The 144179-nt window shown below is 36.8% G+C and overlaps 3 protein-coding genes and 2 pseudogenes across 6 annotated transcripts; 2 read left to right on the forward strand and 3 right to left on the reverse strand.

Annotated features, from left to right (window-relative positions):
* Positions 1–12816: 12816 nt before the first annotated feature.
* Positions 12817–78451, reverse strand: Spag6 (sperm associated antigen 6). Of its 2 annotated transcripts, XM_046422988.2 has the most exons (11): positions 78289–78450; positions 78091–78186; positions 58431–58597; positions 53665–53848; positions 34299–34504; positions 33276–33449; positions 31959–32111; positions 29341–29532; positions 22433–22549; positions 19976–20121; positions 12817–14582 (listed from the first exon to the last, which is right to left on the reverse strand). In XM_046422988.2, exons 1-11 carry the CDS (start codon positions 78311–78313, stop codon positions 14513–14515), a joined length of 1530 nt encoding a protein of 509 aa, XP_046278944.1. In that variant the 5' UTR covers positions 78314–78450; the 3' UTR covers positions 12817–14512. The 2 variants fall into 2 exon arrangements, with proteins under 2 accessions (XP_046278944.1, XP_046278946.1); XM_046422990.2 differs by lacking the exon at positions 19976–20121 and having other exon boundaries at positions 78289–78451.
* On the forward strand, positions 69469–70285 carry LOC124078266 (ADP-ribosylation factor 2-like; annotated as a pseudogene).
* Positions 78452–92267: 13816 nt separating the features above from the next.
* Bmi1 (BMI1 proto-oncogene, polycomb ring finger) lies at positions 92268–102321 on the reverse strand. 2 transcript variants are annotated; one of them, XM_046422991.2, is made up of 10 exons: positions 102181–102321; positions 97299–97429; positions 96700–96796; positions 96126–96181; positions 95984–96034; positions 95699–95807; positions 95574–95619; positions 95055–95153; positions 94639–94719; positions 92268–94552 (listed from the first exon to the last, which is right to left on the reverse strand). In XM_046422991.2, exons 2-10 carry the CDS (start codon positions 97408–97410, stop codon positions 94223–94225), a joined length of 981 nt encoding a protein of 326 aa, XP_046278947.1. In that variant the 5' UTR covers positions 97411–97429; positions 102181–102321; the 3' UTR covers positions 92268–94222. The 2 variants fall into 2 exon arrangements, with proteins under 2 accessions (XP_046278947.1, XP_046278948.1); XM_046422992.2 differs by lacking the exon at positions 102181–102321 and adding an exon at positions 101714–101864.
* Positions 102322–103610: 1289 nt separating this feature from the next.
* Positions 103611–107475, reverse strand: Commd3 (COMM domain containing 3). Of its 2 annotated transcripts, XM_046422993.2 has the most exons (8): positions 107287–107474; positions 105874–105985; positions 105704–105767; positions 105567–105601; positions 105159–105219; positions 105017–105073; positions 104865–104924; positions 103611–103969 (listed from the first exon to the last, which is right to left on the reverse strand). In XM_046422993.2, exons 1-8 carry the CDS (start codon positions 107423–107425, stop codon positions 103910–103912), a joined length of 588 nt encoding a protein of 195 aa, XP_046278949.1. In that variant the 5' UTR covers positions 107426–107474; the 3' UTR covers positions 103611–103909. The 2 variants fall into 2 exon arrangements, with proteins under 2 accessions (XP_046278949.1, XP_046278950.1); XM_046422994.2 differs by lacking the exons at positions 105567–105601; positions 105704–105767 and having other exon boundaries at positions 107287–107475.
* A 13304-nt stretch (positions 107476–120779) lies between these two features.
* On the forward strand, positions 120780–120903 carry LOC124078322 (small nucleolar RNA SNORA51; annotated as a pseudogene).
* Positions 120904–144179: the final 23276 nt, after the last annotated feature.

The raw sequence follows: 144179 nt of genomic DNA on the forward strand, positions 1-144179 counted from the left end.
GACTAAAACAACTAAAAATTTTAACAAAATATTTAGTAAATATTAAACCCTTAATTACCACCATATCTTTTAATGTTTTATGAAAATAATAGTGATAAATCACCCAAAATATAAGGAAGTAGGGAAAGATGCAAAGCTTATTCCTCAACTTATCATGGCTTCCCAGTCTTCCTCCCCAGAAGTACTATTAGCAGTCTTTTACATATTCTTCCAGAAATTTTTCATGCACGTGAAAGTTTTTTCCCTTTGGGGAAAAAAATGGAATCATAATAAATATGTTGTCTTACACTTGCTTTTCTTTTTCATACAAAAAACCCCCCAAAAACAAAAAACTTGGAGATATTCCCACATCAACACATAAGTCTACCAAAATTTTTCACAGTAGTTGAATACAGTTATATGAATAAACCATAATTTTTCACTCTCCTATTCAGAACCAGTTAGACTGTGTTCTGTATTTGTATGCACTATTGCAATGAGCATCATTGAGTGTCTTTACCTATTAGAATTAATGTGTACTAATGGAATTACAGGTTTGATATTTGCATAGATACTTTCAAATTAATATCCGAAAGGGCTGGATTAATTGATTATCCCACTGAAAGTGTATACAAGAATGTTGGTAATTGTTGAACTTCAGTGATGGGTACATGAGTTCATTTTATTATTCAACCTACTTCTGAGAATGTTTTTAAATTTCTGTACTTAGTGATATATGACTGTAGAAACATTTTCATTAAACTAAGTATAAAGATATCTGTTATCACCACTATTATTTAAAATATGGTATGTTCCAAATAAAATTATCTATTCTTTTATTTGCAATTTTAACTAAAATTTCAGTGGAATGTTGTTGTTGTTGTTGTTTAATATTTATTTTATTTTTACCTAGTGCAGAGGATCGAACCCAGTGCTTTATACATGGTAGGTGAGCTCTCTACATAATGCAGAGGATTGAACCCAGTGCTTTATACATGGTAGGTGAGCTCTCTATCTCTGAGCCACATCCCTAGCCCTCATTGGAATGTTTTTGAAGTTGAAAAAATTCATGGGGATTGAAAAAGCAAGAGAGTAATCACTTTACTTTTGAAAAGGAAGAGTAGTAACAGATGATTAACTCTACCAGATGTTAATACATATTATAAAGCCATAATAATTACAATGATATTGAACTACTGAGAAAAGATGGAAACATAGATTAATATTTTAGGACAGATATCCCTGAAAGAAAATTCAATATACCAGTAAATGAAGCGTTACTAATGAGGAGGATATGGATTATCAATAGCCAGCACTAATAACACTGGCCAATCATTTGGGGAGAAAATATGGGGGAGATTAAATATTTAAAATTGCATGCTGAAATACATCCCAGGTGGAAAAGGTAAATGTGAAAATGAAACTGTAAAGGAAAATGTAATACTTAAATGATTTTTTTATGAGAAAGAGCCACAAAACACTGAAAGAAATCATATACATTTATGTATATTCATAATCATTCAGAACATCTGTGTGTCAAAATTATGAACAGTTATAAAGTAGAAATTTGTCATGGATACCATAAATCGGATAGATGGTATTTTACCTCAACAAAGGTTCTTAACAACCCTTTTGAAATAATAAATTGGAAAACTTTTTGGGCAACAACAGCATCATTGTATTATGGGTGTCAACTAGAAGGGAATCATTTTGAAGAAGATAATTCATTTGGAAGAATCACTTTATTACCCCATTCTTAGAATGCCAGGTTTTATTTGTGCATTTTGTTTTGCTTGTTTCCACTTCATTTTCTTTGTATGAGGTAACATTTAGATTGCAAATGTTTTTTTCTCCCAGTTTATTTTTCGAAAGTACCCCCAAAACTCTTGCTTCCTTGTATATTTGGAAGAGGTTCATTTGGTCTCATTATAACCCCAGGGGTATATACCCTTAACTGTCCTCATTTTTCAGACTAAAGAGGATATAATTTTTTGTGACAAATAGTTGACAAACTGGAAAATCAACACAAATCATTTAAAATAAAAGCATTAGAGAAGTCAAGCCAAGTGATCATCATATAGAGAAAGGCAAATCTTAGAAGTATCTGCTAATCCTCAAAAGAGATGTGCTGAACCAGGATCCTCACATCCTGTCCCTATTCTTAGCTGTCACAGATGACATTCAAGAGATATAGCTTAGCTTTCAGCAGGGCCCCAATAGGAATAGGCCCTAGGGGCCTCAGGCTGGGAGATGGAAGTCCCTAAGGAAGTACCCAGACCTCCAGGGGAAACACCATCTGGTGCCTGCCCTTATGTTAGCACTTAACAGGGGACTGGGACTGTTCTATGCATGTTCTGACCTCATAATCTGCATGAATTGTCTCATGTAAGCATCACCCAGGATTTGTGTATTCTTATATTTTTCGTTCTCCTGAAGGATAGAGGAGTTAAGTAGCTTGCTGAAGTTCACACAACTAGAAAATGGTAGAAGTTGTATTTGAGGCAGACAGGCAAGTCAGTTGGACCTGGGCTGGAGCTCCTTGCCCTCATGAGGCCAGTAATTATGTACAAAGTTCTTTCATGCACAGGAGTTCACATGACCCTCACAACTTTGTAAGGAGGTCAGAATATTTCCCCAGTTTATACTAAGGCAGTGAGAAGCCAGAGTGGGTTGTTGGAATTATAATCTTTTTTAAAAAAAAATGATCAGAAAGAAACTGACAGCAGAACATGGGTAGATATGCAATAAGATATGACTGGAGGGAAAATAAGGCTTGAAAAACTTGGATCAGAGAAAGAAAGCCCCTGAACATTAAATAAATTAAACACAAACCCCAACAGGAATAAGAGTGTTGGAGAACAGGCAAGAAGTGGGTATCTTGAACACAGCAAAGAATGGAAATCATACCAGTTCTTGAATCTTCAAAGTCCAGAATGATGTTAAATAATAAATAGTGAAAGAAATTGCATTCACAGTATTCCCATTATTTTGGAATCTCTCTTCCTTCCTGAAAAACTAGCTCCTATTTGATGTCAATGTTTTTCTAACAATCTTGTTAATTTATGTCTCTATTTGTTTACTTGGCCTAGTTAGTTTAGATAAGAAGACTAGAAGTTGTGCTTAAACCACCTAAATGAGGTTTCCATTGAGCAAAAGGATTTTCACCTGGTTTTTAAATACAATCATGGTAATAATTTTAGAATTTGCTTACCTAGTACTAAAACAGTACCACCAAACTCTGAACTTGTTCTTGATTTTTAAAAATCACATTTAAAAATTTTATTCCAAATACTACGAATATCAAAACATTTCAAGAATAATATGCAAATTGAGAAACTTACTTTTGTAAAATGATTCATATTAAATATATACTATATCCCTTTAAAAGTAGGAAAGTAATCATTTTGCTATAATATTGTCACCTACTCATTTTCTGATTTTGTTTGTCTAATTTGTTAAGTATCAGAACAGAGGTATACTATACGTATTTCAAAATGTTTTTTGAATTTAAAATGGATACACATAATCAGCTGCAAGGGAAATTCATTTATCTACTATAAATTATAACATTATTCTCAAGTTTCATGCAATGTTACATAGAGTATCATAAGATTTATCATAAAAAAAATTGTCTCTTTAGTGTAAGCACTTTCATAGATTTCCATCTAAATCCTCTCAAAGGTGACCAGATTCCATGTAATAAGTCCTTCCAAAATTCCCTGGCCTGTTCCAAACACACATTCTTTCCCTTTCTAATTCTTTGCCATAAAAATCCTTTGTTGACCTATAGCAACCAAACAGGTTTTTAGTATTCGATCTCAAAGAGTTAAAAAAAAAATGGAGGATTGTTCAGACGGAAATATTTTGGCTATGCCTCAGGGGGGAAAAATAAAAGGCACTCTTAATCCATGCTTATAACAACATTGTTCTGATTTTTTAAAATTTTTTATTGCTTGTGCTGGCATGAATGATATTTAGGATGATTCATCCAATGAGAATTTGAATGCTGGTAGAAAATCCAGGTGAGTTGAAGAAGAAAGAGATCAGGAACTTGTGACAAAAATCCTGTCCGAAAATGAGGAAAGGTTCAATGAATGCAGGAAAACAAACATAGCAGGTTTGAACTCTAATATTTAACGCCTGCTAAAGGCCAATGACATATGACACCAGGATGGGGAAGAAGCCAGGGTGAAAAGTTTCTAAGCTGACTATTAAATAGATGTAACTCACTGATGAGTGTACCCATGTGGGATTTTAATTACTCAGACATCTGTTTAGCGAAGTGTACTACTAAATAGGGATCAAATACAGAGATCAAATTACGTGGGGAGGGGAGTGGAGATGACATTCATGAGTCAGAAAGGAGAGCAATCGGCCAGGGGAAAATCAATCCTGGCTTTACATCTCACCAACAGAGAAGCAATTATTTTAGATGTGGGACTGGTTAGCATCCTAGGTCATGAATTTAATTAAATAACCCTCCTCGAGTGGCAGAAAACAGAACAAACCACTGTATTTAACTGTCGGTAAGACATGTCACAAATAAGGAATCCAAACTTCCCCCTTTTTTTTTCTCTCATAGATTTGCTGTAGTTTTTCTTAAATTCACAACTTTCTTCCTTTTCCTAATTTAGCCTTTCTTTTTCACTGGCATCGAGTAAACTTATTTAAATAGATGACTTGAACCTGTCAGGATTTATCTCTTATATTTTCACAATGGGATACTTGGCAAAATGGTGGAGGGGGGGAGAAGAGTTAAGGATCATGTCTCCATTTGAATCCCTTCCTAGGCTCAATGAAAAGGCTAAGAATACACAGAACTAGCTTGGAATCAGAGAAGACTCTGTGTCCCTCTCACTGGTCATTAGTTGGCACCTTGGATAGGTAAGGCAGGAAACAGAACACAAGAGTTCAGTTGGTTCGAATAAGAACTGCAGGAAACTTCCCTAAGCAAGGAGAGAAAGAGCATTTTTCTGTTGCTTTTGAAATGGATTTTTAAACTCAGCCTCACTCAGTATGGTCCTTTGCAGTCCTGGCTGAGCTCCAGTCAATTGTCTGCTTGGGCAGTTTCTTGCCCACAGTTGACAGGGCAGAAAGGCAAAATTTGTTTTTAGAGCTTTCACCCCAACTCAGTACTCAGCTTTCCTTCCCCTTCCCCACTACTTTGCTCAGCAACCCAGTTCTTCCAGAGCCCAACTCAGGTCTACCTGGTTTCCTCTAAAATGCCTTTCTTCTGTTTGCAAATAACAGAGACCAGCTGGGGAAAACCTAAGTAAAAGTATAAATTTACTGCAAGGATATTCTACTCTAGCATCTCGTGGAATTCAAGGGAAAGTTGAATAAACCAGTCTTCCCCAAGGTGGACAGGACAGGCAGTGGAAGTCCTCAGTATCTCAGAGGCTGAAATTCATTAATCCCTCCAAAGGGCTGCCATTTGTGACTCAGCTACCAATTCCAAAGACTCAGCCATTGCTTCCTAGCTGTGTAAATCTAAAATTCCCAGGAGAATCTGATTGGCAATTATGCACCAGAGTATGTATTCAAGCTCAAGCTTGGGTAAACTCTGAAAATCATCCTACAGTATAGGTTCATTCTTTCCAAACTGGTCCTTTTACTACCACTTTAAAGTTCCTAAGAAGAGTGGCTTCAGGCCCTGCTAACCTTAGCTGAGTAAATGTGGCCGACAGGACAACCAGATTCCAATGCCCAGTGTAAACAAAGTGGCAGCAGCCCTGACAGAGCAGAACTTAGAAAGAGCCCATTCTTTTTGGATAAGCTACACTTTAAAAGTGCCTTTGCCCAAGGTTGGAGTTGTGGCTCAACTCCCAGGGTGAAAAGTTTCTAAGCTGACTATTAAATAGATGTAACTCACTGATGAGTGTACCCAGAGTGCTTGCTTAGCAAGCACAAGACTCTGGGTTCCATCCCTAGCACCACAAATAAAATAAAAGTGTCTTGGCTAAAAGTTCCCTCAAGAGTTGCCAGCAACTGGGAAGGCTCATGGAACTCTGTAACCTCAAAAACCAATAATTAGTTCTTGATCACCTACCAAGCACCAGCCAAATATGCTAAGTGTTATGCTGAACAGAAAGATGAATCAATTGGTTGCATGTCCTAAATGTGCGTAAACCTAGACATGTATCTCTTGTACCAACAACAATCAAAGGGCTTCTGAAAATAACTTTTCATATGAATACTGGGTTTTTAAAACTCCCCACCCTTAGATGAGAAACCTAAAGATTCTGACTGAACTGTGAGGCAACACCACTGTTAAGGAGGTTAAGAATCCACTCTAAAGCCTTCATTAGATAGGCTATGTCAGATTAGAATTGAGAGAGCTTCTAGGTTAACCGAAGCCAGGTGACTTGGAGGGTGTGAAATTACTTTTTGAAAAATAACTAATGTTTTTCCGCCCTCTGAACCAATTTGATAACTGAATGTAAGTTCATTTTTTAAAATTCTAGCCATTTTCCTAACGTTAGGTAAAAGCATACTTTGAAAGATACTTATTAGCTAAACTCATGCAAGAAAGACAGGATCTTTTAATTGGCAAGGACTGCTAAGGCCATGGAGTCTACCCTAGGCCAGATGTGCAAAGTTTAGAACTTTGGTTTGGTCTTAGATCTGAGAATATTTAATGTTCTGGTTTGGTTGTATTCCAATTTGAACTAGTTGAACTAAGTGTGTTCTTGATTTTTTTTAATTCATATTTTTAAGATTTAGCAAATTATTAAGATTCCTTCTGATTGAGAGTTGAGGATTTAATTCAGTTCATATTTGTGATAAGGATATAAAAGTGTGACTCAAAAATTGCAACAGCTGGAGTCTGAGTTGCTCTTGGCCCTGAAGAGAGGATATGAGAGGAGCTCTAAAGTATTTATTTACTTGTGTGCGTGTAATACTGGGGATTGAACCCAGGAGTGTTCTACCACTGAGCCACATACGCAGTCCTTTTTTATTTTTTATTTTAAGACAGGGTCTCATTAAGTTGCTGATGCTGGCCTCGAACTTATAATCCTCCTGCCTTGGTCTTCCAAGCCACTGGAATTCCAGTCATGAGACAGTGCACTAGCTGGAGTATTTATTATAGCTCACCCCTTGCACTGCTTAGCTCTACTTGCTTCTTATATTAAGTTCACTCAGTGCCCAGCATATTCCAGGATTCTTGTTGGCCTTTATTACTAAGGACACTTAGAAGGTTAGTGGGAAAACTATAGTCACTGCAACTGTAACAGATCTCAAGCCAGAAGTAACTGATTCATCATCTCTCTTCTCCAGGCTCCCCCCCCCCCCACACACACACACACACATCCTTCAAGTGCTTCATCCTGAGCTAGCAGCCATGCTGGTCTAGCCAGATTTCCTGGTGAGGTGACCAGACTTTCATATACCCGGCTGCCATGCCTATCCCAGACATGGGCTTCTGTTCTTATATGTTTTTAGTTAAAACTAGGCATGGAACAGCAAGAGATAAAACAGCAGACCCTCCATGTACCTAACATTCTTCCCTTCCTACATTCTGTAATGGAGACCTCCCTCCTCCTACTGATCAATATCAATGATTTCTGTTAGTATAGCAACTCCTTTCTGGCTGGTCTCTTGGCATAAGGAGACAAAGTAACTGAGTGGCAACTGTACTGCACTGAAACTGTGTCCACTCATGAAGTATTACCCCTCTGGGAACCAACACCTTTTAACTCATAGACTCTAAAGTTTGAGGGATAAGAAGTACAAGTCCTCCATTGTACCACCAGGAATGATAGAAGAACCATGCCTATTCTCTAACCCCACTCCCAATGGTTCTAAGACTCGTGTATTCTGTCTAATGGGGACATTGCATCATATAACTAACTGGCACTGATTTAGGGTGGCATCTCAACCGGTGGGGTATTATTTCCAAACTGGAGTCTCAAAAGAATGGTACAGAATGGTCCAAGGCAGTGAATATGTGATCTTATGTCTAGTGGTGCTGGCTGAGATCCTTTGGATAGGAAAGGCAAAGAATATGTAACAATCCCAGTCAAGATGAATTCCTGCCTCTCCCAGGGTAGAAGTCCACTGAAGTTGACTCACCTCCAGATGGTTGGCTGGACAACTGGAGGGACAATGCTATACTGGGGAATCAGCATTAGTTTTTTGTTATGATGAGTCAGACATTTGGTAGCAGCAGTAGCTGGATCAGCCTCAGTGAATGGAAGTCTGTGTTCTTGGGCATATACATAGCCATCATCCCTGCCACTGTGGCTACTCCATTCATATTCCCATTGTGCCAGCACTACAGTGACCAATGATGGTTGATGACTGGTGTACATGGCTGAGTCATGAATGTTACTTTTCCCCTTTTTAGTAATGAGTGATTTGTGGGAGATTAATATGGGACAGAAAGTTCTTCACACTTATGTTTATATTAACATTTCTCCTTCTAAGCCCCTAACCAAACTTCTGCCCCATTTACTACTGTCCTTGAGCCTGAATATTTGAGCTGCTCTTCGTTCAATATGAAGTATATGACCAATGCATCACCAGGAACTTTGCCCAGTTGGAGGATATTTCCCCTCATCTCTCTTTTTCAAGGTCACCCTAAACAAGGTTGCTATGTAGCAGCATCCATTTTTGTATTACAGTCTTAGGAGTCTATGCTTACATTCATTCTTCTATTTGGATTCCCAATAACTCTCCCTGGCTTCCTTTCCCCCACCAAATCCCTCTAATACCAATACCACAGGGTCTGCTGTGGGATATGACAGGGATTATTGTGCTAGTATCAATATCTGCTGCAGAGCTCTGTTACCTAGTAACATAGTTGGAACAATATTCTTAAGTGCTAGTAAGTAACTACTGAATATATTTGTTGAGGTGTTTCAGCTCTGTTCTGCCATGCCAACCTCTTCTTCAGACAATGGCTTCCAAGCCTGAAAATGGACTTAGGTCTGGAAACTTGGCTATTGACTGTGACTTTTTAATACTACAGCTCTCCTGAAGACTCCAAACTATGCATTCTTGATTTATTTTTACTTCACAAATAGATAACCTTTGTTGATTACCCATTTATCTTGCTTCTAGAACATTGAGTTCTATTAACTGTCTTCAGAGATCCCTGTGGATTAGGTCACTGGCTGCAACACTAACCTTGCCCCTAATTTCAATAACTGCACAACTTCCTCCTGACAGTTAAATACTGCTACCAGCCTCTATTATTTCAGGACCCTACCATCCTTATTTCTGAGAAGGAACCCAGTCCTGTGACAATGTCTCCTCTAGTCAACCCCTGCACATAGGAGAAAGCCTCCACTGAGGTCCTCAGTGACTGTTGCCCTCTTTAACAAAGCATTCCTTATCACTTTGGTAAGCAGTGTGTGCCCTCTCGGGAGCTTCCTAAGATCACAGCCAGCTGGTGGGTTTTCCATCCCCACACAGGGACACTTCAGGTTGCCCCCTCCTCTCTGAGCCACTTGATACCTTTCCCCAGACTGCTGTGGCAGTTGTGCATTTCCACCTCATTTTACCATGGGCTGTTGATTCCTCCCAAATTCCAAGAGCCATCCTGGCACCTGCAGTCCTTGTCACTATAGTGTATTCTATACTCTGGGAGATTGCTCCCATTCTCAGTATACTGTCCTTTACCCACTATTAGTCTTCTCCATGATTGTACTGCTAGGTCTGAAAATGAGCCATTTTTTTTCTTTAGGACACAAAAGAGTGCACATGCCACACTACATCCCTTTAATAAGGACTAATATGGCTAGAAGATATACCCCAGCCCAGGTGTGTGGAGCCAGGCAGAAGTGCTTTCCAGAAATCTGCAGTCTTGCAATAATATATATATATATATATATTGCACACATATATATATTATATATATTTTTTCATCCAATTTTAAAATCAAAATGAAAAGGCTATATGGGTTTTCCAAAAATGTGCTTTGCTTTTGATGCATAAAATATGTCCCCTTATTTGTTTTATAAACACAAGAGTAATGGTTTAATTAGTATCTTTACTAACTTAAATCACAGGTTTTATCATAGAACATACTTTTCATTGGGGGAAATGGGAAGTGAAGGAAGCTGAGAGCACAAATATTTCCATGTTTTGTAGCAAAATGCTAATTTTAAAAATTGAGATTGACTTTGGCTTTTTAATTTTTCTAAATGAATCTTTATATAATAGCTATCTAGAATTCTGTCCAAATCCCATTTACAAAAATAAAAAGGAGAGTAGCAAATACAATTTATTGAGCACTTATGTGCACAGCTGTTCAGGTTGTGTACTATCCAAGGGCACCAGCACTTCTTGGGTGGCGTGGTTTACATATTAGACATCATGGATTTGTGTATTTATAAAGAGAATTTTCCAGCAGATGGCAGTAAAGTGTCTTACTTTAACAAAATAAGGCTATTACAATAATTTCTGCCAGATAGAAATAAAGTGTCCTGAGGACTGAACATCTTTTTCTATTTACACAAAGATATCATATAACCTAATACCAGCACTGCTTACTGCACACCAAGCCCTGTGCTCAGTCGCCCTCTAATTGCAGGATCCTATAAAGTGGGTGTTGTTACTAACTTGCCCATGGCTACTAACTCTGGGTATAGTCATTTTGAGATTCTAAAGCAGGTCTGGTCTCTTTTGAGTCTAGTCTGTTCTCTTCCACCCTACACTATGATATTTCAGAAAACTAATGCCTGGGAACATGAAGAGACTTGACCACAGACAGAGGGCTGCCTGGCCTAACACATGCAGGTACCCAGAAGCCTTACCTCTCAGTCCAACCTGCCACTACTTCATGCTTGCCACAGTGCTGGGTGACACTGGGGACTGACAAGAAAGGAGCAAATTCACTCATCTAAGAAAATGATAATGCTTGAGTTATCAAAGTTAAAAATGGGAAAATGATGATACTCTTTTTGGCCTTTTAATGACATTTGTATGATTTGAACACTGTACATGCCACAGAAATAAGGAAAACAGAAAACTCAATATAGCTTACAATAGTTCTCAAAGAGTTGGACTCTATATCCAAAAATACATTTTAGTATAAATTTGAGAGGGCATTATAAAAAATTCTATATTCCGGAAAAATTGAGGTTCTATTTACTGTATAAATATACCAACCACTTTGCAATAGATGCATTAATAATCTTAATTCAGCAGTTTTTTAAATCTACTGTAGATAACATATCAATCATGAACAAAAGAAATCCAGTTATAAATATTTTATATTGATTCCTAAATTAGTCACTGGGAAATACTTTTCCCTAAACCCACTGACATAAACAAAAGAAAAACTGAAAACTCCATCCTCTGCAAAACAAGCAAATGTTGTAACTCTTGTTTTTTATCTTAAACCTCATGTATACACTGAATACATTTTGCCAATTTTCTTTTTTAACCTTGAAAGGCTTAGAGAGCTATTTGAAATTGTGTTGATAATGACAATTCTTTTCCAGGTTATAAGATCTGGGGTGATATTTTTGCTTTTCTCTTCAATTATATTATCTAAACTTTTCAAAAGATTACTTATTGATATATACAAAAACAATAAAACCCACCATTGTTCTTTAAAGCAGGATCACTGAATATTGGTCTAATTTTTTGGCTTAGCCTATGAGGCATCTTCAAAACAAAATAATGTAAGTATTTTGATTTCCACAAAAGTAAGTGTATGGACAAATCTAATTTTAGAAGTCAAAAGTCTTTTAACCAACTGGTATATGCAACAGTTACAAAGACTGTCACTTGATCCTTTCAAACCAGTATTTCCTAAACAGTGGTTTTATGGCAAAATCAGTCCCAACATTTGCTAGCACCTATCTTAATCAAAGGGCTGGCTATTTGAAAACACATTAGAAAAATCTTGGAGATGGCCTCACCCAAGAATTTAAGGTCAGGATTTATGTTAAGCAGGACCTCAAATCAAGTTTAGAAATAGGCAAACCTTTCATTTTTTTCTTTAAGGGAAAGGGTTTTCTTTGAGAGGAAAGGGTTAGAAAAACAGGTCAATGTCCTGTAAATATGAGGTTGTCATTTGTTTTTATATGTAAATTAAATATGCCTGTTTTGTGTTCAGTGTCTTGTGGCTGTTCTACTTCCATGTCTGGGGAAATGTGTTTATATTAGAAAACTCCATGAGGGCAGGAAATGTAGTTTTTCTTTATCATAAATCATCTGGCTGAAACTCTACTTATCCAAGAGTATGGTGCATGAAGGGATAATGCACAATTGCCCATCAAAATGTGTAGACTGTCATTGACTATCAGATTTCCTATAAATCACACATCATGTTTATATAAATTGAACAGTTGCAAAATGGTTACATGAACCATTGCAAGTTATTTTCATAAGCATCCTTAAAGTAAACTGAACAAGTATTTATCAGGCTTACCACTTAACTAGTTTCTAGATTAGTTTCTTAAAGAGATGTTTCAACATCTCTTTCAGGTACCAACTCATTTAATCTATGCCCCCAAGAGGTAAATTGCTTGCATCTATAATAATAAGGTTCAACCAAGTCTATTCCTGAACTGAAGTCCTAAAAACAGTTTGTATCAGTGAAATAATTGAATTTTAAATAAACTACAAGGGGTTGAGAACAGTGGGACAGCAGTTAGTTTCCATAGAGAATTGGAATTGGTACAACTCAAACCAGGAACGAAAATATCAGAGGATATCATCAATGAGAGACACTATTTTTGCTCTAATACAAATGAAAAAGTTTTTTTTATTAAAAAACAAAGTAAAGAAAGCTTCATGTTGTTTAAAGTGTTTTATGTCAAGAAACACTTCAAAGCATAAAACTTCCAAATTGTGTATGATCAAATTACAAACACACCTGAATAGTATTAAATATTTATTACTTTCTAGTTTAGTTCTATATTTTATATGTATGAAATGATGCATAATGTTTTTTCATATCAAGTACAAAGCACAATTTCAAGAAAACATAGGACAGTCACCATTCCAATCATATCTGAGGATGTTTTAACCTATATGAACTAGTTTCCATCATTACCAACATAGTCATCATAAGAAAAACAGTCTTAAAGAAAAAAGATAAAAACTAATTTTACTTTCTCAAGTTATTAAAGGCTTATAAGACAAATGAGATGGGAGGAAAGAAAGTAAGTTATAAAATTGGTAATAAAAGTTACACTTTCTGACACAAGGAGTGAAAGATATTGCTACAAGAAAACAAAACAGGCCCCAGAAAGTATTTAACAATGAATCCAGGGACTGGAGGTGTAGCTTAATGGGAGAGCACCTATTTAACATGTGCAAGGCCATGGGTTCAACCCCTAGACTAAAACAAAAAAATGAAATCACTTAGCAATCCTAGCCTGTCATAAGGGGGGAAAATGGTACAATCCTTGTGTTTGATGAATTTTAAAAGACACAACAAACTATGCACTATTTGGAAATAATGATGACAAAGATGAGTCCAGAAAAATGCCAAAATTAAATGATTAGGTTCCTTTTGTGGGAGGTGGGGGGTGAAGAATCCAAAAAGAAAACCTGAAAAGAAAACCAGATTGGACCCATGGTGTCCTGGGGGCTCTCCAGGTTGTCACTTTCTCTGAAAGTCTCCCAGAAAGATCACCATAAACAACATTCCTTTTAGATTTAAAGGCACATACAAAACAAGACTCCCAAATCCAAAGATTCCCCAAAGTCAGAAAAATACTAGATAAGGAAAAAAAAACCAATTCTAATATTCTTTTATTTAAAATTTTATTAAAATACTCTTTAATCCCTTTACAGCTTCCTAAGTGAAAATGTATATAAATTTGAGCCTATAGGTATTCTTTACAAATTATTCCCTTAAATCCCTAAAAAATCATGTAGCTTTGAAATTTGGGAAAGTGAACAACCTAGAACAAGGGAATACTGACAGCCCATTTTTTATGCCTGCTTCCTTGTTTATTCATGAACAAAGCCAGCCCTGTGTAGGATAAGGAACACTTTAGGTAAAAAGAACTTCCAAATGTTGTGATAAAGAGAAGGGCCTTCTTAAATTCTTAACCTGACAAGTTATCCCTAGATTCTGTGAGTTTAATGCATTTATGCAACCAGCATTGGAGTCCTGTATTCCCGTCATCAGTTTCTCTTTTAACTATTTTTCTTCTAGATCCTAATGTGTAATCTGCAAGATCAGTTTTTCCTTGCCAAAGGAAGTTGGCCAAAAAAACATTGAATGTTATCTCTTACCTCTGTGTAGTTGGAGGGGGTATGTATGTATGAGTGCTGTTTAGCAGAAAAATAACAGATACCTTAAAAACCCTTTTATGTCTTTTTAAATCTACCTTTAGAGCAAATACAAATCCTATGCATGCAAATGAATATGAATATTTCCTCATGTATTCAAGCTACTAATTTTTAAAGTATTGCATAAATTTAGAAAATATTATCTAAAGGTATGTCACATTGAATAAATCTAGAATGTATTTAAGTTTGAATATTTATAAAGAACTTTAACAATTATAACAGTAATCACAAATTCTCTGCTGTGAATTTGAGTATTAATATATAACTTTGTTTAGTTGATAAGTGGTTGATAGCTGTCCACTCTCTGCAGAAGTGTCTCTGAATATCCAGGGGAATAGTACCTGGAAAAGAAAATTTGCTATTAGATATTTATTAAAGTCAGCACAGTGGACATAAAAAATTTATTTAAGGAGTTTATCTGAAATAATTCTGTGAATAAAGCCTCACATAAACCCTGAATAATTGTGTTTTAGTAATGCTTTATGAATAAGTTTAGAGAGATTCAAAGAAGAGAGTATCAGTTCACAAATAGCAAAACACTTAGGGAATATAAATATAATGGCAAAAGGGATGTCTTCCAAGTATGAACCTTTGATCCAGTGACAGTATCTTATTACAGAGACTTTATTATACCAAGTGAGTAATGTTGCTTTAAGGGTCATAGCTGATAGATTTTTTCATAAATTAGACTATATAACTTATTATCAATAATCAAATTCCACATTGCCTTAGAATTCATTTCTGTGTGTGTGTGTGTGTGTGTGTGTTACTGGAGACTGAACCCAGGGCCTTGCACGTCTGAAGCAAAGTGTTCTGCCTCTGAGCCACCTCCCTAACGCTGCCAGCCCTCTTAGTGAATGCCCATAAAAACAAAAATTGGGGGGAGTAGAATTCATATTGAAGAAGTATTTAATAAATGGTTTACAAATATTTATATCATATATATTTAGAATTAACCATTTTCATTAGTTCTTGGGCATATTTAGTACTATGAATTTATATCTATACACTGAACATTTTATAAAAATTTTAATGTAAAAGTATTAAATATATCGATTAATGCATTGTTGGATGTTTGATATGCCTGGAAAAAATTTGCATGTATGTAAAAACATGTCAAATAAAATTTGTCAGGCATTCTGGAATATGATAGATTTAAAAATCTAAAGTATAATTTAAAAATTTCCAATTCACTCAAAATAATTAAGCTTCTGAAGTATTTTCTCTAGATAAAACCTATTGTTAGGGATTTGCTTTGCCCTTTGTTACTTATCTTTATGCCTAGATGCTTGACTTAAAAACTCATAATTTGTATACACTTATTTGTTCCATGATTTGTCAAGTTAAGCTGAACAAAACAGGGATGTGTTTTCTCAGTAGTATGCTTACACACAGTCATAATTAAACAGAACATACATGTATACATACATACATAAAAAGCTACCTTAAAAATGTTTCTCCTCAAAAGGCCTGCTAAGCTTGAAAAAAATATTTCACCATTGGATTTCTTTGAAGTGTTCTTGTGCTGAGGAATTCACAAATATTTCTCTCCTGGTCTGAGTTAGTCACAAATTTTAAAGCAGGCCTCACTTTCCTAAGCCTTATAAATGTGTCAGACACAAGAAAAGTACATTCTGTATAAATGCAAGAAGTTTGCTGGGCGTGGAGGCATATATTAATAATCCCAGCTTTTTGGGAGTGGATGAAGGAGGATTACCAAGGTTGAGGCCAGCTGGACAACTTAGGCAGACCTTGTATCAAAATAAAATAAAAAGAGCTGGGGATGTAGCTCAATAGCAGAGCATTTGCCTAGCATGTGTGACCCTGGGTTCAATCATCAGTACTGCAAAAAAATGAAGGCTAGAAACAAAACTTTTTTTTTAATCTTTAAAATTGTACTGTTTAATATGATAGCAACCACCCACATGCGGCTGTTGAGTACTAGAAATATGGCTACTGTGTTTGAGGAACTGAATTTTTAAATTTAATCTCAAATTCAAAATTGGCAATTAAATTATTGAAAAACAATTAGGTATATTTAGAATATCTGTGAGTCTACTTTTTTAAGTGCAAATTTTACATAATCTAAATATAGGTCAAGTATTTCCAGTGAAATTTAGCATCTGAATTAAGATGTGCTGGAAGCAATAAAATATTTCTAAAATATAAAGTAACTTATTTATAATCTTTTATATTTGATTACAAGTTGAAATAAAAACATTTGGATATATTTTTGACTAACAAAAATATATCATTAGAATTTATTTACCTTGTTTTGTTTTGCATTTTTTAATATAGCTGCAAGACATTTTGAAATTACATATTTGGCTCACATTATATTTCTATTGAACATTGTTGTTTTATAATAAAGACCCTCAATAAATCAATTAGGATCTGCCAATAATTCTTGAAGTTTTCCTTGGCTCCAAACTAACTGCCATTGCTGTACCTCTTTCCCAGAGATCTCAGAAACCTTATGATCCCCACAGAAAAGAAAATGTGCTGGTCACTTTCTCCCCTCACCCTTAGCAGAGTAGACACTGAGCACTGCCTACCTTCCCATAAGTGCATACAGATGTGTCCCAGAATATAGGTCCATAAATAAATATATATATTCTAAGTTGTTCATTAGCTGTCAGAAAGTCCCATTTCAACTATAGTCTATCTGATGTTAAGGAATTCAAACAGATTTTCATCAGGAAAAGTGGAACTCTACCTTAGCAACCAAATGTAATCTAAATCAAACCAGAATAATCTTATGTCTTTTATTAATGCCAAAAGAAACAAAAATTTGCTAGATATGTTTTTTCATCAAAACAGTGACAAATAATAAATGGCCAAGAACTGCTATATAGTTTCTCTAATATTATTATAACATTATATTTGATTTAGCTGATAATAATGTTTATCTTCAAGAGAATGAAAAATAGAATAGAGTTGCAAAAAGAGGATGATAAGAAATACTTACTGGATTGAATTTTTATGTGTAAACCCTTTAAGCATTCTTATTTAATTCTATTAAACAGGTAATTATCTACATTTTATAGATGCAGAAACTAAGGCTAAAAGGTTTAAATATTATATCCAAGGTCACACAGTAAGCAGATGAAACCAAGACAGACACCTAGGTTTGTTTGACACTTAAATCTGAGCATGCAGCCCTAGTTCTCATCAAAGAAGCAAAATGAACGCACCCAAAAGAGCAAGAAATTCCTTCCTCTCACTTGTCAACCACTGCTATTCTGACTTACCTCTATAAACACTCTTTAAGAATGGAAGTGAATTAACTTTATATAAGACCTATATAAAATTGTATCATAGCAACATTATTATATTGTTTTGAAACAGAAATATACAGAATGGCAGACTGTGCTGAGGCATCCTTCCCCAGATGAGATGGTTGCCAAAAATCCACTTCCCCTCCCCAGTGTGGGCAGAGATACAGAACACAAAGGAGTTTTTAAAAACACTTGGCTGTGGAGTGGGCCCAGCCTAGACCTTAGGTCTTCTAAGGCCTACCTTAAAGATTACTAAAATTGGCAATATGAAATAAATGTTTAGGCTAATAATAGATGACAATGTATCTACTGATCATCTTTTCTTACATTAGTTCTAAAAATTAGCTATAAAAGTTCTAAAAGTTGTCATCAAGTGATTCTTGGGAAATATATAATTACAAAAATAGAAACATTTTAAAATATATTTGTCTATTTTCACAGAAAGACAACGTTTCAAAGATTCTATAAAACACTATAGAAGCTAATGCTTAAAAAACACTAGAAAAATTTTAAAAGTCAGCCAACCAACATTCCTCAAGATAATTACAAATGTTTAAAAGGACACCCCAGATGACAGAATGCAAGTTAACTTTTACAATGGTATTTTTACAATGCACCAGATTAAATTTTTTTTTTCTTGTACCAGGGATTGAACTCGGGACCACTGAGTCACATCCCCAGCCCTTTTTTATAGGGTCTCACTAAGTTGCTGAGGCTGGTTTTGAACTTGTGATCCTCCTGTCTCAGCCTCCCAAGCCACTAGAATTATAGGCCACCATGCCCAGCCAGATTAAATTCTAATTGGACAGTTTTTAATTTCCCTCAGTGCTCAATTTAAAAATATGGCTTAAAAGGAGTAAAAAGAAAGTACCTTAACATTGATAAATTCTAACACATAATTCCATTTTGGAATCTTTTAATTTGCCTTTTTCCTCCAATTTTTCTTTAATTTTTTTTTTAGAAAATTGAATTGGGAGTTATCTTAAACATATAAAACAGCATTCTTCCTGCATGGACATATATCCCAAGTATAAAAATTAATGTAACAATATTAATAAAAGATTTTTTGAGGTGGATACTGGAGATTGAACCCAGCAGCATTTTATCACTGAGCTATACTCCCAGCCTTTTCATTTTTTATTCTGAGGCAGGGTCTCATTAAGTTTCTGAGGCTGGCCTTGAACTCAGGTTTATCCTGCCTCTGTCTTCCAAGTCACTGGATACAGGTTGTACCACCACACCCAGCTGAAAAAAGATTTTTATAATCCCAAATTTAGTGGTTTCATACATATTTTATGCTACACAAAACATTTGTATATTCTCTGTATAGTAATTATACATGTTATGATATATTGCTCTTCTGATTAATATTTTCGAAGCTGGTTTATTAGAACTCTTTTGGGAAAGGAGTTTGCATAAGCCTCCCAAAGGTACATAAACTTTCAACTCATGAAAGAATTTTCTATCTGAATATACATGAACAGAAAACACATTTTATCTTAACTTTTTTGTGTGCTTTAAAAATTATTGTTACCATATTATTAAAAATTATTGATATTAAATAGAATAAACTATAAATTATATATATGCTATAACATAAAAAACTGCAATTTATATTTTTCAGTATTAGTGAAGAAAGAATTTAGCATAAGATTACAAAACTATAAATAAATATACCTTTTAGTCTTCAGTCTTTGTGAGCATTTTTCAAAATGCATTTGTTTAATTCATTCTATTATTTTCTTGGTAAAATTTGCTTGTATTTATTTTGGGTTTAATGGTATAGTTTTCCATTAGGCCTACAAGAACTGAGACTTGGGTTTAATGCTTGCAAATCAACTTTATTTAAAAAATGTTTTATCTGGGCTGGGAGTAGAGCACTTGCTTAGAATATATGAGGCCTTGGGTTCTATCACCAGCACCACAAAAAAAAAAATAATAATAATCTTGAACATAGCTTCCTATAAGATTACTCTGAGATACCGGCATGTCAGCATATCATACATATTATTTATGTATTTTTTCTCATGTACATAGTAACTTTCTTTTTATTACTCAACATTATTATCTTCAATAATATTTCCATTAATGTAATGTGAGCTTAAGAATACACAGGGAACTATGAAAATCACAATCTACAGGCTTCTTCAAAAACAGGTATTCACAATTTAAAAACAGTTTAATTTAGACTCTGTATTTGGTTATTCCTTAGTAGCATATATTAAATTAGTATATCAATGCCTTAAATAATATTCTAGGTTGATTTGGAAATGTATAAATCAGAACATAATTAAATTTGAAGAGGGTTAAAAAGAGATCAAGAGAAAAGTCAAGGTATCCACTGGCCTCATGTAGTATTTCAAAGTACACATTTTGAAAAGTGGGTATAAAAATCTAGATTTGAAACCAAAAACACTACAACATAATATTGAACTTTTTGAAGTCCATATTCTCACCTCACAATTTCCTCTGGGTAACAATTGTTAATACTGTTGATATATTCTTGAAGGAGAGAACCAGGTTCTGCTTTTATCTCTTGAACCTTTTTTAGTCCACCACTTGTTACAAAAAGTCTTCGAGCTTTGCTATCATGTGGTAGCACCTTGAAAGTAAACAAATAAAAATGTCAGCTCTTCTTTTCCAAGTTAGATCATTGCTACCAAAAAAGCAATAAAGTATCCAAAAAATGTAGAAGAAAATGTACACCCGATATATTTATAGCATTGTAAGCCAAAATTTGCTGATGATTGGAAGTGAAATGCACTCCTTCTAGAAGTGCATTAACTTTTTATGTTGTGGAGATGGAAGAAAGTCAATGAATATGAGCAAAAACATTGGTGTTCTACTCGTAAACATAAAACATAAAGTTTACACTCATTTGGGGTGTCTCCACTACCTATGAAATTGAAGGCAAGCTCCTTAACAAAGCAGGAAAGGTCTTCTGGGGCCCAACTCCTATACTCCTCTCTAGCTTCCTTACCCACCAATCTCCACCCTAAATTTTGCTTCAGTAACATCAAAGTGTGCATGCTGTGTTATTTCTTGCCTTTCCCCATGCTGCATCCTCCCCCTAGAATACCTTTCACACTCCACAAGCCTCCGGTTTTGCCTGATTAACTCTGACTCATAGTTTTAAGATTTTGCTTGAGTATTATTCCTTTAAGAAGCCTCTAAGAAAATTAAAAATTCTGCCTGAAGCAAATGTACACATCTGCAAAGTATATGATACTTGCCCTTAATTAATTGTTTAACTTCCATGAATCTCACTGATTTTATATACTGATTTTGAACTCTTAGCATAGTGTTCATTTTCATAGCAAGTTCAAAGTGTTCATTTTCATAGCAAGTTCAATAAAACTACAATATATTCTTGCTCATTAGACTAAAAAATTAAACTACAAAATGACTTTCAGAAACAATGTCAACTATTCATTTTCAAGAGTTGATGACTCTTGTCTATAGATGATCCACTCAGCACCTTACCCTTAGATAAGGTAGATGACCAAATCGGCTAGTGAATTTCTTACTTAGCACCCAACAGTACACAAAAATGAAGAAATGAATTTTTCCCCATGCAGTACTTTATAGTCTTTTCTCTACATTAGTTGCTTAGTGGGTTTTTCAAAGGGAATATGCCATTTTATCTCCCACATCCCATATAACTAAGAGGGAAAAAAATGTTTCATTATTTTCTTGAAAGGAAAAACAGAGCATAGGGGTCTGATGCACAGAACTGTATCCTGAGGTAGCTTCAGAGATAACCTCTGCTTTCCAGTAGCTGTGGCACTTGAGGGGATCTTGGAGAGACTCGAGAACTAAGGGCTGTTAGTAAAGTCTACCTTTTATATGAGTATCTAAAATGTAGAATGTACTTAAAAGTTAGAATATACACTTTTTGTTCATTATTTGTAGAAATATGCTATACAACAGTAGTACTGCATTTATGTAGCATTAAAACTATTAAAATGAACTTGCCCTCTTCCCTAATTTAAAAAGTGATTTAATTAGCCATAATCAATCTCATTTAATCTTTACATTGATCATATGAAATAAAAACCACTATTCTTCTCACTTTACAGGTAGTCAAATTAAGATTTAGAGAGGTCAAGACTTTAGTAAAGAATTAGTGCTATTAAGTAGCACACATACATACTTCAGTGCCTGAGCCTGTATGCATAAGCACTGTGGTATATACCTTGCTGACCTCATTTTCTTAAGTCAAACATATGAAGATAATTGAACTTATTTTTGATGGCTTAGGTCGCCATCCTGACCGCCGATGACTGTGTTATACTGCTCTTCTCTTCTATACCTGGCTATCAGTAGTCAACTCTGCCAGCCGTGCCCACTTCTAGCAGCTTGACCTTTCTCCCTTACTACCACTTACTATCGCTTAATCTGCAATGATCTTAGAAATGTGACAGCTACATTTGTTAAAACTGTTCATAAAAAAAAAAGTCAGTAGGTTCCAAATGACTGTCTGAGAGCATCTGTAGTAAAGTGCATGGACTTCGTGAAAAATATTTCAGTGGCTCAGAGACATCTTTCTTTTTCTTTATAAGATCTTTGCCATGTTCCCAGGTGAATGAAACTAAAAGACATTGGGAAAAACTACTAAAAGTTACTTATCAATATATATTATCTGTATTACAAAGTGTTTATGTGTTGACATACCACTTACTTCCTGAGAATACTTAAAATGACAGTATAGAAACTGAGAAAAGAGTGGGAAAGAAGGAAGTGTTTTATTTATATGTGGACGTTACTAGCCTGTATTATCCGTGTAAATAAGAGAGTTAAGTAGTAAACCCCAGACCTGATCTTAAAGAAGAAAACAACAACAACAACAAAAAAAGTCAACAAATCATTTTTATTTTCTTACTCTTCTTAAAGGCTAAAAGAGCAATTCTTACCTTACTGAACTGTCCAACCACATGCTTCAGAATATTGGGAGGAGCATCGTACAGAAATGGTTCAAGGGCTGGTAGGTAGGTGCATTTTTGTAGGATACTTTTAATGGCTTTTTTGCTCTATTGAAATACAAAGGAAAATGCATATGAAATTGAGTAATCAATGAAAGTTTCACAAAAATTCATGTCATAAATTCCTGGAATTTGAAAATGAAATCAATTTCCTGGTCTGACCTGCAGTTGCTTCATTATTAAAAATAACTGGCTGACAAACTCCTATTTTTGATTGGTTTTACTATAGAATACCCTGACAGCTGTCTTTCTGTTAAACCTTAAAATATATACTGTTTATAGAGTTTTTAAAATATCTATCAGGAAATTAAAATTATGAAGCATAAAATTATAGACTATAAATTAATATGTGTTTATTATTAGTGTAACATTTGTATATATGAAACTATGATAACTAATACATCCTATTTCTCCCAATCAATAAATATGAGAAAACAATGTGGTTTATTGTAGAATGACATTATCAGACATTGTGTATTCTCCAAAAGATTCCTTGGTTTATACATATGTATTTAGAAATATCTACTATGTTTATTACTCAATGCATATCTGCAGAAATGTGGCTATAGGTTATGGGAAGAAATTTCTTCATCCTTTATAGAAGCAAAACAGATAGGATCTATTCAGCTGTCAAGAAAAACTCATCTCAACAATAGGAAGTGGATCACCTACAAATAAAAGATCAGGTACCACATGGTACTCCCCACACACACCCAGAATTCTTCCATATTTCTTCTTTTCTCTTTTTTTTTTTTTTTTTTTTTTTTTGGCACCTGGGATTAAACTCAGGGACATTTGGTCACTGAGCCACATCCCCAGCCCTATTTTGTATTTTATTTAGAGACATGGTCTCACCAAGTTGCTTAGCACCTCACCACTGCTAACTAGTGGCTTTGAACTAGTGATCCTCCTGCCTCATCCTCCCAAGTTGCTGGGGTTACAGGTGTGTGCCACCACACCTGGCTCTTCCATAAATCAAAGTGACACCACATGGTGCTGCTCCCTGCCATAGCATTGCTGAAGGAAAGTCCTAATGTGACTATATCACATCACTGCAGCCAGCTCTGAAGCCATGGCTGGTTGTGAGTTTGTTTCCTTGTATTGCAGCCTGTCCCTTTCATTTTGGAAAGTTTCACAATTGTGTGTATCTATAGGTATTTTCCACTGGAATTCCACATCTGCTTGTATATGGTTTTGTGCTTCAGTGCATCCATACAGATTTGCTCTGTTTAAACATTCTCTCTCTGAGGGCTTAGTCAACCTGGTCTTCTGGGATTGTGATCTTGTTACTGAATGTTTAGCAATGCTCTTCAAATGCAGGAAAATTTTAATCTTCACATTACTTTATAACTGTTAATGGATTCAGCAAAAACATTCAATCTATTTGTGCTACCAGTAAAGGATCTCTTGAATTTAAGATTTCTCAGAAACCCAAATAAAGTAGTCTTGTATAACCTCTTATCTTTTAACACATTTGTCTTCAAACATTGTTTTATAAATTAGATTAAATAAAGGAAGGAATGTAAGAAATGCAGCCCCCTCTTTACCTCTAGTATAAGTTAGAATTGAACTCTCAGTTCCCAATATACCTGGTTATACTGTTTCTTTGTGACCGTCTTAAAATGAGGCAAGCACTCTACCAACTGAGCTATATCCCCAGCCCGCCCTCCTCTAATTCTAATAGTTCCAAATTGACGATGTACTGTGGAATTATTAATCAAGAACTCTTGAAAAGAGTCTAATGACACTAGAAATTCACTGAACATTACTATCCTTCATCTGGAAGAAATAAACTCAACTTATAGCTATATTGTTACAGGTTGGAATGTATGTCATGATTTATAATCAGCTATTTATTCAACATGAAAGAAATATCAGTTAATTAAGATTTTGTTTACATGTCTATTTCTGAGTTTAAGATCTTTAACTTTACCAAGATACAATTTATATATAATAAATTCACTGGTTTTTAAATACACAATTCAATGAACTTTATAAATCTACAGAATCATGTGACCATCTCCACAATCTAATTTTAGAACATTTCATCATCCCAAAAAGAGTCTTAGGCCCATTTGTAGTCATTCCTCATTCCCACCTCCACTTAGCCCCACCATCTTCAGGCAGCTACTAATCTACTTTCTGTCTATATAAACTTGGCTGTCTGGACAATTCATAATAATTAAATCATGCAATGTGTAAACTTTTGTGCTTGGAATATTTCACCATGTAGAATGTTTGTGAATTTCTATCTATGTTGTAGCATGTATCAGTACTTTGTTCTTTTTCATCATCAAATAGGATTCTATTATATGGATTTATGACATTTTGGTCATCTGTTCACTAGTTGATGGACATGTGGGCTATATCAACTTTTGGCTATCATGATAATGATGCTATAAAAATTTATATGCAAGTCTTTATGTATACAAGTGTTTTCAGTTCTCTTGGGTAGATATCTGATAGAACTTGTTGGGTAATGGTGATATGTTTATGTTTAATATTTTGGAAACTACTAAACTGTTTTTCAGTATAACCACAACATTTTATATTCCTACTAGCAATGTAAGAGGGTTCAAGTTTCTCCACATGGCAGTCAATACTTATTGTTGTCTGGGAAAAAGTGTAAATAGATATTTCTGCAAAGAAAACATACAAATGGCCAAAAAGTATATGAAAAGATTTTCAGCATCATTAAACATTAAGTAAACACAAATCAAACTGCAATGCAATACCAAACCACACCCACTTAGGAAGGCTATAATCAAAAATAAGGATAATAAGAGCTACCAGGAATATGGAAAAATTGGAATCCTCTTATATTTGTGGTGGGAATATAAAATGGTATGGTTACATTGGAAGAGTTTGGCAGTTCCTCAAAATATTGAAGTTACCCAAGACCCAAGAGGTATATACCCAAGAGAAATGAAAACACATCCACACAAAAACTTGTACAATAATATTCATAGCAGCCTAATTCATAATAGTCAAAGAGTAGAAATAATCCAATGCCCATCAATGGGTGAATGGATAAACAAAATATGGTACATTAATACAATGGAATATTACTTGAAAATAAAAAGGAAAATACTAATATATGCTATAATGGAAGAATCTTAAAACTCACACTACATGGTAAAAAACTTAGACACAAAAGGCCACATATGCTGTATGATTCCATAATGTCCAGATTACAAAAATCCACAGATACCAAAAGTAAATTTTAATGGTTGCCTGGGCCTATGCAGAGGGAATGTGGAGTGAGTGGTAAGGGCACAACATTTCTTTGGTGTGGAATAAAAATGTTCTAAAATTAGTTTATGGTGATGGTTTCACAATCTTGTAAGTAAACTATAAATCACTGTAGTATATATAAATCTAATTGGGTAAATTGTATGGTATGCAAATTATATCTCAACAAAGCTGCTAAAAAATGTAAAGTGGGCCTGGGGTACAGAGTTCAGTGGTGGAGTAGCTTGCCTTGCTTGCAGGAGCCCTGGATTAAATCCCCAATACCATGCAAAAAATTAAAAAGTGAGGATGGAATAACCACGAACACAAAAACACAATAGCTACATTAAATATATTAGAAATAATTTTATAACTAAATACAATAAACTGATTCAAATGCCGCAAGCTAAAAATGGAACATTTCAATGATGCCGCTAAATTAAAACAAATGAAAATGAAAATGCCTAAATGTTTTCACAATAAATACAGATCAGTTTATTAGATCAAAGATTTTTGTTTTGTTTTGTATTGCTTTGATTAAGGTATTTGGAATAACATAAGAGCAGGCAAATAATAAGGCTAAGTGACAACATGAGAGAAATTCTATGAGGCTGCTCATTGGTTCTGCTGGACTGGAACCAATTAGAGAATGCTTACAGAAGCTGACATGCCTTTGGGACAAAATGAACTTCAACATGGCCTCGTAATTTGAAAGCTGCCACAGATTAACAAATGAGAAATGCCACTAGCGAGTTCCTGGTGTTCTTGGATACACTTTTCCCTAGTGGGAGAGGGTCAAATCAAACAGGCTTGAAAGGACTTCATTCTTAAGCCACTAAAACAACAACTGGTACAATTCAAGAGAACTTGGGAAAGAAAAAGGAATGATTAAGTCCCTACAATAAGAAAATATTCAGATGGACTTCAAGTCTTGGGAAGATTGCTAACAGGATAATGCCTTATAAAGATCCACTTTTTAATTTAGTACCCAGTGTATTTCCTGAAAGTAAATTCTGTGTCACATAAAAGCAGAAAGAACTGTAGTATTAAGTTAACCTATTAAAGCCACCTACAATAAACTAAAACATGATAAAGGTTATCTTGCTTTAAAAAGTGAAGTTTTCCAATTTATTTTATTCCAGTGATATTTACATAATAATCTTTAAAAACCAAGCTATATAAACTTAGGTAGCACTATGTAATTTTTATATACTACTAAGTGACTATTTACAAGGGTTTCTCAAGCTATAATTACTATTAACTCCACCATTAATCATTCATGTTCTATTACATGTATTCTTTCATTTTATTTCCAAAACTTAAAACAAAAGTTGTTAAATGCAGGAATCTGAAAGAATAGAGATTATTTTTAAATATTAATAAATTATCTATTAATAATCTCTAAATTGAACACAATTACTATTACAGCCTAGGCCCAGTTTATGCCTGCAGAGGAGGCCAAGAGTCTTTGGATCACTGGAAATAAGGGAAGGGGAATGAGAAGTGAGGAGAACTGAGGAAAGAAAAGAAGTACAAGAAGTTGGGGAGGAGAGGAGAAAAAAGGAAAAATAATGATAATGGGTTAAGAAATATGAGGTTAAAAGAGGATGACATACATAGATTGAAATTATATATGTATACACATACCTGGACAAAGGTGTGTGGGTGTGTGCATAGACAAATCAAAACTGGAAATGGAGTTGTGGCTTCTTATCAGAAATTCAAAGAATCAGAGACCTGCTGAACTAGAATAGACCTTAGAGAACACAATCTTTTTCTCTCTGTCAAGCACTGCCAATATTGTCTCAATGTTGGGGTCATGTGAAGGAAGCCTTAAATCTATTAAATCACTGCTTTGATCTAAAAAGTCTTTTACAAATTGAAAAAAAAAAAATGTTAATCTTGGAAGTCAACTTCCTTCAGTGTATTTGTAGAGAAAAAATATTCAAACATCACCAAGTGAACATAAATTCACTTTTGTAAAACTTATAAGTCAAATAACTGACTCATTATATATAACTCTGAGTCCCTAACCTAGGTAGTTTAAGTTATTTTCCTGCCTCATTATACCAACTAAAGTTATGTTTTAGTAAATGTGTTTTCCTATTTGTTAATTTATTTTGGGTTTTTTGTTTGTTTGTTTGTTTTTTGTTTGGTACCAGGGATTGATCTCAGGGGTACTCAACCACTGAGCCACATCCCCAGCTCTATTTTTTGTATTTTATTTAGAGATGGGGTCTCACTGAATTGTTTAGCACCTTAAAGTTGATGAGGCTGGCTTTGAACTCGTGATCCTCCTGTCTCAGCCTCCTGAGCTACTGGGATTACAGTTGTACACCACCGTGCCTGGCATTTAATCTACTGTTTTAACTAAAATTTAAATGTTTGCCAAGCTTCATCCCTAGCCCCTTAATTTTATTTTAAATTGTCTTTTCTATGAGCTTTCCTCAATCCAAGTCAATTCCACAAGCTGCTTTCAAAAAGTTACCTATTTTAACTGGGCAAGTAGCTCAGTGATAGAGTATTTACCTTGGATGTATAAGGTTCTGGGTTTAATCCCTAGTAACATACACACACAGGTTACATGTTTTCCTAAGAGGAAGTACACTGGAAAATATTTTTTCTTTGACAGTATAAAATTATTAAACAATCCATCCTACTTTATATTCAAGTTTTGTATATCACTTTAGTAGCTAGTAATATTTTTTTATTAAACTTGCCTATTTAAAAATGATTAAATGAGAAGTGGTACACCCCTTATAATCCCAGTGACTTGGGAGGCAAAGGCAGGAGGAGTGCAAGTTCAAGGCCAGTCTTAGCAACTTAGTGAGGCCCTAAACAATTTAGGGAGAACCTGTCTCAAAATAAAAAAAATAAAAAGGGCTGGAAATGTAGCTTAGTGGTAAAGCACACCTGAGTTCAATCCCTAGTGCCAAAATAAACAAAGCAAAAATAAAAATGATTTGGTGAATTTTGTGGATTTTTTTAAAGAAACAAATAGACAAGACATGTAATTTAAAAATCAGGTAGACTTGAAGTTAAGAGAGGTAAAATATATAACTTCAGGGACACTTTCCAATTAGTTGCCTTACACCCTTGAAAAGCACCTTAAAGTATTTTGGACTAAATTTTTTTAATGTAAAATGGACCAAAGAACTTTCCAGCAAATTCCAACTCAAAAATCCTACTATTCTTTAATTCCTATTTTATAGGAAAAGTGAACAGGAATGTAGAAGGCAATAACCAGCCACTCATTTTATAACTTTAGACCCAGATTTCTTTAAATATATCACTGATTTACAGAGACAAGGGTAACCTATTTCTAAAAAAAGAGAAACCTCAATTCTTCTGATAATTTGTGTATCTTTCTTTTCTTTCTTTCTTTCTTTTAATGAGACAGGGTCTTACTAAGTTACATAGGCTATCCTTGAATTTGCTATCCTTCTGCTTCAGCCTCCAGAGTCATGTGAGCCACCATGCTCAGCTAAATTTGTATTTCTTGGCTCATAAAAGCAATATTTTCCATAAGGAAAATTAAAATTATGGATTTTTTAATGAGTTAAAAATCTAACAAATAGTCATATAACCCTTCAGAATAAAGCACTTACTTTCACTTGTAGATCCTCAGAACTCTCGGGTGACATGTACAAAGAAAGAAGAACTGGCAAAGTATTTGTGACGGCGACAGCCCGTGCATGTTCGGGAGTGTGTCTCCCAATCTGTCCTAAGGCCCAAGCAGCAGCAGCCTTAATATGATCTTCTGGTTCTTCTGACAGGCAGACTGACAACTGGGGTACACCCTGCAGCGGTGATCAAAAGAGCAAGTGTTATAAATCTAGAGCAGGATTAAAGAGTCTTCTGTGTCTTTCAAACATTAGAAGAAATCATTTCAGCCTTGATCCTTTTTTTCCTAAATGGTTCAATAAATGAGCACATCACAGGGGCTGTCATTTCTTAAGTCAATAAAATCACTAGAACTAAATTACCTTAATTATCTGTAACAATCCAACTTAACTACGAATATCTCTACTAGCTTTTACCCCCCAAATAGAGGGACATTTAACCAAACAACAGATGTCACAGACTAGGCAAAACCAGATTCCACTGTGACAAATTAAAAATGTTTAGGATCTTAAAATGTTTTATTTTCCTTTGTTTAAAAAAATAGTTAATTTAGAATCTTTAAAAAAAGTATATTCTTGCCAAGTAACATACATCTGAGAACAGAATAAATACTACAGACTTAAAATGAAATGTCTAAGAAACCTAACTAAATACCTTTAAATGAAATATATCCACTAATATATTTCCTGAAATAGTATATAAACAATTTTCCATTAATTTTGGTCAACTTTTAAGTTATAGTTTTGCTGATTTTAACATGACTGAATGTCAAAGTAGAAATGATTATTTTTGTCACAGAGATAGCATATGCTCACAGTTTACTCTTAGGCTTCAATTTCATCTAAATAATAAAGATACAATTAACTAAAGAGCCACATCACAGTCCATATAACCAAGAAAAAAATCAAATAACCCCAATCAAATTCTAATTCACAGATTCTGCACAGGGATAATTTTCTAACTAATTTGAGACTATAGTAATCACCTCAAATTTAGTACCACAAAAAAACAGTATTCACATGGTCATCACCATAGAGAAGGCCCAAATCATCATACGTACTTTTTTCTCTTCCATCTTTTAACTCGGTTATTAAGACCAGTTTCCCAAAGAGAACTGCCATATTTCTTCATTTGCTCTTTCCTACAACTAAAAATGCATGTCTGCCAATACAAAAGGTCAGACCTGTCTTCAGAGTGAAATGACTGCAGAAAGCCTGTCCTTCTGTGATAGAAGGAGACTGAAGATTCAGGAGAAAAGCAGCCGGGCCTCCACCTGACCCCCAAGCTCTGCCTTATTGGCCTCGACTGTTATGAATAACAAGTGAGATAAGGAGCATGAATGTGCTTCAAAAAATTATAAAGCGTTATTTAAATGTAGGGCGTTATTAATAGTCCCTGAAGAGCTACACGGGAAAAGACGAGAAAGCTGCACTACTGGGTGGTGCGCCTCTGCTGCCGCCACCTTGATCTTAACTAACTGAAAAACAAAACCAGGTGGGAAAGGCCAGCAGCAGCCCTAGACCAAAGGGGAGAGCCTCCCGGGCAGCTAGCAGGAGCGGGGAGGCAGCACAGGCAGCTGCTGCGGCCTTCATCCTTCCTCCTACGCGGGAGCTTTCTGACTTTCCACAAAAGAACGGAGGATCAAAAAAAAAACCCCAGTAACATTCTTACTGTGACTCTTCCGAAAGCACCACTACTACTCTAGTCTCTGTCACAGCCTGTGGTAATAGAAGAACAAAAGAAAAAGAACAGGATGAAAGGGAGTGATGCAAAGAATCATCGTGGAATAGGTAGAAAATAAAGATTTGAGACTTCTTTTTATTCTGAGGATTAGCAAGGGATAAAAAAAAATCCGCATTTCTGTTTAACATACAGCAGCAGGTTTTCTACGCTGATAAGAAACCCACACCCTAAAGGGTCGCCACACACACTTTAAGCACACAGAGCCTTTGAAGCGTTCTTCAGATCAATATTTATTCATCAACATATTTCGTGAGCACCTACTATGTACCAGGGCTGCACCTATGATGGGTTCATAGAAAGTTGTAAACCGAGATAAGGCAAAATCCCTAGGAAACAAAGAGCACTGATGTCTGACCTGTGCTGTGATGGCCTAGTTTGAGAAATGAGTTTATGAAAGTTGAGTGAAAATGAATTTAAAAAGGTGTCCTAGCCATTGCCATCTCCTTCCAAATGACAGGAAAGGGAGGAAGAGATGTGTAGACCTCAGAACAGTGAAAATGACTACTTGTCATATAATTTATATTAGTTTTTAACCAAGTTATGCTTTACATGTTTGTAAATATGCACGATTCTGTAAGATACTATTTTCTGTATTTAAATATTACAATAATAATACTCAGACAGTGGATATGAAACTCTGAGTAAAAGTTTAAATTTCTTGTGACCCAAATCTTTCATCAAGGATTGCTTTAGGAAATGTAAGCACTGAAAAACACATTGAAACAACTGAAAATTTTTTTAGGTAATTCTTTTGCTGTGATCAGTTATATTTTATATTCTGTGGAAGAGTCTCAATCTGTATAGTTCTGTCTTAGAATATCTTACTGTAATAACTAGGAGAAATGAAGAACGAACCAACCTTGGAAATGATCACTGCCATTGCTAGATTTTCAGAATGAGCTGCCACGTAACCGAGCATCATGATGCCAGGCAGCCTTATATTTCCCTTGCAGGACCCAACACAATCAATCACAGCAGCTACACCTCCTGCGTTAACTATCAGCTGTGCAAGCTGGAAAAAAAGAATAAGAGCTAGACAATCGGGGCTGGAAAGCATACAATCATCTTTAAATATTAGTGTAGCCACACTTTATTTAGAACCTAAAACAACTAGTAAAACTGAAATATCATTTAGAGAAACTAAGGTATTTAGTAAAGAAATACACAAATATAATAGCCCTGCTAATTCAAACACACAAATATACTCACTGTGAGAGTCTTTACTCCTCGGTTTAATTTTTCATGCATCGATGGCACAACTTTTATCCCTATTATAATGGTTGTCAAAATTCCTCACCTAGACACTAAGCCTAGGGCTAGTTCATAACTAGCTAACTACTGAACCCCCAATCACAATGTGTGAGTATGAAGTAGATTAATCACTGAATGCTGAAAGACAATGTCAGTCTTGAAATATGCTAACCTAATTATCCCCCCCCTTTGCTAACAATTATTAGGAGCTGCATGCTCTTCCATTTTTAAAAAATATCAACCAAATAAAGATGAAATAAGAAATGAGACTTTAATGTGTAATGAAATGAAATTTGATTAGTCAAAATATATACAGAAAAAAGATACAGCTTCAGAATCAACACAGCTTGCTTTGTCTCTAATTCTTTCACATCTAAGAACTCAGATCAGGAAATGATCATGTGAGAACAGCTGATAGAGTGGTCATGTTATATCAGTGGACCTTTGTGGTCTATCCCAACCTAGAGGTATACTATTCTGACTACTCCCAGCTGACATAAGATGATAAGGTGACAGTAGTCCACAGTCCCCACAATCAAGAAATGGGAAGCTGGAAATGATTAAAAACTGAAATTTTAACTCAAACTCCATTATTATGACCCAGTGGTTCTCAAATGGGGGCAATTCTGTCCCCTGGGGGACATTTTGTAACCTATAGAGACATTTTTGATTGTCACCGCTTGTGGGGAGGGGTGCTGCTGGCATCCAGTGGGCAGAGCCCATTCTACAATGTATAGCATAGCTCACCACAACAAAGAATCACCTAGTCCAAAGTGTCAATAGTGCTGAGCTGAAAAACCCTGACCTAACCAGATCCTGTGGCACAACCCTCGGGCCCATAAATAAACTGTTTCATTTGAAAACTAAAATTACATATTATTGTATCTTGAAGGTTTTTTTAAAAAACAAACAAACTTTTTTTCACCTCTGGTGTATGTTTTGCAATCTCTCTAATTAAAGTAGAAGCATTTTTCTTCACATAGTCATCTTTGTCCTTCAGACAGGTAAGTACAACTGGAAAAATCTCTGCTTCAACAACCATTTCTGCCAGATCCACAGAATGTTTTGCAATCTGGCTGAGAGCTGAAAGGATTTGACGCTGTTAAACAAAAACAAATAACAAAAACATTACATAGAATTCCCCTAGTCCACTACAGAGTTCAGATGTAATTTAAATAGCTAAATATTCAAATTCCATTATAAAAAAGGAAAAAATTAAATAATATGACCTAAGGTTTCTGAATTTTGAGACTTTTACATCCTAGCCTTATATTCATTTTTTTTAATTCCCTAATTTCTAAATTTGTTCTCTAATTTAAAAATTCTACCTATTATAGATTATAAAAGAATATGACTTTTTGATGAAGATAATTTCTTAAGTATAAATGGTAAATTTATGACACATCATAATTTAGTACAAAAACGGTTAAGCAGAACTAACATTTTTGTTATGATTTGATACCTTTCAAAGAACTTTCTGTTATTAACATTAATAATTTAAAAATTTTATAGAGTATAAATATGAGAATACAAAAGTTAAAAATGGTGACTATTAATTCAAAATATGATTTTGGAAAGCTGCAAAGAATACTAACATAAATACGACCATTTTCAAAAGAAACTTGAATATTATGGTGGTGGGCTAGAAAACCTTTAGGTCCCATTCAACCCTGAGATTTGACTCTTTCTTTTAATGGTTAATGTTAACCTCAATGCTACTTCTAATTTTAAATATTGCGGCTAGTTTTCCCAATCACTTCTTTATTTTCTAATAATTCTTTTCATATATTAACAAACCATAGAATAATAAGTATATTCATGTCTGTTTTCAATGATAATTTACTAATTATTTTTAGCTGTAGAATATTAATCTGTGCACATTTCCTTTTTTCTTTTTTTAGATTGTTAGAACTCTGGTTTGTTTGTCTCTTGGCTTCTTTATAAATACCTTCAGTTTAGCATCAGGGCTGAGGATCATCTGGGCTAAGTGAGCAATCGCTCCTGCATCCACTACTGTCTGTGCTAACTCCGGAGAATGCTTTGAAATATCACTGAGGGTTGAAGCAGCAATCCTTTTCAAAGCAATTTCTGGCTCCTGGATACAGAGTACTAAAAGAGGAACAGCTCCTGCATCTACCACAGCTTGTGACAGTTCTGTGGGTCCAAGAAAAGTAATTAAGTGAGTATGGGTGACTGACCCTTGTGCAAGCCATTTTTCACCCTGACAGATACAGCAAAGAAAAAAGGGGAGGGTGGACTTCACTCTCTCGACATCTGCATTTCAAATCAGCCTTCCTGGTTTCATAAACCATGTGGACCAATCCTGAGCTGAAAAGAACACAGGTCAATAGATGGACCTCCATTTACATGAACACATTTGAGGTAGATTAGGCTGAAATGGCTTGTTATTCTTTTTTTTTTTTTTTTTTAAAGAGAGTAAGCAGATGTCAGCTGTTTAAGCTCTGACAATTCTGCACTTCTCAATAGGCAAGCATTTTATGCATGGTTTACAATAACAGAGAAAATTAAAGTACCAAAAATTTACCAACCACACTAATTAGGCAGTATTTTGTGCTATTTACGTGAGTAAACATTAACATGAATCTTGTGCCAATAATGTCGATTTTTAAATTCCTTTCATCTTGTAATACTTTTAAAAGATTTTTTAAACACTTTATACAAAATAAAAAGCTGTGTTTTCATTGTGCATTAAAAGCACTTTCAAAAACGAGATTTACAACTGATCCACATACTTTTTAAAATATAAATGTTAAGATGAAATTATTCCTTTTATCCAAACATTAACTATGTTACATACCAGAAATCAAGTAAATATCTTTTGAATACACATGTTGATTTACTTGTGTGTCCAAGGATAACAGCTATAAAAATAATACATATTTAATTATAAAGAATGGGAGACAGGCAGGCAGACCCATATAATATGTATATAAAGAATGTCTTTTGAGAAGCATAAAGCACCATACACAGTTACAGATTCTACTCTCATTGCATTCATGGTCTCTTACTGAATCACCTATACTCATTTCTATAAACTCTTCCTTTCAAATTATGCTTTTATTTCTCAGATTTGTAGCTCCCTAACTATAAATAAATGTCTTGTCAAGCTAAAATAGCTACTTGGCATATAAAGTCTTTCATTTGAAGAGAATGTAGTGCTTAATTTTTTAAAAGATTGGTACTATCATATTTTCAAAAAAAAAAAAGTTAGCAAATACAGGTTAGTGTCCAAAACTTGTTTTCTTTAAATTATCATAATGATTTCAATACTGAATAAGCAGTTCATTCATTATTTCATTAAACAGGTATTAATGAAAGGTTATTAGGTGCCAAGCTCATTCAACTCTGGGTGCCAACAATACACTTCTGCAAATTAACACTACATTCATTAGCAAATATGTTTCCATTTTTAAAATCCAGTGTGAAATATGGTATGCAGTGGGAAGTTCATATGTAATTTCAAGAACCAGAAAGAAGAGGAAAATGTTTTTTGTTTTGTTAAGAAGATAAGAGCAGAAAGACTGTTACAATCTTGTGTAACAGCTACGTAACAGGTTCCTCAGAAGTAATCTCTGGGATACCACTGCAATCAAGACAGCAGGCTAAACAGATAATCAATGTTTCCCTCCTGTACCTCACACACATACCCCCCACACAAGTGAAGGAATAAAATATAAAGTATATGTAATATCTAAATACAATACTCATATTTGCTGTTAATTTTTAACATGGTCCTTAAGAATTCAATTCAATCCAAATTATACAGATGCTGTATGGTAATATCAATTTTATATGTACCTATACTAGAATATAATGGGCTGAATATTTGTATCAAGAAAGTACAAAAATAATTCATCTACTCATATATTTTCATTTTTATACATAGTTTCTAGTAGTTGATACAAGAATATGCAATAAACCACAACTATTTAAAAGTGCTATTAATCAAATCTCAAAGTTCTTTTTAAACACATCTATTATCTTTATAATTTCCATGCCTTTGATCTTTTCCTTGAAGTGACTGCTAAATTGCCATATACCCCTTCTCCTGAATACTGTAATGCTAATAGTGAAGCAAACTGTTCTCCTAAATTGTTACCCAATTCCATCCTAAGAAATTTTCTGTTCTTTCCTGAGTAGTGATATTCAATGTGGGGAAGGCTAGGGATGGCCCTAGATGAAGATTTGCCATGAAGGTAATGAAGTTTCCAGGGTCCTAGATTGGTTTCAGCAATGTGTGTGTGTGTGTGTGTGTGTGTGTGTGTGTATGGTGCTGGGATTTGAACCCAAGGCTTTGTGCATGAAAGGCAAGCACTCTACCAACTGAGCTATATCCCCAGCCTGGTTTCAGCAATTTTGTATATACAATTTCCTATTCTTTACTTCTCCAAAGTTGGGATCTGCTGTTGAATGGTATACTTGTTCCTTTAAAATAATGTTATTCTGAGATAGTATATATGTGTGTGTGTGTGTGTGTGTATAGATAGATAGATAGATAGATAGATAGATAGATAGATAGATAGATATAGAGAAGCATGAAATTGGCCTAAGTCATATCACACTATGTGTTAGGTATACTACAGGCGATTTCATCTTGCCTCTATCACCACCTTTTACCCTGTGGCACATCTTTTCCCTATTATTGCTTCCTCTGGCATTTCAGTACTAGTCACTATCGGTGTCTATCAAATAGCCTAGGGCATGGGCTTGTGAAGTCATCCTGGCCAATGGGACCTGAGTGGAAGTCAGCTGGAAGCATCTGCAAAAAGTTTTTTTTTCCTTGTAATAAACTTGAGATTCACAGGAGAAAATACCGCCTCTTCTTTGTTGGACATGCTCATGTCTGCAAATGACATCTGGAACTCCTACATCCATCTTACAACTATAGCAGAAGAAATCACCAATATGCTGAGAATGGCTGAGTACAAAAATGAAAAACATCTGGGTCCTCCACAACACCGTTCAGCTGCTCACCAACCTCACAACTGCCCTGAATCTGAACTTTGTGTCATGTGAAATAAAAAATGTCCTTTTTGTTTAAGCCACTTGCAGTTGCTGTTCTGTAACTTACAGCTGAAAACATCCTGATATAATTCTTTCCTCTCTGATAGGTACATATTTTCTTATTTCCCTTCACTCATCAAATGTTAAGTACTTACTATGTGCTGCAAACTTGGTTAGATTTGGGGAAAACAGAATAGAGTAAAACACTGTTCTGTTCTAGAAGACCCTGCTCAGGGCAACTAAACTCACCAATGAGGAGCAGAGACAGAAGTCAAATCTGTGGAGTGTTCAGGAGAAATGTACATAGGGATATCATTTCAGGAAGTGTTTCCCAACTTATCCCCCTGCTCTCATTTTCCTTTTTCCTACACTTTTCTACTTTAAAAGAAAAAAGTAGAGAGCAAAGCAAAAAAATTCTGAATATCTAAAAGTTATTTCCCATAGGAGAAATCTTAGGGAGATCATTTTTAAACTCCAGTTTGGAAATAATTTTTTGGAAGTTCATTTAATACCATACTTATGAAATCAAAGGTTGATATGTACAGACTTAGAGGCTCAAAACAGATTGACCAAAAACCATCTGCAAGCCAAGAAGTTTTATCTTCAGTATCTGAAAATATCTTAGTCTCATTGTGAATTTTAAATGAATCTTCAAAATTAATTTTTAAAAATATATCTCCTAATATGCAATAATGTGACAATCTTATACTGTTAGATGGCAAGCAAGATGAAAAGGTGGTCATAACTTTAAACTTGCAAAGAAAAAAAACTACATAACAAATCATACCAACATACCAACAATATTTATAATGAATCGGTAGTATTGTTAGTAATATATTTTTCTTTCCTATTTGCCAAATTTTCAATACGGTTATTTGTTAAAAAATAAAAAGTGCTGGGTACATTGCTCAGTAGTAGAGCACTTGCCTAGCATGTGCAAGACCCTGGGTTTGATTCCCAGAACTAAAAGTAATGATGAAATATAAACATATCTTCTATCCATACTTACAGCTACCATTGGGACTAACTCTATTAACATAATTATTATAAAGGATAAACAGGCACAAAATTTTTTAGCTTATTTCTCAATAAAGCAGAAAGTTTTTTATTTTAAAAATGGTGAGATATGTGTCTCCTTTAAATACTAGGAAAGCAGATGTAATTATTCTTTGAAGAGTTACTATTGTGCACAAGAAACATTCATTTATCTCTTCACATTTCAGCTGCTGCCTTTATTCATGCCCTTATTACATTTAAGTTAAAATGTTACATTTTTCAAACGTTAGGGGTTATTTATTTTTGACCATTTTTTAGACTGCAAATTGTCAGAGAGAATAATCCAATAGTACTTTCCTTATTCACAAATACCTAAGCCATTTATTATACACATGTAGACAATTGAATGTATGTAGGTCCCAGAATTTGATGATCAGCTGTTTTTGTAAAGGAGTAACTTGTTTTATTTGACCTCATGAATAGCTCATTTTGAGTGAAGGAATAGAGATAGCAGGGGAGATGTCGTCATACTTCTCTGCCCCTCTCAGGTTTTCCCATAATTCTTTCTAGCAACACTATCAGGCTTATGTGCATGCAACTTTTTGAGTAACAGTAACATGTGGAACTTTGGGGTGAAAAGTACTTGCTCTTACACAATTGCATTCCCCCCCATTGAGTGTTTTGTGTGTATGTGTTGTTGTTGTTGTTCTTTTTAGTTATACAGAACAGTAGCATATATATATATATATATATATATATATATATATATATATATATATATATATATATGCAAATACACACACACACACAAAAGCATGGAATATATCTTATTCTAATTAGGATCCCAATCTTGTGGATGTACATAATGTTGAGATTCACTGTGGTATATTCATATATGTACATAGAAAAGTTATGTCAGATTCATTCCACTGTCTTTCCTATTCCTACCCTCTCCCTTCCCTTCATTCCTCTTTGTTATATTTTCTTAATAATTTGATTCTGTGCTGTTCTTAGGACCTGGCTTTTCTGGTTTGTTTGTTTGTTTGTCTCCTAACTACATAACATCTGGATTTGCAATGATCTGTCACTAACAGATGTGAAGTGTTACAAATTAAGTGGATCAAAATATTCACCTTAGAATCATTTTTTTAAAAACACTTAATACAACTGTAAAACAAAAGAACATAGATAAAAGGGAGAACTTTTAAAATGAATAGCTTTCATAAAATCAGAAGTGTCTAGTGCTGGATGAATAGTACATTAGAACTGACTTCTATGCTGACTAAAAAGGAAAAGTGTGGGGAGCCACCTGCCACCCCTGGGCTGAGCTTGCTCCCCCAGTCTGGAACCGCAGGGATACCCATCTGGCACGCATGCAAAAGCTGTGCAGGACAAGTGGCCTTTACCCTCTCCAGGCAACAGAGCCTGCTTCAAGCCTACCTGGGTATTACTTAATGAATTTTATTATTACGTAAAAAAATATGCACCAATAAAAAAATTAAGGAAAAAAAAAACCTAGGCAAATCAAGAAAAAGATATTTTGTTTAAACAGTGCTTACAAGGGTCTCAGTTCCCTACCCCCTCTCTTTTTCTCCAGTACTGAGAATCAAACCCAGAGCCCCTCCTATGGTAGGTAAGTGCTCTACCACTGAGCCTACCTCTCTTCTTAATTATGTCATTTCTAGTTACCTGTTTAGATCAGAAGCAGTAAATTCAGGTGCCCACAGGGCCCAGGCAAATAACTAAAATAAAGTGAAACCAGAGGAACAATAGGGGATCTGGGGGAGCAGTAGTAAAGTGGAAAAGTCAGGGCACTATCTACAAGGGGCAGCAGTTCCTTTGCTTTGACCCCACAGGAACATACACCAGGTAGGAATAGAGGCCTACTGTTGTCTGACCTTTTTATAATGTGAAATTGCCTAGCTTTTATGTGTTGACAATTTTATTTTTTAAAGAATACCATGTGAGCAACATAATGCAGACCAAATGAAACACATCCATCTGTGGACTCGCTACAGCCTCGACCACCATTTCACAACCTTGGGCTTAAATTTTATACCTTCCTAACTGACCCATGGGAAACTTTCTGGATATAGAAAGCTGGGTTTTGTTTTTTTTTCTACTTTTAATTCTTGAAGTTGTGCTCTGGGGTATAAAGGAAGAATCACCATAGTAGTTAAATAAGAAAATCCAGGAAAGAATTCCAAGAAATTGATGAAAACCTAAAAATTAGCCTGCAAAGTGGGAGGAAAAAAGGATTTCCCTAAACATCTATGGATATTAATTTTTCCACTCATCATACAGATTTGAGCAAAATTAAGTGATTCTGAGAATTCATAAAAAGGACTCAAAACACAAGACTTTGGGGGAAAAAGAAATGAGAAAAGAAATAAAAGTATATATCTAGCACATCTAATTAAAAATTAGAATTCAAAGGCTCTGGAAACCTAACATTTATTAAACTTTATGGCTTTTTAGTTTATTTATTTATTTTTTCAAAAACTCTCTTTGATTCTGTTTATAAGCCCTGCAAAAGTTGTATTTGAATATTCTTATTTAAAAAGTATAAGAGAGTCACAGTCAGTCATTTCAATAAGAAGACCCTATTTTCATTTAAAGATGGACTGGGGTTTTTATTTGATCATAAAAATATACAGCAAAATCTTTTGGGGGGGGGTACCACAGATTGAACTGAGGCATGCTTTTACCACTGAGCCACATCCCCTGCCTGTTTTTTTTTTTTTTTTTTTTTTTTTAATTTTGATACAGGGTCTCACTAGTTGTTTAGGGCATTATTAATTTGCTGAGGCTGGCTTTGAACTTTCAATCCTCCTGCCTCAGCCTCCTAAACCACTGGATTACATGTATGCACCACCATGCCCCACACAATATCATTTTTAAAACTTTTTAAAAGAAAGCAGCTAAAACAATACATTTAAAAGTTGGCTACCATGTGGGTTTCAATCTTATATTAACAATAATCAGTCATCCTGTTATTGTTTAGATATTAGATGTCATCCAAAAGCTTACGGATGAGACAATACAAGAAGGTTGAGAGGTGAAATGAACAGGTTATGAGAGCCTTAACCCAGTCAGTGAATTAAGTCCCTGACAGGGATTAACTGAGTGGTAACTGCTGGCTGGTAGGGTGGGACTGGAGGAAGTGGATCACTGGGAGCATGCCTTTGGGGTATATATTTTGTTGTGAGAAGAATTCTCTTTCTCTCTGCTTCCTCGTGCAATATCCTGAGATGCTTCCACCATGATGCTCTGCCTCCACCTCAGCCCCAAAGGGATGAAGCTGGCCTTCTATGGACTAAGACCTCTGAAACCACGAGCCCCCAAATAAACTTTTCCTCCTGTAATTGTTCTTGTCAAGTCTTTAGGTCGAAGTAACAAATGAGCTGACTTTAAAAATGACGATAAAAACAAATATAGTGCTGCAAATTTTTAAAAAATATTTTTTAATTGTTGATGGACAAAATACCTTTATTTATTTATTTATTTATTTTTATGTGGTGCTGAGTATCGAACCCAGTGCCTTGTATATGCAAGGCAAGTGCTCTGCCAGTGAGCCACAATCCCAGCCTCTAGTGCTGCAATTTGTCAAAGCTGGTTATTTCCTGGTCACACACCAGTATGATTTTAATAACAGCATTTCCAGGGCTGGGGCTGGGGCTCAGTGGTAGAGCACTTGCCTAACGTGTGTGAGGTACTGGGTTCAATTCTCAGCACCACTTATAAAGAAAAGAATAAAATAAAGGTCCATCAACATCTAAAAAAATAATAATAATGATAGCATTTCCAGCCAGGCGCGGCAGCTCATGCCTGTAATCCCAGTGCTTGGGAGGCTGAGGCAGGAGTATCGTGAGTTCAAAGCCAGCCTCTGTTGTACCAGAAATATTAGGATTATTGACTATTGACTACATTAATTAGTGAACCTGTATCAATTGAATATTGAATGACTCTAAGCAATGTGCCAATGATGTAATGTGATCTGCAGAACTTAGACTTAAGTTAGTGATGTAAGAGTCTACCCAGGGCATACCCAAGTACACCCCAGACCTCACCCAGTTATCAGCTGCAAGCACAATTGAACTAGGACTTGAAAACCCAGACTTCTGTGGGAGGATTAGGAGGAGTTCACACTGAGGGGAGGGTTAGGAGGAGTTCACTTTGCCATGAGGGGTTTTACCTCAATGTGAGTGATCCAAAAGAGAGAATGGAAGATGAAAGCCATGCTCTTTTAATCTAACCTTGGAAGTGGCATCTCTCAGTTCTACTGTATTTCTTTGATGTGGTGGAGGAGGGGACCATACAGAGATGTAAATACTAGAAGGGAGGCATCTTTGGGGGCCATCAGAAGTTGGCTACCACAAAAATCTTTATTCTTCACCAACACATCTGAGGCAGCATCCATAAGTAACAATGACTCACTTTAGCTGAAATTTTAAGCTGAATGAGTAACATCTCCAATTGCAGGTGGAAGTAAGAAAAGCATGGATAGAGAATTTGTATGTTATGAAAAAATGTCATTTGCTTTTTTATCCCCCTCACACATCATTTTTTCCTAAACTCATATTTCTATCTTACTTTCCTCTACCAAATGTCAGCCATTGGTCACACATAGGTTGAGTGTTGGAGAGTTTAAGGATTGTTTTGTTCAGCTTTTTCTACCAGACAGACCAAAAGTCCTGACAAGGACCATTTTAGAGAATTAAAGCTTTATTTGGTGCTCACAGTTTCGGAGGATTCAGTTCACAGACGGCTAACTCCATTGCTCTGCTCCCTAGGTGAGACGAACATCAAGGCAGAAGGGCATGATGGAAGGAAGCATCTCAGAACATCACACCAGGAAGAGAGGAACAGAGAGAGGGGGAGAGTACCCACCTCCCTCAGCCACACCCTACCTGCCTACAATCACCAGTAGGTAGTTAGTCCATTCAAGGGATTAATGCAATGATTAGGTTATGGCTCTCAAAACCCAACTATTTCACCTCTGAACTTTCTTGCATTGTCTCACACATGAAATTTTGGGGGATACCTCATACTTAAACCATAACATGTATATATACATTTGCTTTAAAGACAAAATTATTTGGGCTCCTTTACAAAGTCAAGTGAGGTAAACAGGCCAATGATCTGGAGTTAATGGGACTAGTTAGAAATTACAATTAACTGGATGAGCTGACAGCATTTACAGGGTTAAAGAATAAAAAGTAGCTTCAAAACATAGTAAGGAAAGGTCAAGAAAAAGAGACTAGAGAAAGTGGGAAAAGGTAAAGACTTGGGTATGACCTTGAAAGATAACAGGTAGGAGAAAATTTGAAGTCCATTTAGCCCACCAACACCACCGCCAATTTAGCATTTTATTTTTTAACAGCTGAGACTTAAGCTGAATAAGGACAAACTAGAGAGGATCTGGAATGCCCTTGTAAAGAAGAAATCAACAGAATAAACTTATTGAAATCAGAGCTTTACAAAATATACTTTTTGCATCTGAAAGGTGTTTTCTACTTTTTAAATATAGAATTACAATCATAGTTGTGGTTTCATTCTACCTATAATTTTGTATTCCACTTTTTAAAAATTTAACATGGGAAATGCATATTTTATTATCCAAACTTTATTGGTATTCATTCTTTGCTCCAACCCAGTGCCTGCCTTTAAGAAGTAGCCCAATAGAGAAGGCTGGACAGTAAAAGACTACAGGTACTCTGATGGAATTCTCTACAAGAACAGGCAAAGACGAGAAGAAATAGAAAAGGAAAACAAACAAACAACAACAAAAAAAAAACATTGGGAGGTTAAAAGGTTAGCATCAAGGCTGGGAGTGGGAGCACACACCTTAATCTTAGTGGCTCAGGAGGCTGAGGCAGGAGGATCTCAAGTTCAAAGTCAGCCTCAGCAACAGGGAGGCACTAAGCAACTCAGGGAGACCTTGTCTCAAAATAAAATATAAAAAGGACTAGGAATGTGGCTCAGTGTTAAGCACCTCTGGATCAATTCTTGGTATCAAAATATAAAGGTTAGCATAGGATTTTTATAAAAGCAGTCCCTGGTCTGCAGTTCTCATTGTGCCTCCCTCTGAGTGGTTCTTTGAATCCCCTCATTGGCTTTCACTGTCTTTTTTATTATTGAGGATGGAGTTAACCCAACTTTTTAAAAATTTTTTTTTAGTTGTAATAGAACAAAAATCTTTATTTTGTTTATTTTTATGTGGTACTGAGGATCGAACCCAGGGCCTCGCATGTTCTAGGTGAGCACTGTACCGCTGAGCCACAACCCCAGCCCTTAACCCAACATTTTTAACAACTATCTAATATCCCACTGAACAAATATTCCACAGTTTACCTACTCAATGTCCCATCTTCAGACATTTGATTAGTTTTAGGTTAGGTTTGGTTGTTTGTTGTTTTAATGTATAGTATAATGAACCTTTTGTGTTCAGATGACATATTTACCTATTGTTATGTATCAAATGACCCCCAAATTTAGCAGCTAAAACATCATCACTTATTGTCTCCTCATGTCTGTGGGTCAGAAATCCAAGAGCAGCTTGGCTGGGTAATTTTGGCTGGGTCTGTCATGAAGATGCTATCAAATTGTCATCTGGTGTTAGTCACCTGCAGGTCTGATTCAGGGAGGGTCTGCTTCCAGACTCCTTTAGGGGTTGCTGGGACGCCTCAGTTTCTAGTTGGCTGTTGGAAATCTCAGAGCTGCCTAAATAAACATCCTCATAACATGGCAGCTGGCTTCCCCTAGAGCAAATGATTGGACCGGGGGCAGGGGGAGGGGGACACATCCCCCAATATAGAAGTGCTAATCTTTTATAACCTGTTCTCAGAAGTGACACACATGACTTCTGCTGGTTCATGACCAACCCTGTGGCAGGGGACTACCCAAGAAGGCGAATACCAAGGCACAGGGTCTTGAAGCCTGGATACCACAGGCCATACCTATATACATGTGTGTCTTCCTAGTTTTTACACACATACAAATTGTGTGTGTATGTGTGTGTGTGTGTGTGTGTGAGAGAGAGAGAGAGAGAGAGAGAGAGAGAGAGAGAGAGAGAGAGAGAGAGAGATTTCAAGTTACAGACCCCAAAGTGAAATTGCTAAGGGGAAAGTAGGGGCAGTTTTTGAGGTTCTTGGTAATTTTTAATAAAACCACATAAAACTGCTATTTTTGTTGGTTAAAAGCAATCAAACATAGGTAATTTCATACACATCAACTTAACACACAACATTGTTTTCCAAAGGATATATCAGTATGCATCCACATCAACAATATAGGAGATAAGACTGGCTGTTGGGCTACATATTTTACACTGAAGTTTCTACATAAAATATGTTATTGCTAGAAGATGAATCATTTATTCTCCCCAATGGTAATTATAGTTCCATATTTCTTAAATTATTGCATACTGGAGTTCAATTACATGGATTAATAAACACGAATAAGACTTTTTGAGATCACATTACTACCATATTATTTTATTTTTGTTTTTGTTTGCAATGCTGGGGATGGAACCCAGGGCCTCACACATGCTAGGCAAGTGCTCTACCATTGAGCAACACCCTCAGCCCCTTACACTGCTTTTTAACAAATACCCACAAAGCACAGACAGTAATTCTAGGTCAGTGTTGACCAATAGAAATGTGAAGCACACAATGTAATTTAAATTTTATATTTTTAAAAATTAATCCTATTTTAAAAATATAAAGAAATAGGTGAAATTAATCTTAATATACTTTAAGGCACTATATCTGGAAGGTAGTTTCAACATTCTTTTCTTTATACTAAATCTTGAAATCCATTGTGGTTTATTTGTGTCTGAAGTTTCTCTCAACGCTACTAAATTTTCATCAGAAATGCTCAATCCATATTTACATTTCAAAAAGTTTACAATTGAAAAAGTAGGTTCACATACTCATGTCAATCCAACCATACATAATTATTTTCCAACAAATAGAGTATCAGTTTTTAAATAAAAAATTTATCTCCTCAGATGCTCTAGCTCTATAGTTTTAAGTATGCAGTAGTCACATGACACTAGTGGCCACCATATTGATAAAGTAAGTGTGAAATCACAGGCAACAGAGTAATGTTCTACGGCTGATTATAGCCTATTGGCACAAATGGTTATATAACTGCAGTTACCCTTTCATTTTGAGGTCCTATCTTTTGTTTGTATGTTTTTGAGGTATTGGGGACTGAACCCAGGGGAGCTTTACCACTGAACTACTACTGAATGACATATATCTCCAGTGCCCCCCACCCTTCTTTCCACTAAATTTTCCGACTGGACTCAAATTTGTTATATCTATTGCAGCCTCTCAAGTAGTTGGGATTACAGGCACATACCATTGCACTTGCCAGAGGTCCTATCTTAAGTAAAATACTTTGATTCAATTAACTTATTCAATTAAAACTTTGGAAGCAAGATGATTGCCAGGCATGGTGGCATACATCTGTAATCCTAGTGATTTGGGAGGCTGAGGCAAGAGGATTGCTAGTTTAAGGCCAGCCTCAGTAATTTAGGTCCTAAGCAATTTAGAGAGGCCTTTTCTCAAAAAATAAAAAGGGCTGGGCATGTGACTCAGTGGTTAAGCACTGGGTTCAATCCCCAGTACAAAAAATAAATAAATAAAAAATTTTAAAAAATAGCAAGTTGATTCATTCATTTAAAACCACAGATAAGAACAAAATAGGCTCCCCCTCCAACACCCCAATTTAACTTTAAATTTGGTCAGTTGACATAGTACTGGTAATACAGCTCCTATTTTCCTGTAGTCTGTAGATTTAAAAATCTATGGTAAGGCAAGATAATAAGCATGTCTTATTTCAAAGTCCAATTCTTATACTCCCAAATTCCTAAGCTTTTAATAGCTAAATTCTCTGATAGTGGTAAACTGCTCTATCAGAGTACTTTCAAATTTCAGTCAAGTATATTATGCTTAATGGACTTTTAGAAATTCAACTGTAAATAAAAATGTGTTCTATCCTTCAATATATAAAAGTCATTAGGTTAATGTATACACTAGTGACTGAAAAATAAACCAAGTTCAAGCAATAATTTTGTTAAGACTCAAAGAAATGTGTCATGATGCCTATTTCAACTGGTATATTTCCAAACCGCCACTGTTGCCTTTCTCTTGATCTTCTCAGCACACACCCATTTAGAACAGTTCTCCCACAGGTATCTATATAAGACCAAAAACGAAGCCTTTGACTAAAAGGATTTCAGGTGCTAACAGCTAGAGGAGGTATTTTGTGAGTCAGCTTGCCTCCTTCTTACAAATTAATGTGTTTTCCCTATTGTATTTCTATGCCCAAAGTCTATTCAGTGGTTATCTGAATGTAGCAAAGTTCTTAAGGAAAAAAAAAGAAAAAGAATCCCTTCCCTTTTTCTGCTATAGACAAATGAACCCCATGATTCATCTTTTACTTATTCCAATGTATAATTGGCCAATGTATTGTACATATTTTATAATATAGCACCATAAACTCCTGTCTACTATTGGCACAGCTGCCTGGATACCTTTATGTTCATCTATAACAATTTTCCTATCTCAGATGTAAAATCCTAGAGGTAAGATCGTAGCAAACTTATTTACTTTATACAGTAAGAAAGTACCTCACACACTTTTTGATGATTACCAGGATGATGATGTTGTTAAAGAAATTGACTACTAGCCTCATATAGAAAGGCTAAATGATTATACTTTGTTATTGTATATTCTACATTTTTTAAAAATGCTAATTTTTTTCCAGAAAACTTTATTTATCAAGAGTTCCTTGGGGCTGGGGATGTGGCTCAAGCGGTAGCGCGCTCGCCTGGCATGCGTGCGGCCCGGGTTCGATCCTCAGCACCACATACAGACAAAGATGTTGTGTCCGCCAAATACTAAAAAATAAATATTAAAAAAAAATTCTCTCTCTCTCCCTCTTTCTCACTCTCTCTCACTCTTTCTTTAAAAAAAAAAAAAAAAAGAGTTCCTAACTTAAAAAAAAAAAAAAAGTCCCAAAATTAAAACTGCAGAAGAAGCCAGGTGCAGTGGCACACGCTTGTAATCCCAGAGATTGGGGAGGCTGAGACAGGAGGATCTTGGGTTCAAAGACAGCCTCAGCAACAGTAAGGCATTTAGCAACTCAGTGGGACCCTGTCTCTAAATAAAATACAAAATAGAGCAGGGGATATGGCTCAGTGGTCGAATGCCCCTGAGTTCAATCCATGGTACCAAAAAAAAAAAAAAATTGAAGAAGAATCACATGTTTTTACTAGCATAGAAACTGAACCCTGAAAATAACCAACAAATCAGATAACCACTGAGTAAACAAGGTTATAATTAAACTGTTATTTGGTTTAACACATTTGGCCTCTAGGCCAAAAAACATACGAGAGACATTTATTTTCACTTTATCCTTTTTTTCATTAACACCTAAATAGAAAATATATTTGTGAAAATAAGTGTTGTATCAAATAAATGTGATATGTTTCATATTATATACCTCATTTGACCCTATATTTATGTGTTCTACAACCCCTCCAAGATGAGATTATTTTTTAAACTAAAAAAAAATAAAGATGTTTCAGAAATCAATGTTAATATTTACTGGCACAATAAAGACAGTTGTCTGGGTGGTCTCCAAATAGACTTTAATTATTTTTGGTTTTTAAGTCAGGGCCTTGCTCTGTTGCTCACACTGCTCTCAAACTCGTGGGTTCAAGCAACCCTGTGGCCTCAACCTCCCAAGGAGAGTCTCCTGCATCATCATGAAATTTTAATTACTAGGTGCTAGTCTCCTTCTCCCCATCCTTTCTCACACAAAGACATAAAGAACAAAGTCCCTAGCTCTTACTTCATATATTTATCATGAATATTTTGGGTTTTTAAACTTTAATTGCTTTGAAAATTGCTAAGAGAATATCTTTCAGGTGTTCTCACCACAAATAAATGTGAAGTTTTTTTAAAAAATTATTGCTTCCTCAGCTGTTCTACACTATTTAGGCTATGACATTTGCATGTAAGTAGCACAAGAAGAATATTTGCAAGAATTCTAATTTTAAAATTCTCTTCTCCTTTTCTTATTTTATTATTCAATGTAAGACAGAAAACAATCAGGCTGGCCAGCTGTTTTGATTCCTTCCTTACATTATCTATTTTAGTAAACAGGATATAATCTACCCGGTGTTTCTGTACAGTCCACATCAGCGGGTTTTTGTGAGCACTGCTTTTCGCTGGTTGTGGAAAAGCTTGTCTCCTAACTGCTACTGAGCGGGACATAAATCAGGTCTACAGAGAAAGAACAGTCACACATGTGGAAATCAGCCATCAGGTACTAAAAACAGAAGTATCTGGCATGATTTTCAGATATGACTAGGAGTTTTAAAAGAATGATGAGCTCTTGTTCATTTTCCCTTTATAGAAAGGAAGAATCTTGGAAGTTTTGAGAAGTTGTAAAATAGTTCCACCGTAAACTGCTCTGTGATCAGAATAAATCTTCCAGCCTCTCCAGTCCAACTTCCTATCTGTGACACTTATATCAATAATTTGAAAGTTGTAGAATATATAACCAAATGTACCCCTCTTTGCCAGGTGTGAGAACAGCCAGAGTTAGCTCCAAAAATAAACACTTAAACTTCTTTTTGAGCCCAAATATGGAAGAGCATTCACCCAAAACACCTGGATGGTTTCTCCTTCACACTTTCAGCAAGGCTGTGCTCTCACCTCAGTCCCTCCTACTCTTAATTGCCACCATCCTATGCAATGAAGGTCATTGGAAGTGCTCCTCCCCAGAGCTGCTGGCTTAACAGACCCCACGTCTGAGAGAGACTGCCCTGTCCCCAGGGTAGGGGAGCAGGAAAGAACAGCCCACATACCCCCCTTCTCCTTGAGCCTCCCTGGACCTGCCTCTCAGCAGCTGCAGGAGCTAGGGAGGCTGCACAATCCCACTGTCAACACAGACTCTTTGGACACCCTTTATCACCAAAAGCAAGACTATTCCTTAGGAAGAGTGAGAGACTTGACACTGGTTAGAACAATCATGCAGAATGGGAAAGAGTAGCGAGAAGGAAAAAGAGAAATAATTAATCTAAGAACAGGGAAAATACAAGGGAATAGCTTATTTATCTTCAAATTGAGAGGTAAATATAATCACATGTATTCAATAACTGATGATTTGATCATAAAAATTTAATATTTTTTATATGGAGACAAAAACAAACAAACCCCAAAACATCATTTCTTTTGGTGGTCAGTAAAGTGTTTTATAACTCTATACCCGAAAATAACTTTTTAAAAAATTGTTTTTTAGTTGTAGATGGCCACAATACCTTTATTTATTTCATTTTTATGTGGTGCTGAGGATCAAACCCAGTGCCTCACACATGATAGAAAAGCACTCTACCAATGAGCTACAATCCCAGCCCTAGAAATAAGTTTTAAAAATTATAATTTTCAAATAAGCCAAAGCCAAATAATGCAAATAATGTCCAGTGTTTCTCTCTTCTTCTACTGTAAATATATTTTTGTTTCCTATATATATATATATACTTTTTCCTTCTTTTGCCCTTAAATAAGATATAGTTTGATTTATTTTGCATCTCCATTTAAAATCTAAATATTTAAGATCTTAAATTGTCTGATCAAACATTTTACTACTAATATTAAGAAGAAAACACTGAGTGAATGTTCTCCCATTAATCTCAATCTTTTCCAGTTTCAGGAAATCATTGAGAAATAAATCATGTTAGTGGAGGAAAATCCTCTATTTTCACTGATTTGGATGTGAATGATGACTTCTTCTATAGCTTACTAGATAGTAATTCCCTTTTTTTCTGAGAAATCTATGCAGTAATCTCTTTGGGGAGTTTCTGGGTCCCAGGCCCCTAACTACTGTGAAATATTGAAATTACAGTGGGAATTCCATGTGGGAGTCAGATTATAGCAAGAAATTGGAATGGGATCCCTAAGACAGATCCTATTTATGAACTATAATCATTTCACCCAGATTCAACAAAAGAGAGGGATGAAAAGGTTATCTCTGGGCACCTGCCTGACAGTGTATCTGCACAGCTGTCCCTCAAAGCTCTTTTGAACCATTCTGAAATACTTATGTCACAATGTATAATATATCCCTCTGACATACCAAAAAACTTACTAAATCCACTTATGTAGTTTCCTGTGATAACCAGCTTCTGATTTAAAACACTGCCTTAGTTTTCTCATTAAACATGTACTAAACAATAGTCTAAGGTAAAACTACTTGGAAAACCAAACTTTAGATATTAAAAGGAAGAATTTTAATATGTTACTTCTGAATCATTCTAGTATAAAAATAGTTTTATTTCTCAACTTAGTTTTCTACTTTTTATTTTTATTTTGTCTCTAGTAGTACCACCATTATAAGAATCAAATTAAATATAATTGTGGAGAACCTCTTCCTGTTTCTGAAAGTTTTTTCTTTAATGTTCTTTCAGGAAGTATTTAGTGCAGCTGTAGGGTATAGTAGTTAACATGGCTTGGAAGTCACACAGATGTAGACCCAAATTCTGGTTCCACCATTCACGTAAGTTCAGGCATCCTCTCTACATTATGTGAGAGTGATGCCTACCCAAGGGTAGTGATCAAAATGAGATAATGTTTCTGAATTTTATAGCCAGGCACATGGTAATTACTCAATAGATAATAGTTATTATTTTATTACCTACACAGACATTCAAAAATCTGAAAGACCATCCTTAATGTCACCATGTTAGTAATATAATCTTTTATTTCTTTGTAATTTTTATCCACACAAAATTTTATTTTTATATTATAATTGTAATATATAATTTCATTCTTTTTAACATTATAATCACTCTCTGTGTTACCATATAGGGAACATAATTACCTTTGTACTTTGTTGCATGAGATTCCATTAAGTAGATTACTATAATTTAAACACTAAATTTCTGTCAAATGTTTGAGGTATTTTGATATTACAAATAATGTACAATAATGTTTTCATGACTACACTTTTTCATTCTGTGGAATTTCATCCTGAGGATGAATTTCCAAAGCAGACTTTTCAGGGTAAGCATGAGCTCTTTCATGACTTAGATTCTGTTTTGTCAAACTGCTTTCCATGAGATTATACAATTTGTAGTTTCTTTTCCGATGTCATAAACATTATTGTATTATTTTACTTTGAGACAAGTTCTCATTAAAATGCCCAGGCTGGCCTAGTACTTGCAACCTCTCCCAAGTAGCTGGGGTTATGGCACCCAGCTAAATGTCATAAATGCTATAATGTCCTCTCCAATTTTCAGTGTTAATATGAATATCTTACATTTACTGAGTATTTGCCACTTGCCAAGTGCTGGTCTAAGCACTTTACAGGTATTATTTCATCATCCTCACAACAAATCTATGAAGTAACTATTATTGGTTACCCTTTTGCAGATGAGGAAGTTAAGGTTCAGAAAGTTTAAAAGCTATGTCCAAGGTCACACCTAAGTGGTAATAGTGGGACTCAAACTCAAAGTCCTCTTAACTACTTAGCTGCATTGCTACTTTACTCCCCTGACCCTCACAATAATAGTAGATGGAAAAGATAGCTCATTGATGCATTTTTTTATTATTAGCAAAATTGATGGTTTTAATTTATATTTGTTGAAAATGTATTTTCTTCTTATGTTATTTGTTCATAAGCAACTTCTATAAAGTAGTGGGGTGATTATGTTCCCTATGTGTTTCTTATCAATCAGTTGAGGCAGCACAATCTTCTCCCAAGAGGCCCCATTCCTCCTTGACTTCACTGAGATACCAGTTTATAAGAGAAGATGCCCCTCCTTCTCTACCTCCTCCTTCCTGCCCAACATGAGCAGAATACAAACATAGTGTAGAAAGTTATGTCCGTATCTTTTCACATCACTCACTCAAGTGAGATAGCTCCTGGCTGATTTGGAATGCTCTGTCATGAATGAAGGTGAAAACCAATGACTCCTTGAAGGGTGACAAACCACCATAATCTTTGTAACTGAACCTATTTACCAAGGCCTTTGAGAATCAGCTCCACTCCTCACACCCTGCCGCCCTTCGCATCTTTCTCCTCCCCACTTCAAATTCCCCTTCTGCTAAAGATAGAAATATATAGTACTTTGTGAGAATGTGATCCAAACAACTTGGCTATCCTTCAAAATTGATGATATAAATATGTCCTTAAAGCCCCTATCTATGGTTTACTAAGAAAAACCAGATTTACCTAATGAACCTAAATTCATCATCCTATTTAAGTTATAATACCTGCATTATGTCTTGCAATATATCCAAGTGCCCAGGCTGCAGCCTCTTTGACTCCAGGGTCGAAATCTTCCAGGCATATCACCAGTGTATCCAGTGCTCCGCAGTCCACAATGGCCTGAGCCAGCTGAGGGGAATGTTTACCAACTGCCCGCAACACAAAGGCTGCTGCTTTCTTGTAGAATCGCTACCAGGGCAAAAGAGACCAAACCCAAAAGGAATTGAGCACTTACATATCCAAAATCTACGGTAGTCATAAATATAAATATGGTAGTCATATGATATAAAAATATTATTAATATAAGTAAAATCAATAGCTTTTGAGAACAAAAGATGAAAAAACCGCAAAATCATTTTGATTATTTGTTGTTTCATCATTGTTTCTGTTCAGTAACTAAACTAAAAACAAGGTAAGTCTTACATTATATTTCATATCTTTTCTCTAAAATATATAATTTGAAATTGTACAAAATAAAATATAAAATTGTGCTCTCTGTAAGTTCATAAAACAATGAGATTTTATGTGTCTGCATTACACTGAAAGGCACTGTGTGACCCAAGGGAGCTTTTAGATTGTTAGCATGAGTTACTAAACCAACTAACTCATTTCCTTTACTTCTCCTCAGTCTCTAAGCAAGGCGGGCCTTTCATAACCTCCACTAACTCTTCTGGTGTCCCAAGTTACCCTGAAATAACAACCATATTCCAAGATGCACTTACCAATCAACAAACAGAAAAATAATTCATTATCTATTTTCAAACTTCTCCTCACAAATAACGAGTTAAAGAATGGAATATTAGTTATTTGTCCCCTTTATAAATGTTTTCTTAAATATAAAAGCAAATTGTCATTATATGACTTTTAAATATTGCTTCATGTTTATATTTCCTGTATAAATTTATCTAATTAAGGAATAAGAAACTGAAACTAAAATATAAAACTAACATGTTTCTCTTCATATTACTAAAACAATTCAATATATAAAAACATTTGGCTATAATTCTCTTGTTTTATGGTTAAAAAAATGATACAATGATGTTGTCATAATTCCTTTATTAATAAAACCCAATTAAGTGGTTGGGGATGTAGCTCAGTGGTAAAGTGCTTGCCTAGCATGTGCAAGACCCTGGGTTCAATCCCAGTGCTGCAAAACAAAACAAAACACAATTAATCTCCTACTTTATATTCTATGTTTCTGTTTCTTTAAGTGACTGCTAAAAAGGGACTAGGTGATTACAGCACCTGCTCTGAAAGCCTTCTCTTAGGCTAAAATACTGATATAATGCAAATTATAGGCAGGAAAGAAAACACATTAAGTATTATTTTAACAGATTACATCTATGCAATTAACATATACTATGAATATAAGAAATACATTGTTAGTACTGATATTTCAATTATAAGTTATATTTAGTTTCTTATGGCAGTAACCCAATTCCTACTTTATTATAAATATTAGAGTAGAATTTTAAAGTAGGTTTCTATAGATCATTTTCTTATAATCATGGGGAAATAATGATGATATATTTCTTGTCATTAAGCTAATTTGACTTTTGATTCTGCTGAATCATCAAATTCACAGGTAAATTATAGGTATCCATAATTATTACTAATGCTGTGCCTATAATTCATATGTTCTGATCTAATTCTCTCTTCTTTTTACTTCATGTAAATTCCTAATGTTCCTCTTTCCTATTCCTTACCAAAAGAATTGGCTTTAAAAGAGAAAGAGAGAGAAAATACACAGGACTTTGTGCTTCATAAAAAGGAGATTAAATATCCTTTGAGAAATGACTTCAAGACTGGTAAGAGACAGAAGCATATGAATGAATAATGCTTTGATTCTCACTGCTTTCTCACTTTTATGCCTAATATTTTCTGTCTCTTTACACCTAATAGACATTCATTCATTTTTAGAAAATTTCTACTGAGAAACTTCTATGTGGGATATAGAAACACAGACCCCTGACCTCAAAGGAAAGAACAGAATCAAGGAGGAAGAAACTCTATTTGATGAAAAACAAAAAGAAACATCCACAAGAAAAATTAAGTTTCTTCTTCTTTTTTTTTTTTTTTTTTTTTTTTTGATACTGGGAATTGAACTCAGGGGCACTCAACCACTGAGCCACATATCCAGCCCTATTTTGTATTTTATTTAGAGACAGAGTCTCATTGAGTTGCTTAGTACCTCACTAAGTTGCTAAGGCTCGCTTTGAACTCAAGATCCTCCTGTCCCAGCCTCCCAAGCCACTGGGATTACAAGCATGTGCCACTGCGCCAGTAGAAAATTAAGTTTCTGTGATTCCTTGTGGGGGCATTAGTAAATGACTCTCAAATCTATTAAAAACAAAAACTAACAACCATAACAAAAAACAAGGATTAAGCATGTAGCTCAGTAATGGAGCACTCGCCTAGCATGTGTGAGGTCCTGGATTCAATCCCCAGTACCAGAAAAAAAAAAAAGTCAAAATTTTTGTACAATTAGGGTTTTCAAATTCTGATAAAAATATATGTATTGTAAAATTTGCCATTTTAACAATTTTGAAATGTAAAATTTGGTGACATTTAATGCATTCATAATGTTGTACAACCATCACTACTATCTAGTTCCAGAATATTTTCAGTACCCCTACAAGAAACCCCTTATAAATTAAGCAGCCACTCCCTATACCCATTCTTCCCCCAGTCTCTAGCAGCCACTGAGAAACTAATGTGGCTCCATTTTTGAGAAATCAGCCTCTACCTCAGAGCAAAGCCTGTCCAAGGAAGGGGACGTGACCCTTGTCCTTGGAAAAACCCACAGAGCATTCCTAGGTATATACCCACCCTGCTGAGTTGTTTGTCTGTAAATAACAGGAGAGGTCTGCGGTGCCAGGTATCCCTGACTCAGTTAGGCCAGGTGAGGACCCATAGCAACCCCCCTAGCAACCTCCAATCAGCATGAGACAGGGAAAATACCTGGGATGCCAGATGACCCCCAAGTAGTTTATGGTGGTTGATAACATGTTGGGAAACCATGTAGTCTAGCACATACACCCCTTGTGGCCTAAACCAATCAATTCAAACAAACCCCCCTCTTGTACTAACCAGTCACCCCTACCCAACTTGTTCCCGCCATTGAATGTGCTAATAAATGTTAAGAGTTGTTGTTTGATTTTCCCACGGTATGGAATGATTTGCTGTGTGATGTTGTGACACATAGAGTACCCCCAAAACCTATAAAATCTCACTGAACAAAGGACCAGGACTCACTCCCCGCTGTGTCGGGAACGGTTGTGAGTCCAGGCTCCAGCTTGCAATAAAGACTCTTGTGTGATTGCATCGGATTCGACTCCTGGAGGTCTATTGGGGTCCCACAAATCTGGCATAACACCACCAATATGTGTCTGTCTCTATGGATTTGAATATTCTGGATATTTCATATAAATGGGATCATACTATATGTGGCCTTTCACTTGACAGAATATGTTTAAGGTTCATCCATGTTGTAGCATTTATCAGCACTTTATTCCTTTTTATGACTGAATAAAAGTCCATTGTATGGATATGTAACATTTTGTTTATCCATTTATTTGTTGACGACTTTGGGTTGCTTCTTCCTTTTGGCTGTTGTAAATAATGCTACTCTGAACATTTATATGTAAGTTCTGTTTGAGAACCTGTTTTCATTTCCTTTGGATATATAACAGGAGGAAAACTGCTCAGGCGTAGAGTAACAATGTTTTACTATTGCAGACCTGACAAACTTTTTCACAGCAGCTGCACCATTTTACATTTCCACCAGCAACATACTAGGTTCCAATTTCTCTGTACCTTCACCAACACTTGTAATTTTCCATTTTTAATGTTTTATTATGGCCATCCTAGTAGGTGGAAAATTATGTCTTATTGTGATTTTTATTTGTATTTCCTAATAACTAATGCTTTTGAGTATCTTTTAATATATTTGTTAGCCATTTTGTAGATATTCTTTGGAGAAATATCTAGTCATATCCTTTTGCCCATTTTCCAGGATTGTTTGTATTTTTATGACACAAATAAGGATTTAATCTTAAAGATTCCAACAAAGATATATACCTAGGCTATAATAAACTAGTAGAGTGGAATGCAAGAGCCTACCTATCTTAACAATTGTGGAAACCAAATAGATGAAACTGTATAGAAACAGAGTAGTGCCAGATAGAAGTGGGGGAAATTAGGGCACTTTTAGATAGTGCTTAAAAGAGTTAACATGCTACCTTACATAAGTGTAAAAAAAAAAAAAGGCTTCGTCAAATCTTCCATCGAACAACCAACAATAAAAAATTAAAAAAAAAAAAATCTTCCATTGAACACATTCTTCCTCCTTCTGCTTGCTTTCTCTAGCCTTTGCTCCAAAACTGTCTTTCACTCTTTCAACACTAACCAGATTCCACTTGCATGTAAGAATCACTGACAGGTGACAGGAGCTATATATACTCTTCCCTAATACAAATCCTATAGCTTTGTTTAAAGTCTTATATACAGAAATATTGCTTTATGTATGATTCCCTAAAATAAAAGAACTAAATCATTGTCTCCTTATATTAACTTAATGGAGAAAAGCTGTTTATCAGCCCCAAAGCTAAGTACACTAAAGATATTATTATGTGCAATTCAGAGAATTTTAGGTTGCATTAATACCCAGATAATTCAAACACCTACTATAAGCTCACAACTCTGCCCACTCGACCAACATTTTTAAAATCTAAAACAAAATGCATATGAGTTTTTTTTTTTTTAATCTTACATTCTGTTCTGCCAGTGAATAAACAAGCTGTGGAAGAATGTCGCCCTTCACAACTGCTTCTGCTAAGTCATCATTATAATTGGCCAGTCTCCCAAGAGCCAAAGCAGCAGTCTGTTGAATTGTTGGGACCACATCCAGAAGAAGAGGCCTCAGCAAAGACATTACACCTGAGTTAAATTATGAAACACAGAATCAGCAAAATTTAAATTAAAAAACAAACACAATTTAGTGTGTGTGTGTGTATATACACATATGAATGTTACAGTGTGGCTCTGGAATGGCCCCCAGAGGCTCCTGGGTTAAAGTTGGGTCTGCAGCTAGCACAGCACTGCTGGGAGGTGGTGGAGACTAGGATTTGGGCAGATCCCTGAGGGCATGTCCTTGAAGTGTCTTTTGTCTTCCCTTTCATCAGTTCCTATCTCCCTCCCTCCCTCTTTCCCTTTCTCCTTCCTGGCTGCCATGAATCCAGCAATTTTGCTCCACCAAGTGCTCCCTGCCATGATGTTCTGCCCTACCACAGCCCAGAAACTGTAGCCAAGTGATCGTGCACTGAAACCTTTAAACTGTGAGCCAAAATAAATCTTTCTTCCTTTGTGTTGAGTTTTGTTAAGCATTTTTCATACTGACAGAAAGCTGACATAACACATATTCAGACAGGAAAATCAAGGGTAAAAATCAGTGGAAACAAAAAAAATTATCCACTGAAAGCTAATGGGATATTTAGAATTATCTGACCTGCCAAGACACAAAATCATACAAACTATAATTATTAAGCAGCAGCACAGCATGGAAATAAGAAAGGCTTTGGAGTTAGAGTTTGAATCTCAAAACAAAAGATGAACAGTAGAGGAAGGGGATTGAGGGGAAGGGGGGGTGGGTAAGAGGAATAACTGTGTAATGAAATTGAGCAAATTATGCTATATGCATGTACGAATACATCACAATGAATTCCACTTTTACCAGTTAAGAAAAGAATAAATAAATAGAAGACCACTAGTGTAAAAGAAGGGGATAAGGGGGAGGAAGGAGAGAAGGGAAAGGGGAAGTACTGGGGACTAAGAATGAGCAAAGTGTCCTGTGCATTTATGATTATGTAAAAATGAACCTCACTATTATGTATAACTATAATGCACCAATGAAAACATTTTTAAAAAAATTGAAAATCTGATTCAACTCATAAATAGCTATGTGACCTGATAGGGTTGTCATGAGGAATGCAGAAAAAGTTGTATATGGTGTAATGTCTAGTACCTCATAGGCAGGAAACAGGAGGGGGAAGTCCCCACGTCCTTTATTCTCAATGAAGCCTTCCATTTAGTCTTTTCTCTTATTCCAACTTAATTTATACTTTATTACAGAAATTTTATCATGATCTATCTCAGAGCATGGGCAGCTTGGAGGGCCATTTTGCTTGGATCTTGTACTCATGAAGAGTACTACTACCTCCAAGTAAATTCCTTTAGATAAGTATAACGTATTACCAGCTTTCATAGCATTCACCCTATGATTGAATACATGATAGGTATATCAGCATCACTGCTGTTATACAACCATAATGAAAGTAGCTTATAGTTATCCAGCACTTATTATATGCATACATTGTTCTAAGGACTTTTTTCCATATTAATTCACTTAATCCTCATAACAAACCTATGAAATAGGCCCTATTACTATGTCTGTTTTACTGATAGGATAGGAAATTAAAGCTGAGAGCAGTAAATTGTCACACAATTAGTAAATGGTAGTGCAAGGCTAGAATTTAAACATTCTTTATAGATCATTATTAAATAAATAATATGTATTGAAAATTAAGGAGAGAGGGAGATCAATAATAATTGCATTTTGGTTATTTTGCTGGCTATTCCAGCTCTTTATATCAACCTTGCCTTGTTATAAAGCCTGAAAAATAGTCAATTACAATTTTCTGCTTTAATGATGCTGTTTGAGCCTAAGGTTACAAGAAAGGTAATGACAGAATTCTAAATGGAACAAAGTGCCCTTGATTTTCTAAACTTTACTTAATTTACACCAGTTTATTAAACTTGATGTTATTACATCTTTTCTTTAAAAATATATCCCACTGATATATAAAAGTAAATATCACCAATATACTCTTTTGTGTTCTATTCAGAAACATTGAATAGAATAAAAAGAAACATTTATAATAACTATAATAACATCTAAGATCAGACCACAATTAAAGAAACAGTACTACCAAATAACATAAGCAGAAAACAACCGCATTTATCACCAATAAATTTAAGATGTGATCTGTGGCTTTTTCTAGTTTCCAGTTTCATTGGTCTCCATTTTTATATCCAAGTTGGCCAGATTAGATCATCTTCTATAAAGCCACCATTGAAGTGTGGATCCCACGCAGGTTGGTTAACTCTGGGTAGGAGGGCTCCTGTTCACTCTTGGGTCATAGCTCACAGAAAACTAACCTAATGCTCATGAATATTGTTTATAGTATTATCCATCTCTTTTAAATGGAGTTTCTAAAATCTCAATCTCAAAACAAATGTTTAAAACTGTTAGAGTCTATAAACAAGTCAAAATAACACCTGGCATTTTGCCAGGGGAATGTTAGAGTTAGTAAACAAGTCTGGATAGTGCCTGGCAAAATGCCAGAGGGAGTGGTTTGAGAAGTAACAAAAGCGAGCCATTAAGTGTGGAGATTCCTGATTGGTTGACTGCTATATCTAGTTTATGCTAATTAGATAAGCTGTGTGGAATGTATAAATACTGCTCCTGTCCTGCAATAAACGGCTCCCACTCCTGCTGTATCAACGTACACAAGTTGTTCGTCACCCCCCCCCCGGTTATTTTGCTGCAGCCGGACTGCGGCATAAAACTGAATAATGTATTAGAATAACTAGCAAATGTTGACAAAAGTTATTTCTGGAAAGTTGGGTGTAAAACAATTTGTAGTTTGCTTTATTACTTTTTTTTTTGCAGTCTTACATGGTAAAACATAAATAACATAAAATCACCATTTTGACCCTTTTTAAATGTATGATTCAGTGGTCATTTGCAATCCATGTAACCATCACCACCTAACAACCACCAAACTCTTTTCTACGTGGCTGCGCCATTTACTTTTCCACCAGCAAAATACCAGGGGTTCAATTATTCTACATCCTCACCAACAACTGTTATTTTCCATTAAAAAAAAAAAATACTCATCCTAATGTGTGTGAAGTGGTATTTCATGTGGTTTTGATTTGCATTTCCCCAGCAATGCTGCTAAGTATCCTTTTGTGTGATTCTTGGCCATTTGTATGTCTTTGTTGGAGAAATACAATTCAACACCTTTGCTCATTTTGGAATTGAGTTGTATTTGTTGTCACTGATATCCTTTATTTTTTTATAATGGACATACACCCTTTCAATTAAGAAAGATCAATACTCTAAAGAGAAAAGCTAAATTCATAAACATATTTAAAGTTTCATAATGAATGCACTAATGAGGCAAAAAAAATATGAAAAGAATCACAATTGGGCTGGGGTGGTAGCTCAGTAATAGGGCGCTTGCCTCACATGTGTAAGGCACTGGGTTCGATCCTCAGCACCATATAAAAATAAATAAATAAATAAATAAAGGTTTAAAAAAATCACAATTATGTTTCATGTTATTTTCCTTAGATGATTCTGGTGTTTCTGTATTTTGTTTTGTTTTCCCACTTGATACATTTATGTGAAAGCAGTGGTTTATTGTATTTTGAAATATAATTTTGAAATCAATTTATACTGGGTATTTATATTGTATTCTGTCCTGAAATCTCAAAAACTTTAAACTGTTAAGAATATAAAGAATGAACTAATTTATCTGAAATTATAATAGTCAATTCTCAGTGTTTATTATAGTATTTAGCTAATTTATTATAAGTCTCCCAATTTTGGAAATTTTCAGTTTACAATTTAGAAGAAAATATTTTGTCCCCTAAAATGGTATTTCACCAGTCCATATAACCAAAAGAATCTTTCTTCACATATTTTCTCCATTCTCTACTACATCTGGCTCATAAAATAAAACAAATCATAATTCTTTACCTTCTAATCCTATATCCAGTATCAAAGTTAGGCTTCTTGTCAATACTTCTGCTCTATATTCCTTAGTTTAAATGGAAGCAAAATGTAAATTCTAAAAAAATTTTTAAATCTCCAAACTTATAAAAAAAAATAAAAGCTAATGTGTTGGTTTGCAATATTTTTGTTTGAATAACCTTATTCAATAAATGACCTTGGGGCTGAGAGTACAGTTGAGTGGTAGAACACTTGTCTAGTATGAATGAGTGTCCTGGATTCAGTCCCCAGCACAGATAAATAAATAAATAAATAAATAAATAAATAAATAAATAGTCTTGAATCAGGTCATTTTTATTGGAAAAAAAATAAATTCTCAAAAATACTACTCCAAATGTCTAGTTTCAATTGCCTCTTAGTGCTTCATACTTGTCAGTCCCCAGGTGCTTTTTTTTCTCTAAAAAGGGACATGTTCTTATCTCTTACACAAATTGAGGATGGAAACTGTTATTCTAATTATAGATTTGTCCTAAAAATACAGATAAAAATGCAAAAGGAACTGCATAAAAATGATGACTAAATGAAAAAAGAAAAAGAGAATGAAAAAGAGAGAATAAAGCAGCAACACATAGAAAGAAATTTTTCCTTACCTGTCTGTTCATTAGGAATCCAGTCCACAGTAAGTGCATGCATAAAAATTTAAAGTTCATAAATAACAGAAACCTGAATAGTTGCTATAATATCAGATAAGCCCTTTAATGAGGAGCTAATGACATCTTTAGAATCTCCACTGAAGATCCCAACATATACTAACAATATATCCAATATTAAAAATAAGAATTCAGAGATTTGGGGGCTGGGGTTGTAGCTCAGTGGTAGAGCGCTTGCCTAGCATATGTGAAGCACTGGGTTTGATTCTCAGCACCACATATAAATAAATGAATAAAATAAAGGTCCATCAACAACTAGCATCTATGAGTTAGGTTCAATCCCAGCACTGAAAAAAATAAAAATAAGACAAAAATTCATATACTGTACTCTAGTATCTGTAAGATTATTCTGCCTACTCTATGAAAACAAATAAACTGATGTGAAAACATTTTTGGAATTTAACCTAAAGATAATCTTTAAATCCCCCCATACATACACACACACACACACACACATTGTCACTTTGAGTTCCTATTCTATTTTTTTTTGTTGTCGTCGTTCTTTTAAAGCAATATTAGGAACATTGCTTCTAATACTTACATTGAAATTTAGTTATACAAAAAAAAATCAAATAACCTTGCTGTTTACATAGTTATTCACTCAAAAAATATGTCAGGTTTAACCAAGTGGCAAGAAACAGAAATATATAGGCAACACTTAATGTCAAGAAACTAATAATCTAGTGGAGATTACAAAATAACCTCAAAAAACAACTCTTTAATTTCTTTTAATATAATGTAGTTTAAATAACCTTGATTTTGCTGCCAATGGCATATAGAAATCAAAAGGAAGAAAATGTTAACCATTTTCAATGACAAAAAATAACCCATTCATTCTTATATTACATGCATATAATTTATACATATTTTATCTCAATCTGCTGTTTTATAAAAACATTTAACATCTCAACTTTGATCCTTTAAAGACAAGTATCTACAATTATAGTTCTTTGAATTTTCCCAATTGTACCATATTAACCTTGAAAAGTACCTTTGTAATAAACATTTTTAATATTTTTAAAAATATGTGCAAACTGGGCTTTTGGTCTACTTAAATCATAGCAAAGATTTCTTACTGGGCAAGATAGTGTGCACCTTCAGTCCCAGCTGCTCATGAGGCTGAAACAGGAGAATTGCTTGAGCCCGAGGGCATAAGGCCAGCCTGGGCAATATTCAAAGAGCCCATCTTAAAAATAAAAGGAGCCTGGTGCTGTGGCTCATGCCTGTAATCCAGGAGGCAGAGGCAAGACGATTGCAATTCAAAGCCAGCCTCAGCAACTTGGCAAGGCCTTAGGTAAGTTGGTGGGACTCTGTCTCAAAATAAAATATAAAAAAGACTGTGGATATGGTTTGGTGGTTAAGTACCCTCGGAGGTTCAATCCCTGGTACCAAAAAAATAAATAAATAAAAGGAAAAACAGAAAAGATTTATTGTTGCCTCTTACCTGCTTTATTTTGTTTAAACTTTTCCATTTTATTTCTTTATTGTTGTAAAACATACAAATAACAAAGGTTATTAGCTTAACCATTTTTAAGTGTAAACTTAGTGGCATTAAATACTTTTCATAATATGGTACAACCATCACCAATATCTATTTCCAGAACATTTTTTCATTCCTAACAGAAACTCTACACCCCATTAAACAATAACTCTCCATTTCCCTTCCCCTCAGCCTCTGATACCCTCTATTCTTTTTTATGTCTCTGTTATTTTCCTGTTCTAAGTACTTCATTTAAGTGGAATCATACAGTATTTGTCCCTTTTTGTCTCGCTTATTTCATGGGATCATAGGATAATTCTAGGTTTGCTTTTTGAGGGATGCCAAATTGTTTTCCATAGTGATTTTACATTTCCACCAGCAATGCAAAGCACCAAAGTTCCAATTTCTTCAAATCCTCATCAACTTTTATTTTTTGGTTTAGTTTGGTTTTTCTATAACTCCATCCCAGTGAACATTCACTGGTATCTCATTGTGGTTTTTTTTATTATTTTATTTAAGTTTATTCATTTATTTTTGTAGTGCCAGGTATTTAACCCGATGCTAGGTAAGTACTCTACCCCTAAGTACACTCCCAGCCTCCTATTCTTTTAAATTAATAGAATCCAAAAAATAAATAAATAAATAAAAATAAAAAATAAAAAAAAATAAAAAATAAAAATAAATAAATAAATAATAGAATCTTCCTGTGCTGCCAAGACTGGCCTTTAATTCATAATTCTTTAGCCTCAGCCTTCTGGACAACTGGGACTACAGGCCCACATGCCACCTCATATGATTTTAATTTGCATTTTCCTGACTATTGAACATCTTTTCATATGTTTATTGCCATTTGTATATCTTCCTTGAAAAAATACATAGATTTTTTTTTTACCTTTTAATTTAGGATTACTATGGAATTAATAATTCATTCAAGAAACCTATATTAATCGCTTCTCGGCCTTTTGGCTAAGATCAAGAAACCTATATTAAGAATATACAGGGCTGGGGTTGTGGCTCAGTGGCAGAGCACTTACCTAGCATGTATGAGGCACTGGGTTTGATTCTTAGCACCACATAAAAAATGAACAGATACAAAACTACAAAATACAATTACAAAAAAATATTGAAAAATATTGAAAAAAAAAGAATATACAAAGTATTGTAAACAATTGTCCTCGATATCAAGGAACTTACAAAGGAGTTGTAAGAAATAATCCCCAAAATATATGAGGCATGCAACTGTAGAAGTAGAAGGTACCCTGCAACATACAACAAAGTGTCCAACCCAAGCTGTGAGGAAGATGGGAGGGGGGAGGCAATCTGGGGGAGAAATGACATTAAAGTTGAGATCTGCAGACTCTCCAGCAGACACGGCCCATGAAAAAATCGGAGGGTGTGGAAAGGGGAAAGACTGAAGAGTGTGCCAACCAGAAGGAACTATATCATCTAAGCTCAGAGGCAAAATGGGTTTGATCTGTTGACAAAACTGATAATGCAGGATAACCACAAAGTCAATTATGATTTAAGATGTTATATCCCTGATAATATATATAAGGTCTTGTAATTTATTTAAAGGGTCAGAATCACAAAAAATACAGTGTTTTTACATAGAATTCAACAGTAATGATAAATAATTCAAAAAAATACTATGGAGAATATTATATATATAAAATATAATATTTTATATCATTCTTATCAGCTATAGTAATCTTCTGAATTTTGCTTGAAGATTCAGCATTCAGTTGTTCATCATTGAAAGACTAACACAACTGGGACAGAGACTCCTGACTCTCACTGGGCATCTAGCAACGCTTCTTAAAAGGCAAGAAAGCACAGTTTGAATTTACTTATTTAACACTTATGTTATATGCCTCATGTGCAGGCCCTCTACTAAGAAATTTACAAATATTAACCCACTTAATCCTTGTTTCAAGTCAATACTATGAGGTAGAAACTACCCATACTTTCAGAGTCTGTGTTCTTCTGTTTCTTCTTTCACTGTCAATCACAGCCATTTATCAATGAAAACTGGTTTATGTGCCAGATTTAGAACGCATATTAAAGTTGTAGTTTCTTTCCATGATTACTGTTTTAAATAACAACTCCATTCATTTTTATGGTAAACTTTCTCACACTTAACTGTCACCATCTACTGCTGAGATTTTAAATTAGTGAAAATGTAGAGAACACATCTCCAGAACTGGGGGTGTGGTTCAGTGGTAGGATGCCTGTCTAGCATGTGTGGGACCCTAGGTTCAATTCCTAGCACTGCAAAGAAAAAAAGAAAAAAGCTTTTCCAAATTAAATTCACATTATTCTCTTGATAAAATGACTGAAACTTACATGTTTATAATTACATAAGAAAATATTTAATGGACTTTTTGTATAGTTCTCAAATGAACACGTAAGTTCCACAAACCCAAATCTTTCTTTCCAGCTAGACTCTCTCCCTGAGCTTTAAAGTCCCTCTGAATCCAAAGCTAACCAGTCACTGGCATGTGGGAATCTCAGACACGATGCAACTTTAACAATGTTAAAGAATGAATCATTATTTCCCTTGCTTTTTGTATCCCCTTTGTCTATTAAAGAAAAGTATTGATATGTCCAAGCAACCAGAAGCCTGGGAGTCATCTTGATCTCATCTCTCTCGATACCTGTCTCTGTTCCCTTCTCCTAAATTGTCAAATCCTGCTGAATTTACCCGCTTTAATATCTTTTATCCAACATGACTGCTATAGCAAAAAAGAAATGGATATCCAGTCTTCCCGATCCTGTCTTAACTCCCCTCCAAATTATTCTCCACAGTTGCTAAAATCATCTTCCCCTTTTTTTGGTGGGAGTGGGGGATAATGGGATGGAACCCAGAGCTTCACATATGCTAGGTAAGCACTACCTCTGAGCTATATCCCCAACCTTAAAATCATTTTTCTAAACACAGAATGTGTTTTAATTATTCTCTGACTTAAACCCTTCAAGGGCTTTTCATATATTTCAAGAGAAATGTAAACTTCATAAGAGGAGGTCCTTGATGATTAGGACTATTTTCCTCTCCAACCATAACTCACTATGTTCCCCTTTGCCCTATTACCCCAAGCTCCAACCACATCTAAACCTTACCCTTTCCTACTCCTGTTTTTGTTTACTGTTCTCTCTACCTGGATACTGTTTCATCTGACTAGCTCCTAGGGAATTCATCAGAGATAACATCTACTCCTAGATGTGTCCCTTAAAGAGTACCCCTCATTCCTAAATCCTGAGTTAGGTGCCCTTCATATAAATGGGGACAAAATCATATAGCCAGGACAAAATCAGAACTTTGTGTCGATATTATTTCCAGAACACCCAAAGTCTGATTTTTTACTTAATTAAATTTTTAATTTTAATTAGGTATATATGACAGCAGAATGCATTTTAATTCATTGTACACAATTGCAGCACAACTTTTCATCTGTCCATCCATCCACCAGCAAATAAGCTACTTAAAGACAGGGATTGCTTTTGGGTTGGTATGATCAGCATCTAAGCTTCCCTCTGATATATGGATACACAATAAATATTCGCTAAATGATGAATGAACCAACTGTGAAAATTAATGTGTAATTTTCTCTTTCAGACATACTGTAGTTAACTGGGCTGGGGTTATAGCTCAATTGGTAGAGTGCTTGACCGGCATGCACAAGGCCCTGGGTTCAATCCCCAACCACACACACACACACAAAAAAAAAAAAAAAAAAGAAAGAAAGAAACAAAAGAAGAGAAAAAAAGGAAGAAAATCATATATATTGTAGTTAAAATAATGTGTCCATGGTGATTTTCTTTTTTAGTATAAGATGTCAGATACATGAATGACACTATTACCACAAATTCCTAAAGCTTTAAGGAACACAGAAAATAAGAATGTCTAAGAATGAGGCAGCACAGAAGGTAAATAGGCTGTACCAAAAGGATTACCTATTCCAAGAAGCTTCTATACATAATATTCAAAGAGGAAATATTTGGGAGGCAATTAATTTACAAATCTACTTTTAGCTGAGTGCAGTGGTACACACCTAATTCCAGCTACTTGGGAGGCTAAGTAAGTTCAAGGCCAGACTGGACAACTTAGTGAGACCCTGCCTCAAAGTAAAATTGAAAAAGTGATGGGGGTGTAGCTCAGTGGTAGAATGCTTGCTGGATATAATCAAGGTCCTGGATTTGATCCCAAGTATTAAACAATAAAGAAAGAGAGGGAGAGGGGGAAAAAAAAGGAAGAGGGAGAGGGAGAGAGAAAGTCAGTAAACCACAGAGCAGCTGAATGAACAAGCCCAGGGCTCAGAATAAGTCTTTTCTGAATTCCCCTTGATCCCGGAGGCCTTCTAGTCCCACAATCCTTTGAAGTACTATCTTGATTCTCCCCAGGGATTACAGATCTTCTTTTCAAAAGCTTCTGGTTTGATAAGACTTTTCTTAGGAGGTGCAGAAGCCTGAAGTTCTCCAGGGCTATGAGGTTGGCTTAAACCCTAAATATTACTCCCACTCCCTCACACCTCCAGAGATTTGGCAATTAATGTTTTCCACATCTTCCCTCCACTCAAATTCCTGTAATGGTCCATAATGAGACCTCAAAGCCCACCAAATTTCACACTTATTGGATAGCCACTGGCTATCCAGTTACCCAAAGAGAGGATTTGTTTTAACAGTTAATATCAAAGTTTATTAGAAATTTCTAGAGCCACATAAAAATGATTTTCTAATACTTAGAAAACAAAGTAGAAAGAGCACAAGATCAGTAGCAATTAAGAAATGAATTCTAAGCAGTGACAGGTTATAGAATTAAATTACAATGGGGAACATTTTAAAATTGCTGTTTAAAAATCTATTTGGGAAATAAAGAGATATGAATTCTTATGGTGGCTTTGGATGTGGCTGGTAAAACCACTATCTTGTATAAAGTGAAGCTGGAAGAGATTGTGACTACCACCCCTACAATAGGCTTCAATGTGGAGACAATAGAATAAAAAAAAATTACAGCTTACAGTCTGGAATATTGGTAGTCAGGACAAAATCAGAACTTTGTGATGACATTATTTCTAGAACATCCAAGATCTGATTTTTTTAATTAATTAATTTTTAAATTTTAAATGCAGAATTCATTTTAATTCATTATACACAATTGCAGCACAACTTTTCATTTCTCTGGTTGTACACTATGTAGCATCGCACCATATGTGCAGTCATACATGTACCTAGGGTAATGATGTCCATCTCATTCCACCATCTTTCCTGCCCCCATGGCCCCTCCCTTCCCTCCCCTCCCTTTTGCCAAATCAAAGTTCCTCCATTTGTCCCATGCCCCCCCCCCCCCACCCTCAAGGTCTGATTTTTGTGGTTGACAATAATAACAGAGATGGTCAATGAGGCCTGGAAAGAACTAACCAGAGTATTAACAGAAGATGAACTCAAGAGATGCAGTTTTATTGGTGTTTGCAAATGAACAGGATCTTCCCAATGCCATGAATGCAGCAGAGATCCCGGACAAGCTCAGTGTACACTCCCCCTACCAAAGAAACTGGAATGTTCAGGCTACTTGTGCTGCTAATGGAGCTGGGCTTTATGAAGGTCTGGACTGGCTCTCCAACCAGCTTAAAAACCAAGAATGACCCGAAGCAGTCTATCCCCCCTGCTTCATGGCAAAGCCAGCTGGCCGCCTCTGTGTACATGTGCACATGTGAGGAGCCTTGGTGGCTGTGTGACTGGGAGTGGAGGCAGTTTTCTCACATTGTGTCTATACACGCTATAAGAAAACCAGTATTACATTTTAAGGAAACCTGTGTTATGTTTTAAATGCTACCTTCCATTTCAATATTTTGATGATTATTTTTGTAATTGATGCAGGAATCCTTAGGGCTCCCTGGTACACAACAGCCAAAGTGGTCTTCAGGATGGAAAGATGAGGAAGTTGGAGAAGAGTATAGACAGGTCTAGTTACTGTCCTGGGTCTGGCATCTCTGCATAGAGCCCTCATTTTGTAAGAAGGAACAAATGAATTGTCATTCTTTACCATTACTGCCAATGTTAGCAGCTCACTTCTGAGTGCTTTAAAGCAAATGATCCTCAAGAAGAAAAGGCACTTGCTTACTAGAGTGCAAAGAAGATCAGATTGGGATGTTTACCTTACCTTCTACTTTAGCCCAGACTTCATGATTTAACATGCTTTAAAGAAATCAGTGATTTCTTTGTTAGAGTATCAAGATGCTGTAACACTAGAAAACTATCCATCCTTCCCTTAGGCTAATTCTTTCCATTATCTGCCCATTTCCATTATCTGGACACCCTTTTAGTAGCCAAGGCTCTTTCCTAAAGCTCCCTGGTCCACAGTGGAGGGAGGCTGAAGGTCAAGTTGAAGAAGTGAGGGGATGTTGCTTTCATGTTCTGGTGTTACTGCTACTGCTCCAGGTTTTAGGCCCCAAGGCTGCTGAACCCACTTCCCTGCTATGTGCAGAATGTTCTACACAAAGCAGGAGAGTCACTCCTGTATGGAGTCATTACCATGCACAACTGTCTTAGTTCACCTTAGGCTATTGGCTAGTTTCTGTTCCCAGGACCTCGCACTTGTGAGCTGTGAGAGTTTGTGTGCATCAAAAGGTTAATCTTGGGGAAGAAGTTCCCTCCTGACCACCCTTGGTATTGTCCCCTATTTGGTACTAAATCTTCTGTGAAAAACATCACTTGTCTAGATTACACTCCCTGGCCCTGACCCCTTCTCTGGATGATAGGAACATTTTAGGAACTGTTTGGAAGTGGTTGTATGCTTTATTGTCTCCGAATATTCATAAGAATGAGACTAGCTAAGTTCATTCAGTCTAGAGCTCTTTTGTCAGACAACAATTGGTCACATTTGTATCTAAATACTTCCACTAAAGTTTTCAAATTCCTTTTTTAAAAAAAAAATCTTGAGGGGCTGAGGTTGTGGCTCAGCAGTAGAGGTAGAAAGCGCACTTGCCTAACACCTGCGAAGTGTTGGGTTCAATCCTCAGCACCACATGTAAATAAATAAAATAAAATTATTGTGTACAACTACAACTAAAAAATAATATATATATATATGTATATACATATGTGTGTGTATACATATATATACATATATATATGTATACACACACACACATACATATGATTCAAATTATAGACAAGGGGATATAAGATGAATTTTAGCAAAAGTAAACCTTGGTGGCTAGGGACATAGCTCAATTGGTAGAGTGCCTGCCTCCCATACACAAGGCCCTGGGTTCAATCCCTAGCACCACACACACACACACACACACACACACACACAAAGTAAACCTTTTTATTGATAACAATGAAGTTATAAAAGGAAAAATATTCATGCCATAGTAAATGTGGATAAATCATTATATTATAATACTGGTAGTAAGTCCAGATTTGATTTTTAACCACAGAGTAATTCCTGAAAAACATTTAGATTGTACTCCTGAAATTGGCAGGAACTGCAATTTATATAGATAAGTACATAAATACACTTTTGTATTTATGCTTAGTCTAGTGTACCCAGTACAGTGCTAGGCCTCACTGAATACCTGTGGATTGGTTACAGAATGAAGAGTTTTCTTTGGAAGGGGAAAAAAATGATTCTAACTAACTTACTTTATTTTTATTTTTTTTTAAATTTTAATATTTTTATTTTTTAGTTATCGGCGGACACAACATCTTTGTTTGTATGTGGTGCTGAGGATCGAACCTGGGCCGCACGCATGCCAGGCGAGCGCGCTACCGCTTGAGCCACATCCCCAGCCCCTAACTAACTTACTTTATGATGAGGGCCCCTGACAAATGTTCTTTGGGTTTAAATATCCATACTACTTTATTCACCTGAACTATTATAAGAATCTAACTTTTAAGACATATGAAAGCAAAAATAATTAATCCTTCCTTTATCCTATTTAAATATTTTGAACACCTATTCTCTGCTTAGAATTATGCTAGATGTTGTGAGGGGAGGGGGGTGCTTGTGGCTTTAATCCCAGATTCAGCAGGCTGAGGCCAGGAGGATCTAAATTCAAAATCAGCCTCAGCAATTTAGCGAGATCCCAAGCAACTTAGTGAAACCCTGTCTCAGAAAAGGCCAGGGATGTGGCTCAGTGATTAAGCACCCCCAGGGTCAATTCCTGGTGCAAAAAAAAAAAAAAAAAAAATTATGATACTAGGAGTGAGCTGGATGTGGTAGTAATCCCCGCTCCTCAAGAAGCTGAAGCAGAAGGATCACAAGTTCCAGGCCAACCTAGGCAACTCAGCAAATCTCTGTCTCAAAATAAAAATTTAAAAAGAGCTGGGCTTTAGCTCAATGGTAGAACACTTGCCTAGTGTGCACGAAGGCTCTGGGTTTAATCCCTAGTTCTGCCAAAAAGAAAAAGAATTATGCTATGCATTGAATGTACAGTTATTGAAGAAAACATAAACTAAGTAATTTTGGGCTAGGGATGTGACTCAGTAATCAAATGCTTGCCTAAATTTCCAGCACCACTGTGGGGGGTGGGATGGGGGTGGCAAAATAGAAACTAATTTTAGTTGTGCTAAGTACTATGAAGGAGAACTACTAGATGCAAGGGAAGCATACATCCAGAGACTTAACTCACTGTGAGAGTTCAGGGAAGTCTTCCCTGGGTAATCAACATCTAAAAAGAGCCATAAAGTATGGTTAGAATTTAGTTAAGAGAAAGAAGTATAAGGAAAAGTTCCAGGCAGAAGCACAAAGGCACTGAAAGAACAGTCAAATGTAAAGTGGAATTATGGAATACTTAGGTAATTATTCAAACATTTTTGAAAAAAATAAACTCACAACATTTAGATTTAAAAAAAAAATTTTTTGTAGTTATAGATGGACAGAATGCCTTTGTTTATTTTTATGTGGTGCTAAGGATCAAACTCAGTGCTTCACACATTTTAGGTAAGCACTCTGCCACTGAACCATAGCCCCAGCCCCACAACATTTAAATTTAACCCACAAAACTTGCAATTTCTAGGCCTCACCTCCTATTTATGACTCACTTATACCTTGGATTATTTTTTAATTGATTAATTTTTGTTAAGAATGCACTGAGATCCTAGCCCTTGCTCTATTATCTTCTACTATGTCCAATGCTTAAATAATAAAACAGATAAATATCCATCAAGGAGCAGTAGTTTGGAACACTGCAAAAAAAACTCTGAAAAATCTTTAGTTTTTAAGACATATTTTTAGGGTTTTTTGTTTATCAAGAACTGAACCAGAGGCATTTAACCACTGACCCATATCCCCAGCCCTTTTTAGTTTTTCATTTTGAGACAGGGTCTAAGTTGCTTAGGGCCTCCCTAAGGTGCTCAGGCTAGTTTTGAACTTGGGCTCCTGCCTCAGCCTCACAAGCTGCTGGGATTACAGGTGTGTACCACCACATCTAGCTACAAATTCATAATTTTTTACAGCTCCCTGGAATGTTTTCCACTTGAAAATAAGTAACAAACTTCTCTATCCCTATCTTTCAGAAAAAGTGCTTTGAATTAATTATCTTTTATATTCACAATTTTAAGACTCCTTTTATATGGACAAAACACATCAAATGATTGGTTAAGTTTTTTAAAGTCACTGATAATTTTCAGTTGCAATATCCTTTAGTACAGCATGTTTTATAAAAGAATCATGGTACAGGTACATAGCAAGATATGTTTTAAATACATTATAAATGCTAACTAGGGGCTTTTCCTTCTCACAGAATATCAAAGTATTAAATAATCTGAAGATTTTTGCCCTGCTCCAGATACCTGCAATTTAAAAATCACTTATATCAACAATGTGTATTTGTTATTTTCTTAAATCCTGAACCTACTAATTGCCTCAGTCAACACAACAACCTCATATAGAAGCATATTTTAAAATTTTGTACATACTTCTGTATTCCTAGTCTTCTAAAAATGTGTATAAGTACTGATTTGCCATGTTTTACTGCTTTCTATAGGTTATATGTAAAATATTATAGAACTTTACCCCCCATTTATATAAATAGTTGGTTCAGAAAAAGTTTATGTAGCTAAGCAGTTTAAAAATAATTTTTTGGAACTTATAGAGCTTACTTTAGAAGACCTCCTAAACAGACCTCAGAGGGGCCTGGTATTCCAATATGCCACAAAACATGTTTCTTATATTTTAAAACTAACCAACTACCTCCAATTGCTGAAATTTTACAATTGGTTAAAGTAACAATGTATTGTCTCTACTATTATAGTCATGTGTTGCTGATTATTCAGAGAAAGGAAGTATCAAAATTCATTTTTAAATAGCTACAAGATGTAATGGTTCAAACATACAGGGTTTGAGGGTACATAAAGAGATATTATAATAAACATTAAACATTTTAATCTTTTTTTATATGTGTTCTTTTGATTTAGAAGGAATGAACTTCAATGAGGGAGAAAAATTCAAGGTTATAGACATTTGTACACAGTTCTCTGGAGTAAAAATTTTGACTTAGAAATCAACTTATTATTTTCCAAACTCTCTAAAGAACAGATCCTGCAACATTTTGTTTGCTTTGGTAAATAAGTATTAAATAAGGCAAATTCTCTCATTAGCACATCAAAAACACAATGAAAAACACTGGAAATTAAAAATGCAATGAACCCCTTTGATAATATTCAGCTTTAATAGTTCTTTTACATACAATGATTCAAAATTCTTAAGATAATTATTGTTTAATCATGATGTCTGCATTGAAAGCATTTTCCATGTTATACTGGATCCATGATACATGTTTACTTAAACAGTATATTAAGGGAAAAGGAGGGAAAAAAATATGTCAAAGTCAGGAGTAAAATGCATTGGTACATTACCAAAATGAAGGCACTTACCTGAAAAAAAAAAAAGCTTGATTATAATATATAATTGATACACACATATTGTGGCTCATTCAAAAGCATTTTTAAATCCATAGTAATTTTTAAAAGAATAAACTATTTGAATGGTTAAGTCCATTGATAAGAAAGAAAAGCTTACATTATAAACTTGCAGATTATTTTTTAATTAAAAGAACAAATATGTGAGTATATTCATGATCGGTCTCTATTTAAAATTACTAAAGGAATGCTGAAATTGAATCTAGTTTAAAAATAAGTTCCTCAGGAAAAGAAAAAAATCTTAATATGCCATCAAGATAGCAGTCAAAGGAAGACAATTTCAAAACATTGTTATATTCCTTTTTTATTCTATTTCTTCACAAGCCAGACCGTAGTGTAGAATGTCAATTTCAACCCACTTATACTTTGGTGATCACTTAGCCTGCCAGTGTGAATTAAATTCCATAATATAAGCTAGGTGTGGTGGTTCCATCTACTCATAGGCTGAGGCATGAAGGTCACTTGAGCCCAGGGGTTTGAGGCCACACTAGGCAACATAGCAAAACCTGTCTCAAAAAAAGAAAGGATAGATGGATGGATAGATAAATAAATCCCATTACATACTCTATATTGTACTCTTACAGAAAGAGGTAACTTGCACTACTATACTAAAAGATGGTACTATATATCTTGAGTGTTACATATATAGTTCAGTATTAAATTTCTAAAATAACATCAATTATTTTCCCATTTTTTAAAAAATAAAGTTTTGATATGCCTGTATACATATTGTCCAGAAATTAAGTCTTTGTAAATAGTGTCCATTCACAAAGGACACTGAGTAGGACTGAGAGAGAAAAAAAAAAAAAAAAAAAACTTCAAAAGTAACTAACTGCATTTTAAAAATGTACAATGTCCTAATTTGCTTATATATATGAAATACTATGTGTAAAGTATTGTTCTGGGTACTTTGAGGAGTCTGAGGGCATGTTCATGCGTGCGCATGCGCGCGCGCACACACACACACACAGAATAAAGAAAATTAAACTACATGAAACAACTACTGAACAAAAGATTATCAGTTTTGACATGTCAAAATTTTTAGAAATGGAGATTAATGGTTTCCCAGAGTTAGGGATGGCAGGAAGTGAGTGTGGTTATAAATGGACAACACAAGGAATCCTTGTAATGATGAAAAGTATTCTATATCTTGACTATGGTGGTGGTTCACACACATGGAATAAAATTGTATAGAATGAAACACACACACAAATACTTAAATACAACTGGGGAAACTTGAATAACTTCAATGAATTTTTTTGAGTGTCAACATCCTGGTTGTGATATATATATTGCTACAGTTTTGTAAAGTATTTACATTGGGGGAAATTAAAACAAGAGTACCAGGGAATCTAATCGGTCTGTATAATTCCATACAACTGCATGTGAATCTATAATTATCTCAAACTAAAATGTTTTTTAAAGGTTAAAAATACACTTTCTCTATTCTAAATACACCTTCCCCCAAAAGACCCAAGGAATAAATATCAAAATCCCAGTGACAAAAGAAATTACCACATAGATGTAATAGTAATTTCCCTCAAAAAAACCCCAGAGTAAACATTATATTCTTGCTTTGCCAATATGTTCTCAATTTATTTTTAATGATGTGTTAATTTAAATTAAAGAGTCACATCCTATAAATTCAAGATTTCTGATGACATAGAAATGATAAATTGTTACTTAAAAGTTCAATTGGTGGTGAAATCTTTAATCCAAAACGACGTAAAGACAGAGGAGAGCCACCTTTATCTCCTCCAACCGCGTCTGTTGATAGATAAGAAGCAAATCCTTCCCCACCCCTACCCCCACACCCCCACCCTTAACTTCTGACTGTGGGGGTGGAATGAGAGCACCGTAAGGATTCTCAAAGTCTGGTCTTCTCTAAGAAAAGATTCAAGCATATCATTTTTCTTTCACTAATGCAAGACAGAAATACTGCGTAAAACAGTTTGGAATTTCTTTACTGTGAGGAAATCAAAGGTGGTCAAGACAGGATGACATGAACTGCACCCAGATAAAACGGATCTATCTGATTAGGGTAGATTCTCATCTACGTAAAATAAGTTCCAGACATTTCGTAAGGTCTCCATGCAACCTAACAACTGGCCTGATTGCAATGAAAATGGAAATAAGAAAATCAGCCCCCCTCACACCATTTTAGCAGCTTCGCCCTCTCGAACTCATCCTGCAAAGACCTGCTAAGGAGAATGAATTCTTCCACAGTCTTTGCAGTGGGTTGGAGGAAATTAGGAACGGGGTCCTCCCGTCCCCATCCCACCCCTCCCCTAAAACCCCAGCTGATAGGGGAGCGAGATGCCCAGAAGCTGGGGGAGAGGAGGGACCTAGACCCGGACGAGGCAAGGCCAGGGCACTGGGCTGTGAGAGGTGAGGCAGAGCCGAGGGCGCGCGGGGATTAGCGACCGCAGATCTGCCCTGGGAGAGGACGGGGGCGACGGGTACTGCCAGGCCGAGGGTCCAGCGCGAGGGGTGACCGGCGAAGGGCGAGAGTCGAGCTCACCCGCGTTTTGCAGAGTCTCGATGTTTTGGGGTCTGGTCGCCAGCTCCGCCACCATCTGCACGAACTGGGTCCGGGCTTTCTGGTACTGCTCGAACACTGGGGGAGAGAGACTCGGTGGAGCGGCCCGCGTCGCTAGTGCTCGCGCCGCCAGCCCGTCGGGGCGGCCCGCCCGTCCCGGCCCTACAGCCCCGACCCTACCTTGCAGCACCTGCCTTTGACTCATGGCGCCGCGGCTGCTGTCTGCCCGGGACCAGCTCCGCGGCGACGCGGCTCGTCAGCGCCCAGCCCGCGAGTCCGCGCAGTGGGCGACCGCGGCGAGGACTCGGCCTCCGACGGGATCCGTTTCTGTGTACCCGCGTCTCCCGGGTAACCGACCGGAACCGGAACGCGGCCGTCTCGCGGCAACGGCCAGTCCCAGGCGTGACGTCACGGCCGCGGTGTCGGGGAGGCCCGCGCTGGGCTGCAGCGCCTGGACGGCCAACCCCGGGGGAACCCCGCCTGCAGGGGTTCCCCGGTGAGTCAGCCTCGTCAGACCGCGGCGCGGGTCCTGCACCGTCGAGTGTCACTACCCGCCAGGGGTGCGAGTGGTACGGGCGACCGTGGGGAGGACAAACCCGCCCCAGACCGGCGGGGCGTCTTGAATGCGGCACTGGCCGGGGCAGGGCGCGGAGAGAACCCCCACGCACCGGGGGAGTTTGGTTTAAGTGCGGCGAAACACGTGAGCAGCGGTGGAGTTGTCTGAGCTTCGACGGTCAAGAGAAATCTCACGTGACAGTGTATAATCTGATAAATACATTGTTGTTAATGCAACCCTAAACTCAGTGTTTTCCTTTTTAACCCAGCTTTGACATACCTGGCATTTCTTATTTCAAGATTCCTGGAGAGTCACAAGGATGTCCACACGCTTAATTACACTATATTGAAAGCGTTTGATAAGCACACCTAGAGATTCAGTGGGAAAAGAAGAGATGGGAATAACATGATAAAAGTTCTGTCTTTGGTCGCTTACTCCTCATTAAACAATTTTTGCTGTTTCCTCATTTTCATGTAATTTTAAATATTTTGTCATTTAAATGTATGCTTCATTTTATTGCTGAGTGACATTTATAATAAAAGAAAGGGAGAGAGAATCTCTACCTGGAAAGTGAGACTTCCCTAGTTTACACAACTTAAACTTTTTTACCCAGTTTTTTTTAAAAAAAACAAAATTTAAGTACTATACTTAGTCTACCACTGGTTTCTAGATTGTCTTTGAAAACTATATACCAAATGTTTCAATGACAGGTGTCAACTTTAAATATTGCTCCATCAGAAACTACAATTTCACCAGGTGTCAAATGTTCAGATAGACAGAGACAGCTGCTGGGTAGTGCCAAGACAGGATATCCTTGATACCTCTTCTTCAATAGAAGGGAGCATGCAAATTTAGCTGGTTCTCACATTAGCAGTGAGTCCTCTATGATAATCTTTGAGATCTCACATTGATCTATGCTCCCTGGTGAAGACCTGACATTTTATGGGGCTCCCAAATTAGTTGTGGAATGGACCAGCAATCAGAGAAAGGGAAAGGGGTGTCTAGTGGAGTTCCTGATATCCCCCAGAGTAGTTGTATGTCTTTTCCTCTGCAGTTCAGAAGCAAGTGATACAATATCTTCACTCAGCTCTAAGCTATACATTTCACAATGATCTCTACGTGTTCTTAAAAGAATAAGTCCTTTAAAATAAACTCCAAGTAAAAGTTGTTGTGTGTTCTTTTTTAGAGATGTAGGGGGAACACCAAGTAAATAATTAAAATTGCTAAACCTTTGCAATTTTATTTTCAGTTCCTTGTTGCATTATGAAAATAAAAATCCCCTTAAAACTAAAATGTTCCATATTTAGTTTCAGTCTTTAAACAAATAATTGAGGCTCCTAAACTACTGCGCCTGCCATTTTTAGTAACAACTTCATATTTTCTACTTCAAAAGTATTTTTTAAAGCTCAATAATGAAAAAAAATTAACTTACTAACATAGTCTAAATTATGGGATACTACAAAGTCAAAAAAAACTTGAATTCAAATACATGCAAATTATTTTAAACTCTCTAGTCTGAGTATCTTCATTAACAATGCCCATGAGTTACATTGTATTATTTCTGACCAAACATAATATCAGGTGCCTACTTTGTATTTGAAATTGGATGTATTCAAGTTGGAGCTTTGCTCTTTATTCTATATTTTTTAAAGATTTAAAAGTAGAACTGTAAGAGAATAATGTATATGTAAATGAAATTGTTAGTGATTTAAGTATAAAATATGGCAAGCATTACTTTTACTGACCAAAAATTATATATTTTCTGACCCATTTTTCAACTTTCTAGCTTTAAAACAAAATGACATTGTGTTTTACAAAGTTAAATGAATGCTCCAAGATCACATGCACACCTTTAAACAAACAGCAATGAAAAAGAAATGAAAACTACTCAAAGAGATACTTCAGTTTTTTTTCTTAAGTGTGAAACCAAGATAACTGTTTAAAAAGTATCAACTGACTTTAGAGTTATACAATGTACTTGGTTTGTATTTGAGACTGGAATATTATCTGAATAACTTACAAAAGTGTTTCCAAGAAAAGTTTGTTTGAAATCCCTCAGCTCCTTTTGGAATAAATTGCTAATTATATAACTTCAAAAAAAATTTTCCACTTAATTCTTTCTTTCTGAAAATGAGACTGAAAAAACAAAGCAGTATAAAACCAATCTTAAGAAAAAATCATGTTCTGTTTTCTCTTTACAAATCTCCTTTAAGAATGCAGAGTTATCATGGGAATATATGTTATATGTACCTTTGCTTCTTTCAACATGCATGTATTTTCTCAACTCCTAGCTGAATTTTAAAAATTAAAGCTGTATATATGCTAATTAGATTTAATATCCACATTTTAAAAACTATTGAGGTGCATGGAGGGTGTGTGTGTGTGTGTGTGTGTGAGAGAGAGAGAGAGAGAGAGAGAGAGAGAGAGAGAGAGAGATTCTCTATCAAATGAAACACACTAAATATCAATGTGTGCCAAACATTTTGCTAATGAGAGAATGTGTCTGTTTTCCAAGGCATGAAGTCTAGTAAGACATAGACATTAATTCACTGTGCAAGCACATACTGCAGTCTGTATTCATTCAACAAGCATATACCTGTCACTGTTTCAAGAACTGTAGTTGCTCTATGTGTTTTAGGAGAAAATATGTGAGACTTGGAGTAAGTTGATTAAAAGGTGAAAGTATCTAAAATATCCTTTAAATAATAAAAGCCTTCTTATTTTTAATAAATAGTTGATCTTTAGATATGAAATCTTAAGAATCAAAATATTATGTTAGCATTTTAACAGGCAGCCAATTGGTAATTGCACGCAATTATTAAGTTATGAGAATAATCATGTTGCCAGTACTAAATCTAAAATTACTAAAATAACTCCATATTTACATACTTAAATTAAAAATAAAGGTATTACATACTCCATAGCTCAGATGACCCCAAATTTTATCTATAATGATGAAAACAAGCCTGACTATCTTAAATGTCGCAGGTGCCCCTCTCTGAAAAAATTACATCAGCTTTTTTACATTTGGGTCCAAGCAGACTATCCAGTAGTGCAGTCCAGTTTGTCAGTAGAGCAGAAGATATTTGGTCATGTACATCAGGGGGAGAAGATTAACATTTCTATGCATACTTTGTGTTTATGTCTTTATTTTTTCCTTTCAAACTTTTTAAATACAACTCCCTGCATTTTAAACTTTAGTTTGTATGTTTCTTTTCAGTGATAAGGCCAATAGAATGTTAAGATGACAGTGATTCAGGTAGCTAGCCTCAAAGTCCTTTTAAAGCCACCTTGAGTGGCTTCCTTTACAGTAATTCCGTGGATGCAGAGATTGAACTATCTTTTCCACCACATAGAAAGCGGTGATTAGGGGGAATCCCACACATGAATGATTTCACTTCCAAAAAGAAGGCACCATGTAGCACGAAGTGATTGATTCTAAAACTTGACGCTTTTGATGTAGAAGCCAAAACCAGCATAATATTTTATAAGGCAATAACATGCTCGCATAAAAAATTATTGCTGTCTAGTATGTGTGAAAGTGAATGTCTTCTTTTTAAAGATTTATGTAACTTTTCTTAATTAAAAATTGTACCAAAGCCAGCAACATCAAGTAGGAAAGTTTGAAAGCCACTCTCTTAACATACCGCCAGCATTACACTCCCTTAATATTTTGGCATTGTTGGGCTTTTCTTAGAGAATGTAGGCATTTTTCCCCTCCCGCCTTTTATTGTCATTATTATTTTATACAAAACAGAAGAGACAAAGATGGAAGGTGCCACATAGGAAAGATCCCTACGATGCATCAAGCCGCCGTCGGGGAGGACACAGCTCTCGCGTCCCTCAGTGCCCATCCTACCAGGACTAAGCCAGGGCTGACCCTGCCACCCCGACCCGAAACTGGGCGCCAGCAAGCCCGCCTCCCAGCCAGTGCGCGGGGTCCCCAGTTCTATCTCGGTGCCCCGAGAAGGCATCTGAGTCCCACTGGACTCAGGGCTGTCGGGCCCAGGGGAGGACTCCAGCTTCCTTGGCTTTTTCTTTCTCCAAAGTTTCTCCAACTCCCAACAGCAGCTTCGCGGTCTCCGCGAAGTTCCCACCAGGGGAGGGGGCTCCGGGAATCGCCTGGGGCTGCCCGCTGGCCCAGCCGGGCGTCGTGGGTCGAGACTGCGGAGGAGGCACGCGGAGTCCCGCCAGGACAGCCGGCCCGGGCCGGCGGGAGTCGCGGGAGGAAAGGGCGGGGGCGCCTGGCCCGAGGTCGCGAGTGCGGAAGAACCTCGCTAGGTCAGCCCCGGCGTCTCTCCGGCTGGGCCTCCCAGGGCGGACTCGGGCAGCTGCCTGGGTGCGGGCGGCCCACTCTCCCGCTCGCTCGCTCGCAGCTCCGTGGGCTGCCGGCCTGGGATCCGGAGGGAAGGCGCCGTGGGGCAATTGTGAGATAAAGGCCTCTGTCCTTTCGCTTTGGTTCCCCGGCCAGGCCTTCCACTCTAACCGCAAAGCTGTCCGCGGTTTGGGGCAAAGGTCCCGGCCGAGCCGCCCCTGACCAGGCTGATCCGCGGGCGGACCCCCCGGGACCCAGTGGACACCGGAACCGCGAGCACCGAGGCCGCAGCACTGACGCAGCCAAAATCCTCCCCGGGGCTGCTCGGATCCGCCTGCTTTGCGCAGTCTTCGCCCGGGACGTTCGGGAGAGAACCCTGAAAGGGAACCCCAGAAAGGGTGGGCGAGGGCTGCAGGGTCCCTTTGCCAGGAGTGGTGTGTGAGAACCTGCACTGTCCTTCAGCAGCCAGCTCCCTAAGACCCTGCGGCGCGGGCGGGATCCCAGAGGCAAGTAGAGAAGCCAATAGCTTATTTAGAAGAGGGGAAGGAAAAAAGCTGCATCTCACTGCGCATGTGCGAGCCTCAAAAAATTTTTTTCTCTCTCTCCCTCTCTAACTTTTGCCATCATTTAGTAAGAGCAAGTCTCAAGCCAAAATGTCTTATGCATTGATTACTCTGCGGAATAATTGAGTGTATTTTCCGACTTCTGGAAAGGACTGTAAAAGTAAGAGAAGGTTTTTGAAACCTCTGAAACTGAAATAGCGTCCTGTGTCTCCACTCTACAGGTCCGTTCTCCCTACAGACATTGAGCCTAGAGTGAGCTCCGCTAAAACTAACACTAAATTCGAGGGCACGGTAGCACTATAGCACTACATCTCATTTTTTTTTCAGAGGAAATGCTGGCACTGCAACTTGCACTCTCCTTTGGGGTATTGTGTTTTTTTAATATACCTGAATTATTTTAATTTATCTTCTACTCCAGTGTTACCCCATGTTTAATATTTGGAGTGAAGAATGAAGGTTATTATATGGACAATATAAAGATAAAACAATAATATGAAGAAAATACTAATACTTTTTCCATTAGTAAAAAAAGATTAAGGAAATTAAGTATAAAGAAATGCTTTTTGTTGTAGGAGTGTTTTTTTCCACCACCATCATGAAATAATATGCAATTGCTTGCCATGTTATTTGTAAGTCAAGAGCAAAGGTCTTGGCAATTTACAAATACAGTAGTACTGTACAAATAAATTCAGTCTGCTTATGGTTATGGTCATATCACAAAAGAAGCAACTTAATAAATTAATGGCAATACTAAATACATATAATGGATAAAATAAAAAATTGAGTTTTTGTATCCCAACTGGATAGAAAAATATTGAATTTTTAAATAAATTATGGCAAAAGTTTAAGAGGGATACCAAGTAACTGGTACCAATTATCTTTCTGGGAAAGGATATTTTCCCAACCCACTGCAGATCATGATAATATAATAGACTTGTGTTGCACTGGTCTCCCCATAAGAGAGGCTATATGCATTGTGTATTTTAAAAGTTCATGAAAATGCATTTCCCTAAGTTTGTATTAATGGTAAGCTCACTTTATTGTAAATAATTTCCTAAGATGTGTTCTCCAAAGTGATAGGCATTTAAAGAAGTGAATTATTTGAGCAGAATGATCATTTGACAAAAGTAAGTGGATTCCATTGAATCTGGTAGCCTTTAAGAAAATGATGGGAGAGTCTGAAGAAAACCCAAGTGAAAATATTTTAAGAAAATTGTCATGAAGCGTATTTAGAAAGAAACAGCTGGTAAACACATTTTCCCAAGCTTCCCCTGAGTTCTTCAGTTACACTAAAACAAACTGTAATGAATCATGTTCAAAGCAAAAGCACTCTCATGAGCTAATTACTGATAACACTAATTTGTCAACAGCTAAAAGCTTTCTAAACATCACTGTATCTTCCCACTACAATTGATTCATAAGCATGTTTGAGGAGTACTTGCTGAACTTAGGACTCTCGTCAAGAAGGCTGGAAAAGAGTCAAAAATTGAGTGGTGAAGAGTCTATAGAAATGTAACCAATTCCAATAAAAGTTCTCTGTACGGAAGTACATTATGGAAATGACGTGGTTGTCAGACCTAATTGCTTGTTTTTTGAGTCCTCATAGAAGAAATTCTACAGCCTAGGGGTGTAGCCTCAAAAGCAGCAGCATTCCTGGTTTCAGTTTAAATAAAACAATGAAATCCATCATTATTCAAGTCAATAGCGATAATTCACATGAATATGAATGCACTTTGATCTTATCCTTCAATTCATTGAAAGACACAGTGGTAATGAAAAAGGGAGATAATCTCTTTAACTTGGTCCAAAGCAAGTTGTTCAAGCTTTTCTTTCTTGAAAGACCGTAGAAAGGAACTTTTCACTAAAGCCTTGCTTTCTTATTTTTAAGGTGATGGTGGGGGTAGTTGGGCAAGCTACAGGTTGTTCTGTTGCTTCTAGGAATCAAGGAATGCTAACTTTCTATTTTGAAGTGAACTGTCTTATTTAATGAACTTGACGTTTTGTGAAGTTTAAAGGTGGATCCCTTTTATAACATATCTAAGAGTCATTTTAGGAGGTATTGTTAATTTGAGTTTACTATCATTTATGATTAAAACATGGTGACTTTTTAGTGTTTTAAAGCTTAAATAAGATATTTCAAGGTGCATTGTTTTGGTAGATTAGCAATTAGTAGATTGTTTTAGTAGGTTAGCAGTTTCCAATACTAGCCTCTTAAGCATTCCTTTTGAATCATAAAGACATTTAATACCATGTCTGTGCTATATGAAAGGCACTTTAAAAACTTACCTTATTAAATAGCCTTTAAACCAATTTTTGTAGACAGTTCCTGAGAAAGTTAGAAGTTCTTATGTATAATTTGTCATTCTCAGAATCCTGAAAATATCTGTCAGATATTTTAAAATAGTTTATCACATTTAAGATAAAATTATATTCAAATATGCAAGATGAGAATATCTGATTAATGCCACTAGCTTGAAAAACTAGCTTTTCATTGAGTTTATTAAGCATATGCAAGCACTGTGATAGTTATTACTAATTCACTTTTTCTAATAATTGTTGTTGAGGCTTCTGGAATCCTCCGACAAATATTTGTTGAGTTAAATAAAAGGACTACAGGTACTTACCCTCGATGAGCTTTAAACTTAGAAATTTCAGCACATCTGTGATTTATATGAAATTTTAATCCACGAAAAACCCTCAGTTGACTTAATGGCGATTTAAAACGAGGACAATTAGTAAGAGTGAAGAAATTTGGCAATGCACTTGTCTTAGTAGCTAAATAAAAGACATAGCTGAATACTATGCAGATTTTTCTTCAATAAAATCTGTTTAAAACACTAACAAGAGTTATACTCTTAAAAAGGGAGGGGGGAGTTAAAGCATTGCGCTAGAACTACAGAAAAGGCAGAAAGATCCCTAAGGGTTAATGTCAATCACTTCCTTTATGTATTAGACCACTCAGTCCCACTGCCAAGGCTGATGTGGTTCATCAAAATGAAATGGGGCGGGGTGGGGGAGTGCGCCATCCACTAATGAATAAGTAGAACCAAACATCTGAATGTAATGCTTGAGCCAACACTACTGATCACATTCTGGATTTCATACAAAGTATTCATGGTAGACAAAGAAGAGGGAAGATCAGCGGGTGCTTGTGCCTGTGACTCTCACCGTGAGGAAAGCCACGCTGACCAAGACACAATCATAAGCTCTTTGTGTCGGTGTTACTGGAAAGAGAGTAGGTATATCTTGACTTCTTTGGCACCATCCTTGTTTCTGATTTCAACAAAAGCTTTCTAACTGGTCATTGGAAAATAATTTCCGCTTAGGTCGGAAAAGAGGGTATGTGGGGCTGGGACGAAGCAAAGCGCCGGGATCTCAGGGTTCAGGTGCCGGTTCCGAAAGGCTCGCGCCGCGGTGTGCGCTCCCAGTAGCCCCTTTTGTCTGCGGTGGGGGCAGGGCCAAGCCAGGAGAGCCGGCTTCTGAGAAGAGCTGAAGGCACTGGAGGATGAGGAGCGGAGGTGGGGACAAGCAATGTCACCGAGTGTAACCCCCAAGGTTTCAAATGCTCGACCCCGAAGGCGTTTGAGGAAGCAGTGGTACCAGCCGCCACAGCAGCGGCCCTGGCTGCAAATCGCCGTCGTGTGGTTGCTACTGGCAACCGAGCCTCAGCCGAGCGCGCAGCCCGCAGCCCCTGGAACGAAGGTGGCAAGGGGAAGCCGCTGCGGCTCCGCGGCGACGTCGCCTCGGCCACCCACAGGGCTTTCGCTCCCTCCTAAGCCCTGCAGGTCTTTGGGGCTTTGACTTAGGCTGTGTGGCGCAATGGGCCAAAGGGCTCGGGGTTTGGGGGCGTCGCTGACTCGGAAGCGTCAAAACACTGGCGCCCAGCGTGAATGCAACATGGCAGCTCGGACTCGAAGACTGGGATCATTCGGTCGCTCTGGGAGGCAGGCCGGCGGATTCTGCAGAGCGCCCGCAGTCGGGTTTCCAGACCCAGAGTCAATCCTGCCGCGCCCTGGACAGAGTCCCGCAGAGCCAAGGGGGCCGCGCACTCCGGCTCGCGTTGCCTTCACCCCTTAGCCCTTTGTTCTCCACTCACTAGCCACGCACGCTTTGGGGGATTTAAATTGTAACCCTCGAAGATTTGGCGACCCAAGGTGGGGACTCCAGACTCTGGTACTTCATAGAAGTGACTGCCTTTCCTGGTCCCCAGGAGCTCTGGGCACAGCTGGGCGGAGCTGTGGTCCTAACCCCACACTTCCAGAGGCCCCGCCCCTGGTCAAATCGCTTATTTCCCACCCGGCCTCGGCTGTTCTTTCCCTTCTTCACTATCTAAAGGTGTGAGGCGGGAAGCCAGGACAGAGACACCATGGGGCCAAAAACAATGTCCCTCAAGACCCCAAAGGAGATGAGATTTCTCTGCCCTGGAAAAAGGAAAGAATCGCTCCAGTCTCGGAAAATAGGGTAAAAAACGCCCCTTAAGGGACACCCTGAGCTTCATCACGCTTTTTTTTTTTTTTTTTGGCCGTTGGGCATGGGTGTCGGCCGGTGGAGCCCCAGAAAATGTCCCCTGGCCCACCCGGGATCGAGAGAGCACAGCTGCTGCACTGCCCGAGGGATGAGCTGAGCCCCAGATCGTTCCACCGGGAGTTGGGGGGAAGGGCTTAGTACCCCCCAGAGGAGGCAAGCTGGAGGGAAATTTGCATTTGGTAAAACAGTGGTTAAAAAAAAAAAAGAGGATGCCACGTAGACTAGCCAGTTGTGACGTTCAGCACAAAGTGCTACTGAAATACCGAAATCCGCCACCAAATGGCGGCTCCTGCAGCCTGCTGCACTGATAAAGAGGACTCTCCAAGCTTCGCCCTTTTTAGGCTGCTTTCACTTCTCTGCGGTTCTCCAAACCCTTTCCCCAGGTCTCTTCTTCCTCTTCCAGTGGGACCCCCGGGTTAAAGAAATGCTAACGCCCCCGGAATCCAGCGAACGCGGGCTCTGCAGGAAGCCGCCTGGATCCGGGCAGCTTTTGGAGACGACGTCGCAGTCTCACACCCGCCTCCGCCTCTGTGCGCGGCCAGTAGAGAGAGGGCGATAACCTCCCAGATTCGCCCAGCCCGGGAACCCATTTAGGATCCTAAGGTACGATATTTTGACCAGATCTTGATATTCCTGACCGCACAGCCACTCCGCTCAACGCTGTCACCACCTCAAGGTTCCTACTCAGGGGATTAACAAACTCAGCAAGACGCTCTCCGCTTGTTCAATCCCGTCACCTCCCACAAAGTCACCTTGAAGAACCTTGGCAGTTTGTATTTGCTAATAATTTTGTATAAAATCCACCCAAGAAAATAAATAAACTACAATGACACCTCTTTGTTGAGGAGAAAGGGTTTGGGATTTGAAGCGGGAAAAGGAGGAAGACAAAGAGGCGATTCTAGTGCTTGGTTCTCATTGAAACGCTTCTGTGGACTCTGCCTTCGAGGCGTCTTGTTACTCCGGGTAGGGTCGGCTTCCTGCCCTCGCACAGCTTGGGGTCTGTGGGTTTACCTCCGCGCCTCGGCTGCCGAAGGCCCCCACAAAGTGCAAGCCTGCGAAAGGAAAGTGTCCACCTTGAGAGGTTGCAGGCTCCCAGGCTGTCGCCGCTGCTCACCACCGGATCCGATTTGGGTGGGCTGCGTGGTCTCCCGACCTCTCGGAGCCTTGTACGGCCTGACAATCTCGCTTTCAAATTTGGCGGGAGCCGCGTACGCCGAGTGGAGGGCGCGCGCGGCGAGCGGCGCACGCGCAAAATGGCCTCCTGGTTACCCGCGGCTGCGGATCGCGCGCTGAGGAAAACAGAGCGCCCGCTGCGCAGTTCGGAAGCGGATTGGAGTTGTAGCTCTTTGCACTCCTTGAAGAGCTACTAGTTAAAAAATAAGGAAAGGGAGAAGAGCCGTTTTCTCCTTGACTGCTCTTTTGGTAAAGGCCGCCCTGACCGGGAAGGCAGCGCTGCAAGCGAAGCGAGGTCATTTCTCCCAGGTGGGTGTCCTTTCCACAGAGCGCTAGAACCGAAGAAGCGTTTTTTTCCGCTTTTGGTGGAAAGCCATGGCTCTTCCTCACTCTGGACACCCTCGTCCTCGGCTTCAGCTTCCGCATCGCGCATTGTGCTCCCGATTTCCCCTTTGTTGGAATATCTTACACTTTCAGGGTCATTTGTCCTAAGTCGGGCTTGACAGACTCCTCTATCTCCAGTGACCTCTTAATTTACCTCTGTAGCGTTCTCATCCCTCCCATCCCAACTTGGGAGGAGTACCCAAGTCCGCAGACTTCCACCTAAGTGTGCCCTCAACTTGGGTTCTAGATAATGTAGGAGGACATAGAGTTGGAGATCTCCGAACTGATATGGCCCTTGGAATCACGTTCGCTGTGAAGTTTGGATCCTATGATGACCCAACAGTCAGAGCAAGAAGGAGTATTTCTACCGAAGTGTAAATTATTCTGAGGGAGCAACACTTGCTGTTTTTATAAGTTACTTCTGATAATCTCTGGAAGGATTTTTTTTTTTTTAAGGCAAGGATCAGAAGAATGAGAGTAACTTAATTAATTGAAAGTTTTTATTGAATACTTACTATTTATTTAGAGGGCTAAATGAGATTTCAGAATGAGTTTTACCCTTGAACTTCTTTAGGAAACTCACAAGGATCCTATAAGCAGACTTGCAGTGATAAATAACTTTTGATGTCGTCGACCTGATGAAGACAGTGTCGTTAGTTCTTCATGTGAGACCTCCAGAAATTGCACACTAAGAAAAAGAAACTAGTGCAAATAAAGGAAATCCGTTTCAAGAACCCAAAGATGAAAAAAAAAAAAAAAAACGTTAAAAAATTAACTGCGGAAACAGGAAACACTCGACTGTGTAAACATTTTCTGAGACTTTCATAATCAAAACTGGGTGATCTTGAAATTTGTAGAAAGACTTGACCTGCTCAAGATCTCCCCCAGGGCTATTTCCCAAGTCTGATTTATTGGGAGGCTGGAATACATAATACCTTGTGCCTTCAAATAGGTTCTGTAGAATCAACCTATTTGATTCTATGGTCCCAGTTCAATTCAAGCGTGTGTGTGTGTGCGTGTGTGTAGGAGCCAGACACTTTTTAGAGCAAGTTTAGAAATAATCACCTATACTAGTGTTCATTTTGAATGTGAAGAAACACTCAAGAAATGATATAGCTAATCCAAGACCTTGGTATTAGGGTTGGGTTCTATGCTCTGTACCACTTTAAATGTCTTAAAAGCATATACGATTTTTGAAAAGGATTTAATTAGTATACTGCACAGACCTAACATGATAAAAACTCTAGCCATTTTTTATGTAAACTGATCAAGAGCTTTTTGTTTGTAATAAAACTCAAGGAAGACTATATGGGGGAACATCCATAAGGTTCAAAAATACAATAGAGCCTCTGTTTCATGTAAGTACTAAACTAATTCAGAATTTCCGACTGTCATTTCTGGTGCAATGGGAAGAAAAAGATGAGAGGAATGAAGACATTTAACACTTCCTTCACCCCAGGATTTGAAAAGAGACCAGGTTCCAGGTGCAGATTGTTTCTAAAATCTCATCCCCTCCAAAGATTATCATAAGCTATTTTAAAAGATCAAATGTCTTCATTTCCTATTGGTCAATGCAAGTAGCCTTTCACATGGGTACTTAAGGTCTTACTAAACTTTCATAACAAAACTTTTATCTTGACAGGCCTACACAAAAAGGATATTGAAAGATTTCACAAATGAATTGTAATCCCAAATATTGGATGAAGGAAAAATTCTACCAGTTTACTCTTTCTTCTCCATTTTACCTACAAATCCTAACATTTGAACATATGGATATGGAAATGAAGCAATGTGGTTGGATGAGTTAAGTCAACTAAAGGGCAACTTTCTTTTTTCAACTCAGTGCAATTAACGGCCGGCAATTTAAAAAGGAAAAAGTACTTGTGAAGTGGTATGCAAGTGTAAAGCAAGACAGATTACTATTTATACAAGAGCAACCAGTCTCATTTTTCTTTCTGCATTTAAGCTAAAAATCTGTGAGATCAATTGAGGCATTTTCTGTGGATTATTTTATTAGAAATAACTTTGTATTAAGGATTCTAGAATACTGTCACAAGCAAAAGTCAAACTCTAAAGCTGACTTTTCGTGTACTTTGCTTTGACAAACTGATTTTCACAAGGTTAAGATTTTTAAAGTAGTAGTTCAGTAAATGTTTTAAATCTTACTTGTCAAAACTGCAACAGTTAAGAATGCAAACCACAATCAACTTTTTATTAAAAGGCAAATAAGTTTTGGCTGCAATATCCTTTTAAATTTAGGCAATTTTCAAATTGAGTAGGGACAAATATCCACTTCCAAATAAAATAAATGGATTAAGTCACAAGTATGGTGAAATAGTGCTAAGGAAGCCATAAATGCATCTGATATTTTAATAATTTCAAAAATAAGTCCATCATAAAGAGGTTGAGATAGATGTCAAGTCTTTGAGTTCTGTGATTTCAAAACTTGGTTTTGTGTAAGTCAAATGACAAGTCCACCAGCATTTACAGTTTTTAGGCTTTGAAAAATATCTTTTCATTCTTTATACATATGATCATCTAAAGTAAAAACAGTACTTGAAACTTGCATCAACTAACTTTTCTTTGTCAAGATAACATGAAAAACATAGAAGCCTAGAAAAATGAGTTAAATTCACCAAAATTGGCAAACATTGGTAACTTTTACTTCAAAGATTTTATAGTAAATAAACAGATACATTTTTCAGTGGGTTCTCAAGCAATATACAACAAAGCATGTACTTCTTACCAACATCACTATAAGACAGTAATGTATTCTCTTTAACTTTTACCTGTTGGTAGTCCACTACAGGGTTTCCAAAACTTCTGCACATTGTGCTTTTCATATCAAATTTTTATTAAAGATCTTAGCTATTTTCTAAATGAATATCCTTTTTTATTGGACTTTTCCCAATTACAAATGAAATTTCATTTTACATCTATAATTAGAAACAACACTTACTATGGGACTGTACAAATTTAGGTCAAAATAAAAATATATGTATTTTGTAGCTTCATAAAACATCATTTACTGAATCTTTAAAGAAAGTAGAAGTAACAGCAATATATGTAAAAGTAATGATTTAATGACTATAAGCAAGACAAAGCAATAGAATTGTGCTTCTTTTGCAGACTGAGGACAATGAAATGTTTAGCTACAATTTCCATACAAACATGAAACAATATTCATATAGAATAAACACCCTTACAAATAACTGATGGGTGATGAACAAACACCAAGTTCGACCAAAGCAAAACATAACTGAAAAGTGTTGGGGCTGTTTATGTTTTAAATTTAACATGCTTGCTCTATTTTAAAAATATCTGTAGAAGTTCATAATAAATTGCTTGTATTTCCAGACATTACATAGAAGGCATATTCCATTGTTAACTGTTGATAAAGCAATACTTAAGTTTGAAATTATTCTTATATCACATATTAAAATAACTTTAGATAAAATGCCTTCTTCCAGCAATTAGCTGGTTTATTTAAAAATTTGTTTTAGAATTAGTGACAAATATGCATTTTAAAAACACATTAATTCCACTATAACCAATGGAAAGTTAAAACACTATTTCCATATTCTTTAAAGTTTTTCTTTACTGCAACAATAATTTTCAAAGCAAACATGTATTATTGGAGAAAAGTCAGTATCATGATGACTTGCCAATTGCTTCCAATGAACAGAATTTAGAATTAGATATCCATGTTGAAAATAATCTATGCTGATAAAAGCAAGGCTCAACATAGGGCATGGGAATCTGCAAAGGTCGAACCAGCTGGGAGAATTTTAACAACCATTTCTGAATGCATGAAACACAATATTTTCTTTATAGTATTTATAAATATATCATACAATACTGTTTCCTGTTATGTCATATACCAATATGGCATTGTACAACAAGCATAATGCCATCTGATTCTTACAAAAGCGAATCATTTAAACAAGTCAGTAAAATAAAGGGTAGTACCCGCTTTTAGGCATACAGATTGTAAAACTGAAGTTTACTTTCCTTTGATCGGTTTTGAGTAGCAAGAGAGAAGTAAAAATCAAACAGGAATCAAAATGGCTAAATATGCAAGAAATTGTTATTCACAGTGACATGGCTACATAGAATACATTATTCTATGCTTATTCTTTCTGTTTGTTGAATTTCAAGATAAAAAGCACTTGTTTTCTACAGGTTCACAAAACAGCGTAATAACAAGAACAATCAAGGAGAATGTAATGTAGGTGTTAGTTGAGATTAACAAACTATGGCCCAATGCTTCTATCCACTGCAGAGTATTTCCAAGCCTAAACAATGGTTACAGAAACCATTTCACATCTTTCCTAACACACAGGAAAACAAAACAAAACAAAAAACAAAAACTTTGCCTGCCTTCTCAGAATCCAATTCTTTATAGGAACAATCTTTTCAATTAACGTCCATATGAATATCACATCTAGTCCATCTTTTATAGTCAAATTTAATGTCACTACAAAAGAAAGCAAATTGGACGATAGTCACATGTATTAGCATCTATAAAGCTGTAATGGCATGAAGATATCTATATAAATCAGGGGTTTAAAATTTTTTCCTTAATAGTCTCAGGAATCAACCAGATGAAGTTGCTGACGACCCATTTACAGATGATTTTCGAGGTCTATTGGCAAAGGAAGATTGGTGGTTACCGCTGGGGCTGTTGCTGGTTCCATTCATAGTACTGGAAATGTGAGGAAACTGTGGATGAGGAGACTGCACTGGAGTACTGGGGCTAGGCAAACAAGAAGAGGTGGAGGGAATACCTCCTGCTGGGCTGTTGGCCTTGTCACTCCCAGAGTCACTTTCCAGTTCTCCAGCATTTGTCAGTCCATCCCTCTGGTGACTGATCTTCATTCTTTTACAAGTAGGTCGAACTCTATATTTCAAAGGAAGTGGACCATTCTACAAAGTTAAAAGGAAAAAAAAATCACTCTTAACTCTTTATATGCACTGGATCACCTTAATCTAAGAGTAGATATACTACTTACCCTTCTCCAGGTATAAATGTAGGCAATATCCATTAGTGTATAGTAATCTTTCAAAGGTTCCTCTTCATACATAACATCAATCTATTGAGAGGTATTTCAATTATTAAGTAACAAAAGAGCAAAGATAAATCTACAAGCTTTTCTCATCTAAATATAATTCGAGAGTGCTTTAATTTTTTTTTCTCCAGACACTTGGTCAAAGAATTCTTCACATTTCAAATGGAAAACATTTACAGAAATTATTAAGGGATTTGTTTTCATGGAATAAAAAATATCCAAAATATTTAAGAGATACATTAAACTTTAAAACTAAATTTAAATTTTTTAATATTGATTTTTGGATTTCTGGATCCGGAAAGAAAAAAATTAAATTAAAAAAATCTACATAAAATGCATGAAAGCTATAAAGAAGGTACCTGGAAAGTATTAGGTATGTCCATTTTACTTCTGAGAAACTTTCTTAAGTGCATCACAGTCATTGCTGCTGGGCATCGTAAATATCTTTTATCATTCACCTAAGAGTACATTTACAAAAGTAATTGTTTTCAATTCCTAACTTTCAAAGAAGAAAGTTTCAATTCAATTGCCTGAATATGATATAAGGTACTAATACCAAATCAGATGCAACTAAACTCAACTATACTTTGAATTTACTATTATAATGAATACTAAATGAATTAATTTCTAGTACACTTTAAATATATCAAGATATTAAACATGAACTATGTAAAATAATTTGTAAGAAGAGCAACCATATATAAAGTATATTCTAATTATTAAATATCCTATGTAAATCCCTCATAAACATTGAACATGACCATTTTCTTTTAATTATCCGCAGCACTTGACCACCCAGAATATTCTAAAGAGCAACAAAATCCTCCATAAAATCTAGAATCCATAAATCTTCACCATTTTTATAATACAGAACATACCTCCTCCTTAGACTTCTCTTTGTCTTTGTTTACTTTCCGATCCAATCTAAGAAACAAAAACTCATTAGTGAAACAATGTATCTAATAGACATATTAGCATAAAATAGATTTCCTAGAGAATTTACCTATTCTGGTCAAAGAATTCAATAGATAAGCTTATAATCTCATCATCAGTTATAATTCTCTTATCTTCATCTGCAACTTCTCCTCTATCTTCATTAGAGCCATTGGCAGCTATAAAGACATTACAAAATTTAATATTTTAACAATTAGACATTTAAAATATTTTAGACATAGGAAAATGGAAGGGGCACTCTGAAGTAAACTCAATTTTAATAAAATTTAATTACTGTATAAGTCTCCCCCCAAATAAAATAATTTTTGCCCCCCACCCCCCTCACAAAGTTTACCATCAGCTGAAGGATGAGCTGCATAAAAATCCCTTCTTCTCTTCATTTCATCTATGGGGTGGGGGGACGAGATTTAAGCATTTGGTATAGCAGATAAAACCAATGAATAATCTTTTTAAATTCATGCAAGCAAGTTACTCACTTTTGAAAAGCCCTGGAACTAATTTGTATACGATATCTTGAAGTGTTTTATCGGACCTGAAAAAGAATAAGTGAACCATCGACTAATATGGCAAAACTAAAAACGTTCCTAAGTTTTTATAGATTCTTTATTTTTTTGTGTGCTATAGCATTTTACTTGATTGTGATGCTTTCTATAACTATACTAAAATAAAAACTATGACAGTAAAGTTCTCTACATAGTAGTACTCTTTTAAATCAACAGAAACATACTTGTGACTTTCAAGTTACTAAATTTTCTAGTATGAATAGAGAATAGAGAGAATACAGGACTTTAAAAATCTTATTCTCATCTGTCATGAAGTCAAGAAAAGAATACAAAAAGGAGAACTATTTCAGTTTTTAAAGGACAATAAAAAACTTAAAATCACTAGAATACCGAACATTGTCTAAGCTTGATCACCATTAAAAGAAATTTCTAAGAAATTATCTTTAGAAATTATTAAAAGACTACTCTCCACAAAGCACCAATCACCTTCTCTCTGTAAATTATGCAACTCCAATAACAATTACAAAGACTTTAATCATTTTCCTACCTTATATTCAGCAGTGGTCTGGTTTTGTGAACTTGGACATCACAGATAGGACAATACTTGCTGGTCTCCAGGTAACGTACAATACACGTTTTACAGACTAGAAGTAGGAACATGTAAAGTTTTTGTACATTTAGAAATCAGAAGCTAGGGCTGAGGCTATAGCTCAGCGGTAGAGCGCTTGCCTAATACATTTGAGGCCCTGGGTTCGGTCCTCAGCACCACATAAAAATAAACAAGTAGAATAAAGGTATTGTGGGAAAAAAAACTTAAATGGAAATTAAATGGGTTTTTTAAAAAAGAAATCAGAAGCTAATTAATATAGTGTCAGAAACTGAGAATTAAAAGCAAGACGGTAAATACCAAAAGGTATTTCCAAGGAATCAAACTAATTAATATTCTGACTACACTTACACATTGCATACTGGTAATAAAGTAGGTAGTAATAAAAAGTCAATAAATTGAAGAGAAGAAAATGACTCCTACCAGTCTTTACCAATATTCCCAAGGATTATGGTAATTGTTAATATTCTTATAAACTTCAGGATGAACTATGGAAATATAGGTGAAACAAAAGAAGGGAGCTAAAGCTCTTTACTTACAGGAATGTAGACATTCTATTATGGTTGTGGCATCAATGAAGTACCCTCCACAAAGCACACACATTAGGTGGGGATTTAGCTCAGTGATCTTGATTCTGGTTGTTCGATGCATTTCTGCTTGACGAAAGATCCTGTAAGGCAGAGATATTGGCCATAATTCAAAGAAAATGAATTAAGATTATCTCTAACTCCTAGTACACTCTGAAACGCTGAGGCATTCATAAAACTCGTTTAACACTGTACAGCTGGACAGTCCCAACGTTTTCTACAGAAGGAATTTACTAATCAGATCTGAGTGAATTCTACAGAAATGGTGAAAAAGATCCAACTAAAGTTACATCTGGTCTCTCAGGTCATTCCTGGAGAGATGAAAAGGTCTGGGGTGGGGGCTGGGAGCCTAGCCTCTTTCTTCCATTTGTCCTCCAGCCTAGCAGCCCCAAGGCTGCTACTGACACCACAGTCCCCGTAGATATTTACTAATCACTAGGGCTTGTTCCAGGTCTCCGAATTTATTGTAAAACTTCCTCACAGATCTTCAGTCGAAAATCCTGGGGTTCTGGTAGTTTTAGACGGTTCAAGCAACCAGAACCTGGCAGGTTTTTACGCTTACAAAAGGAAAACAAATTCTGTTCTATCTGCATCCCTGGAATTTCCGGAGCTGGGTGCCGGCCGGAGGAGAAGCACCTCTAGTCAGCCTCGGGCTGGGGCCTGAGCGCGAAGGACGGCCGGGGGCCGGGATGCGAGGGGCGGATCCGGCGGCGCCCGGGGCTCCGTCTCGCTCCGGATTCGGAACTCGCCTCAGTCGGGGTTTCCATAGCAACTTACACTTACACTTGGCATCCGGCCACCGCTGCAACTCCGCGCAGAGCCCGGCCCGAGCCCCGAGCCTCCGCGGGCGTGCGGGGCCGCCGAGCGGCTAGCGCGGGGGAGGGGAGGCGCGGGGGCGGGGCCGGCGCGGGGGCGGGGTGGGTGCGGGCGCTGCCGGCGCGGGGTGGGGCGGGCCCGAGAGGTCCTCCGGCCCGGGATCACCCGCGGCCGCGACCCAAGCAGCTTAGGGGACCTCAGAGCCTGTGGCGGCAAACTGCTAAAGAAAATGCAAACCGCACTCCCGGCCATTTCGGACACTCTTGGGGGCCTCTTTCCACGTAGACTGGGTTGGAAGAGCTTGTTTCATATCTTGATTCTTTCGGACTGTCCCGTTAGCAATCGCTAGGTCAAAAATTTCTCCAAGGGACCTTTTGAGAATTGCCAACTGTGCACTTAGCCCCAAACTGTCAAGGCTCAAGTTGCAGAGATGTTTATTGAACCGAACCTCTTTAAAGCTTCCTTCTCTAATAAGACGTTCTCCTGTAGATTAGATGAACCAAAGTTTTGGATGGGTTGAAAACTGAATTTGTTTTACAAGGCGGGTGGAGATGGGGGTGGGGGGCAAAAGCACTGTGCTTTATTCGAACAAACCATGCTGGAAGCTAGAAGAACTAATCGGTAGGATAGTGACAATATGTAAAGAACCATGTGACCAGCCCATTCCCAACGCTAAATCAACACCTTGTCAACCCACAGTAACGATAGGAGAGAAAAACAAATGTCATTTTTCTCAGCCTAACGTCCATATAAACCCCCATGAACCCCCACACGATGAAATAATATTTTCAAAAGATAATATACATTATAAAAACGTCACGGTGGGGAACAGTCTGCAACAATACACCACAGGACAATCAGGGAAGTCAATTACTTCGTGTAGTAGTGCTGAAAAGTAACATTTCTTACTATCACCCTACTCCATTCACTTTAGAACCTGAAATAGACTAAGCTTCTAGACCTGAATGGACTACTGCTGCCTTGAATGGAAATCTAGGAACTTGTGAAACTTGCATTAAGATGCCTCTGAGGCTTTATTTCTTAAGGAATCTTAATGCAGAAGAGGGAAATACCAATCAACATACCTCAATAGCTGAAATTGAGTTGAGTACTGAAAAATGGCCCCAAACAAACCAAACCTCTTATGAAAGTGACCCCAGTGACAACCAGTAATCTCACCCAGAAAATTTCGTGTGTGATTCCTCAGACATCTTTGGACTACTTGTTTAGAATAATACTGACAACATATGTTAACATACATCTAAGTGGCCTGGCAGAGGGGCTGTAGAAGGAGCAGTGCCCTAAAGAGTAGCAATATTTAAGTCCAATTGTACTTGATGATTAAAGACCAGCCTTCTTGGTGCTTAAAGAAAAACTCTCCTTGTGAAACCACAGGATCTTTCCTAGAAAGATAGTTAGCAAGGTGATAACTTCTATTTGCCTGTGAAAGTATATCACACTAACACCATGGATCATGAAGTTCACCAAGGGGCTCCAATAAAAACAGCTGCCTTTATTTCTTCTCTACCTTACAGAAACCCAAACACCACACAAACACAATAGTAACTCAGAGAATAATCAAACCTCAGTGGAGGGTTATCTACTGGTTGGCTTTGAACATTTAAGTCCTATGTACTTGACCCAAAACCCCTTTCAAATTCATCCTAAGGCTTAATTCACAAAACTCTCCCTCAGTTCAGAAGAATTTGGCCACAGTCCTATTAGTGTTTACAATGAAAATAAATATTACTTTGTTGCTTATATAAAAATCAGCCCTTAATCTTTTTATCCATTGGAAAGTACTGACAATCTAACGAGGACTTCCAAAATGTTTGACATGCTTGATAAGGTTTAAGAACAACCTCTTGCACCTTAGAAATAAAAACCTAATAGGTTTCAACAAAGAAAGTGCCCTTAAGCTACTAAAAATGCACCAATGTACATGCTGGAAATTTTCAAGAATTAAAACTTGCCATTATAGGATACTCAGATGGGGCTGTCAGTTTTTAGTTGGAGGCCTAACACTAGTATAATGTCAAAATGAAGGAAAACAGAAACAAGATCTTATGTTAACAATCAGTTTGACTACTGCAATCTAAGAAATGCAAATTAACTCCATAACCCTAGTTGGGGCTCACAGCTCTATATAAGTATGGGTAAAGTTGGGGTTAACTTGACTCTTTGGGAGAATTTTGCATATTTGGACACTTAAATACACCCAATAAATCAGTGGTAGAGTATCAATGGATTTATAAAATATAATTAAATGTGTAATTTTCTTACAAAAGCTTGTATGTGTGTGTGTATATGCATGTAAATGGTCTCTATGGCTTCAAAGATATTGTTACTAGGGGGCAAATTAATTTGTACAGGTAGGTTATTTCAAACATCTCTACACTTCGAAGGAGATGTATGGAAATGAACTCGAATATAAAAATTTTAAATTTTTGCTCATAAAAATCAACTTCTAAGAAAATTTTCATTGGTCTACTTAAAACCAAAATGTTATTATTTGGGCTAAACAATCTAATAAATTGTACTGTCAACCATTTACATCCTTAAGTATCAAGTCTTTAGTGTACCTTATAATGTGTTTCCAAAACTTGGGGGTTAAAATTCCTCTATAATTTGAGCCACTCCTAACACTCAACATAACACTAACTTACACTCGCGTTTGGATAAATATGCTGGGAATTTTGCCTACCTAAAGGGAAGGGGTTAATACATGATTCTCTTTCAAATATTGAACCGTGACCACTAAGCCCACTAAATCCTTTTATTGCAATTGGGAATGATCAAAGTCTCTCTACTTGTTTACTTCCAATTATTAACTGTAAATCTCTGGGGAAAAGATCATGCTCTATCGCTGTCAAGCCCAAATGACTGCGTAAACATAAGCAATCAACTTTTTAGTGCTCCTTTTCTAAAGCATCCCTTTACCACATGACCTATGCTGACATTTAGCAAAACATATAAAACGCAGTGGAGTTAAGTCACGACTCTGGGAGCATCCCAAAGTAGAGGTAGAGAGAAAAGTCGCAATCTGTGCCAAGGGGTTGGGGGGGGGGGAGGAAAAGGGGAGAAAGACGTGGAGAAAAGAAACCTCTACTACCAAGACTAACGTCCAGTCACCATCATCACTCCAAAAAAAAGCTCCAAATTTGAAATGCCCACTTCCCAGTGAGCACGTCCCGACAACGTTCACAGCACTTGTCCAAGACTCCCAACAAATACCACCTTGAAAACTTTACCATTTTCCACACAAATGCAGAAGACCTTGGAAACAACTGGGAACCGCCATCTTACAAGCCATCCAATTTCACACAAGTGTCCCTCCAACTTAAGTTAATAAGATTTTTGTTGGGGCTCTCTCCAGTCTAACAACCACCTTGGCGGGATCGCTGCCCCCCACGTAACCCGTCCCTATAAAATGGGGGCGTTCCCTGGATGTTCAAACCCCTCAAAAGCCCTTTCTTCGGGAGAGGAGGGAAGCCACTTGACCCAAGCAGCTCCCGATTTCAGGAGCCCGTCCCCGTTTCATCAAAATCTACCTCTCAACAAAGGGCGCTGTGGCCGGGAGAGCCGCGGAGGCTGGAAATAGAAGTATTCTTCTCGGGGACCATGTGCGTCGCGAGGGTGCAGAGGGGCGCGCGGGGGAGAAAGGAACTAAAACGTGGGGCCGCGCGCGGCGCGTCCGGGCTGAGCGGGCGGCGGCGGCTGGAGCGGCGCCGAGCCCGGCTGGCGGCGGCGGCGCGGGCTGCGGGTCGGTCCCGGCGCCGCGGGAGGCGGCGGGCGGCAGGCGCGCGCTCGCGGCGCGGGGCGGGCGGCGCGCGGGCGGCGGCGGCGGCGGCGGCGGCGGCGGGCGGCGGGGCTCGGCGCCCACGCTGTCAGCGCCCTCCCGGCCGGCGCGGGCCAGGCGCGGGGGGGGCCGCCTCCCGGCCACCGCGGCCGGTCCGAGCCCCGCGCGGCCCCCGCCGCCCCCCGGCCCAGTCCCGGAGGCGCCTCGCCTCCTACGTACCCGGAAAAAGCAGCTGGCGAGAGGTGATCGAAGCGGGCGGAAAAGACAATGAAAGTTAAAAGTCGTTCAGCAGAAAATGAATGTGAGCCAAGCGGCCATCTTGAAGCGAGCTGCAGACGCCGCTGTCAATGGGCAACGAGCGCAGCCGAGAGGAGCCGCGGCCGCCGCGCTCGGCTCATGCTGCCTCCCGAGCCCGGCCTCCTCCTCCTCCTCCGCCTCGGCCTCCTCCTCCTGGGCCTCCTCCTCCTCCTCCGCCTCGGCCTCCAACGCCTCCTCCTCCTGGGCCTCCTCCTCCTCCTCCTCGGCCGCCGCCGCCTCCTCCCGCTCCGCACTCGGGGGAGGGAGCGCGCGGAGGGGGCGCGATCGGTATTATTCTGCGGGGCTGGGAGGTGTTTCTAATCCGGATCGGGGCTCCCTCGCCAACATCCCCATTGTCTCGCCCAGATCTCTGCCTTTAATACTACGATTATTATTTCATAGTTGCTGTGGGGGGAGGAAGGCGGGTGGGGGGCGCCGTGTGTGCGTGCGGGCGGTGAGGCGGGGGGAGGGGAGGAAGGATGAGGAGGGGGAGGGGAGGGTGGAAAAAAATGCACCGCTGAAGGCAGAGTGGAAACTGACACCGGCTCCAAAATGGCTCAGAGTCCGCCCGCCCCCTCCCCCTGCCGCCCCCCCACCGGGTCACGTGCTCCCCTCATTCCTTAAGGGCGGCCTGGGAATTAGTGTCGGTGTAGTCGGGCCCGTGGCCGCCCCCTCCCCTCCGAGCCGCGCGCGCAGCCCCCTCCCCCTCGCTCTGCGCCGCGACGGCGCTGGCGCGGTCGCGGAGACATTTCTCCACAGCGCCACACGCGCCACCCTACTCTGGGCGCGGGCATCGCTCCGGCCCCGCACGCCGCGCAGCCCACCCCACCCCCCCGTTATTTCTTTCGACCGCCCGCCTCCGCCCGTGGCGCACTCGTCCACGGTCTCTCGCGGACCAGGCCACTCAGCCGCTGCCCTCAGCGCGGCCCTGCCGGCTCTACGCGCCGCGGCCCAGACTCCGGCGCCGAAGCGCGGAACCTGCGCCGGAGTTGGGCTCACGGAAACAACAGCGCCCGCCCCAGTCCTCCCGCTGCCGCGCCCGCCCCTTCCCCCCTGCCGGCGACCAAGGCGGGGCGCGCGCGGGCAGCGGCTAGCTCCGGGGCAGGGCTCCTCGCCCGGCGGGCGGCGAGGGTCGGGCTGCGGGCGAGCCCTGCAGCGCAGGTAACGGACCGCCTTCGGCCGCCACTCGGCTCCGTTCCCGCAGCTGGGGTCCTCGCCGACCCGGAGAGCGCATCCTCTCCCACTGTTGAATCCGGAGAAAAAGTGGTCGTTAAAAGTTAACGCTAATCGTGTCTAGCTCCTCGCAGAAAGTAATAATTAACACACCGACTCCAAACACAACATCACCACTCTTTTGTGGGAATACCAGCTTATTTATTCAGGGTGTAATATTACTTCCTTTCGTAAGAGTTGAAAAAGACAAAACAGAAGAAATGTACAGTTAATACTAAAGACAATTAAAATACTTAGGCAGAATTTCCCTCTTAATCCTTTCACACGTGTCAAAATTGATGAGTATCATAAATTCAAAAGGAGTGATTTTTTTTTCTACCGAAAATTGGGACTTCCAGCTCGCACAAATGATGCTTCCACTGAAGGCAAGACGCATCTGGTTTTCCTCTAGATTCGGTGGATCTTTAGCGTCCCCGAGTTACAACTGAGTTGCTCTTTCCAGGCTTTTTGAAGCATCTTTAAGTTTCCCCACCAAGTCCTAAAATATGTAATATAATGCCATGTTTTAAGGATGAGACGTGTAACGAAGTATCCAAGTTCGAGAGGGATGCAAGAAAAAATTCGGGAGAACACTGTCAATACAAGTTTAGAATTCACTAGAATTTTAACCTTTGACAAACCAGTATCTGTGAAAAGAAGCATTTTCCCTAAAATATCTTCAAATCGGCTATTTGTCCTCAGTTTGAAACATGATTTCTTACGGAATCCTCTTAACTGCACGGTGTATCTAAATTAAATGTCTCAAGTTATCTAACGAAGGTTATGGGGTGTGTGTGTGTGTGTGTGTGGTGAAAGTTTCAAGTTTGTTACATTGAGATGACTGCAGGAGATGTCTTTGAAAGTTTCAATTCCATCTAAGTTTCCAAGACTGATCTGCATTTTTTAAGTACTAAGAAATAAATTCGTTGTTATGCCCATCAATGAATGTACTTTTCAATTTCCCCAATCTTACACTGGCAGTATAAAATTTTAATATACTTTTCTTTTCATAAAAAAGTCATTTAAAACTGCTGCTTAACAACCCAATTTTGAAAAGTTTAATTCAATTTCTGAAAGGAAAGAAGGTATTTTCAAAGTCATGCTTTTAATTTTACTGTATCTTACTAAATTAAACTCATGAATTGCAGGAATTTACACTTAACATTACACTTTAGAAATATTTTTTAAGTAGAAGAAAGAGCACTATAGACTACTAGTAACATCTTCATTTCCAAAGTGAAGTCCATGTTAAAATATTGCTTTTCAAGCCCCTTTCTCATCTTCTTCTTAACCATGAGTCATTTATCTGCTGACAGGTGGTTATTTCTCTTTTAAACTTTCCACACCATAATTCTCTTTATAAAGGAGCATATTCAAAGATACTAATACTGTACCTGTAATTGTTCCATGCTGCAACTAAAACTAATCTCTGGGTAGGATTGGGAATCAGTGTTCTAGGGAAGAAAAAAATGCTGTTTATTTAAATCAAGAAAATTTAAATTATCATTACATATTTCATTTTTAGACAGGGGTTATCTATACATACCTCTACATTTAGCGTCACCAAATATGCAGGTTTGTACATTTTATGAAGTTGACTGGTCTAAAACAATACAACATGTACATGTCAGTAATTATTTTTAAAAAGTTCCCTAAATCTCTTTGGAGAACAGTTTGCTAAACTTTACCTTTATCTGATATTCCAAGCGCCAAGAAACATCAGTTATATGAGGGAGAGATCTACCTATACTGAAAGATACAATGATAATTGTATATGATATCTTCAGAAAACTTTTCAGTACTTATCTTTTGCTAAGAATGTCTACCACTTCCTCATCTCCTTTTAATCCATTCTGAATTTAAAACATTGTTAAACTTCATTTCAAATTCTAAAGAATAAAAGCATTCTAAAAATTATCTCAATTATCTTTTATCTTTAAAACATTAGCTTAACTTCAATTGTTTCATTTGCCCTTTGGCCTTTTTCTTTGGGTCAGGATCCCAGTTTTTTTGCCCTATTTTGTTTCACACCAGCATTCTCCTTTCATACCTGCAAGTGAAAAGTGCCTCAGCTTGACACCTTACACAGAACCTACCTTCCCAGTAGGATTTCTAGAGAATTCTTATTATTCTGGGGAGAGGGGGGAAAAAAAGAAAGAAAGAAAACACATCTTTGTAAATAGTGGAAAAGAAAAAGTGGTAATTGTTAATTTAAAAATTCAAAGTAAGAAACCTGATATTCTGTGCAAAACAGTTCTATTCGCTCTCTGTCAAATTTACAGTCTTCTAGATATGTGCTAGAGGGAGGGAAATGCCAAAGTTTAGTCTGCATTTTAAAAACTGAAACTGCAATCATAAAAGATATTATTTGAAAATAAATGAGTATTTAAATAAATCCTGTACCTTAGAGTTGACTTGTCAGCTCGGTGCTTTCCTGCCTCCAGTATGTAAGTTGCAGCTGCCGCATGACAATGTTTTAAAACCACAGGGTCAATATGTTTCAAGTCTGGGTGATCTAAAATAAATTAATTGCCAATGATGCCTGTGATAATAAGTTCTTTATAGTCATATTTCCAAAAAGGATATTTTAATTTAGATAAAAATCCTCTTTAACAAGATAACAATAATAATTCAACTATAGGGACTGTCAATTTTAAGTAAATGAGATGAGCTGCAAGGTCAATTGCAAAACAATAAAGAGAACACATCAATAATCCTGCCTTTAACTTCTTTTGCCTTAGCATTTTTACTATTTTTAAAAAACATGGCTCCCAAAGAAAAAATAACTACAGTGGTCATTCTAAAACTGAAGTAAATTCAAAGGAAAAACAAAGATAAACATTTTACATGATGAAAATTTTATGATAATTTTCACTCTAAAAATGATGAAACTTTAGGGTAAGTGGCTTCGCGGACATTAATACATCAAGAGAGGTGGAAAGGAGGGCATGAATTCAGAATATAAAATAGAAATTTCAAAATTCCATCAGTATTTTCAGGTTTTGACAGTCATCTTTTTTTTTCTTTTTGAGATTTACCCAGGTGGTGGTTACTATTTTTGTTTGAAGAACTTCCACTTTCATATTTTTTTGCACAAGTGTCTAGTTCATGAAACTACAGGAAAAAACCAAAAATTTGAATTGTTGGTACATTTAAGAAAATTATCTAAAAGCGGTCTGTCTTAAAATATTCTCGTAGTCCATACTGACACTGCACTCCGCAATAGCTGATGAGACTCGCCTTCTGGTAACTGGTGCGGAACAAAACATCATGCACCCTATTTTAGGGATCTAGGGGAAGAACCAGTGTAAAACACACTAAGCAGGAGTTGGAGAGATGATAGGAACCCGAGGTATTCTCCTGGTTGGAATATGTCAACACTATTTGAACTAGTAAGTGCTTAGGGAACAGACCCTTTTAAACCTTTGCTAGCTTAGTCCAGGAAGCTTGAATTACAAGGAGCTCCCCTGATGAAGTCCAAGTGTCAAAAGAGCCACTGTCTCAGACCAGTCTGAAAACCTGAGATGTTTAGGCCACAAACAAGACTTGAACACGGGCTTTACAAAGAAAGGAACAAAGAGACTGGGAGGGAAATCGGGCCAAGAACGTGTAACCGGCTGTGTGCAGGTGCCAAGAGGGGACAGAACAATGCTCAGGGTCCGCTCTGGGTCCTGGCAGAGTCACGTCTCCACACTCCGTCCGGAGCGAAGGGCAAAGCCCGGAGACTTCCTCTTCCCGGGGCTTTCCCCCTCTCGTTCCTCTCCTCCGAGCGCCCCCTCCACCCAGGCCGATCCAGCTCCGAGTCGAGCTGCTTACCTAACACGGCCTCGTCCGCCTGGGCGTCCAGCAGGCTCTGGAAAGCCGCCCGGAGGAGAAGCGTGAAGGCGTTGGAGTCAAAGGAGCCGGGATCAGCCAGCATCTGGAAGCCTTTCTGCACAGACTCCGAGAGCTCCATTGTGAGCGCGCCGTGACCTTCGACACGCGCACCACGTGACACGCGCCGCGCGCTCAGCTGATGCGGCCGCGCGCGCACGCGGCTCGGGGCGGCGGCGCGGGCTGCAGGGCCTCCCCGCCCGCCCGCCAGCCGGCCTGCCGGCCTCCTCGCCCCCAGCCCCCGCTTCCGTCCAGCTCTTCCTTCTGAGCCAGCCGCTGGAGCTGCAGAGCCTCCGCCAGAGGGGCGGCCACGGGCGCTTTGTGAACGCGCTGGGCGCTTTCTCTCCGCTTGGCGCTCACACAGGGTGGTCACCGGCTGGGTTCGCCGAAAGCCCCTGGGGAGGTGGCGGACAGCGTCCGGGCCGGCCCCCACCTCCCCGCCAACTGCGCCCTCCCGGCTCCTCGCCCAGCGCGAAATCCTGCGGGGAGCCGCGATTTAAGGCAACTGGTTTTGTTTATTTTTGTGGGGTTTTGTAACTCACCAGTTGGACTACGAAGCACTGCCCTTTAGGAGCAAGACCGTAGACATCTGGTTTGTTTTCACCTTTCCCTTGTCATCTCTTTCCTGCGTGGTGTGTGTGTACCCAGAGCTACATCCATAAAAGAGCGCGCGTGAGCGTACCGTACTCCAACAATTGGGAGATTAATAAATTATTCATGAACATTTAATCGGATTATTTTAAAAAATTATATACCACTGCAAATAAACACCTTTCGAAGGCAAACTGCGAGACAAATTTTGTGCTACTGTATTCAGTACATCTGTGGGTCCAGGTTTAATTACTCAATCGAGTCTTCATAAATACATATTAGACAATTATTAGTAAAGTACGGCTTGTAATGGCAGGATCTTTATTAGAAGTGAATTGCTGTCTCAGATATCCATAACTTTAAAGATTTAAATTCTGTATAAAGTTTGAATTCCCCTGTATTTCTACAAAGTTGGTTCGGAGAGCAGCAGTGATTCTTAAAAAAAAAAAAGCGAAGTAAAATAAATTAGGTTATTATTATTATTATTATTAGAACTGGAAAAGTAAAAACTACACGTTTTTGAAGGATGGAGGGAAGGGCTACGGAACAAGAAATGTATTTTAGTCTTCAGGAGAGATTATTTGCAACGTTAGAGTCAATGTGAAACCTTTTCTTCTTTGGCATAATTTAGGTACCTATTTGGGAAAAAAATTTTAATGAATATAGCCAATATTTAATCTTGCATCAGTATGTAAAGAGTAACTCATTTCACAGTAACAGGACGCAAATGGAATAATTTAGCGTCAGTAACAGGTTGAGTAACTACTCAGTCCTACTTTGAAAGCTTTGAAAGACACGTGCACTTGAAGAGAGTATAGCAGCAATGAAAGGCTTAAAAGTTCCCTTAAGGTCTTTATGAAACAAACACCTATTAATCATGTTCATCTTCCCATCTCTCTCTTTCTAAATTCCTTTCTTCTCATCCGTAGTAAAATGTCAGTTGAAAAGTTTCCACCTATCTGATTTGCACAGGGAATATTTTGCAGAGCAGAACTGTGTAAATGTTAAACAATATTAACACCCAACCTCTTTATGTTTATTACACATATTTTATGACCCAGTATAGTACTGATTGTTAATACCCTAGTAGAATTTGAGTCGAGAACTCTAATCATATTTAATTTAGTGTCAAACAAGAGAGTACTAATGCCTGAGCATGGATTTTAAAATATTATTTTAAAAGAGAAGAGTAAACACAAGTGGTTGTGAGTTTGTGGGCATAAAACTTAGGAAATTCATGAGGATTGTTTCCATAATAACTGTCCTGTTACTCTCTTGCCCATATGTAAGTACTTTCTTTTAGAGGATGTTTGTATTTTTCTGCCTAAATATATTCATGTGTTAGGCCCAACTGCTGGGTACATTTCCAGCTCACACAAAAATTTTAAACATACTTTTCTGATGCTGGAAAAACTGCATTTTCCTGCTGCAGGTACATTTATTTCAACTACCTTCAAAGGAGGCACAAGATTAAACATTTATTTGAATGTAAAATATGTGTATCTTTGAAAAGTCATTGAAATAGAAAAGTCTGATCATTAAAAGACATATTTGCTCATGATTACTCAGATGTAGGCTTTCTTGGTGGCAACCATGAAGTCAATGCATTTTAGATTGTTAGAAAAACTATATATGAACATATTCTACAAGTGTGGGAAAAACTCTTTAAAATTTTTGCTTTGATCACTGAAAAAGTATTGGAACTTACATTAAACTTAAAAAAAATCTGCAGACTCAAAGCCAATAGACTAAATTTGTCCTATAAATAGCCTTTAAAAAGAACAATTATGTGCAGCTAAAAATAACAATATTAAAACATCTTCATGTTAATAATTTATCTTGCCATATAAACTGCTAATATTAAGTATAGGATACTAATAAATTTTTCTTTTTTGAGAATCTGGAAATTATGTCAAGAACAATGTCTTAAAGTTTCAAAACACATCATATACTTTGAATTGGCTAATATTTTTATTCTTAAATTTGTTTTAGAAACCAACTTAATATTGGTCCCTGTACTGTAATTACAATTAAAATGGACTGGGATTTTTTATAGGCTCTCAGTAGTCAGTTTTCACCAAAGGCCTTATTTGCTACATTTGTTAACTTTGTGAATTCAAATATTTTCTTTTTTAGAGTATTTAAGTATTTTTGCTTTTGTTCAAAGAAAACTGAAAGAAGGTATTCCTTTAGATTGAAGAGTTCATTGAACATCCATTGGGAGGGGGGAAAAACAATATGCTTAAGAGCCAATGTGACAGGCAGAAGTTTTAACTGGCATGTATACTATGCCAATCTATCTAACAGAGAATTTATTTTACTTCTACCCATCAAAAAAACCTGCTCATTTTCTACAGAGAAAAAAATTTAAATATTTAAAAACTACATATACACAAGAAAACATCAATACTGATTGTTTGGTCTTAAAACTTTGGGGTATCTATTAATTAAAATAGAATTGTTGTTTTAAGCTATTTAAACCACAAATGGACAATTATAAGAAGTATTTGAGTTATGCATGACCTTTGGAAGTATAAGTCAAAAAGCATTTCTGTGAAGTTTATAAAACCTATCTAGATACATTTATTTTATTAAGTAACTTGGTAAGACATAAATTAAGACTTGGAGTTTGGTCAGTTTGTTGTACATTCATAATCACAGTTCAGTGGTTTCAAATTGCATTTCTGTCACCTACAATGACAAACACCAAATTGAGTATTCAGAGGAGACAACATAGCTTTTATTTTCAGTTAAATATACAATCAAATTCCTAATGATTTCTAAATAGTCATTGCTATAATAACTAATATACACAAATATAACCTTTTTCTCACATAGTATAGCCTCATTTGTATATATGGATTCTAAAATAAAATTCAAATTCATTTAAATGAAATTAGTGTCTTAATGTGTGAGGGAAAGTAAAATGCTGGTTACATTAGAGAAACTGGAACCACAGGAATGAAAATCAATGACAGTATTCTCTGAAACACTTACAAAACTCATGTTTATGATTTTGTACAAGTTTTCTGGATTTTTCTTAAAACTTTTATTAAAGACACTTAGATTAAATACTGTACAGTTCAATTTCTATTTAAGTAATACTTTTGTCATTTAGTACCACTTAAAAATTTTTACTTTTTATATAGTTGTATTAGGAAAATATAAAATACGAAGCTTAAAATGTAACAGAACAATAAGAAAAATTAAATATTTTAAATCTAAATTTTAAAAGGTTGAGTTATCATGCTATTAAATCTCAAACATTTCCTGAAGAAAAGATAAGTAATTTTGTTAAACTTTGCAAATAGGAAATTCTACAGTCAAGATATGGCAAAGAGAATACTTTTGGATTACTGGAGAAAAATTGGGAGCTATCCCGATTGGTTCCATGCCATGGTTTTGTTAGCTACTTGAGTCAGAATAGGAAAATGAAAAAATTAAAGGAACACATATAAGCATCAAATTGTAACTTTACTATAAAATATTTGTATCTAAGCCATCTACCATTTTTAAAAGATTTTCTACAGATCAGAAAAATAATGTCTTCCCTGTAGGGCTTCAGACTTAGAAAGTTCAATCCCTTATTTTGAAGTGAAGCAATTAAAGAAAGTAGGCTAGGTTTTCCCTTCATGAGAATATCAAAGTCATAAAGTTATGAAGTCTTCATCTAGGAAGAAATGAAAAATTGCTTTATAGAGAGGAAATGAAAATAAACAATGCAATTTGATGGTTGCAAAGTTTAAAGGTAAGGAACTTAGGAAGAAATGAAAAAGAAAGCAATAACATCCCATGTAATAATCAATGAGAAAAAATAGATTAAATTGTGTCTTAGAGTTTCTCTACACAAATAGAGAATCTGCCTTTAAATTCAGTAACTGATTATCATTTACTTGTCATTTCTATGGATTAAAAAAAGTAAATTTACTCCTGAAATCACATAATTTAAACCCAAATTACCAGTGAACTATTGTGAAAACTGGGAGCTGGTCAATTACCTAACAAATTCGGTCAAATAGATAATTTAGATAATAATCACAGTCAGCCCCTCACAACAAGTTGATTTTTTTTCCTGCTAATTTATGAAGATTGCCACTTCAGTTTTCTACATCATGGATTTGGTATTAGCCAGAATGATGCATCCTTTAGCTGTAAGAACGTAAAAGAGAAGCATAGACATGTTGAAACGAGTTCACTTTGATGAATACATCCACTTCTTCCATATGTGTGAAGACCATTCTTTAAATTGCTAGTATATTTTTTAAAAGAGGGGGAGAAGGATGGAGAGAGAAAAAGAGGAAAGAAAGAGAAAGGAAGAAAAGGAAAGAAAGAAAGTAGGCTGGGTTTTCCTTCATGAGGAGAAAAATCACAGAAAGCAATACTCCAAGAAGAAGATCGTCTGTCCTGTCCAGAATCTAATCAGTTTCAATATGTTCTACATTTAGACTATCATAGCAGAGAATAACTAACAGATTTCCTTTCTATTTTGGTTCTGGATTTGGAATCTATTCTAACACTGTATTTTCCCATACCTCAGAAATTAGAGTTTTGGCCAGATCGGTGAATTCCAGCAAAACACTGAACAAATGGGCCTATAATATGGAATATTGTGTCTATAGTGATAATTTTTTAAAGTTTGTATTTTGAAAGCATGCTTTTTACATACTAAAATTGGGAATATGGACTGGGGGTGTGGCTCAGTTGGTAGAGTGCTTGCCTAGCATGTGTGAAGCACTGGGTTCGATTCCCAGCACCACATATAAGTAAATAAATAAAGGTCAACCAACAACTAAAAAAAAATTGGGAATTTAATTAATGTATAAATATCCACATTTATTTCACTTAAGCATACATAATTTTGCAAAGAAGTTGAAAGGAGTATTTTGTAAATTAAAACTCAGGTAACAGTAATATGTACTTGCTTATAAACTGTGAGATTTGACCATATTCACATTTTAAATGAAGTATTCCAGGATGAAAGCTATATATATAAGGGATAATCTTAATTAAATATTTTACAAAAACTAAGAAAGACTATTACAAATGTAGTTTTGACTCATTTAGAGTAAAAATTTAGACCAAAATTAATACTTTTAAAAAGTTTGTCTGACAAAGAAAGGCCTAAATAAAATCTACTAATGTTTTGAAGTATGTGTAGTATCTAAAATAATATTGGCTAAGAATTTAACATTTTAATTATGATTGTTATGAATGTATTATTTTCAGAAGAAAACATATTCTATTTTCCCTGTCAAAAGTAAAATATATACCTGAAACAATTTTGTAGATAATTCAGTCTAAAGATAGTTTTTTAAAAACCTTGGAATAATTTTGTGTTCACTTAGTTTATTGCATAAGATAGAATTATTCAGAAAATACTTTGAATGATTTTACATACCTGAATTTTACACTGTGGTGCTGAACCTTCAGAAAGTAATTTTACTGTACTATTCAGAAAACAAGTACCTAGAAAATAGGTAAAACTTTTCCACTGTGTTTCTTTCCATGGACTTGGTTTTTTCTTCCTAAGCTTTCATTTGATTGTTTTTACTAAGGTTAAAACATAAATATTGTCACTTTTTCAAATGTTACATTCAAAGTTGGGATTTTTTTTTTTTTCTTCCTGGGAATCAATTTCAGAGGCTTGCACGCTTGCATATACTAGCTAAATACCACTGACCTAACAGCCTCAAATTAGAATTCTTTATGTAAACATTTTAATCTGTATTTTATGGAAAGGGATTGAGGGAAGAAAGTTTTATAAAATTATTTTAATATAATAAAATACCATGAAAATAATGACTAGCAACAGGGTGAAAGGGAGACTTGTATTTATATAGTCAATTTAGTTCACATAATTAGAAACTTGAACCTGATTTACTAGTATTTGGATAATTACTCAACTTTGTTTTCTTTTTTTAAAGGAAACAGGCCTGGGTAATTTAGACCAACAGTATTCTAAATCAAAATAAATCAAATAATTGCTGGGGAATAGTATTGGTCAACTTATTATATTGTATGCATGTATGAATATATAACAATAAACCCCATCATTATGTACAACTATGATGCCTCAATAAAAAATATGGGAAAAATCAGTTAATTGGCAACTTTTATTTGACTTACTATTCTCCATAAATTACAGATCAATAAAGGAAGATAAATTTGATAAAAAAAATGTATGAGGAAGAATGTGGGTAAATGAGGTCTAGTCTAGGGAAAACTGAATTTTCATATGCTTTTCTTAAAATTTGAAAGTAACAGAAAATTTTAAATGAGGCCCAAGTATGATATATAGGTGAGTAGAGTCTACAGAGGAATAAGAAAATGTTTATTTTTGCTAACATGAAAATTTAATAGAAATGTTTGTGAACTGAAATGAAGAATAGTTTTATAAGACCAGAGGTATAAATAAGACATATGTATATTTAGTTTTATAAATTTCTATAGATAATATACACTCTTTTACAAAGAACTCTTTCAACAATATAACTTGGAAATGTTGAGAAACATTGACTTTTCTTTTGTCAATTATAATAGAAGGAGAATAATATTCTATAAGATATGCTTTTTATGTAATTTTGAAAGTTGGCTTAAATTATAAGGTAGGAATAAATAAAAATCTAAAATACAAGTGTTGTAAGTTAGTTTAACCAATAATTTAATCATATCTTGAATATTTATTTATTTGGTACTGAGAACTGAACCGAGGGGCACTTTACTACTCAGCTATATCTCCAGTCCTTTTTTAATTTTTATTTTGAGAGAGGGTCACACTTTGTTATCCAGGCTGCCCTCAAACTTGCCATCTTCTTGCCTCAGCCTCCCGCATCTCTAGGTTTATATGTGTGTGCCATTGTGCCCAGCTAAAATGTTTTTAGAAACTGACAAATGTGTTTTCAAACTAATATTTTTAAATTAATTTAAATTTCATTTTACTTTTATTCTGTTTCTAAAGTTGCAAAGATCAATATTTGTCTGTTCGTACAGACTATGACATTCCATGATGACTAATGTTCAAGTTGAGTCAGAGTGATAGTCTGTCATATTAAAATCAAGAGTGACTATAGGAAAGCAGTCATTTTTACAAGCAAACATCCTGTCATGTAATGTGGGAGCAGGGGAATCATATGTCATAAAATAATAGATCTTTAAGACTTACGTGTCTGTCCATTGACATAAATAGTATATAAAAAAGCTAATTGTGTTTATTTATGCTTTTTCTCTCAGTGTTCCTGTATTTTATTAAAGTTTTAGAAAATAGTGTGAAGATAAAGATGTTTTTTTATCGTGTGTGTGTGTGTGTGTGTGTGTGTGTGTGGTGCCGAGGATTGAACCCAGGGCTTTGTGCATGCAAGTCAAGCAGTCTACCAACTGAGCTATATCCCCAGCCCCAAGACTTGTTTATATTTAAACATACAGTATTTAATATAATTCCTAAGATTTTTTTAAAAACAGCCTTGAGGCTGAGAATGTATGTAGTTCACTGATAAAGTACATGTTTTGCATGAGCAAGGCCTTGAGCCAATCCCCAGCACCAAAATGAAGGCAGGCAGAAAAGAGGAAGAAAGGAAGGGAAAAGTGAGGAACCATGGAAGGAAAGAAGGAAGAAAGGCAGGCGGAAAGGCAAGAGGGAAAGGAGGTAGGAAGGCAGGGAAGGGAAGGACCAAAGATGCAGCTTGGTGGTAGAGTGTGTGCTTAGCATGTACAAGGCTTAGGATTCAATTCCCAGCACTGCAATAAAAATTTAAGTTAAAAATTTTAAAAAGCCATTCCATAGAAATGTCATCAGAATGTCACACATGTGCCCACTTGGCAACGGCTCTCAGCACACATGGTTATATGTTATGCAAATTTTAAAATGATCATTACAGCTAAATAAAATAAAACATAATAATAGGAGAGTGGCTAATATTACTTTGTATATTGTAATTATATTGCTCCAGTCTTTGAAAATAGTTGTTACTCTAATTTTTCTTAAAGATAGTTGAATAATTATATGACTAATTATTTGGTTAAGTATTAGAATTTATCTTTCATTTCAAATGAAATATCAATTTTTCTAAAAACATACTTGATTGTAACAAGATTTATTGAAAAGGAAGAGGAAAATTATTTTAGGTAGCATTTATCCAGAGATATATTCTATTTTCTTTCTTTAAGAATTTCATTTATTTATTTTTATGATTCTGGGAATTGAACCCAAGGCCTCAGTCATACTGGACAAGCACTCTACCATTGAGTTACTTCCTCTCATTTCTTAATAGGAAGATTTTCATAACTTTACTCTCAAAGTTTATTTTTATCTTAATAACTGTAAGGATCACTGTAAAGTTATATAAATAAGTCACAATGCCTTCTTAAAAAGCATACTGCTGCTCATGGAATTTATATTATGGGTTATAACAAAAGTAACATGAATTGTTAACTTCTTTACTTTTTTACTTTGTTGTTCTTATAGAGTCTTTTTCTTAGACAAGTATCTGGTACATAAGTAGTTAAAAGTATTTGTTGAATGAATGAAGGTAATATAGAGCATGGAATGGAGGCAACACGGATCAAAACCCTATTCCACCAGATCTAGGTCTTGGACTAAAGATTTGTTTTCTCTTAGTCTATTTTCCTCAAGTGTATAGTGGAACTAGTAATGCTATCTCTTTCATATGGCTTTTGAAAAGCATTCAGAGCTAAGGCTTATGTTCCATGCATGCAATTATAACCAAATAATAGAATTCTATACTTGTGCATTTTGTTTTTACTGGTGTAGATTTTTTTCATTTAAATTTACAGCTGTTGTACATGTGACATAACCATTTGAAGACCACCAGTACATATGTCTCTATTTAGAAAATTAAAATAAAACCTTCTGGGCTGCCTCACTTATTGGAACTTTACAATGAGTCTTTAAGAGCTCTTATAAATAATAGAATGCCTGAGTCTGGATTATTCTTTATTTATTTATTTGTGGGTAGAGAGGGTACCAGGGATTGAACTCAGGGGCACTCCACCACTGAGCCACATCCCCAGCCCTATTTTGTATTTTATTTAGAGATAGGGTCTCATTGAGTTGCTTAATACCTCACTTTTGCTGAGGCTGGCTTTGAACTCTCCATCCTCCTGTCTCAGCCTCCCAAGCAGCTGGGATTACGGGTGTGCACCACCACACTGGGTTGAGACTGGATAATTTATATAGTAAAAAAATCTATTTTGGCTCATGGCTCTGGAGACTGAGAAGTCCAATATTGGGTAGGAACATCAGTGAGGGTCTTATGCTGCTTCATAGCATGGAGGAAGGAAGTGGAAAGGGGAAGGAGGTACCTAAGAAAGAGAGAAAACAGGGCCCAGTTTCTACAATAGCTAATTGGCTAATCCACTCACAAGGGCTCTGCTTCCACTAGGACTCACCTACCGTGTTCCTCACTGCTGTGTGGAGGAATTAAGGTACCAATAAGTTCCAATTAAGGAACTTTTGGGGGACTCACACAAACTATAGTGAAACCCTGGTGGATTTAGTATACTGGAGCAAATCAGAGAAGGGAGATAATGGGGAGGGGGGAGCAGGAAATGGGTACAAGAGGAACCTCATGAACTTAGAGACCATACATAGACCACATGTGAGTTCTCCCTTCTCAGCTACCGCTTACAGTGCCATTTAGCTCCTTGTCTCTCTGTTCATTCATTCCTCTCAGGATATTTACTCCTTCAAAGTTATCAATGGTTGTTCCTAGATTCCACAAACAAACCTAAATCTTCAAATACCACACGTTCTCATTCATATGTGGAAATTTTAATAAATGATTTCATGGCAGGAAAGAGTAGAACTCTGGTTACCAGTGAATGGGAATGGTTGTAGGGGTGGAGAATAGGGGGAAACTAGTTAATGGCTACAAAATCACAGTTAGAGGGGAAATAAATCCTAATGTTGTAGAGCTCAGTAGAGTGACTAGAGTTAACAATAATTTAATGTATATTTCAAAATAGCTAGAAAAGAGGATTTTGAGTGAAATTCTTCACGGAGGATTTTGAATGATAAATTTTGGAGGTGATGGATATGCTAATTGCCCTGATCTGATCATTACATATTGTATACATGAATGAGATATAAGGCACTCCATAAGGATGTACAAATGTTACATACAAATATTATGTATCAATTAAGAATAACTAAAATTAAAATGTAAATGAATGAAATTTTAAAAAGAGCTCTTATGATAACAATCATATTCCCTCAAAGTCTTTGATGACAATAATTTTCTTACCTCCTTATTTCTTGACACCCTCAGGAATTGAGTCCAACAGTGTCCACTGTGATAAGCCTACCTGATCCTCCTCTGAGAAGACATAGTAGACCATTCTATTCCCTTTGTTCCCACTAGTTCTTACTCTACTTTTCCCTAAATTATCTCCTGTTGGCAACTGTTCAGAAAGCATCAGGGACAAAAATCAAGATGTGTTCACTCTCCTGTATTCTTCCTTGTCTGGTTTCCACAGTTGCTGTTTCACATACTGATGAGTGACCTATAACTTGTGATCCTTTTAAATCTATTTGAAACATCATCTATAAAGAGGCATGTGCTCCATAAAGCATTGAAAAGATAAAAAAAAAAAAACACTAAGAACCTCACTTACAATGGAATGAAGAACACATTATTTAGAAAGTAGATGTTTAAGCTCTATGACTCCAAAGTATTGAACAGTTCAACAAGTGTTAATAAGTGTCTGCAGTCATATGATAGCCCTGATCCCAAGATATAGAGTATTACCCATCCCAACAAGCTCCCTGTTTCCCTTTGTAGTTATATTTGCCAAACGCCTGATCCCAGGAAACCACTAATCTACTTTGTCTCATCATGATTTTGCCTTTCCTGAAACATACAAATGCAATGAGGCAGTATGTAGTGTTTTGTGTCTGGTTTCTTTTACCTAGCACAGTATTTCTGAGTTTTGATCCTGTTGGTTTATCAAAAATCAAGAGTAATGTTCCACTGTTTGGAAATAGCACAGTTTGTTTCTCCGTTCACCAGCATTGGTGATTACATATTCTAAATACATGTCTTTTATTTGGTCTGTTTTTGCAAGTGTTTTGTGAATACCTCATGGATTGTATCTTAGTATTTTCATTTTTAGTGTCTGTCAAAGAGCAGAAATTTTAATTTTGGTTAAGTCCATTTTTTTAAATGGATTATGCTTTTGGTACATTGCATCTAAAAAAAATTTCTCTAACCATGGTCACAAAGATTTTCTCCTTGGTCTTATTCTAAAAATTCTATAATTTTAAATTCTACATTTATGTCTGTGATTCACTTTAAGTCAATTTTTTATGGTTTGAGATAGAAATTAAATAGTGGGGTTTTATTTGCATATGAATATAATTATTTTGTTTATTTTTAAAAAAGACTATTGCATATCCGAGAAATATGTGAATACTAACACACAATGAGGTGGGAGGATAATAGAAGTTCATTGGATTAGACAAAGAGGGATGAAGGGAAGGGGGGATGGGAATAGGAAAGACAATAGAATGAATGGGACATAACTTTTCTAAGTTCTCATATGAATACACGACCAGTGAAACTCCATCATATCATGCACAATTGCAAGAATGTGATCCTAATTAGAATAAGTTATATTCCATGAATGTATAATATGTCAAAATATACTGTCATGTATATCTAAAAGGAACACACAAAAAATATCATCTGATCTGCATTTAACTATATATTCACACTTTTGTCAAAATTCAATTGATTATATGTAAGTGGTCTATTTCTGGATCTTCTATTCTGTCCCTTTGATCTAGGTTTCTTTTGCCATATCACACAGTCTTGATTACTTAGATTTACAGTCTGAAAACCAGATAGTATGAATCTTCTCATTTTTTTTCAAAGTTGTTTTGGTAATTTCTTTTTGATTTATTTTTTCACATAAATTTTAGAATCAGCACACTTAGTCTTTAGGAATCTTATTTGGGATCACATTTAACCTATTAATCAATTTAGAGAAGAAATGACAACAACGTTGAGTCTTCTAATCCATGAACATGGCATATCTCTATTTTTATCTTCTTTGACTTATCTCATCAAAATTTTATAGTTAAGCATGTAGATTTTGTAATTTGTCAGATTTATACCTAAATAATTAATGCTTTTTGGTGTTCTTTGAAATATAATTTTTAAATATTTTAATATAAAAATATTTACTTTCTTTATTGTTAATATGTAAAAAGAATTTTTCATGCATTTTGTATATTGATCTTATATCTTCAAATCTTCCTAAAAGTCACTTATTAGCTCTAACAGTGTTTTTAGACTCTTTGGGATTTTTCTGTGTACCCAATCATGTCTTTTATAAATAGAAATAGTTTTATTTCTTCCTTTACAATCTGTATGACTTTTAATTTATTTTTCATGCCTTATTTCACAGGTTAGGACTTCCAATATGATGTTGAATAGAAATGATGAAAGTGAACATGGACATCCTTGCCTTGTTCTATTACCCAAATCATATTCCTATTTCCAAGTTTAGGGTCGTAAATACAAAAATGTTAAACACATTTGAATTTTGCTCTAATTTTTTTTTTAATTTGTAAAGTGGCTTATTTGGCTCACTGTTCTTAATAATATTAATAATCATTTATAACTAAAGGAAATAACCTACCAAACATGATATCAAAATATGTTTTGGGGAGTGCTGGGGAGTGATATTAGTCAAATATTATTGTTATATTGTATTATATTGTATCCAGATACCATCAGTATGTACAACTATAATGCACCAATAAAAAAATGTGAGAAAAAATACATTTCAAGAAAATTAGATGTAACTTCTCTTAAAAATAAAAAATCAGCTCCCTAATGCTTACCATAGGCTGCGTTCTACCACTGACTAAAAGGGAGCAGATAAACCTGCCCTGCATACAACTCAGTCTAGGCCCTGTCTCTGGTCTGTATTTTAAATGGGGAGGCATGGGGAAAAATTATCAAATCATAGCACTTTTAACAAGAGAAAGTAGTTTTAAAAATAGAGGGTATACCATAAAACTGAAATTAAATATTTTAATTTGTTTCAAGGGATAAATAATATATACTATATATTATGAGCTATGCATTAAGATATGCATCTTCTAACAATTCTCCAAGGTAAATACTATTATTTCTTTTTCACAAGTGAGGAAACTGAGGTTAAGAGGGTTTCAGTCTCTTACATGAGGTAACATAGTATGGTGGCTTTATATTGTGGTAACTTAGCTGGAATTGTGTATCCCAGAACTGCCTGGCTTGTGTGGCTCCTGTTGGCCACATGAGAAATCTGTGGGAGATTTGAAACAAGGAAGTGAAGCAGCAGCCATTTCACTAAGAAGCATGACCCTGCTGATCTTGTTTATTTTTCTGGAGCAAAGTACAGCTGGAGTCATGGCTCCCTTCGCTCCTGTCCATCTCCTCCTTTGGGTTCTCTCTATCCTTGGCCAGGATAAGTACAATTAGGGACAGTGTAGTCACCATATTATGTTATTCCGAGTAGGTGTACTTGCTTCCACACCTTGGGTCTGGCTTTCCCTACCAACAGCCTGCTGGGCTTGAGGCCCACCAGCAGAGTTATCTTGGCACCCTTTCTAGGCTCCCAGCCATCTAAGTCCAGATTAGTAACTTTATCTGATCTTCCAACTATATCCTCTCCTTTATAGATCTCTACTGCCACATCTCCCACAATATTGTATAAAGTCTAATTTCTATAATTCTACTTCTTTGAATTATTAGCTGACACTTACAACAGGCAACTTCTGGAGTAGTTTCTCAAGCCCTGTCTGGCTCTAAGGTTCATTTGAGTCTTTCTTTTATACTAAAGAAAAATGATTAAGATTTATACTGCTCTATTTGGGTGATGCTCACTATCAAACTTGGTTGATTGTTACAAATGATATAATTACTTGGTTGTTATCTTGCTGCAATTGGCAGGTTTCATGGCAGTTTGAACCTCTTTTGTGTTTCCTAACACATGCTTTTTTGGTACTGGGGATTGAACTCGGGTGCTCTACATTCCCTGTCCTTTTTATTTTTAATTTGAGACATAGTCTTGCTAAGTTGCTGAGACTGTCCTTGAACTCATGATCATCTTGCCTCAGTCTCCTGAGTTTTTGGGATTATAGGCATGTGCTACCATGCCTGGCTAACACATACCATTTTGAATTTAGTCACTGTGTATATGTGTCATCTCCGACACCAAATAATAAAGTTTTTCAAGGACCAAACAAAATTTTCAGATTTTTTTTCTCCAAAAGCTTCTGCTACAGCATTTTGTAAAGGATGTTGTAGTATTATATAGATGCTCAATAAATGTTTGTAACTTTCATTATATGTAGCTTAATTCCTCAAAAATAAGCAGAATGGTCCCACAGTAGAATATAAACTTGCATTTGAAAGTACTAGGTATGTCTCATAATATGTGGAAGAAATGCTGTAGTTGAGACATAAAGAAAGATAAATAATTTAAAATAGTAATTGGACTGTCAATCAAAGAGTTAGAATTTTCTTGTTACCAGCTGAGGTTAAGTTTTGAATGAAGGACAGACTCTTGCCCTCCTTTGAACTAAGGCATGTTGTAGAGGGGTTTATCATGTTACTGAAAAATATCTGTTCTGTTACAGATGGTGTAGTGTGCCCACCATTTTTTCTGATTGATTTATCTAGAAAAAGAATCTAAAGGGGACAATGAGATGCTCTCAGAATCTCTAGGAGGATCATAGAATGAAGCTTTGAGGCAGTGAAACTAGCTATTCAGGAAAAAATGTGTTGTCTTAATTTTTGTGCTATTTACAAGTAAGGGTTATAGACATGACACACTTTCAACTTTAATCTGTATTGTTAACATTTCTTCATCAGTTAACTCTAGACAACCAATAAAATTCTAAGTCAAGCCATGACTATAGTGCTTGCCAGTTTCTGTGGTGTGGTTAGCCTTGCCATCACTCCCGGTATAATGCCCCTTACCATGGGGTGGGGAAGAGGCATAGTACAAAGCTATGGTAGATGTAAATGACCTTCTGTCCACAAATGATAGTAAGTTAATTGGGAAATGATGAGTTTGGGTATTTATTACCTTTTTACAGTATAATTTACATAACCGCTTATATAATTTAATTTTTGGTCTCATATTTAAACACTGCCTCACAAATTTCTGAAAATTCAGCAATCAGCTTTGCAAGTTGATAGAGCTGGCTCTAGTATATTACTGCACTGGGCCAGCGAATCACTGAAGCACTGCTCAGGAAGACCGCACTGTGCCATGGTGGGCAGAGACCCTGTGCTAGCACTGAGTAGGCAGAACGGGGCACTTTTGGGAACCACGCTGGTTCAGAACATATCCATGGTTGGGATCTGCCACCAGAGCACCATGACCCTCATGCCTTTGGGTTATTAGCTCCCAAGACTTTGAGTAGATGCCACATTTAGGTGTATTGAATCTGTAAAAAATAAGTATTCCACATTTTCAGCTTAGTAGGTAGCAGGCTGTGCCTCTTAATGAGAGAGGTTCTTTAGATATAGAAAAAAGAGATTAGAGATTGAGAGGCAAAAACAAAAACAAAACAAAACAAGGGTTGACCCAATTCTGCATTTCACTCCTTCAATTGCCTAATATTAACATACAATCCACTTCCCACACTTAAATTTCCAAAAATTGGAGGGAAAAAAGGAAGAAATACCCTCAGATACATTTCTAAAGTTTACAAGTATAAATCAGCATAAGTCTACAAATCTTTTGATGGATGGTTGATATTTCTTGTTTGATTATGTTATTATGGCCTACCTCCCACAAGGCATGCTAGAAGATAGATCAGTAAACAAAGGTATACATTCTGAGAACTGCACTATTAGGTAATGTTGTTCTTGTGTGAACATCATAGACTGTACCTAAACTAAGATGATTACAACGTCACTATGAGGTGTAACCTTATGGGATGTGGTACATGCAGCCCATCATTGTCAAGTAGCTCATGACTATATGTACAGATATTCCCCAATTTATGATGGGATTGCGTCCTGATAAACCCATAGTAAATTGAAAACATCATCCTAATTAAAGATGTACTTAATACATCTAACCTACCCAATATAGCTTAGCAACCCACTACACTGTGGAGTATTGGTGGTTCTCCCTCAGGATCATGTGACTGGTGAGAGCTGCTACTTCACACCACTGCTACTAGCAGTGGGAGAGAGTGTCACACCACCTATTGCTAACCTGGGAAAAGATCCAAATTCAAAATTTGAAGTATGGTTTCATCATTTTTACACCATCATAAAATCAAAATTTGTAAGTCAAACCACGAAAGTATAGCATGGAGATAATGATTCTCATCAGGCCAGCACTTTGGAGTGTTCAAGCAAGTCAAGAAGAGTCCTATCAACATAAATTGGCAAAGGAGATTCCGTAGGGTTGGAGGCTCAATCCATTCTTAGCTATTCTAATCCTTCTTTATGTCCATCTCCAATTCTTAGGGCCCTATGCTTTCCCATTCAGTAGAGTATCTTGAACATAGGAATCTGATAAAGCTGGTGTTTCAACTGACACTGTACTAGACAACCCACAGAATTTAAATTTAAGTTAGATTTTAAGCATTCTCAGCACTGATTTTAGGGTCTGTCAGCCTGATGTATAATAAATAAGATATTCTTTAAGAATAATAAGAAATCTCTGGCTTTTTGTCCTTGACAAAAGCTGAGAACTTAAATTTTGAGATTAACCGCTGTCTTCTTTAAGTTGTCCAACAAATGGAAGCATCTACCCCACATCAGAGTCTTTGAATTTCTTTTGCCTTTCTTGGGAATGGGCCTTTGATTTCCTAGTGTCTTATATTAAAGCACTTCATGCCTAGTGGCTTCAGATAATGTAGTTAACAGTGCCATGTGATATCAAAGTCCCATCTACATATTTTCTCTTACTACCACTTCCATGCTCTCTGAAGTGCTGAAGAAACACCAACAAATTCATATATATCTGTCTTTTCTGAAGACTCCATTCATATCATGGCCCTTCTATTATGACAACAGATGTGCAGACTTTGCAAGTAATTACATCATAGGAAGAATCATTTTATGTAGTTTCTATTTTTGAATTTTAGTGCTTAAAGAGCCTTGGCCTTGGAGTTAGGAAGATTTTTGGTTCCAATTCTATATCCATAGTCTGCTTGTTATATGATCTCAGGCAAATTACTCAATCACTTTAAACCTCAGTTTCCTCATCTATAAAAATGGGGAAGAGAGGGGCTGGCTGGGGTTGTGGCTTAGCTGTAGAGCACTCACCTTGCACATGTGGGCCACTGGGTTCAATCCTCAGCACCACTTAAAAGTAAATAAAATAAAGGTATTGTGTCCATCTACAACTAAAAAATTTTTTTAAAAATGGGGAAGAGAATATTTCATTGTCAGGTGAGGCTATCATTCGAATTAAATGTAATAATTTAATTTTGCAACGTGCTCAATGGCACATATTAAGAACTCAGTTACTGTTGAGCCTTCTATTTCCTGAGTGAAATATGAAAACTTGGAAAGCATTCCATTTCATGAAGAGGACATTAAAAATGACCATAAAACACCCAGGCCACTATAAAATTGTCATGATTAAAAAATAACACTTATTTGGGCATGGTGACACATGCTTGTAATCCCAGCTATCTGGGAGGCTGAGGTATAAGGATTGCAAATTCAAGGCCAGCTTTGGCAACTCAGCAAGATCCTGTTTCAAAATGAAAAATAAAAAAGAGTTGGGGATGTAGCCAGTGGTAGAGTGCCCATGCTTAGAACAAAAAACTGGTGCACATCAACTGCCTCAATTCTACAGAAATTCTCAGTGTCAAATTCAGAGAATACCTAGACAGCTTCTTGAGTCCTTGTGTGCAAGTACTATATCTTGTTTACCACTGTGTCCCTACACACTATTGCACCCCACAGAGGGCATGGCAAAAATCAGAAATATTTATTGAATAGTAATGTTTCTTTGGATCTTGCCTACAAATTCTAGAAATGTCCTTTGTTTGTCTAGTTCCCAAACCTATACAACAACATACTCCCAATCAAAATCCCAGCAGGCTTCTTTTTTCCCCTCTGTATAAATTGAGGTGATTCTAAAATGGAAATGTATGTGCAAAAATGTGGATACACAACATGATCCTGAAGAAAAAGGAGGGAGGACTTTCAGTGTCAGATGCTAGGACATCCATTACAAAGCCACAGTAATGAAGACAATGTGCTGCTCGTGCACGGGCAGACAGCCACTACATGGACTGCAGTAAAGAATTGAGTAACAGACCTATACACATACGATCACCAGACTCATGATAAAGGGAAACTGCAGGACAATGAAGGAAACACTGGTGTTGGGTCAGTTAGATATCTATATAGAAAAAAAAGTACCTTAATTTTTAGTTCTCATCTTTCACAAAAATAAGATTGCGAATAAAAGGTGAAACAATGAGAAAAATCTTTTTTTTTTTTTTTTTGGTGCTGGTTGAACTCAGGAGCACTTGACCACTGAGCCACATCCTCAGCCCTATTTCGTATTTTATTTAGAGACAGGGTCTCACTGAGTTGCTTAGTGCCTCACCATTGCTGAGGCTGGCTTTGAACTCACAATCTTCCTGCCTCAGCCTCCCAAGCTGCTGGGATTACAGGCAAGAGGCAGGAAAAGTCTTTATGACATTGGAATAGGAAAAGATGGTTAGCCCACAGTATGAATAGGGTAACCACAAAAGAAAAAAAAAAGGATTTAACAGGACTATATTAAAATTAAGAATTCTGTTCATCAAAATACATTGTTACAGAATAAAAAGGCAAACTACAGCTTAGGAAAAGATATAACAATATATAATATATAATATCTGACAAAGGACTCATCCAAAGTATGTAAAAACTTCTATAAATCAAGAAAAGAATACCAGTAGCAAAATGAAAAAAAAACACTTGAATAGTCTTTCATAAAAGATGGTATAAAATGTCCAATAAACCTATAAAAAGATGCTCATCTTCACTAGACACCAGAGAAAAGCAAATTAAAATCACATTGGTTTTACCAAACATCTAAAGAAGGATTAGAACCAACCCATTTAAAACTCTTCCAAAAAAAGAAAAAGAAAGACAGGAAGAAACAGTATCAGCTTATTCTATAAGATCACTATCACTCTGATACAAAAGCCAGATAAAGACACTGCAAGAAAACTAGAGACCAATATTCCTTGCAAGTGTCGATGCAAAAATCCTTAACAAAATACAATAAAATCAAGGCTGGGGATATAGCTCAGTTGGTAGAGAGCTTGCCTTGCACACACAAGGCTCTGGGTTCAATCTCCAGCATCACACACACACACACACCCCCACACACACGCACACAAATCAAATAAAATCCAATAGCACATTAAAGGGATTATACACTATGATCAAGCAGGATTTGAATCAGGAATGCAAGGGTAGTTCAATACACAAAAAAATGATAAAAAAATATACCATGTTAATAGGACAAAGGGAAAAAAGTTCATTTCAATTGATGTAAAAAAAGATATTTCACAAAAACCAACACCCTTTCATGAATAAAACACTCAGAAAACTAGAAATAGAAGGGAACTTCTTAAATTTGATAAGGGACATTTGTGAAAAACATCACACTCAATGGTGAGAGGCTGAACACTTTTCTTTTAAGATCAGTAACAAGATAAGCATGTACACTTGAATCACTCTCTTTAACAGCATGCTTTAAGTTCTGCCAGAAAAATAAGGCAAAAAAAAAAAAAGGAATAAAGGGATCTAAGATGGAAAAGTAGGAAGGAAGTAAAACTATATCGTACATCTATCAACACAGAACATGATCTTATGTAAAGAAAAATCTCAAAGACTCTACAAAAACAAACATACATCATTACCAGAGTTAATAAACAAAATCAGCAAAGTTGCAAAGTTTAAGATCAATACTAAGAAAAACGAAAAACATTTTTTTTCCTATATATCAACAACAAAATCCAATGAGGAAATATTTTAAAATTCCATTTTTGACAGCATCCAAAAGAATAAAAATTTAAGAATAAACTTATCTAAGGAAGTGAACATTTTTTACTCTAAAGCCTGCAATGAATTACTGAAAGAAATTAAAGAAGATCTAAATTAATGAAAAGACATTCTGTTTTTGCAGAATAGAAGAATTCATATGTTAAGGTGGCAATATACTATCCAAAGCGATCCACAGATTCTGTGCAATCCCTGTCAACATTCCAAAGAATGTTTTTTCCAGAAATGGTAAAACCCAATTCAAGGGACTTTGAATTGAAAAATCAAGATTTAAAAAAAAAAAGACAAAGTTGGAAGACCCACACTTCCTAAAATCTCATACTTACTATGAAGCCACAATAATTAAAACTCTGTGGGACTGATACTAGACAGACATATAGACCATTGTCCAGAAATCAACCCAGAATCTATAGCTGATTAATTTTCAACAAGTGTTCCAAGACATGCAGTGGGAAAAAGATACTGTCTTTAACGAAGGATGCTGAGAAAACTGGGGATACATGTGCAAAATAATAAGATTGAAAATCTACCTCACAACGTGTACAAAAATTAACTCAAAGTGCATGGATATCTATGAAATCAACATTTTAAGATTCTGCAAGTGAGATCATGCAGTGTTTCAGTATTGGTCTTTCTGTGCCTGACTTACTTCACTTCACATAACGTCCTCCAGAGCTGTCTATGTTGTCACCAATGACAGCATCTTGTACTTTTTAATGGCCAAATAGTATTTCATTGTGTGTGTGTGTGTGTGTGTGTGTGTTTCTTTTATACATTTGTCTCTTTATGGATATCTAGGTTGATTCCATATCCTTGCTATTGTAAATAGTGCTATGATAAATGGGGCATCTCAGATATCTCTTCAACATGCTGATTTCATTTCGTTCAAATGTATACTCAGTAGTGGAATTGCTAGGTTGTACAAATATTATGTGTCAATCAAAAGAATAAAAAATGACAGCATAGTGGCACACACTTGTAATCCCAGCTACTTCCAAGGGAGATAGAAGGATCACAAGTTCAAGGCCAACAATTTAGCCAGATCCTTGTTTCAAAATAAAATAAAAAGGGCTAGGGATGTAGAGGGCCTCTGGATTGAATCTCTAGTAATGCAAAAAGAAGGAGGTGAAGAAGAAAGAAAAGGAGAAAAATGGATCAACAATCTAAATATAGCAGCCAAAATCAAAATCCCTTAGAAGGGGCTGGGGATATAGCTCAGTGGTAGAGTGCTTGCCTTGCATGCACAAGGACCTGGGTTCAATCCCCAGCAGTACAAAAAAAAAAAAAAAAAAAAGAGAGAGAGAGAGAAAAGAAAAGAAACCAGATTCTTAAGAATGACACTGAAGGCATAAGCAACAAAAGAAAACAGATAAATTGAGCTTCAACCAAAGACCACATAAAAAATGGGAGAAAACATTTTAAAATAATCATGGATCTGATAAGGTATGCAGAATATACAAAGAATTTTTATAATTCAACAAAAAAATAAACAATCCAATTATAATATAGGCAAAGAACTTAAGACAGTTCTTCAAAGAAGATATGCAAGTGACCAAGGCAAACACAAGAAGATATTCAACATCACTAATTTTTAGGCAAAAACAAGCAAATTGGGGGGGAGGGAGGTATACCGGGATTAAACTCAAGGGCACTCAAACACTGAGCCACATCCCAGCCCTATTTTGGATTTCATTTAGAGACAGGGTCTCTCATTGAGTTGCTTAATGTCTCACCATTGCTGAGGCTGGCTTTGAACTCAAGATCCTCCTGCCTCAGCCTTCTGACCTGCTTGGATTACAGCTGTGTATCACCAGGTTCAGCTATAAACAAGCAAATTAGGGCTGGAGATGTGGCTCAAGCGGTAGCGCGCTCGCCTGGCATGCGTACGACCCAGGTTCGATCCTCAGCACCACATACAAACAAAGATGTTGTGTCCGCCGAAAAATAAAACTAAAAAATAAATATTAACAAGCAAATTAAAACAATATGTTACAGGGCACAGTGGCACACACCTGTAATTCCAGCTACTCAGGTGGCTGAGGCAGGAGGATCACAAGTTTGAGGCCAGCCTCAGCAACTTAAGAAGACTGTCTCAAAATAAAAAAATAAAAAGGGCCAGGAGTGTAGCTCAGCAGTAGAGTGTCTGTGGGTTCAATCTCCAGGACTGTATACATACAGACACACACACATACACATACACCAAAACAAACAAACAAAAACACAAGAACAACAGAAAAACCAAATAACTTATTTTTTTCTGCCAGAGATGTAGAGAAATTAGAATCCAGACACATTGCTGTTAGAAAGGTAAAAGGATTCAGTTACTGTGGAAAATGGGTCAGCAGTTCCTCAATAAGCTAAACATAAAATTACCAAATGAACCAGGAATTCTACTCCTAGGTATATGCCCAAAAGAACTGAAAAGAGGTACTCAACCAAATACATTCCACCTGTTTATAGAGGCAGTTTTCATAATAGTCAAAAGGTAGAAATGGCTAAAATGTCTATCACTGGATGCCTGGATAAACAAATTGCCGTGCATACATACAGTGGACTGTTATTCAGCTCTTAAAAGAATGAATACTAATACAAGGTTCAATATGAATGAACCTGGAAACATTACGTGAAGTGAAAGATGTCAAACACAAAAGGTCACATGTTGTATAATTCCATTTATATGAAATATCCTGAATAGGTAAATGCATAGAGATCTATGAAAATTGATGGTTGCCAAGGGCTGGTTGGAGGGTATAAAATAAGGAATAATTGTTTAATGGACACAGATTTCCTTCGGGGATGATGGAATGTTTTGGAGCTAGTTAGAGTTGGTGGTTGCACAATATTGTGAATATACTAAATGCTACTGAATTGCTCACTTTTGAGAAGTTAATTATGTGCTATATGAATTTCACCTAAAATGAAAAACAAATACAATACCAAGTGTTGGCAGGAATGTAGAGCAATAATAACACTCATGAACTGGTGATGGATGTATAAATGAGTTATAATTACTTGGGGAAAATGGCAATATTTACTAGAGCTGTACTATATGCATACCCTATAACCCCACAAATCTACTCTTTCACAAATACCCAAAGGAAATGCATCCATTAAAAGACACATACTAGAATGTTCCTAGGCATACTATTTGTAATAGCTCACATCTGCAAACTAGCCAAATGCCTGCCAACATTATTTTAGGAAATAGAATATTATACTATGAAATGAATATTCTACACAACCTGCAACAAAATATGGACAAGTCTTGTGAACATAATGTTGAATGAAAAAAGCCAGACACAAAGGTGTCCCTGCTGTAGGTTCCATTTATATAAAGTTCAGGAAGTTGTTGAGGCTAATCTATGCTCTTGGATGTCAGGATAGTGGTTGCTTTTGAGGAGGCACTGGAAGGAAGCAGAACCTTCTGGGATGTGGGTTGGTTTCTGTTTTTTACAGGTGATTTCTTTAAGGAAAGCTTTAATAACTATGAAAGTCCACAGCTTTATAGTTAGGTACCATTTTCTGTTTATATTATTCTTTAAGAAAAAAAGATATTTTTATGAAGAAGTTTTGGATGATAGAGGAAACCTGTTTTGGAAGAGTCTAGGCATGTAAATCAAGATGATCTTACCTCTAAACATCTTATGAGTCCAGAACAACTAAGATTGCACAGTAGGAATCATTGTTTGGGCTTACCATAGCCATGGGAGGACTTCCACTCAAGATTCCGATTCATATTTAAAAAAAAAAAAACAACTTTATTTTATTAATTAATTTATTTTTATGTGGTGCTGAGGCCCGAACCCAGAGCCTTGCACGTGCTAGGCGAGCGCTCTACCACCAAGCCACAACCCCAGTCCCTCTTCATATTTTGAAAGAGTACCAGTTCATTTGTTTACATTGCAAATACAAAATTTGGAGAAGACCTTAGAATTTGGAATATAGAATAATGGAATATCAAATTCTTTGCTGGAAATACAGTCAGTCCAATTCCTAATTAGGAATTGGACAAAGAGTAGTAATATAAGCAAATCTAACATAATATCATGTAAGTATATAAGCAATATAATTAAGTAACATAAGTAATATGAGTAAGTTAGTAAAATAAATATATTTCCTTCTCTATTCATGTTAACATTCTTAAGGGATTTTGAATCTCACTCTTGCCTGTCCCTCTTGACATTTATGATTCAAACCATGTAATTTTAGGATTTGAAGTTGCTTTTAGAGAGAAAAATGTAAAATACTAATGAAGTACTTCTCTGGATTATCCTTTTTGCAGTAAAAAGGATATAAAGTGGATCTTGGAATTTTTGAGGTTTAACAGATTGTTTAAATTAGGAAATTCACTTTAATTGATTTATTAAGAATTATAAGTTTCATTGAAATAGTGAGGTGAATGAACTTAAGGAATTTAATAACAAATGAGAAACTTATGAATTGATTTTATAAAAAGTGTACCAATTCTACTTTTTTTTTTGTACCAGGGATTAAAGTGGGGCACTTTACCACTGAGCCACATTCCGAGCCTTTTAAAATTTTTTATGACAGTCATTTAGGGGCTCACTAAATTGCTGAGGCTGGCTTTGAACTTCAATCCTCCTGTCTCAGCCTCCTGAGTCTCTGGGATTACAGGCATCTGTATTTCTTTAAGTAAAGCTTTAATAACTATGAAAATTTAAAGTTGAAACATTTTTCTACTGGGATACTGCCACCAAACCATTTGTTTCAGATGTCTCAATTATCTTTATATTTTTACAAAGAATAAATTTAAGATTCTGTCAAAATCTGTCAATTCTCTTGAATTCCAATCCATGTATATTAAACAAGGCATAAATTGAAAAGCTCTTAACCGTGAGCTTGAGGCAGTCATTTTGATCTTCTCAGTTGGAGTTCCTGTTCTGAACACCTACACTCGATGCACATACATAGCCCGTTGGCTGTCATCCCTGTGCCCATCTGCTGGCATGGCTGGCTGCCCACTTTAAGTTTGGACTTCCGCCCTAGCGTGCAGTTGCCAGAGAACAACAGTTTACACCGGCACCTGGGCAAGGATGTCAAGGTAGTCCACTCCCAGTCGGGACACGGGTCCACTAACAGGAGTCCCCTGTGCCTCCCTGTATCGGATCACGTTTCCCATCATGTGTTCTTTGACAGAAGAAAACGGAGAAAGCAACTGTGGTTGGGGAGAGGAGGATTCCTAGCAAGCTTCCTGTTTTTTAATGTCTTAAAAACCCGCAGGCTAACTTCACGGGGACAGCCACCTTGGGAAGCCACAGAGATCACTGTAAGGAGACATTTCCCCTCCTTGGTAAGATCCATCATAGCTGACAACTGAGACACAAAAGATGGTACTTGCTCCTTTAAAATTACGTGAGAGCCAGAAGGTTAAACTTATGTTTTTTTTTCCCTTTCTCTTTCCATTCTAAAAGTTTTGTTAGTGATGCCTCTTCATTTGGGGCTTGGAAAAAATGAGAGGTTTTCTGAGTTTTTCAAGGCTGTAGAGAAACCAGTTAGTACTTATCTCAGTGTGGGAGAAATAGAAAAGATAAAAATCTATTATATAATATCTGCCAAATCCTTCTATTCTTCTTGTGTATAGCTAAGTCACAAACATGATTATTTGCAAACATAATGTCCTTGATATAGGTATCATGCTACTTCTTATATTTTATTTTAGCTACAAAATGCTTGGAGCAGGCAATGGAATGTTAAGCATATGGTTTTAACCCCCTGGGGTGAGATGATTTAAAGTCAAGTTGCTGGGACTCGTTGAATGCAGGAGGAGAAGGGTTAGAATCACACACAGAGAAGGAGGCACAAGATCTTATAAGGTCTGATGATTTATTCTTTGATTCAGAAGAAAATGACTCAAGTCAAGCAACCCGGGCACTCATTCATCTTGGAGAATTCTTAGGAGATGGATAAAGTGTCTGTCCATTAGAAGGACAAATACTAACTAAGAACATCAATAGAAATCATGGGACCATTATAGTAGCTTTTGCACTTAAAATAGTATTCAAACAATTAGTGTGACAGCAAGATTTAGGGGTTAATTTGTTTTTTGCCAAATGATATGAATTATCTTCATTCTTATTATTCTCATAAGAGCAAAAGAACAAACCTATGTGATATTTTTTTACCTTAAGCAACTAGTAAACATGTATTAAGCACCTATTACATACCTAGTACATGTTAAACACCATGAGGGATTTAAAACTCACCATTATATCCAGTTTTTATCAATAGAAGTAGCTCATGATAAAAGTGCCCCTGACTTCACTATCAGAAGAATCCATTTTCTGGTCGTCAAACACTGATTGCTAGCTGGGAAACCTCAAACAAATCAGTCATTCTCTTTGAATCTTCCTTTCTTTATGTGCAAAATAGATAATGCCTGCCTGATTCCTTTTTAATGTGGTCATCGTTGCAAACAAGTCTATGTAAAATCTACTTGAAAATTGTCTGATGCTATAAAAATAGGAGACATTATTTAAATCTCTAGAAAAATCACCATTATCATAATTATATGTTCCTGGGGAATTCCTTACCTTGTTATTTGGGGAAAAATATTAATTTTGGTTTTTGTTTGTTTTGCAGTGCTGGGGTTCGAACCCAGGGCCTCATATATGTTGGGTAAATACTCTAGCATTGAGCTGCACCACCAGCCCCTCTTAACATCTAGGTTAAACGCTAGGTACCTTTAGTGCTAGATTGGAAATTTGGCTTTTATAACTGAGTAGTTATTCAGAGTTTTTCAGTCAGGAGATGACTTGCTATACCTTGGTTATTTGATTCATTTTGTGGAAACTTTTTCAGACTTAAAAAAAATCTTAGTTGGTTTAGACTTCATCAGATTAAGTGTGTGTTTCATAGACTATTGCCACCATCACCACCTCACAGTTACTGCGTACCACACACCATTCTGTGCTCTAATGCTCACCATATAACATGGCTAGTATAGTTATTGTTCCTATTTTATCAAGACCCCAGGCACAGAGACAGAATGTGCTTTTCCCTAGGCTACATACACACCTAGAAAGTGAAGGAGCTGGGATTTGAACTGGGGCTTTAGTTTGTGTTCTACTAGAGATATTTAATGAAGTTCAGTAAGTATTTATTGAATGCCTACAGGCTGACAGATATTATGTTAGATGTTGGGGTCAAAACAAGGGGGAGCTGGGCTCTTTGGCATAGACCTGAAATCCCAGCAACTCAGGAGGCTGAGACAGGAAGACCCCAAGTTTGAGGCCAGCTTCAGCACCTGGGTGAGACCATGTCTCAAAAATTGTTTAAAAACTTTAAAGAAGCGTTGGGGGTATAGCTCAATGGAAGAGCATCCCAAGGTTCAAACCTGAGTATCACAAAAAAGAGGGGGGACAAAGCATGAAGGCTAGAAGTCTATCCTTCCTGAAAGCAACTTGCCCCAGTTAGTCACAAATTATCACTATTTACTTGTTTATGCATTATTTATTTTTAATTTTTTAAAATTTTAGTTGTCGATGGACACAATACCTTTATTTTATTTATTTATTTTTATGTGGTGTTGAGTATTGAATCCAGTGCCTCACGCTCTAGGCAAGTGCTATACCACTGAGCTACAACCTCAGCCCTTATGCATTATCTACTGAGAGCTTACTGTATGCTAGGCATTGTTTTAAGTGAACAAAATTGATAAAACTCCCTGTCTTCCTGCAACTCGTATGCTAGAGAAGGGAGACAGGCCTTAAATCAATAAGTAAGATATACATCAGAAGATGAGCAGGGCTATGGAAAATACGTAGAGATGAGAGATTAAAAAGTATTGGGATGAAGGTGGGAGTTTTAGATTTAAATGAATTAATCAGGTAAAGACGTACTAAGAAAGTGACCTGGAACCCCAAACCTGAAGATTTCTATAAGGGGATCTGGAGAAAGAGTGTTCTTGGTAGAGGACCAACAATGACAAAGATCTTGAAAGTTTGCCTGGAGTGATGCAGGAAGAGCTAGAGAGCCCAGGAAAGGAGGGGGCGGAGGAGAAGCAATCTACAGCTCAGGCTGATCCTGAAGGCATTTGAGATGATTGTGAGGATTTGACTCCGTCCCAGTAGGAATAAACTGGAGGGTTCTGAGCCAAGGACACTTTAAGAGGATCGTCTTGGCTGCCAGATTTAAAATAGACCTCAGGTGTGGGGGTTGAGGCAAAAGGCTGAAGAAGGAAAACCAGTTAAGAGGCTTGCAAAATTCTAGGGGAGGGACGAAGGCATCAGGCACTGGGATGGAAGTGGAGAGAAGGAATCCAAATCTGGAGAGATTATGAAGGTAGAACCAACAGCACCTCCCCACAAATCAGTGTAGGGTAAGAGACAAGGAAGGAGAGCCACGGATAACACCACAGTTTTTGACCTGAGTCATTTGGAAGGATGGGGTTGGCCCATATTGAGATGGGGAAGACAGTGGAGGGTGAGGGATCAGAAAAGTTCAAGGCGAAAAGGATGAAGCAAGGGGAAGAGACTAAGAAGAGGATTAGGAGGAAAAATAGTGGAAAATTTTGCCATTCTTGGAAGAATCACAAGAACTTGTTTTTGGACTAGAATGATCAGTTTCCCAAGACCATATAATACTTGTTTACAGACCTTGGCAGCAGTATGTAAAGTGTATTGTTTCTTTTTACAAACAAATCAAAGCCCATTTAGTACCATATTTGGGTGTTATTTAATATTTAGATAATTAGGTTGTAGAACTAATTGAACTTTGGGGAAGTCTTTGTAGCCCATTCTAGAATGTCAAGTGTTTTGTTTTTTTAATAATTAAACATTTTTGCTTGAGAGTATGCAAATTAAATTTTCAGTCCAGTTAATTAGATATTGATGTTGTATTAAGTAAATACGCTTAAGGAGAAATTGCCCTGTGGTCAGTTGCAGTGAGGAACCAACTGATATTCGAGATCATAGGTCTTTAATGCAGGAATAATGGGAATCAAGGGAAATGTCAGTGAATTATATAGCACGAGCTGCCTGTTCTCTTGGCGTTGAGGTTTTCCAGCTAATTGAGTTCATTATTTGCCACATTAGAGGAGATTAAGTGTATCAACACTAGCTTGGATAAGAGAAGATTTAGAGCAAATGTATGACCAAACTTGAAGTTTGAGTTTTAATTTCTAGGGAACAAAATATAAAGAAGGCAAAAGGAAAGAGGGAAGGAGGAAATGAGAGTTTTAGCATTTGGAACTCAATCTGAAAAGAGGCTTAGTAGACACAAATAGAAAGCCAGGAATGGGCAGGCCAGGGTGTAGCTAGTGGCAGAGCACTTGCTATAAGGGGCGAGCGGGTGGTTAGGAGAAATCTCCCAAAATCTTCACTTTCTCAGCTTATCCCTTTGCTAGATAAATAGCACTTCTCCCGTCCCCCTTCTTGGTTAGCTCACACTTCATGCTATCCCATCCGAGCAATGTTCCTTCCAAGCCAGTTGGAGCAGCCGGACCCACTTGTGCTCTGCATGGTGCCCAGATGACTGACTGCTTGCTGTCGTCCTCCACCCACCAGTGGGAGCAGACACTGCCAGTGGCCCTGAGCTCCCTTCTTTCCCTTTCTCTGCAGGAACCCCTGATTTGTAGCAGACACCAACCACCCAGAATAAACATTACTTTTGCCAGGCACTGTTGCCATTCCTTCGGACCACAACCCCATTTTGAGATTTACCAAAAAATAAAATAAATAAAAATCAGCTCCTCCATGGAACCCACTCTGATTCCCATACCTGAAAGGTGACTTCATACTTCTGAGAATGCCTATGGGAGTTTATCTATGCTTGTATTGTGACCTTTATTAAAATGTCTTTTCTTTTTCTTACACTGGGGATAGACCCCAGGACCTCACACATGCTAGGTGAGTGCTATACCCCTGAGCTACATGCCTGGCCCTTTTTATTTTTTATTTTGAAACAGAATCTCACCAAGTTGCCCAGGCTGGCCTCGAATCGTGATCCTCCTGCCTCAGCCTCCTGAGTATCTGGTATTAGAGGCATGAGCCACCACACATAACTCTCTGGTGTATTTCTTAACACTTTCATGGTGTTGTAAACTCTTTGGACACATGAATTGGATTTCATTTGTTTGTTACATATCAAATATTTGCAAGTAGAAGGCACTCTCTCTCCATACTTTTTATGTTATATATTTGAATTGAATGTCCAAGAAGCTCCTTTCTTCCTCTCTTCCCACCTGTTTTGAACTTCATTTTATTTCTAACATTTTGTTTTATTTTCTTATTTTTATTTTTTGGGTGAAATAAAGACAGTACAATTGAACTTGAACAAATGGAACTTAAGAGGTTCTGTTTTTCTTTTCTCTTCTTTCTTTCTTTCTTTCTTTTTTTTTTTTTTTTTTTGGTACCGTCTTTGCCAAGGAACTCATAATTCTTTAGTTAATTACATTTCCATTTCAGTCACTGGGTAAAAATCTTCCCAAAAATATGCTGTTGTTGCTGCTCTTTTGCTCAAGAACCTGTAGTGGACCCCTAGTCCTTTCTGCATCTTATCTGAATTCCTCTGACATGTTTTCCAGTGGATTTCTCCTGTGGATATCCAAATGCAATTTCCACTACTCCAAATGAACCTTCAATCATATTAGGTTTAACTTCGGGAACTCTGATAACTCCCACTGCTCTTATTCTGTTCACTCTCTTCCTCCAGCCAACAGTATTTTTTGCTCAAGGCCTCCTGCTGAAATCTTATCATCTCTTAACTTCAGGCTTAAAATTCACCCTTTACTTTTAACTTTCACTAAACACACAAGCACTTATTAGTTGCATTGTTTTCTTTGCTTTTATTGCATGTACAATTTATACTTTATCTTTTAATTTCATTTCATTTAAAATGATCTCTACTATTTCAATCTTGTGTACTCAACTAAATTGCTAATCCTATATTAGCAGCTCCTTGCAGGAATATACATATGTATTAAATAGTACAACCATAATCTGTACATATATATCAGATAACCATACTTACATATATATTATATACATATTATGCAAGTATATTACATATATAATTATGGTTAATTATAGTTATATACTCATTAAATAACAATTTATTCCAGGGTTGGCTGATAATGGATATTCTATAAGTGCTTGTAGATTGATGGATTGGTTAGGTATAGAATTATATTCTATAACTCCGAGTTAAATATTAGCTGACTTCTTTTTTTTTAAATATTTTTTTAGTTGCTGACAGACCTTTATTTTATTTATTAATAAGTGGTGCTGAGAATCGAACCCAGTTCCTCACACATGCCAGGCAAGTGCACTGCCGCTGAGCCCCAGCCCCAGCCCATGGCTGACTTCTTTTTAAACATGTATCTGTGTGTGTACTTCACTTCTGTTTCTCATATTAATTTGAAACATGAAAAATGCCAACTACTTGCCTTGATTAGTTCACTTTAAAGTAATTTCTATGCATATATGTCTCTGTAATGAAAATAAAAATATACTTGGAGAATGTTTTAATGTACAAAATTAACTTGGAATAAGAAATTGGAGATAATCTGAGAAATAGTTTTATACTACTTAGAAAGGACGAGGGATCCACTTTTGTCTGAAATGAAGATGTTTTCAAATTGTAGATTTTGCAGCCTATTATATGGAATAATAATGGACCGTCAAAGTTTTGAAAAAATAAAACCAGATAAATTGAACAAATTGTGAGAAAGGCTATGTTAGACTAAGTCATAATGTAAAGAAATACATTTTCAGGTGGGCATGGTGGCACATGCCTGTAATCCCAGCTACTCAGGAGGCTGAGGCAGAAGTAAGCAAGTTCAAGGCCAGCTTTGGGTCCAAATCCCAGTACTTGAGGAAGGAGGAGGCAAGAAAAAGGAAAATTAAAAAAAGAAATGCATTTTCACCAAGATAAGTTTCTTTCGGTGCTAAATTGACAAGTATTAATGGCTAGCAATTCTTTTAGAGACTACTATAGTCTGTAATGATGCAAGCAACAATACTGCCTTGTTAGTACCACTGAATAAAATATTTCTAAAGTCCTAGAAAGCTTATTATTTTAAGTATTATCTTAGGTATCTTGTATGGAATCTGTTTCAGATATAGGTATGAGCTCTTTTAATAGAGTATACAAAGGTAAAAATGCATAAGTAATCATAATAACTGTAATGACAAAATCAGAATTCACAAAATACAAATTAAGGAGGTTTCACACACTGTGTATTAAAAATAATAAAAGCGTTTACCATATAATTCTTTTGTTTGCTTGTTTGCAGTGCTGGGGATCAAATTCAGGGCCTCATGCATGCTAGGCTCTACCACTGAGCTACACCCCCAGCCTTTTAATTCTGATTTTCAAAATACAATTGCAAAAATTTTATACTTTCATATGAGATGAATATCTTATTAAGTGACATCAGGAAGAGAAAATTTTCTTTTCCTTTTCCTGATAAATGTTAAATCTAAATTCTCATTATCATTGTTATTATTGGCAGTACCGAGAATCAAACTGAGAGCCTGGCAGTATATTAGGCAAATGCTTTTACCACTGAGTTACACCCAGAGCCCTAGCAGAATACTGTTATAAAAGTGGCAGACTTTTATTATCAACCTGGAAAAGTCTTAGTTTGGGTTTGACCTCCGGAGGTCATCAATACAGTTTGAAAGGCAATCAACCCAGCTTACAGTATTATAGGTGCTATATTATCTTCTACAGATGTAAAAGTATATCTAATGTTTATAAATTTTGTTAAGAATCTCACTGTTGTGAAAAAAAATTCCACAATTGTAAAAATTTTTATGCTAATATATTACACAAATTTTCAGCAATAGGAAGAAAAAAAGAATGATGTTTTTTAAAGTTGTTGAACCTTTATTTTATTTATTTATATATGGTGCTGAGATTTGAACCCAGGGCCTCACACATGCCAGGCAAGTACTTTACTGCTGAGCCACAACCCCAGCCCCAAAGAATGATTTTTGATTTTTGCAGTTTACAAGTCAAATTTACATGTCAGTTGGCAATAATAAATAACTGATTTTTTTTTTTTTTGCAATACAGGGGATTGGCTACATCCTTAGTCCTTTTATTATTTTTTATTTTGAGATAGGATCTTGTTAAATTGCCCAAGCTGGCCTCCAATTTGTGATTCTCCTGCCTTAGCTTCCCAAGTAGCTGGGGTTACAGGCATGTGCCACTGTGTCTGGCAGCAAACATATTATAGATCCTCATAGGAAAATATAACCACACCTAGATGTAAAACTCATGCTATCAGAATTTTAAGGTTTTTGGTCATGGTCATTATTAAACTTGTAGAACAAAAGATTACTTAGTCTGATGTCATCATAAGCTATAAATGTAAAGCAATGTAGAGGTAGACTAAGTTTCCAAGCACAAAAATATCTAACATTCAAAACTAATTTGAAATTTGGAAATATCACCATTTCATTTAAACAACTTGGTCTAAAGAATGTATTTCTCTTTAAAACAGTTAATTAAACCAGGCACAGTAGCGCCTGCCTATAATCTCAGCGACCTGGGAGGCTAAGGCAGAAGGATCCCAAGTCAAAACCAGTCTCAGCAACTTAGAGAGACCCTGCCCCAAAAAGTTAAAAAAAAAAGGGGGGGGGGTTGGGGATATAGCTCAGTGGTTAAGAGCCCTTGGGTTCAATACCCGGTACCAAAAATAAATAAATAAATAAAACACCTAATTAAAAGTAGTTTAACATGGATTAATTGCATTGTAAAAATAACCCTCCCTGTCTCAAACTGATCCTAACTATGTGTTGCTGGGGTTGTTCCAAAGGAGTCTCTGCCATGACATTGTTGGCTTGATTTCAGAAGTTAGCCATAAAGAGGAGAAACTGTTTTCAGGAATTGATACAGAACAGTTTTGTTTTGTTTTGTTATGAGTGCTCTTTGCTTATTTCTGTGATCTTTCATTTGGGGCCCAATCAATGTAGCTTGGATCTATATTTGAATTGCATTGGGACAGAATGTGTTATTTGCTAAGAAATTTATTAGCATTTTGACATAATTGTGAATTAAAGATATTTTACATTTTATTTTATCTTTCCGATCTTGTCTTCTAGTTAACAGTTTTTGTTTTTTAAAGACTGGATATGTCTTTGGAACCTAATAATTTAATTTTTTATCATTTGAACGAAGAAAAAAAAGCAACACTAATGCATAGAAACCTGGAGCTCAGGAACGAAACTAGACTCCCATATCTTCTTGGCCTGTTAAAGCACAGGCCACCTCCAAGATGGCTCCCAGTGACCCCTATTTTCTGATAGTCGTGGCCTTGTATAACTTCTTGAATATGGGCAGGACTTTGCAACTCAATTCTAATGACTGAATACAGCAGAAGCAATGGTGTGTCCCTTCCAAGATTAGTTGATAAGACTTTTGGGTCACCTGTCTGTTGCTTGCTCTAAGGTCAGCCACTCAGCAAAACCCACTTCCATGTTATGAGTGGCCCCATAAAGAGGCCTGTATGGCAAAGAATTGAGGGAGATCTTCAGTTACATTGGGGTACTCAATCCAACATTCTCACCAAAATGGAAGTCTGCCAACCTCCACCCAAGTGAGTGGGAAGTGGATCACTGAGTCCCCAGTAGACCCTTGAGATGATTGTAGCCTTGACCATCAGCTTCACCAAAGCTCATGAAATACCCTGAGCCAGAACTACCTTGCTAGCAGCCCCCAGATTCCTGAACCTCAGAAACTGTGAGGAAATAAATGCTGATTATTTAAAGCTGCTGGCTTTTTATTACGCAGGAATACATAAAAAAAATAACATTTTCATATTTAAAAGTCAGGTGAATGAAGGTCCAGAGAGACCAGTTTTAGACCCTATTCTACTCAATAATTAGTACTGTTATTTGACATATAGAGGAGGAATTCACCGAAACCCAAATATGGCATCTTTTATATTTTTCTTTCTTCTTCCTCCTCTCCTCCTCCTCCTCCTCCTCTTCCTCCTCCTTTGCCATACTAGGGACTGAACCCAGGACCTCCTTCTGCATGCTAAGCAAGCTTTCTGTCACTGAGCGACAGCTTTTTATTTTTTATAATATGAGATAGGATCTCACTAAGTTGTCCAGGCTGGCCTTAGACTTATTATCCTCCTGCCTTAGCCTCCCCAGTAGATGAGACTGCAGGGATGTGCTGGAAGGCCCTCTGACATTACAGTTCTGTAGGTGAAATTTCATCTTCCAGAAGTCAGTAAAGACCTAAACTTGTGTGTCAGATTTCCGGGCTTCAATCTTGGTTCTATGAGTTCTAAGCATAAAAATTTGGTAAGTCTTTTACCCCAAACTCATTTTTTGATCTTTAAATGGAGGTAACCATAGTATTGTTGTGAGAACTGAACAATGTAATTCATTGGAGTACTTGCCCCAGCGTGCAGGAGGCCCAGGTTATATCCCTAACACCAGACAGATAAGTGAAATAAACTGCTGGCGCTGGCACCCATCCATTATTATTATTATCATCGTCACCATCATCAGTCAGGCCAGAGAAAACACACACACAAAATGGCAGCTTTTAATCTTGACACATGTCTTCGCAGCTTGAAAAGGAACTCAACTCTTCATAAAATAAAAATACCATTCGGTTCCTATTTTAAAGGGAATTATGGCTAATATTTGTTCCAGGTTGTTTATTAATCAGCTGTATCTAAAGAATATTTCCACTCCTTAAATTACTACTTTAAGTTTTGTATTTCTTATTTCAGTTCTGATGTAGTTTTTGTAAGTTTAACATGGGAAAATAAAACAAGTGGTAGGATTGCCAAACAGGATGTCAAACTTTTCTGGAGTACTTAGCAGGAAACATGGATGTCAGTAAGACATGAATTGTGCCCTTAAGATGAGTGGTTCTCTCTCTCTCCCTCTCTCTCTCTCTCTCTCATACTGGGACTTGAACCCAGGGACATTAAATCACTCATCCACTCATCCACTCAGCCACATCCTCAGCCCTTTTTATTTTTTTATTTTAAGACAAGGACTCACTAAATTGCTTATGGCCTCTCTAATTTGCTGAAGCTGGCTTTGAATTTGTGACCCTCCTGCCTCAGTCTCACCCACCTCTTGGATTAACAGGTGTGTACCACTGCACCAATATGCTTTTCTTTTACATGCACACACACACACACACACACACACCATCTATGTAATGAAAGTTATTATTTACACACATAAATGTGTTCTACGC

Source organism: Marmota monax, unplaced genomic scaffold (assembly GCF_021218885.2).
Source record: "Marmota monax isolate L192 unplaced genomic scaffold, Marmota_monax_Labrador192_F-V1.1 WCK01_AAM20220418_F8-fsc00098, whole genome shotgun sequence".
NCBI lineage: Eukaryota > Metazoa > Chordata > Mammalia > Rodentia > Sciuridae > Marmota > Marmota monax.

What these genes read in the sequence shown, in the direction of transcription:
- Spag6 (XM_046422988.2), bottom strand. Translation starts at nt 78,313, where the DNA reads ATGAGTCAAAGGCAGGTGCTGCAAG. An exon ending in TTGCAAAACATACACCAGAG is followed by an intron (nt 32,112 to 33,275) that starts GTGAAAAAAAGT and finishes CTTTTTTTCCAG; the next exon opens with CTTGCACAGCTGATAGTTAA. An exon ending in CTGAGGATCTACAAGTGAAA is followed by an intron (nt 22,550 to 29,340) that starts GTAAGTGCTTTA and finishes GTATTTCAATAG; the next exon opens with AGCAAAAAAGCCATTAAAAG.
- Bmi1 (XM_046422991.2), bottom strand. Translation starts at nt 97,410, where the DNA reads ATGCATCGAACAACCAGAATCAAGATCACTGAGCTAAATCCCCACCTA. An exon ending in AGCTCATCCTTCAGCTGATG is followed by an intron (nt 95,808 to 95,983) that starts GTAAACTTTGTG and finishes ATGTCTTTATAG; the next exon opens with CTGCCAATGGCTCTAATGAA. An exon ending in AAGAGAAGTCTAAGGAGGAG is followed by an intron (nt 95,154 to 95,573) that starts GTATGTTCTGTA and finishes ATGTACTCTTAG; the next exon opens with GTGAATGATAAAAGATATTT.
- Commd3 (XM_046422993.2), bottom strand. Translation starts at nt 107,425, where the DNA reads ATGGAGCTCTCGGAGTCTGTGCAGAAAGGCTTCCAGATGCTGGCTGAT. An exon ending in GGCGGACGAGGCCGTGTTAG is followed by an intron (nt 105,986 to 107,286) that starts GTAAGCAGCTCG and finishes AATTTATTTTAG; the next exon opens with ATCACCCAGACTTGAAACAT. An exon ending in GCTTGGAATATCAGATAAAG is followed by an intron (nt 105,074 to 105,158) that starts GTAAAGTTTAGC and finishes GTATTGTTTTAG; the next exon opens with ACCAGTCAACTTCATAAAAT.